The sequence below is a fragment of the Polyodon spathula genome, chromosome 4, assembly GCF_017654505.1.
Source record: "Polyodon spathula isolate WHYD16114869_AA chromosome 4, ASM1765450v1, whole genome shotgun sequence".
Taxonomy (NCBI): domain Eukaryota; kingdom Metazoa; phylum Chordata; class Actinopteri; order Acipenseriformes; family Polyodontidae; genus Polyodon; species Polyodon spathula.
This window is the reverse complement of record NC_054537.1, coordinates 3,542,804-3,686,982: the sequence shown is the minus strand read 5'-3', so window position 1 is coordinate 3,686,982 and position 144,179 is coordinate 3,542,804. Positions and strand designations below refer to the sequence as shown.

At 38.3% G+C, this 144,179-nt stretch overlaps 2 protein-coding genes across 5 annotated transcripts; both read right to left on the bottom strand.

Annotated features, from left to right (window-relative positions):
- Positions 1-33,206: 33,206 nt before the first annotated feature.
- LOC121314066 (dnaJ homolog subfamily B member 6-like) lies at positions 33,207-76,715 on the bottom strand. Of its 4 annotated transcripts, none has more exons than XM_041246884.1 (10): positions 76,546-76,715; positions 61,913-62,007; positions 59,558-59,667; positions 58,866-58,928; positions 58,273-58,383; positions 56,492-56,626; positions 55,867-56,020; positions 55,096-55,166; positions 34,743-34,901; positions 33,207-33,700 (listed from the first exon to the last, which is right to left on the bottom strand). In XM_041246884.1, exons 2-10 carry the CDS (start codon positions 61,975-61,977, stop codon positions 33,603-33,605), a joined length of 966 nt encoding a protein of 321 aa, XP_041102818.1. In that variant the 5' UTR covers positions 61,978-62,007; positions 76,546-76,715; the 3' UTR covers positions 33,207-33,602. The 4 variants fall into 4 exon arrangements, with proteins under 4 accessions (XP_041102818.1, XP_041102817.1, XP_041102819.1 ...); XM_041246883.1 differs by having other exon boundaries at positions 56,492-56,629; positions 76,546-76,713; XM_041246885.1 differs by lacking the exon at positions 34,743-34,901 and having other exon boundaries at positions 56,492-56,629; positions 76,546-76,711.
- A 7,060-nt stretch (positions 76,716-83,775) lies between these two features.
- LOC121314065 (ubiquitin-protein ligase E3C-like) lies at positions 83,776-132,612 on the bottom strand. Its single transcript, XM_041246881.1, has 24 exons — positions 132,093-132,612; positions 129,649-129,767; positions 129,076-129,129; positions 128,657-128,731; positions 128,236-128,382; positions 127,525-127,640; positions 125,920-126,077; positions 124,970-125,123; positions 122,660-122,880; positions 121,932-122,089; positions 121,181-121,368; positions 115,127-115,213; positions 114,381-114,538; positions 113,584-113,810; positions 110,798-110,902; positions 110,313-110,400; positions 108,655-108,752; positions 108,172-108,304; positions 107,301-107,548; positions 97,491-97,703; positions 90,016-90,204; positions 89,132-89,198; positions 87,633-87,763; positions 83,776-84,895 (listed from the first exon to the last, which is right to left on the bottom strand). Exons 2-24 carry the CDS (start codon positions 129,712-129,714, stop codon positions 84,725-84,727), a joined length of 3,252 nt encoding a protein of 1,083 aa, XP_041102815.1. The 5' UTR covers positions 129,715-129,767; positions 132,093-132,612; the 3' UTR covers positions 83,776-84,724.
- Between the last annotated feature and the right edge of the window lie 11,567 nt (positions 132,613-144,179).

The window sequence follows — 144,179 nt, the reverse complement described above, 5'->3', positions numbered from 1 at the left end:
AAACTAGTATAATAATTTGAAATATTTGTATTTTCTTTATTGTGACAGGGTGGGGGAACGTGTGGAATATGGCCAGGTGCTAATTGATTAGTTGGTGACCAATTACACCTGACCACATGCTATAAAAGAGGAGCTGAGTGACAGCTTCAGGAGAGGAAAGGACTGGGAGCAGCAGGCTGTGCTCCCTGGAGCTGCACTGGGAGAGCCTTTGCTTGAGTGCCAATTTTGGTTTTGTTTGTTTGTTTAACAATTTAGTTTCTTCGGTTGTTAAAATAAAGTGCGCTGACTTACGCTTTGAAACTGCAGTCTCGTGCCTCTCTTATTCCTGCCACTAGCCTTGACCGCAACACTACACTACCACAGGGATTTATATTATAAAGCACTTTTTCTGTTTTTTTAATCGATGATAAACAATTCAACTAGAAGTCTTTCTCATTGTCTTAAATTCAAACACTTAAGGCATTGAGTTTTAGTTGAAACGTTTCATATCATTTTATTACTACAATTGCTACTCATTAATGATGGGATCTAAACGATTCCTGTGCTGGTTTGCATTGACCAGATGTTTGGCACCCACCCTATGAAAGGTTTTCAAAGTGGTGGCCCATCTGGGCATGAATGTGGAGTCCTGTTGGCTGGGAGTTGGACACGGTCCAAATGTTAACAGGGCCTGTCATGCCAGACTGAAGCCTGCCCACCAGTTTGCCATTAGATATGTCAGGTACATTTAGGAGTAGCACACTGGTTTATTCGATGCTGCTTTGCTCCTGCAAAGACCATGGAGAAGCTAGGTTACCCTGTGCATTGCATAGCAGGAGAGACAGGACTGGTAGATTAATGGGCTCTGTTCTGAAAGATGTGAACTGTCAAATTGAAAATACTGTATTACACTGTCTCTGTTTAAACGTTAGCCTTCAATTTTAGATAAAAATACAGATAGGAGACTTAGATTTGAATATTTGCTCCTGTGTAGATAATTAAGACTGAGTTGAATGCCTGTATTTGAAACCTAAAAGATCCCTTGGGTTCCCTTTGTTCAGCCAGTCTATGGGAAACAAAGAAGATAAAGAATGTGTTAACTAGAGCTCCTGAGACACCGACATTTATCTTGTGATTGTGAAATACCAGCGTTTGGAACATTTAAAAAACCTGTAGGTAGGAGTGTTAGACTTTGTGTATTTTTATTAATGTATTTATTTATTCGGTTCAGATCAGGCCAAGACAGACAACTAAAGTATGTCAAAGAAGCTCAGTCTTGAAGGGGTTAAGTCAGTTAATATGTAACAGCAGTATGTTCCACTAACAGCAGGATTTATATATGATACCATTACTCTACTTAATGTTTTGAACAATTGAGATTTTTCATCAATACTAAAAAAAAAAGGCAACATAAAATGTTTTTTTAGGGTAACACACTGGTATTTTATTGGTACAGTATTTTAGTATCTCAGTGGTATTTCCAAAATACTGTCAATACTGTCTTATCTGTGTTTAATAAGAAGTTTTTTGATATGTTCTTTTAGCGTTTGCTATGCACTGCACCAGGGCATGATTTCAGGCACGAGCAAAGAAAAATCTGAAATTACCTAAGGAATATATACCAAATATAAGTGAGGCTATTAGTTAACTATGCACTTATTTTTAATCTTGGTGCATGTTACTATAACTAAGAGCAGCTTGTTTCTCTATAACTGAATCCTTCATGAAAATGACACTGGAGTGCGGTCGAGAGTTCACCAAAATGTACGCAATACTGTACACCCAATTGGCGACCGACTGCCATCTGAATTCGAGAGGATGTTAAATAGCATCACCCCACATGGTATAATGGCAGAATGAAAAGCACTTGACTCCCACATAGTCAATTACAAATGAAAAGGAACATGGTGGTCACAGTTAAAGGGTCTCCACAGGTCTTAGGACCTTCTAGTTTCCACACTGCCATGTTATTCTGTGCGGAACATGAGAGATCAGTGGTTCAACATGCCAGGTACTTACAGCACAGCCGTGAGAAAAATTTAAAGCAAGCATGCATCAAGCGTAGATCGACGCGAATGATGGGTGCATCGCTGCATTGGTTCCTGCTTACCCATCGTTAATTCCATATACGTCAATAATGGGACTTTTGTTAGGGAGACAGAGGCTGGTATACAGCTGTAAGTAGTAGTTAAAAGTTTATAAAAAGGTCAGCTTGCATTTAGCAGTAGAAGAGAGAGATGCATTTCTGAGCAGCAAACATCTGGAAGATAAAAAGAAGCCAGCACTTCAATCACTATGAAAATCTCTGCTCATTATACCCAGTCCTATTGAGGTATTAATAGGAAACGGCGAGACACTGACATTTTACACTGTTTCATCCCAGCGTGCACCTGGGACACTTCTGGCATTTAGCTGATCATTTTCATCAGTGTCATCCGCTGAGTGACCGGCACGACCCCAATATTGCACACTGTCACTCATCATGAGTGAGTTTATCAACACGCATCTAATCGCAATCCACCAGGGGATTTTAACCATTTACATACTAAAATTGCTTTCATCACCATGAAAAAAAAGAGACCCGCTTTGAATAATTACTAATGATGATGGGCTAGCTGACAATTATGTCATTGGAAATGGGATAAAATAATAATAATAAAATGATATATATATTTATTCATTTGTTGAAAATTTTGAAATGTGTTTTAGGGATAAGGTCAAATTGGAGGACAGACCATCTTAAAACTACTGACCATGGGCGTTTAGTAATGTCTGTGAGCATAAGATTTAAAATGGTCATTTTTATTTGTGATACCTCACAGTGCTGATTATAAAATTTTGTATAAGCATTTAGTATAAGCATTTAGCATTTAGTATAATGATCTTAATAATTACACTAACATGATAGTTATTATGTTAGCGCCCGTGTAATTTACATTTTAAAAACTTGTTTCAATATAATATTTAGTTCTACCAAAATATTTTTATTGTATATAACACTCAAGAAAAGTTACTTAAAATAAATGTCTCTATCAATGTCTTTTGTGTTGTATTAAAATAGCATAAAACAAATGACAACTCTTATTTGAATGCTAGTCTAAAGGATAATCAGTTGAAGGATGACAGATGATAGGACCTTGAATGATCTTGTTTTGTATTTCGCTGTACACATAGGGGCTGATGTAAGGGTAGGTGTAGTGTAAACAATTACATCCAAATTGCCTAGAGTGGCCAATGTAAGCTTAAGAGCAATGCAAATTACTCAGCACGCACAAATAATGAGCTGTAATCATGATAATGAGGGTCGCAATGAGCACCGCCCATGCATCGGGCTATTTAGAGGCTGCTCGTACATCCCAGAGGTGAAAAGAACATAACAACATAAGTTCTGAATGTCTGAAGTTAAATGAATGTCTGAAGTTCTGTTCTGAATGTCCCTTTGTCTATTCTTCATTTGTGACCCCTGAACCTTGTTTCCTTTTTCAGGCCGAAAAAGTCCCTTGGGTCGACATTGTCAATACCTTTTAGAATTTTGAGTGCTTGAATCAGGTAAGAGTACAGAGAGCAGTAGGCGCTGTATAAGATTTGTGAAGCATGAAAATCAAACCAAACAAAAAAATATGTGAGAGGCAGGGCAGCAAAGTCCTCTTGGCGCAAGGAAAAGAAAAGTTTTCTTAGGAGGAGCTGAGAGTCCTTACAGCTGAGGTCACTCAGAATGAAATTGAGTTATTTGGAAAAGCCTCAGCCAACATCAGTTATGTTACCAAAGAGGCCATATGGTCCTCTATAGTGGAGAAAGTCAGTGCTGTCTGTGCTACCAGAAGGACAATCAACCAGGTGATGAAAAGATGAAATTCAGCTATTAGGGTTAGGATGACCTGCAGAGAGCAGCAGTAATGCCTTACCACCACATCCTCTGGAACCCCAAACAAAGTGACTGCAGGTTTGAATATGCAGGTCTTCTCTGTCTTGTCCTTCTCCTGAAGGTTTCCCTGCCTGGCCTCAACAAGAGCCATGCGTCGCTAAGTCAGGAAGTGTACCACAGCAGCCATTCTGGGGCATTATGACAGGTGTGTGAAGGTGTGTGGTTGTATACAGCTCTTAATTACTCACTTCTTCAATGGTTTGCACCTTGTAGAGAAGGTGCAAAGTTTTTGGAGGTTCAGCAATTGCCCAATCCAAGGCAAAATCCTGACATCTCGGTTAAAAAAGAATGTTGTCAGTCGTGCTTTAAAAATAGCCACACTTCCTGAGCTCTTAATTTAGAGGGGAAGAGCATTCCAGAGCCCAGGTGTATAACTGCACAATGCCCGCTCACCCACACAGCAGAGCCTGGTCATAGAGACTCTTATCAGTCCAGAGGCTGCAGATCACAGGTTACGCACAGGAATATAGCTCATTACAAGGTCTGAAATGTAACTTGGAGCCAGACCATTCAAGGCTTTATAGGTCAACAACAAGATTTTAAAATCAACCCTCCTCCTAACTCAGTTTAATAATAATAATGCCAGAACAGGTGTTATATGTTGACAGGTTTTAGCTCTTGTTAAGCTGTAGAATTCTGTACATACTGTAGCCTACTGAGAGCATTTTGTGATTCACCTACAAGCAAGGCATTGCAGTAATCAAGAAGAGACAAAGGCATGTACACACTTCTTCACATCAGGTAGAGAGAGAATAGGTCATAGTCGACCAATGTTACAGAGATGAAAAAATGACATGCTGGTGACATTCTGCATGTGAGACTCAAAGGTTAATCTAGGGTCAAAAATGACAAGAAGATTCCTAATTTCAGAGCTAGATCTGATTTCAATCCCATCAATAACCATGTTAAAGTATTGAGTTTATACAATTGATGTGGAGAGCCAAGCAGCATTACCTCAGTCTTTTCACAATTAAACTGCAAAAAGTTCTGTTGTACTATAATTTAATTTCAGCCAAGCCGTGTGAAAATACAGAAACAGCCACTTTAGTGTCAGGTTTAGTCTGTAAATAAATCTGAGTATCGTCCTCATATGAGTGGAGACTCACGCTGTGATGACAGATTATCTGGCTGAGTGGCAGCATATAGAATAACCACCCACTGAAACAGATTGCTTTCTGTCAGACAGGTAGATCTAAACCAGTAAAGAGCAGTGCCAGTAATCCCCACACAGGGCTCCAAACGACTAAAAAGAATGACAGGATCACAGTATCAAATACTGCGCTAAGATCCAAGAGTACCAAGTGGAAAAAGAGCCAGTCTAAGGGGTCCCTGTAAACTCAGATACAACAGCTGATAAAACAATAGTTGTAGTAAGAGATAGAAGTTGATATCTATAAATCTAAGAATGGATTACACTGATCTATAGAACCAGGAAGTGAGGGCTTGCAATTGCCTAGGATTACCACAGCTTAATAAATTTAGAATAAAAGGATGATCTGGCTGTTAATCACATCCCTGCAGGAGAACTGATGTTGCCTCCAAGCCTGAAAATGAACATTTAGGCCAATGTCCCTCCACCCAAGTTCAGACTTACACCCTACTGCTTTCATAGAGCGTAGCTGGTCATTATACCAAGGTGAACAGCAAGAGCATGAATCTAGATGTGTCTTCTCTGGGGCTAAACAATCAAGGACATTTAGCAGACTTGTGTTGTAAGACTTGACCATATCCTCCAGGGGTGATATAAATAGGATAAAATAGCCTCATTAAATGCAGTTGAACTGTATGGTACGAGAGCCAAACGGTTTAGTTAACTTGAACGATTGAAAGCCGGCAGTCCAGTCATCATTATCGATCTAGAGTCTAAGATGGCTGGGGGGGGTGGGGGGGAGGGGTGGGGGGTTGGTAAATAAGAACCACAACCAGAGGCAAAGGGGAAAATAAGAGCCAGGCATTGAAACTGGGACAGATAGAGGTCTCAGATTAAAATCAAGTGAATACACAACAGACGGCCTCCACCACTACCCACCATTACTATTTCAGAAAATTATTCGTATGACTAACACAATGTTTACAGAAATAGTCAGCCAGCAATACAGTTCTGTCTTGGCATGTGAGTTACAGATTATTTAACAAACTGAGTGACATACAGTAGAGACATGCAAAAGTAAAGCTAAATTATATAAGGATGTGTAGTGAACCAATACCAAGGGGTTATATGTTAGCCTCACATTGAACATGGTTGTCTTGCACTGCATCTTCAAAGACTCAGTAATGAAATAATTTATAATTTTTTATGCTGCTTTCTAATCACACACTTGGATCTGCTGAAAAAGCTGCCTTCAACAAAAATTAAGCATGATGTCAAGTTTAATCCCAATCATTATTAGGGTAGTTAGAATATTTTACTACAGAGATCAATTGGATCTGATTTAATAAGGCAAGTTAATGATGAGCTATATGTAATAAATCCAGATAGATAGACTGCTTAATTATTTTAGTCAATGGCCAGAAGCAGTAACTGTGCAGTAACTTACCATGTACTTCTGGAGGACTTATTTAACTGGCAAAGAGCATACTAAATCCTTATACAGTGGGTTAGGATGTCTTTAATACAGATAAGAATATCATATTCAAATCTTACATCCTGCCCATGCAGCATTCACCTTCTGTAACACATGTGTATGTTTGGTAACTTAGAGTGCCATAAATAATTATTTAATTAATCTGCAATTAACCATTTGCTGAAGTTTAGTTGTACATGTTGATAAACAATCCATAAATATGCCATTTGTGTGTGTGTCTATCAATAGACTGCCATTTGAGCTCATATTGTATATGTATGTTGAGTTCTGTATGTTCTTTATGTTGCAATTCTCCATTGCTATTAGTGGCACATTACTGTTGAGTCAATATCTTCTAATTGAAAGTAAAATCTCCCACCCTGCCCCGTAATCAATAATCATGTGTGGGGGTGCAAAACAGTTCAGTTATATTTTCAAGTGCTCACTATGAATTATGGGATTGATGTTTCCACATATGGAAATGCTGCATGCGAACAGAAAATGTAGCAGGATCACATCTCACAATTAAAATAAATAAATAAAAACTAAAAATCCCAGGAAGAGCAGAAGTGCATAGAGCTTGAAGACAACTTCCCCAAACTCACTGAAATTGATGAAGCAAGAAAATATGGAAAAAAGAGGAAAAACCAGAGTGAAAACTATACGACTTCACAAGTCCATATGTTTTAGACAACATAAAATAAGTAAAAGAAAAATTGGGCATTTCAATTTAAATAATTTAAGATTTTTTGTTTGTTTTTGTAAAGCACCAATGCATTGTAATTTAAAGAAAAAAAAGACCAGTACATGACAAATGCATCTGGGTTGTTTGAGTGTGTTTTATTTGTGCACATCTGATGAGAAGTGCTTTTTGAAAATACATTTTCTATTATTCTCTGTCTGATTTGTGTGTCTTTCATGGGTGGCTGATATCTGTTTGGCTGAACATCTGGGTCATCCAAAGCTGGCATTTGTCTTCTGTTCCTCTGCAAAATTTGAGTCAGAAGCCACTTCTTTAAAGGATGTCTACTGTCATCTGCAACAGACAACATAAAACATGTAGCAGAATTGTTAATTTACAGATACAAAATAATAAGTAATTAAATATATCAATATGTTAACAATGTCACTTAGAAAGCAATTCATGATTTATATCCAATCTCAAACATTATCCAAGCCTCACTCTGTTGTAAAATGAAAGAATAATGACACAATCATTTAAATTTAGTAATCTACAATTATTTTATTACTTTCTCCCAAATTGGCATATCCAATTATTTTTAGGCTCACTGCCTCCACCCCTACAATGACTCCGGAGCGGCAAAGACCAACACACCCTATCCTCCGAAGCGTGTTCCATCAACAAACTGCTTTTTTTCACAGTGCAGATTCACCATGCAGCCACCTCAGACTAGAGCGTCGGAGGACAATGCAGCTCTGGGCAGCTTACAGCAAGCCTGCAGGCGACCAGCCAGACTACAGGAGTTGCTGGAAACCCTGGCCTACCTAAGCCCTCCCCCCAAGCGCTCAGCGCTCTGCCAATTGTGCGTCGCCCCCTGGGAGCTCCCCGTCTATGGTCAGCAATAGAATAGCCTGGACTCGAACCAGTGATCTCCAGGCTATATAGTGCCTCCCACACTCCACTTGGACTGTCTTTACCAGATGCTCCACTCGGGAGCCCCAGCAAACACATTTGTGACATGACAACGAGCATCACAGATGAACTGGACATTTAAGACTGGAACTTTTCCCCCTTTAAAAAAAGCTTCAGACTCTGCAGGAAGCTTTTATTGCTGACAGCATTGAAGACCTGCCTCTCCCTCTGGTGGTGTAGGCAGAGGCAGCGCCTGCTCCTCTCCCTCTTGTGGGGGACAGAGGCAGCTCCTGCTCCTCTCCCTCTGGCGGTGGACAGAGGCAGCTCCTGCTCCTCTCCCTCTGGCGGTGGACAGAGGCAGCTCCTGCTCCTCTCCCTCTGGCGGTGGACAGAGGCAGCTCCTGCTCCTCTCCCTCTGGCGGTGGAGGCGGAAGCAGCTAGTCGTTTCCATGGATATGGAAAAATAAGAATACTGTCAACTGTGTCCATCCCAACAGATACTGTATGTGTGAAGCACTTCAGACTAAATACATTTATCAGTTCCATTGAAAGTTTTGAATGCATTTTGCTAACTTATGAATCATTATCAAACTAGTTTCCCTGATAAATTGTCCCTGATTTGTACCGTATAAACACTCAAGCAAAGCTGTTCAGTAATGCTAAAAAGAAAGTTACTTTAAAAAATAATGTAATGCTGGTAATTGCTGAGGCAAGTGTCTTTGTCAATGTCTTTTGTATTATGCTGTAATATTATATAACTTGAATGATCTTATCTTGCATTTCACTGTACGCTAAATGTTTAGTCTCCAGTATCATTTTTAAAATAGTTTTTTTTTCATATTTGTAAAAACATTTTATAATTATGAGACCATAGGTAGTTCATAAAGTCCTCAGCAGAACAAACACAGTATGTATGGAAAAGAGAGAGTCAGCAAGACATTTCTGTTTTGGTTCCTGAGGTACAGGCCTTTATTATGTCACTTCTGCTACAAGCTTATTTAGCACAGAGTGACAGGCAGTAGTGCCGTGCAGGTTTCACAAATCTGCATTGAGGGAATGTAAGAGGTAAGCAATCTGGACTCTGAATGTAGAGTATGCAGAGACTGATTCACAAACACGTGAACCAATTCATTAGTGCATTTACACAGGTTTACACTCTCAATCTACAATCATTTGTATCACGAACAGCTTGCGTATTCATAGAATAGAACGTTTCATATTATTTTTTTTACCCACGTTCATCTTGGCTCTTGCTTTTTGCGCAATATTACTGAAATATATTCTATGTTTCATGTGCTAAACCTTTTTTTTTGTATGTGGCTCATAGCATGATCTAATTCCTATTGCCTTAAGAATCTGCCAATAAAGCAGTCTTAAAACTGGTGTTAATTAATAATTTCAGACAGGACAGAAATTAGTTTGCAAATTGCATGTGAATCCTTGGTTAACTGATTGACACATTGGTTACAGGTATATTGTATTTGTTTTCTATAATAAAGCAGGCTTTTCAGAATCAGAACTGCTGCTGTAATTAATGCCTTTTAGATATGTGAACACTTTATATATACTAACACAAAGTCATTGTAAGTAGCTTGAGAAGCGAGCATGCTAGCTTTTGAATACGCACCTTCTTGTGTTCTTTGTGATGCACACCTGTGCCTGGATTAAAACCAAATGATGTGAGCACCATACCCCATTATACAGCATAGCTACACTGGCAACCCCATGAGCTTTGATTTAATTCAGGCTACAGCAACATGTGTATTTCATAACAGACCTTGAAAACTTCCAAAGAAAACTAATTCTCAGCTCCTCAATCTTGTGAAAAGGGTGAAGCTGGAGTTGTAGAATGCTCCTGTCTTCTGAGGTAAACTGCAATTACCAAATTCACAAATGCATCTCAGTACACCCTGTTTCCAAAGCCATACAGAGCAGGAGACCATCACTATACAGCAGTGATGTGTATGCTTTTCATATGTTTCAACAACTGACTCCTCAAAAATACACTTGAATGAATGAGAGGGGCTGTATTATATTTGAAGTATAAGCAGCTGACGAATCAGCAGCAGACAGCTGTGGAGGAGGCTGCAATATGAATGTTTTATAAAAGCTGTCAGAAGACAAAGGAAGCGTCAGGTTTCAAATCAGGCTAAAAACGAGGAGCACACACTAAAACAACTGAGTGGAACTCTAATTGCGTTCCATTTTAATAATACAATATAATTAAGTAACTAGAATATATTACGCGCTGCATATTAACTTTAATTAGTTTATTGTATTGTGCATGTAAAGCTTACATTTGTGTTGTAAAGTTTTCCAGTTGCGTGATTCTCTTGAGATATCTGGGTAGTTTTATTGGTTTGCTATTTTAGACTCATTACGCAATAAAACCCCTGTCTCATCTTGAAGATAGCAGCATAATCCTGGTGTTAATACCCTGGGTACATTTTATGTGGAGTGAAAAACAGCTGTGACTTTAAAATGAACTGGAATTGCATTTGTGTCATAAATTTCTCTACTAAAAAATCGCAGTATCATTTACTTAACTTTAATATGTTTATTTAGAACAACATTAATATTTTCTTTTTTTAACTTGTCTGTCGTTCCATTTACTCCTGTTTAATAACTCAATGTTATTTTTCTCAGTCAATAAGATATATTTATATACTGTATATGTTCCTTCAAAGATATATAAAAAGGAAATTAAATATGGTATCTTATCATTTCTGAGGAATGTAAATATTAGATTGGGTTTTCCTAGCTAAAAAAAAAAAAAGATTTTCAATAAATCTGAGAAATTCAGTATTATTTTATTTCACTCAACTATCCTGAAAATTTGGAGAAAAAAAAAGCAAGAAATGACTCAACATTTTTGTGATTGTATTTCTTCTACCACAGTTTTTATACATGTGTCATGTGCAAAGATATTATTGGTATTTCTTAGATTGTATTTTGTATCTCTTGTCATATGTGTAGTCTTGTAAATATACATCCAATGATTGTACATGACAATATGCTGTGGAATCTCTCTTGTGAAGGTTTCGTTGATTTTTCCCCAATATATATATTGTAAGAATGTGTAGTCCGGGGAGAACACAGGACTACACCTCCCAGAGGGACTGGCTGAAAAGCTCTAATTTAATTGTTTTATTAGTTCATTATCACCTGCACCTGGCTAATATTGTAAATTAGAGTCAGGTTCAGGGTGTATAAAGAGGGCAGCCAGTCCCTTCAGGGCTATTGATGTGTGGAGGCCCCGGCTGATGGTGTTTTCAACTACAAAATACAAAAGGTACTGTGTGAAACCTTTGTGTTCAACTTTTAAAAAAACAACAACAAAAAAAAAAACTTGTGTTTTTCATTTCAGCCTGTTCCTCTGGGAGGTGTAGTCCTGTGTTCTCCCCAGACTACACTTTCTTGCTATATATATATTCTTGTGTAGTAATGTGAATGTTTATATATATAAAATGCAGTTCAAGTTATGCCACTAGAGGTCAGTAGCGCCCTACATACTTACCCTCTACGTAGGATACCGTGGGGTCGAGGAAGTCCTTAGAGAACACTAATGTGTAGGTTTCAACAGAGATTGTTCTAATAAAGACATTGTTATTTAAGTTATACTCTTGCATCTTGGATCTCGGGTTATTACATATGGCGACGAGGAAATCGGACAACTTGTCTTAGGTCGTTGAAAACGGAGACAACGAAGGAGAAAAGACAAGTGTAGCTGCATAGCTTCGGCCCAACCTGCTAACGTTAGCGGGAGCGCTCACAGACAACAGAACATGGCTGCCACGGTAGGAACAACCGCGCCGTTTGATAGTCAACTACAGACATGGGAGGAATATTGTGAAGTGCTGTTGCATCTTTTTGAAGCAAATGAGATTGACAACGTCAATAAAAAGAGGGCGATTCTCTTAAGTTCAGTGGGAAGCCAAACATATAGTCTGATGAGAAATTTGTTAAGCCCAGATAAGCCAGGGGACAAATCGTTTGACGATTTAGTTGAACTGTTGAAAACGCACTACAACCCAAAGCCCAGCGAAATAGTTAAACGCTTTAAATTTAACTCGAGAAACAAACAGGCAAATGAGAGTGTGACTGAATATGTGGCAGTGCTTAGAGAACTGGCTCAACATTGCAACTATGGAGACAGGCTAAAGGAAATGTTACGGGACAGGCTAGTGTGTGGTATAGACGATAATCATATTCAGTGCAGGCTGTTAGCAGAAACAGAGTTAACATTTGAAAAAGCACTGAAACTTGCTCAGGCATTGGAGACATCGAACAAAGACTTTCAGGATTTACAATGGCAAAGCAAAGGAAGCAATGGTGCTAACTGGAAACATGCTGGCCAGGCTACAGTGCAAAAGCTAAAAACGTGGAGGGAACCACGAACTGGCGGAACTATGAGGGCATGTTATAGATGCGGTGGTGAGCACATGGCGAATGACTGTCGTTTTCTTAAGGAAATGTGCCACAGATGCGGAAAAAAAGGGCACATCAGGAAGGCATGCAGGGCGAACTCACCTGTGGAGAAAACCAAACCTAGAGGGGGAGGAAAACAAAAGCAGGGAAAAGTGGAAAACAAAACATGGGGCTCATCACATTAGCGAAAATCCTGAAACAGATGCAAGTGACGGTGAAGACATGTTCATTATGAATAACGTAACAGAGACAAGCATTCCCAAGGTAGCGCCTATCACATTACAGTTAAAAGTGAACAAGTCGGATGTGCAATTTGAGGTTGACACGGGGTCCAGTTTTAACCTAAGGAATGGGGCAAAAGTACCTGAGCTAAAGACATGTTCCCTGCATCTCAGAACCTATACAGGCGAAAGAGTGAAAACATTGGGTACTGCAAACTTAACTGTACAGTACAGAGAGACTGTTAAACAGCTGCCAGTAGTAGTAGTGTCTGGCAAAGGACCAAACCTACTGGGCCGAGGTTGGATTAAGGAGTTGGAATTAAACTGGGGCACTGTAAACCAGATAGGTAGAGACAAAACAACACTCCAGGATGTGTTGAAGAAACATGAGAATGTATTCAAAGAGGAATTGGGGACATTGCAAGGCCCACCGGCTAAAATATATGTTGACAAAGAGGCAACACCAAGGTTCTTTAAACCAAGACCTGTGCCTTATGCTATGAAACCGAAGGTGGAGGCTGAGCTGGACCGCCTCTTGAGAGACAAAATAATTGAACCAGTGAAATTCTCCGAGTGGGCAGCTCCCATAGTCCCAGTGCTAAAGCCTAATAACTCTGTGAGGATTTGCGGAGATTACAAACTTACTGTAAACCGGGTGTCCAAACTGGAACAGTATCCCATTCCCAGAATTGAAGATCTTTTTGCAAAGCTCTCAGAAGGGGCAAAATTCAACAAATTGGACATGAGTCATGCCTATCAACAGGTAATATTGGATGAGAAATCAAAAAAGTACGTAACTATAAACACACACAAAGGGTTATTTACTGTAAACCGTCTTCCATTCGGGGTTTCATCCAGTCCAGCTATCTTTCAGAGAATTATGGAGGGTTTGCTGCAGGGAATTCCCCATGTAGCCATTTACCTGGACGACATCATGGTGACGGGCAAGAATGATCAGGAGCACCTGCAGATGCTAAGCGAGGTACTTCAGAGAGTGGAGGAGGCAGGCCTACGGCTAAAGAGAAGGAAGTGTACCTTTCTGGGAAGTGAGGCTGAGTTTCTGGGTCACAAAGTGGATGCCACAGGAATACACCCACTTAAGAACAAGGTACAAGCTATCCAAAATGCACCTGCACCTACCAACAAAACAGAGCTTAAGGCTTATTTAGGACTATTGAACTATTATAACAGGTTTTTACCTAACCTGTCAACACTGTTGGCTCCACTGCACAAATTGTTGAGAAAAGACACAAAATGGCAATGGAAAAAAGAGCAGGAGGCTGCTTTTGAGAAATCAAAAAGCTCATGCAATCCACAGATATACTTGTGCAATACGACAGTGAGAAAGAGCTGATTCTGTCCTGTGACGCCTCCCCTTACGGGATAGGCGCAGTACTTTCACACCTCATGCCAGATGGGTGGGAGAGACCCATAGGTTTTATGTCAAGAACACTCACATCAGCTGAACGAAACTACTCTCAGCTTGATAAAGAGGGACTGGCTGTGATTTTCGGGGTGCAACGGTTTCACAAGTATCTCTATGGTAGAAAGTTCACCATATGCACAGATCATAAACCGCTTCTTTCACTCTTCAACGAAATGAAGGCTGTTCTACAGATGGTGTCACTGAGGATCCAGAGGTGGGCTGTGACACTGCTGGCGTATGAGTACATGATAGTCTACAAGGCGGGTAAGGACCACGGCAACGCAGACGCCTTGAGTTGTGTGCCACTGCCGGACACTTCTCAATCCACAGGTCTGGAAGACAGGGTGCTGATGATGGAAGACATAGCGATGGTGACCGCAGAGGAGGTGAGAGTGTGGACAGGTAAAGATTCCATACTGTCTAGGGTGAGAGAGTACGTTTTAAGGGGGTGGCCACAGCAGAGGGAAGGAACAGATTTTACACCTTATTCTGCTAGGAAGACAGAATTGAGTGTGCAAGATGGTTGTGTCTTGTGGGGGGCACGTGTCATCATCCCACAGCGAGGACGACAGGCTGTGTTGGAACAGCTTCATCAGTGCCATCCAGGGGTTTCGCGCATGAAGGCTCTGGCCAGAAGTTATTTCTGGTGGCCCAAACTAGATGAGGAGATAGAGACATGGGTACAGGCATGTAGCAAGTGTCAGGAACACCGGAAAGCACCAGCCACAGCCCCGCTACATCCCTGGGAGTGGCCAGACAGACCCTGGAAGCGATTGCACCTAGATTATGCAGGACCATTTATGGGGCAGATGTTTTTGATACTCATAGATGCTCATTCCAAATGGATGGATGTTTACCCGGTAACTTCAGCAACATCAGGTGTTGCAATTGACTGCTTGCGAAAAAGTTTTAGCAATCAGGGATTACCAGAAATGGTAGTTTCTGATAACAGCACCTGTTTTGTCAGCTCAGAGTTCAAGGAATTCATGAACAAAAATGGCATTGTCCATGTTACATCAGCCCCATTTCATGCGTCTTCCAACAGTCTCGCAGAACGAGCCGTTCAAATATTCAAGACGATGATGAAGAAAGCGGGAGAAGGAAGTATGTCAACTAAAGTGTCAAGGGTACTATTCAGCTATAGGTTAACACCTCAAACTACCACAGGACTCTCCCCAGCAGAAATGTTACTAGGGAGGAAACTTCGGTCTACGCTTGATTTAGTGCATCCCGATTTAAAAAGAAAAGTGGAACTTAAGCAGAATAAACGAAAGGAACACCACGACAAGCACACAAAGGGGAGGAGTTTTGGAGACGGAGACTCTGTGATGACAAGAAACTTCAGTTACGGTCCCAAGTGAATACCAGGAGTCATTGCAACAGTGACTGGTCCTGTATCTTTCAAGGTAATGCTGGGAGATGGCAGGATAGTATGCAGACACATAGATCAGATCCTGTCTAGACAACAGGACAACATCATTGGGTCAGAGGATGATATTGTGCAGGACACACCTGCAGAGGTTCTACAACCACCAGCTAGAGTAACCATGCCAGTGGAACTTGTTCCAAACAATGCGGACACTGTCTCAGAGCAGCTTGCTTTGAAACCAGAGGAACAAACTGGGAGTTCCCCAGAGGTGGGCAGGGACAATCAAAGCATGGGACAAGCTGTGCGTCGTTCCCAAAGAACTGTCAAAAAGCCTGGTTACCTGAAGGACTTTGACTTGTAAAAATGTTTTAAAAAAAGTTTGAAATTAAATGTTTATGTACAGTTAAGGATGGACTATTTTGTGTAGTTGTTGTTACAGCAATAGTTCAGAGACATCTAGTGTATTAGCGTTACATTTTGTTTATAACTGTGTTTAAACTGTTTCCAAATTTTAGAGAAGCTGAAATCTTAAGGGGGGGAGAATGTAGTAATGTGAATGTTTATATATATAATGCAGTTCAAGTTATGCCATTAGAGGTCAGTAGCGCCCTACATACTTACCCTCTACGTAGGATACCGTGGGGTCGAGGAAGTCCTTAGAGAACACTAATGTGTAGGTTTCAACAGAGATTGTTCTAATAAAGACACTGTTATTTAAGTTATACTCTTGCATCTTGGATCTTGGGTTATTACACTTGCTCCTGGTTGCACTCTATGATTGTATAGTTTAGTCTTCCACACACTACCAGGTGTGTTTAAGTAACAAACACTGATAACAGTAGTTCAGTTACCCTCCGTGGGTTGCATTTATTTTAGAAAACAAAATCAAATAAACAAACAAAACCTAACCCTTTCTTGGGTCCTAAACTAAACACTTATTTTTCCCATCAAACTAAACAGGGGCAGGCTAATTCTGCTTACCCTGAAACAAACTTTCAATTCAGTTTTAAAGTCCTCTGTTACCTCAGTGTTTGGTCTCTTCTCTTTGTTCTCCCCTCCCCCACCATCTCAACTTTACCAGCTTTAACTGCTAGACAATTACATAATTAAACAATTAAGACAAATTGGTGACCACGCCTGACATCAGTATGCTCCCCAGGGCCTTAAAGCCTTATCTAGCCTTTCTAACATAATACCTTATTTTTTTCAACAAAACATAACATAAACCCAAGTCTGTGATTTAACCTAATACATACATCTGTGGGAACCAATTTACATTCATTTATTAACTATAATTTTACTTTTAAACACATTACATTATTTCACAGTTTGGTTACTACCCAGTTGGTTTATGTTGTCTTCACATTTTATTATTTTAGTTTCAACAGAAACCATCTCCACAACCGTTACCCAGATGGAGCGTGCATTCATTACAGCCATGGCCTCACAGCTGACCAATTTTGTTCCGGAATGTACACTCCATCACTATATATATATATATATATATATATATATATATATATATATATATATATATATATATATACACACACACACCAGCGGAAATAAACCATTGCTTGGATTTAAGGGAATTTTATTTAGTTGTTTATTTCAGCAATACATTTCTAAACACTCTGTAAACAATCACTAGAGGAGCCTTCATGTGGGTTTGCACTGACAGTATGATGATGGCACCTGACGAGCACAGAGAAGCACTAAGAACTGCTGCTCTGTAGTGTTGTAACTGCAGGGAAAAGTTCGACACAACAAGCATACATACAGCAGTGTGCAAAGTTACTGGAACACCCCATTGCTTCTGCTGTTTCAGTATGAAACCAAAGCTCTGGAACTTAAAAACAGGAAAATTAGTGAGTGCCTACTTTAATAGACCACACATGCAATTAATTTCAAATTGAAAGAGAAGAGGAATACAGGGCCACACATGATACAATGAAGGAGACTTTTTAGAAGTTGTTTATCACACCTTGAGGTTTTCATGTAAGTGGGGATAGAAATGATAAATCTAGAGGTGTTGTAATACATTTGCACAGTACTGTACACCAGGGGAGAACATGCAAGCTCCACAGATAGACCCCTGAGGCTGGAGTCAAACCCAGGACCCTGGAGTTGTGAGACAGCAGCTCTAATCACCCTGCCACCATGCTGCCCTTGTGAAATATCAGATTTATCTAATTATCAAACTGGAGAATGTGTCTCCTTTAGATTTGTTTGCTGTTTCAGTCTTCCTTTGGACATTTTTAACTCCACACCTTTAAAGCAGCTCTACTGTCTAAATAGAGCTATTGGTTTAAAGCAGTTCTATGTCTCAATAGAGCTCTTGGTTTAAAGCAGCGCTATGGTCTCAATAGAGCTCTTGTTTTAAAGCAGCTCTATGGTCTTAACAGAACTCTTGGAATCATGTCAAAACTCAACAGGTATACCAGGATGTAACCCCATAAACCTGTCCCTTGCAACCTTCTGCCTCTAGTGGATGTAATAATTACCATGTTTGCACTATGTCGTATTACTCTGAGAGCAAACGTGGTATTTGTGGCACAGTATATCAGCACAGGCCTGTGAAATATCATTTCCCTGTCCTCACCCCTTCTTTGTATTATATTGCATGCATGGACAGCAGGTTGTGTCAATCTCAGATTGCACTGAGTACAATGATATACAGCTAGGCATTATGTTTTCATTCAGAATGACAATTGGAGGCTCAGCAAACCAAGGCTGTATTGTCTAGCGCCAGAAAGGGTTCAGTCTTTTTTGCTGCAGCATCAATAACTTGAATACTGTTGGCATTGTTGCCTTCAGGAAAGTCACTGACGCAAGGATTGCTCTTGCCTGAGCAGTGCTGTGTGGAGCTTGCTGCTTTGTTTAGCATGTAACATGCATGGGTGATTGTGACATGGTTGGCTGATGTGGTGACAATATAAATGTAATAAGCAGGTAAGGCTGGGCATTGACCCTGCTTTCAGTTTCCTTCTAACTTTTGGTACTTTTTGTTTTCTCACTCCCACTCCTGTTCCTCCTCTGAAATGCCCACCACTATCCACCTCGAGCAGGGAGAACTGCAGAGCTTTTACACTGGTGACCATCTCCCTGTTACCAACAATTAAACAATTCATTAACTCTGGAGATGGTCACCTTCTGTACAAGGTTATCTGGATGGGGCTTCCCAATCCGCACTGCCAAATCATAACAAAACTCGGCTTTTAGCAGAGTTTTAAATACATAAATTATAATAACACAAAACAGATACAAAATAATACACACTAACGTGTGTGTTCTGAAATAAATAAATACAAAAACAAAATACCACATTTTATGGCAGGGCTTTGCCACGCCCCCTTTTCATGTCCTGTCACATATTTCCCTCCCTTGTGCAAAGCACATCTGGCCCAAAAACCACCTCCCCCTTAGTCGCAAAGTCTCACTTCTCAGTCCTGGGGGCCCTCCTCTCATCCCAGCAGCTGGCTGCGACCCCAGGTGAAGCAGAGCTGGCAGCGACCCTTAGGAGGCGACAGTGGGAAGGGAACCCCCGGCCATAAAAGTGGCAGCAGGAGCTTCACTTCTCCCTGTGATGGAGTCAGGACAAACTGGGGTGCGGGGTTTAGCCCTCTTCGCGGCCGCTGCGGCTGGGTAGTTTTTTCCCCTGCTCCCCTAAGCAGCCTATACAGGGGCTGCTCAGGACCCCCAGCATCCTTTCCTCGTCCTTCTGGCAGTGGTGATGGTGGCAGAGGTAGCTCCTGTTCCTCTCCTCCTGGTGGTGGTGGGAACTGCATGTAATCCTCCCACGGCAGTGGAGGTGGAACCAGCATGCATTCTTCCTCTGCTGGTGGAGGTGGGAACAGCAGGTACTCCTCATCCGCTGCTGGATACATGGGCTATGGACGTTCAGCCTCCCCCTTTTGGGCTGTGGACACACTGCTTGAGACCATAGAACTGCTTTAAATCAAGAGCTCTATTGAGACTATATACTAAAAACACAGGGGCGGAGGGCACCCTGTTCTAAAATAAATAAATACACAAATAAAAGACCACATTTTATGGCAGGGCTTTGCCCCACCCCCTTTTCATGTGCAGGAATCCTAGCCCTGACCCAGTGATATTAATAAAACCCTGCCAGGGCATCGTCTCTGGACTGGCAATTTCTTTCAACAGCTGCACTTGTTTAGCTGTTTAGAAAGCAATCATGACAGAAAATAAAGTATTTTTAAGATGCATTGACTGGAAAGTGGCTAAATTAAACTGTTATTAGTTAGGTCTTTATTATTGTAAAGGTAGTATTATGAATGCTCATGGGATTTGCTTTTCAAACACAAGATTACGGTACTTAAAATATAGCTCACAGCATCCTTACAACTGAAATGTTTTTTCTTTCACTTTTATCAATATATTTCTGGAATTACAACACATTCACCTACATTTTTATATCCATCTGGCAGCATTGTAAACCCCAACTACACCTCGATCGGTCAGGCCAGAATCAGCTGTATTAGGTGTGGGGCCTCACAGTCCTCACAAGTGGAAACAGGATTTGTTAACCCTTTTGTGAACACTTTCCTCAGTAATTCATTTGAGGCTGATCATTTGTTTCCAAACAGCACTTTGCAGCCCCAGACAATGTTAGGCTACAAGTCTGACCCATTCAGGTGTAAGAGGCAGCAGGCTTAATCTTGACAAGCATGCCTGTGGGCAACTCCTTCTGAACTCATCTAAAATGTTGTGCCGCTACTATTTCTAAAATAACATTTTCTCCATCTAAAAAATACCCCCAAAGGTTCAGAGAGTTCAACGCAAATCCGGCAAGCTTTTCCTGAACAAATAACAGACAGTGACCTTTGGCCCTCTCTTTGCATAAGAATTGACATCAGTATTCAGGAGTCACCGGCATGGCTACTAGACTACGCAAATGCCAGCTCCTGATTTCAAACTGTGGGCTTTTTAATGAACCCAGAAGAAGCGGGTGACATTGAGCTCATCTGCATTACAGATCAGCCCGCTCTGAGAAAATCAACCATCCATAATTCATGACATGCTTCCTGCCGCGGAGCCTGGAGACAGCAGTAACCCTAGCAACAGAATCCTAGAAACAACATCAACTGCCCTCCTCCCATCCCCCAGAATCAGGAACTGGGTTCTCTGATCTCATTTAGCCAACTGGGAAACTCGAGCGAAGAAATGAAACGTTGTCATCCCATCACTGGCTAGACAGACTTGTGTGTGTGCTAATCTGCTTCCAAACTCCTGAGGAAGCTGCAGTAATGTAGATTTGAAAGACTTCAGCCACTGCATTATGACCCTGGCTTAGAAACAGGATTTCTATCACGCATGTAAATACACAAGACCAGATTTGTGTGCTGTATTTGCTTATGAAAGAAATGAGCCATATTGATGGTGATGCTGAAAGAGCTATGGGTTAGATTCTTAAAGTTATTTGCTATAAATCACCCTTAGCTTGTTTGTTTCAGAAACAGCGTGAGGTTGTTTTTTTTAAAATTTGTTTTAGAATTGTAATTGCCATTTTTTTCCTGTCAGTAAAATTATGTTAATGACGGTCTGGAGTAAATAGCTTTGAGAACTAGCCATATGTGTTGTAACATACATTTAAAGTTTCGGTAGAATTTTTTTTATTGTTCATCCTACGTAAGACATTATGAAGTCATTTACAGTGTTATCGTACGTGTTACATACCTTTCTATTGACGCAATGTCATTCTTCTCAATAAGACGTGTGTTGTAGTCTTGGTAACGCGGTGTTTGGTTTCTCCTAGTGTGTTCTGTACAAAACTAAACTAAACTGGTTGTTTGTTTGATGTGTTGGAGGGTTGTGCTGAAGGATGTGCTTGTATGACAGTACTGTGTGGTACTAGCCAGCCGCACTACAACACCCAGACATCTCCGGCTATACTGTGATGATTATGTGGTTTCATTGTGGAAAGAGCAAGAGAAGGTAAAGCACCTGCATACAAGAGGGGAAAGAGAAACAGGAGACAGGGGTTTACAAGCAAACAAGAGGGGAAAAGAGAAACAGGAGACAGGGGTTTACAAGATATAAAAATAGGTAGAGAGCGATACAAGCATACAGCAGTTGTTATGTCACCCCTATTTGTTTTCCTCCCCACAAGTTTGAGATTTATTTTTCTTTTTTAGTCCAACATTGTAATAAATTGCTGTTACAGATTCCTGGGTCACTGAAGCAAACAGACAGAGCAATGAGGTGGCTTCTCATTATTTCAAATGCCACACTGAAGGATAAATATACGTGTCAATATTATATCAATATATTTAGGGTTTCTAAGGTGGTTATTTGTATTTTTAATTAACATAGAATAATATTAATGTATTTCATTTGATGTAACTTCAGATTGGATTTTATGATAATAATCAGGATGTAAAATAGGAGTTCTGCTAGGGTCTCTAATGACTGTGTATTTACGTCGTAGTTACTTAGCAACTGCATGTGTATGTAAACATAATTACAATGTCGTTATGCAAATTAACAATGTACTTAATGTGTAAATCTTTTTGCACGATATATGTACACAATTGTATTACAAAAGGGTTAGGGTTATATTGCGTAGAAGTATTTACACATTAAGTACATTGTAACTATGCATAATAGCATTGTAAGTAAGTGCACATGCATTTACTAATTAATTACTATGTAATAACACAGTAATCAGAGACACTTAATGTAAAGTGTTACCCTTTTCTTTATCTTTCAAACATTTACGGGTTCCTTCGGACTCCAGATCTGAAAAGTTAGCATTTGGCAATTCTTAAAAGGAGCCCCATCAGCCCATTACAGTGGAAGGTTATGAAGGATTGCCATGCCGCTGTTATGGACCAGTAGATACGCCTGCTAGCTGGTCGTCAGCAGCGATTCAGATGGGCTGATTGCAGTCTTCTCAGTCCAGCCATATGAAAACACCTTTTAAATTACCAATGTGCCCCCTCTACTGATAAGCTGCACTCAGAGCACAAAGAAAAATAGAAGTGTAAGATGGAGAACAGATTCATCACCCAGTTCATTACCTTGGTTCAGTCAGGAAACTCCTGTGATAGATTATTTATTAAAGCTTAGACTAGACAACACGACCGCATTATACATTCTTTGGCCTTTGACCCCACCTTTCAAGGTACCTCTGCCCATAAATGATCTAGCAGATAAGTGGAGAGGCTGACTGTAGGAGAGCCATGAGCAGGGGAGCAGGATAGCTGCTGGGGAGGTGGATGTAATGGATAGAGGTAAAATCCCTTCCTCTCCAATCATGGGACAGATCATTTATTGAATGATGGATAAGATACTAACTATTGGACTAAACGATTTGTTCTGAGTTTTGGCAACTCTTAAAATATGCTCGGTTAAAAAGTAAATATAGCCTTATGTGTTATAACATACATGTAACGTTTCTGTTGAATTTTTGTATTGCTCTGTCTGTTTAATAGTGACTTCCCTGCTAGAACCACTGCTTTGCTTAATTTACTACTTGAGAAACTGGAGAAACATTGGAGTCTCAAGTGTCACATGAAAACCCGTCATGATTCAGGGTGCATATGATGTAAATGCAGTATCTCAGTGAGCTTGTGAGTGGGCAGAAGCACTATTATCACTGTGCTGCCTCCTCTGCCATGCACCTCAGTGGCACCTGGGTAATTTGGTTCAGGATGAAACACAAAAGGGCTGTCCATGTGATCTTTGAATGGGTTTTTAAATAAGAGACAAATGAATCATTCCTGCTGTACTTAAATAAATAAGCACAGTGAATCATCTCTGCTATATTAGGCTGAAGCTGGATTGGATCATATTGCTATTATCTTGCGGAGGCAGATTATTTTATTGAATTGTTTTTTTCTAGTTTTAGTATATGTTTGTGTTTTGATTTACAGGGTTTCCTGAAACTGATTTTTTTTAATTTTTTTTTTTTTTTTTTTTTTACAGTATGCAGGGTTTCATACCAAATGCTTTTGAACACACGAATTAACCAAAACAGAATATATGAAATATGATGCCCTGAAATAAGCTTTCCCCTGGTGTGTCAATATGGGAGTTTAACTAATAAACTTAAAGTGACAGAAACTGGTATCATATCTCCTTTTGGTGGACACCGCTGTAGGTACCCATTCATTAAGCAAAGCAAAGAATCAGACAGGAAACTCACTTTAACCTTAGATCAAATCACATAAACAACAAGCACATTTAGCCTATACCATCAGTCGAATAGCTAGTTTTTAATTTGTCCTTCGATAAACAGTACGTCCAGTGATCATCAAGGAAAGGATTTATATGTTACCTCAATCCATTACATCCTTGCTGTGTGCCAGATCGCACCTCCTCCAAAGCCGCCACCTGTTTTCTGGCTTCGTCTAACGGGGAGGGCAGCTATCCTGCCCCCCCTGCCCATGGCTTCCCTACAGTCAGCTTCTCCACTTATCTATGAGCTAATTTATGGACAGAGGTACCTCGAAAGGTGAGGCCAAACACCAAAAAATGTAGTGTAGAATATATGTAATGCAATTATGAAAGAAGTCTTATACAGTCGCAAACATGTTTCTACTGTACTGCTTTAGGTTCAGGAGTGCTCTCAAGCTGCATGCATTCAGGTGGTGTGTTACTCCTGCATTTCAAGCTGCATGCATTCAGGTTGTGTGTTACTCCTGCATTTCAAGCTGCATGCATTCAGGTTGTGTGTTACTCCTGCATTTCAAGCTGCATACATTCAGGTTGTGGGTTACTCCTGCATTTCAAGCTGAATGCATTCAGGTTGTGTGTTACTCCTGCATTTCAAGCAGCATGCATTCAGGTTGTTTGTTAGTTCCTGAATTTCAAGCTGCATGCATTGAGGTTGTGTGTTACTCCTACATTTCACGTTGCATGCATTCAGGTTGGGTATTAGTCCTGCATTTCAAGCTGCATACATTCAGGTTGTGTGTTAGTCCTGCATTTCGAGCTGCATGCATTCAGGTTGTGTGCTACTCCTGCATTTCGAGCTGCATGCATTCAGGTTGTGTGTTACTCCTGCATTTCCCAGGTTGTTTCAGTAGTGCGTTTGGGGTGGAAGCATGTCGCTCTCTGTAAGGCTTGTAAGTCATTTAATAACAGGAAATAAGACATTTAAATGATTGGTACAATTTCACTCTTGCGGGGAAGTGTCAGAGGAATTGCAAGACCACATAAAGTAATGTATGCATACAGAATTATTGAATAAGATATAGCTACGGTTTCATGTGAAGAAATGTAAAATTGCATTGATTGTGCCTTTGGTGCCTGGAACAATGCCATTGATCAGTCTATCCATCTTTCAAATGGTTTTGGTGATATATACTCAAACACTGCTTTGCTCATTCACCAAGCAGGAAAAAAAAAACAGAAGTAAGCACCACCTGGCCCCCATATGTTGAATTTATTGTATATTTGTGTCTGTTACAGAATATATCATGGCGATTAAACTCAGATCTCAGAAAAAACTTGACGAAATTCCCTAATGTGCAGACAACCTATAACCCTATATCACATATTGTAATAATCACTGACACATGTTGTATTAACTAGTGAATGTTCTATTACATAAAGCCACCAGTAGTTTACATTGTTACCAGTCCTTTCTACAAATTGTTATAGGTAATTAAAAAATCAACATGGAAATACAAAATACTGTATACACATACAGTAATTACAGCCCTTTACTTCTGAATTACCACATAGCTCTAAGTGTGCCCAGTTATTGAATTTTGATGTAAATTATGTAGTTGCTATGGAAGAGGAAAATAAAACCAGATTGTTCATTAAAAGCCTATACTCTACCTAACTTGACTATCTTTCTAAGATGTAACTGTTGTTTTTTCTTTCACAAAAAATTTTGCCAATGTTTTTTTTTGGTTTTTTTTATGAGAGCTGTTTCTGTTGTACTTGAAGAATGACAAATTCATCATAATACTGAGCTTTAGTAATTTGTATCATATAATATAATTGCTAACAATAACAGATTAATAAATTTGAGCAATGAAAGCAATTTCCACAAATGTTGTTTTTCTTAGGTATTAGGTATCAGACTCCCTGGAGTAGCTCCCAGTTAGTCACAGCAATCACCCCTGAGGCAATCAAGAAAATCAGGTGTGAATAAAACTGAAGGATTGTGGGATTGAGGGTTCTGCCACTGCTGGACATCACTGCATTGTAATGTCCACAGCCTGCTTTTAAAACTCAGGACTTCCTACAGCTGAGAAATATCAATGTGTTTCCTGCTATATTTTCATCTGATGTAAAACTCCATAGAGTACACCATCCCAGCTGGTGAAGCAAAGGGCAGAGGTGTAACAAATACAGGGCATGATCTAGTGTGTTCATTCAATGAATAACTGAAATGTATTCCTTTATTCATCACATCAAGAGCGCTCCAAGACCAAGCTAATTCTACAGAGGACCTAATAAACATGTCCAATCTAATAAGTCCATTAACTTACATTGTAGTCACTGCATGTACAGCATACATTACCCTCCAAAGGATATCGGGTCAGGATTTGTGGCACAGAAATCTGCATGCCATTAAGATATGACCATTCAATTGCTGAGGACTATTTGATTATAAAAGTGCAATAGCATAACCATATTAGTTATAAAGATGACGCTAAAGCTTAATAAAATACATTACTGAACTAAGCATACCGGTGCTATATGACATTTTCCTGTGTAAATGTATTAGAGCTTTCAGACTCATTGTGAATGCCTGAAGGCTGCCCCGGATAGTGTACCTTGTGGATTCAGGATTGAGCTGTGGTCTGCTTATAGTCTGAAAACACAGCTGTAAATCTCCTCTGCTGGCTGGGGCTGTCTCCACACGCAGTCCCTTTCCTCATCGAGCTGTCACCCAATCAGAACTCTGCAATAATGAAGTGCCGGGTGTTTCCTGTGGACAGCCCCTGAGAGGGAGTTGAAGCTTAGCAACAGACATCAATCATCAAATCCAATACAAATCTCAAACAGAAATACCTTAATGTCAGCTTGATAAGGATACTGAACTGAATGAAACAAACACAGCAATATCCTTGTTTGGGAAATTCATTTACTAAAAAAAAAGAAAGAAAAAAGTGCATTTACTAATAATACTGCTGCATTTCTAAACTAATAACCTAATTGCCAGGAACATGACCAGCTTCAGGGTTTTACATTAAATTATTGAGAAAAAATGTGCTATACCAATACATTTTGTGTGTGTGTGTGTGTGTGTTTCTTAAAATATGGCAGCTGAAGTCCTTTCTATTTCACACCCCAGGATGACTACCTGCCCTGTAGTAAGCAGTCCAATCTCCATGCTAGCCCGTCCCTGTCTTTCTGAGTGTGCTTATGTTGTAAGTCTAGACCACTAAGCTTGATTCATACTCATGCCTCCAGTGAATAAAACAGCTCCATGTCCAGATCTGCAAGTGAGCAACTAAGATATTCAATGGAAAAAGCTTTTGCCCCTTTTCATTTTAAAATGTCAATCTTCTCAGTCCACTAACATCCAGCTCTGCTGTGTAAATGAACAGTAGGACGTTTGGGTATTACAATTGCAGGTGCTGCTGGTATTTCACTGCAACTACAGTATATAAGTGAAATGGGTCTTGTGGCAGGTGGGGGGTACTGGCATGTTGCAGTATAAACCAATATTGGTTCTGGGTCTATCACAGGCAGAGACTGACAGCTGTGAGGGTGCTTGTCAATCCTGCTCTCAACACACCCTGCCATTCCGTCCTGGGTCTATCACAGGCAGAGACTGACAGCTGTGAGAGTGCTCGTCAATCCTGCTCTCAACACACCCTGCCATTCCGTCCTGGGTCTATCACAGGCAGAGACTGACAGCTGTGAGAGTGATCGTCAATCCTGCTCTCAACACACCCTGCCATTCCGTCCTGGGTCTATCACAGGCAGAGACTGACAGCTGTGAGAGTGAACATCAATCCTGCTCTCAACACACCCTGCCATTCCGTCCTGGGTTTATCACAGGCAGAGACTGACAGCTGTGAGAGTGATCGTCAATCCTGCTCTCAACACACCCTGCCATTCCGTCCTGGGTCTATCACAGGCAGAGACTGACAGCTGTGAGAGTGAACGTCAATCCTGCTCTCAACACACCCTGCCATTCCGTCCTGGGTCTATCACAGGCAGAGACTGACAGCTTGAGAGTGCTCGAGACTGACAGCTGTGAGAGTGAACATCAATCCTGCTCTCAACACACCCTGCCATTGTCAATCCTGCTCTCAACACACCCTGCCATTCCGTCCTGGGTCTATCACAGGCAGAGACTGACAGCTGTGAGAGTGAACGTCAATCCTGCTCTCAACACACCCTGCCATTCCGTCCTGGGTCTATCACAGGCAGAGACTGACAGCTGTGAGAGTGAACGTCAATCCTGCTCTCAACACACCCTGCCATTCCGTCCTGGGTCTATCACAGGCAGAGACTGACAGCTGTGAGAGTGAACGTCAATCCTGCTCTCAACACACCCTGCCATTCCGTCCTGGGTCTATCACAGGCAGAGACTGACAGCTGTGAGAGTGCTCGAGACTGACAGCTGTGAGAGTGAACTGTGAGAGTGATCAATCCTGCTCTCAACACACCCTGCCATTCCGTCCTGGGTCTATCACAGGCAGAGACTGACAGCTGTGAGAGTGAACGTCAATCCTGCTCTCAACACACCCTGCCATTCCGTCCTGGGTTTATCACAGGCAGAGACTGACAGCTGTGAGAGTGAACGTCAATCCTGCTCTCAACACACCCTGCCATTCCGTCCTGGGTCTATCACAGGCAGAGACTGACAGCTGTGAGAGTGCTCGAGACTGACAGCTGTGAGAGTGCTCGTCAATCCTGCTCTCAACACACCCTGCCATTCCGTCCTGGGTCTATCACAGGCAGAGACTGACAGCTGTGAGAGTGCTCGAGACTGACAGCTGTGAGGGTGAACATCAATCCTGCTCTCAACACACCCTGCCATTCCGTCCTGGGTCTATCACAGGCAGAGACTGACAGCTGTGAGAGTGAACATCAATCCTGCTCTCAACACACCCTGCCATTCCGTCCTGGGTCTATCACAGGCAGAGACTGACAGCTGTGAGAGTGAACGTCAATCCTGCTCTCAACACACCCTGCCATTCCGTCCTGGGTCTATCACAGGCAGAGACTGACAGCTGTGAGGGTGAACGTCAATCCTGCTCTCAACACACCCTGCCATTCCGTCCTGGGTCTATCACAGGCAGAGACTGACAGCTGTGAGAGTGCTCGTCAATCCTGCTCTCAACACACCCTGCCATTCCGTCCTGGGTCTATCACAGGCAGAGACTGACAGCTGTGAGAGTGCTCGTCAATCCTGCTCTCAACACACCCTGCCATTCCGTCCTGGGTCTATCACAGGCAGAGACTGACAGCTGTGCATGGTGGGATTGAGATACTGACTGACAGGGACTTGCTTTAAACTACTGGATTCAAGCCCAGGTTTGTCAACCTAGCCGCTTCAAGTTTAAGATTTGCAAACATTCAAGATTTGCTTTCACAACATGCTAGCAAACCAACTCTGGTGACAAACAGTCCCACTGGTTTTATTTGTCATGCTCTCCTGTACTGTTACTTATAGAAGAATGTCAACCCACATCTCATGTGTATCCAGTGTACTTGCATTAAAAATTCCAGAATGTGCTGTTTGTCTTTTACAGGCTACATTGCCCTCTGGTGGTTCTATGGTAGAACATATCACAGCTTATGGTAATAAAAACTATGCAGCAAAGCCAGTAATTGTGACTTCCTGTCAACACCAGGTTCCTTTCATAGTGCATGTTCAGTTATAGTGTTAATAATGTGTGTCTACTAAATCTAGCAGGAATACTATTATGTTAGGGGTGGGTGCCGTACTGATGGAGAGGCAGGGGGGGTTCGTTGTGCTTGTAACCATTTTGTTTAACCTCTTACAAGTGCCAGGAAGCTCCTTCAGCTGAGGGAACACAGAGCCACTTTGTGGCTTGGAACTTGGTTTCAGGAGACAAGGTTTCAGGCCACTGAAACTTGAGGTTTGATATAGCAGAGTTGCCTCAAACTAGGTCTCCAGTCTCCTGGAGCCAGGTTTCATGAACTGTATTTCATTGTAGACTTTTATTGTTCCAAAGGAAACTACCCACGGCAAGTTATAATTTCAGAAGGGATTGCTTCTGAAACCATAACTATCTTCAACAGTACATATCTGTGTAATAGGGCTGTATGTTTTCACAGGGTAACTTTTAGCAGAACAAGTGGGAATTTCTCAATTTATTATGCTGGTTGAAGGGCTGTGCAACAAGCACTGGACAGAGATTACACTGAAACACTGCAAAAAGTATTTTAGAAAAAAATGTCCTTGTGGAGAATTCAATGTCTGAGAGGGCATGTCTTAAAGCCATTGCTGAGCTGGTTTGTGAGACTCTGAAATTGAACTCAGGGCAGCCCAAATGGATCCCAGTTAATGACACTCAAGGGGCTTTGAATCACAGCTTTATTGAAAAAAAAAAACAGCATGACAGTATTTGTGCTGCTCTGATACAATCATTAAGAAAGACATTTCACTCAAATAAAAATACAAGCAACTAACTTGTTTATCAAGTTACAAAAAAAAATAACAACGATCAAAGAGACACATGTTCAACACTGCAAGATCTCATTCTGTTCCAAGCTGTGCAATTCTAACGCAGTGTCTCGAGAACAATACATCTGTTAAGAATGCAAATATTAATAAATATGCAAAAGCAAATAGAAAAGAAAGGAAAAAGGAAGTAATGTTGCCTGAAGAGTCTAAAAGTCCTCCCATACAGTTCTCCTGAGTACAATTATAACCGTCTTTGAGTCTGTGGAGAAATCAGCACACTTGAACAGCACTGGAGTTGGGCTATTGTTTCTTGTCTTCATATTTAATGTATTCTACTTTACAAAACAAATTGGGTAATATTGAGAACACACCACAGGACATGTGAAAAACTAAATAAGTGTTCCAGATTATTTTTTTAAGTCAAGATTAAAGGCATGCTTTTATTATTTACCCTTTTTAACCTGACTTACAAGCATCATTGTTTGTATCTATTTTATTTGTTTATTTTTGTGTTTCATCATTCTTATTTGTTTCCTGTTTTCTTCATTTATTATTATTATTATTATTATTATTATTATTATTATTATTATTATTATTATTACTTGGTCATTTTTACTACAGCTTGATACAGCATACTTCTTTCTCTTTTAACTGACATGTAAAGCACTTTGAGATACTGTGGTATGAAAGGCGCTATATAAATATAATAAATTGAAAAATGCAATTGAAATGGAATTATTTGGGAGCAGGATTGTGCAAATTTGTCAATGAAACTAAAGAGTCAGTAGTTTCAAATGTCACTGAATTGTCGTTCCCAACATTATAAGAATAAGCGAACAGAAAAGCAAGACAATGTAACTCCAGTCTGTTTATTCTTTAATCAAAGGGACAGTCCCTGTGACACACACACACATTACTCTTAACTAGGTTCACACCCAGCCTCTGCCCTGTTACACACACAAACAAACATTACTCTTAATGAGTACATTTTAGATACAACCCAGCTGCTGACTTTTCCTAGCATCCAAAAAAAGCAATTTGCACGTGTGTAACATGCAGAAATACACACTTTCAGTAACACTTAACAAGTGTCTCTAATGTATTTATTTATATATGTGTTTGTTTGACAGGGACAACGTTCAGTTTTTAACATTTATGACATGTCATAAGATGCATTGCACCCAAATTTAACTATGAGCTAATTTTCCTTGGCAGTCCCTGGACAAACACAAAAACAGAAAATAATACAAATAAAGTAACATATACAGAATAGAATATGACCGAGCATCAGATAACTGTATAAGAAAGAAAAGTAAAATAGAAAAAAGAAAAAAGAAAAATAAGGATCGGGAGAGAGAGAAATGGCAGATAAAAAGACACAGCAGACATATCAAACCAAATGAAGAAGTTGAAATATTTCAAATACACAACTAACTAACTAATAAAATAACAAAACGCATAACAACACAGACACACCCCAGAACAGCCCGTGTCCTTTCCTGATGTCCTTACATGATTGCCGCACACACTGCCGCTCACACTGGCAGGGAAGATGAATCAGTAACGATCCTTAACCAGAAACAGGTGTGTGAAAACAACAAAGTCCAGTAATTACTGTGTATTTACATAGTAGTTCCAATCCATGTGTACTTACACATAATGAGAATGTTATTATGCATAGCTACAATGTACTTAATATATAACCTGTTTTTCGCTATTTAACCCTACCCTTATCCCTAATCCTTACCCTACCCCTAAACCTAACCTAACACGATTCTGATACAGCTGTGTACCTACATATAGCGTACAAAAAGATTTACACCTTAAGTACATTGTAACTGTGCAAAATAACACTGTAATGATGTGTAAGCACACATGGATTTGCTAAGTCACTACTATGTAAATATATAGTAATTAGAGACACCAAGTAAGGTGCTACTGCACTTTCTTTTTCAATCAGTCAAGTCTATATTGAGACGCTTTGGAACCACTGACAGCAGGGCATGTGTGCAACTCCACCGTACCTGTGAGATACTTATGCACAGAGGCTAACCTCTATTACAAATCTGACATGCAGGACTTGTTAAGCACAATACATGACGTATGAGCTGTCTGTATGCTGTTCTTTACTGTCATTGTCGTATGACTTCACTTGGTGTAGCACAATGTACAGCAGTGCTAATTATGACAGGGCAGAGTGATATTAGTCCAGTTGATACTTAACGGACACTGAAAAGGGTCAAAGGGTCATGCACAAACCTGTGAACAATTACATTTGTAAAGAATGCTTTATTTTGGGCTGTAAAATGACACAAAACAGAAGGTAAGAAGGGTGATCCACGGAAGGAGAAATATGCAACAAAGCGCTTGGACTAGAACATGGGCGTGCTGAGGCATGTAGGCCCTGGAACAGCATTTATAAATGATGAGAAGAACTTCATTTGAGTCAGGAAACTCTGGCAATAGATTCTTTATTAAAGCTTAGACTAGACAACACAACTGTACTGTACATGTTTTCACACTACATTCTTTGGCCTTTGAAACAGTTTTATAAACAGTAACAGCACAGACATCGAGTCATTGTAGATGTAGATAGAAGAGATCATATTATCAACATGTATAAAAAATAAAACATGTGATACACACAATGCAGCATGCCTAGAGATTGCATAGAGATGCATGCATAGAGATTTTGGCAACAACGTTGGATTTCATTGCACACCTCTAAACTAATGTTGTTTCAATTTTGTTTCAATTCTGCTTCAACCTTTTTAATTCTCGGTTTTTAGACTGTTTAAATATATGTACTGTATGCATGTGTAAATACTGTTTTGAGACTGTTGTAATGTAAATAACCCCACTGCAATGTAGTCTGTAATATAATAAGTTATATCTCTTTGTTGCTGTGGGCGAGAGAGCTGCTCTGACAGGGGTCTCTGTGTCCCAGACTGCACACATTACTTTATTTCAGGAGGAACAGTCTCAAATTATGTCTGACTGTTTCACTTTTTCTGTCCAATTTTTATGCATGTAAGTGCGTATGTAATTATGCTTGTGTATACAACACTCTTTAAATTAATTTGACATTTTAGGGAAAAACTAAACCCCCACATGTTATTTTTTAGCCCAGAAAGGGATTTCTGTCACTTCAAACCCACGCTAATGAGACTTGGCAAACAAGACTTAAAACAGTGTGGTGTCTTCAATCCTTTGAGAATTGAGCTGAAATGTACATGCAGTCACCCTCTAATAGGATCACATGTCTTAGTGGTTTGCTTGACTAATCAGTACATTTCCAAAACTCAACAAAATGGCAAACTGTGTAAGACTGTGAAGTTAATGAGATTACACATATAGTATGTTGTGACCTCATAAATAATGTATAAGTTATGACATTAAAGAGGCAGAAAGCTAGCCAGCAATGGCTTGTACAAAGATGCAGTATCTTTAATCACTATTTAAAAGACTCACACAGGTGCTGCTGCTAAAGTTATCCATTTTTAAAATGTAGTTCCTGCCCGCTGAGTCAGTCTCGACGTCTTTTTCTTCTTCGCCTCTTCCTTTAGCCGTAGTTTCTTTCTCTTGCCATCAATGTGTCCTGGGGAAACACGGCTGATATAAACACTGCTCACAGTTGCAACATGTTCCAATGCATGCTTCCTGCCATGATCACACACATTCTCCAACATGTGTTGAGGATTCTCTGCAGCATGGATGGCCAAAGCGGGCCCTTCCACTCCTGGTCTTTGTTCCAACCCTGTTTTAAATGGTTTAACTGAACCAATGAAACCAGCACCCAGACTCTGAAGCAGCTAATTATATCATTCCACCTGTTGAACCTTGAGTGGAATGGCCCTCCAGGACCGGGATTGGACACCCTTGCTCTAGACTTTCCATTTGGTATCCAATCCAATAAGCCTCTGAATTGCACCACATGTGAAAGACAGCATTACTTCCTTTGGTCCCAATGTGTTCAGCAATTGAATTAGAAGCAGCAGTTTAGATAGGCTCACCCCATTGAAGAGAGTTAGCAATTCAAGGTAAAAACAACCAAATACAATATGCTGCCCACTGGCTTTCTTAACTCCTGCAAAACAACACAGTGTTATCAAAGCATGCTTGAGACAGCCTCGTTTGAATTCAATATCATTTAGGAGAGTTCATATGAAGGATTGAACCCATATTGCTTGCTTTCACTCACACAAAGCTGCTTGTCTAAAGCTTCTGCGCACCAGTGTTCTCCAGATAAGACCGTCTGGTAACACCATAATAGACAGGCCTGTTGTACACACTGCCTTTGAGATACAGCATCATTAACTGAGAAAACTGTACTAAATGGCATGTCCAGCAGGAAAAGCACATCCAAGTCCTGGATACTGGACACTTGGAGACTGAAGGAAAATGACAACATATTCATATAATGCATTTGATGTAATATATGGAGATTTCTCAACCCCTTCTCTGTGAGACTAAATTAAGCCTTTTTTATAATTTTTTTTTTTCCCACAAGAAGAAGTGAGACTATAAACTGTGCACTTGATCTTGTGTTAAATCCTAACCCACTAAGCAGCAGCCTCTGTGTAGGCTCCTGCCCGCGGGCCTTTCCTCTACAGGTGTAAAAGCATTGTCAGGGCTCACACCTCTGGCTGAGCCGGGGCCACTAGCCTGTGTGCCGCGCTCCTCTTCCTCGTCATTCAGATTGCCGTTTCTCAGGTAACGGGTGTGAGGTGACTGGGCTGGCAAGGAATACTGTCCTCGACGCCTGCGCTCATCAGCCAGAGCCTCCTCATCCTCCACCCCTGGGGAGCAAAGAGAATCGCAGTTCAGTCAGGAAGCTCATGCCTTACTTTACCTGTTAGACAAAACCAAAAGGCAGGTGGAGGCTGAGGAGGAGGGGGGGTTTCTCTGGAGCACGGCAGGGTCGTAATGGATTGGGGTAAGATATAAATCCCTTCATGCTGATCATTGGAGATATCATTTATCGAAGGACAAATAAGAAACTAGCTATTCGATTGACATCTCTAAACTGAAGCTAGTATTGGAAGCGCCTAAAATATGCTTGATACTTACATGATTTGATTTAAAGTTAAAAGTGAGTTTCCTGCCTGAACCATTGCTTTGCTTAATGAAATCCGATTTCCCTTTAAAACAGTGTACGTGAACAGTAACTTTAATGTTTACAATGCTTCCCCATGTTTATGAATGGTCAAGTACAAGACTAAAATGTTTGATGTTAAATGTACAGTAGATATTGTACACCGGTTCAAAATATGGCGGATGTATTTGGAAAATAGCCTAGGTTCTTAAAATGCAGTACATCATCCTGTTTACCCCTGTGATGATCTGGGGTTCTGGCTTAAAGGTGTCTCTATAGTAAAATGATATGTCATTATTTGAACTTTCACCTTTCTCCACGTTATTTAACCTTTCACAGTACAAAACTACCCAATCTGCAAGCTGAATACTAGCCTACAGTGCAAATAAATAGCAGCCATGTTTATCTTAAGGCTTAAGCTATAACCTTGAAGTCACATCAGTAAAATGTAAATCCCAATTCAAAAACAGCAGCTCTAGACCTCCCCAGCCATTGTCATACACTAAATAACCTCCAAGCAGATATATACCTGTTTTAAATGGTTTAACTGAACCAATGAAACCAGCACGAAGACTCTGAAGTAGCTAATTATATCATTCCACCTGTTGAACCTTGAGTGGAATGATACTAACACGTTGCTTATGGTTTGTTATACTGTTTTTGTGCATAATGGTGGATCTTGCTTTTCAAGTAAAGGTAATGTATTGAACTTGTTTGAACTTCTTTTCTAAATCAAAATGTTGTCTTTGAAAATATTTGCAGGGAATGCCTGATATTTTACAAAAAACATATTGAGTTAGACATTTTATTTTTGCATTTTAAGGACTAAAATCCTTAAACAGTGACATATTAACTACTTTAATATGTTTAAAATATATTGTGTGTGTGTGTGTGTGTGTATATATATATATATATATATATATATATATATATATATATATATATATATATATATATATATATAGAGTGGCTTGCAAAAGTATTCAGACCCCTGACCAATTTTCTCATATTACTGAATTACAAATGGTACATTCAAATTTCGTTCTGTTCGATATTTTATGTTAAAACACTTCAACTCAAAATCAATTATTGTAAGGTGACATTGGTTTTATGTTGGGAAAGATTTTTAAGAAAAATTAAAAACTGAAATATCTTGTTTGCATAAGTATTCAACCCCCTCACATTAATATTTGGTAGAGCCACCTTTTGCTGCAATAACAGCTTTAAGTCTTTTGGGGTAAGTATGTACCAGTTTTGCACACAGTGTCGGAGTGATTTTGGCCCATTCTTCTTGGCAGATTTGCTCCAGGTTGTTCAGGTTGGTTGGACAACGCTTGTGGATTGCAATTTTCAAACAGTGCTACAGATTCTCAATGGGATTGAGAGCAGGACTTTGACTGGGCCACTGTAGGACATTCACCTTTTTGTTCTTGAGCCACTCCAGTGTTGCTTTGGCCTTGTGCTTGGGATCATTGTCCTGCTGAAAGGTAAATTTCCTCCCAAGCTTCAGTTTTTTAGCAGACTGAAGCAGATTCTTTTGCAGTATTTTCCTGTGTTTTGCTCCATCCATTCTTCTTTCAATTGTAACAAGATGCCCAGTCCATGCTGATGAGAAGCATCCCCACAGCATGATGCTGCCACCACCATACTTCACTGTAGGGATGTTGTGCCTTGAGGCATGGGCAGTGTTAGATTTGCACCACACATAGCACTTTGAGTTTTGGCCTATCTTGGTCTCATCTGACCACAAAACCTTTTCCCACAACGCAGCTGGGTCACTCTCATGCTTTCTGGCAAACTCCAGACGTGCTGTCAGATGGTACTTTTTGAGTAACGGCTTCTTTCTTGCCACCCTCCCATACAGGCCAGTGTTATGCAGAGCTCTTGATATGGCTGACTGGTGCACCATTACTCCACTCCCAGCCACTGAACTCTGTAGCTCCTTCAAAGTGATTGTTGGCCTCTCTGTGGCTTCTCTTACAAGTCTCCTTCTTGTTTGAGCTCTGAGTTTTGAGGGACGGCCTTTTCTTGGCAGTGTCTGGGTGGTGTGATGCAGCTTCCACTTCCTGATTATTGCTCCAACTGTGCTCACTGGGATATCCAAACACTTGGATATTATTTTGTACTGTTTCCCTAATCTATGCATTTATATTACTTTATCTCTAGGGTCTGTAGAATGCTCTTTGGTCTTCATTTTCCTTCAGATCCACAGCCTTACCAATGATCCTTCCAATGAACAGTGGGGTTTTTATCCAGAAAATGTGACAGCAACTTTAATGGTTCACAGGTGGAGGCCAATGGTAAGGTAATTGTGTCCTCGTTAGGGCTATTTCTTTCATCGGTACAAACTGGGAGCTTCCACAGCACAGGGGTTGAATACTTATGCAAGCAAGATATTTCAGTTTTTTATTTTTCTTAAAAATATTTCACAACATAAAACCAATGTCACCTTACAATAATTGATTCTGAGTTTAAGTGTTTAAAAATAAAATATCAAACAGAACGAAATTTCAATGTACCATTTGAAATTCGGTAATATGAGAGAATTGGTCAGGGGTCTGAATACTTTTGCAAGCCACTCTATATATATATATATATATATATATATATATATACACACGCACACACACACACACACACACACACACACAATATATTTTAAACATATTAAAGTAGTTAATATGTCACTGTTTAAGGATTTTAGTCCTTAAAATGCAAAAATAAAATGTCTAACTCAATATGTTTTTTGTAAAATATCAGGCATTCCCTGCAAATATTTTCAAAGACAACATTTTGATTTAGAAAAGAAGTTCAAACAAGTTCAATACATTACCTTTACTTGAAAAGCAAGATCCACCATTATGCACAAAAACAGTATAACAAACCATAAGCAACGTGTTAGTATCAGCCACACATAAAAGCCAGACAAATCTGACTATAGAAAGATGGAGGGGGACACAAAACAACAAATTCACAGCTGCCTTCAAAATACACAAACACATTATCCAGAAGATCCACAATGAAGGCAATGCAATTCAAATACACATTCAAGCTTCTTAGATGAGCATTCAATCATTCCTTTCCATTCCATTCATATTGTACATAGCATACCACATAGGGCCTGTAATTAGACCTACACATAACAATGAGATTCCCTGTCTTCTTTTTCACCTGGTAATTTACATTTATATTGAATTAGGAAGGAGACTGATTATGCTGAGAGATTCTAAGCAGATCGCATCTCCATTGTGCTGCTGTGTAATTAAAGAGAGAACAGGAGAAGAAAGGAGGCCAGATGCTCCTCAGCAAGACCGATTTTCATTTAGGAAAGTCTCAGATACGTTTCGAGAAACCTTTCAATATTTAAAAGCCCTTTGAAAGGTATTTGCAATACAATGCGTCACATCACTGTTTTATCAAAATTGCAAATGGGTTTTAGATAACGTACTATATAATATTTCCACGACACTGAGACATCAAATGGCTTTGCAGTTCCAACAACTGGAATTTTGCTTGGGTTTGACAATTGTAACAGGGCTGGAGGCTGGGTGTGCACCTGCGACCCTGCGCACCGCAAGCGAGTGTCTTAACCACCATGCAAAAGAGCCAGGCTCGTCTCATCTAACTGACAGGGGACACAATCTGTAACAGCAGTGCATCACGCAACACTGCCTTCAGTGTTTATACCGCAGCCTGTTTGCAGTCCACAGTCATGTATTTATTATTTATTCAAAGTCTTTTCCGTGGACTCAGAATCGTTGTACAGGCGCAGTTGATCACTTCAAGGGCCAGGACTGGAGTGGATATACACACAGGGGTAAGGGGTGAAGTGAAGCCCATAGGGATAACGAGGTGAGAGCTGGGAAGGTCTTGAGCCTCCACTCGTGATTTTCTTTGCTTCGAGAGCTCTCTCACGCGATTTGTTTCCATTTGGATAACTTTCAAGAATGTGCAGTTTGGATCAGTCACCTCCAGTACAGGTCCAATACAAATGTTTGTTTGTTTGTTTATTGTATTTATTTCTGAGGGACACATACAATTATAACAGAAGTGTCACTTACATGACACAAGATGCTTTGCATTTTCAATGACGCCAATAGGCTAATTTCCATTGACAGTACCCGGGCAGACATTGATGACAACTGCAATACATCTCCATATTACTTCTACTCTAAACTATAGCAATAACCTCCTATTGAATATCTGATAAAAATACATCAACTTTAAAGTCATAAATTACCTATTAAAAGTGCATAACAATCAGCAGCTTACATAATCAAGTTACAGTACAATTCAGTTAATATACATATCCAATATACTGTACACAATTCAAATACAAATACATCCTGAATGAACTAATGATTGCATAACTGATAATGTTTCAAACAAGCCTTACGTTTATTACCAAATATTCCTTAAGACCTCAATTTCTGAAGGAAGTGAATTCCAGTATAAAATACCTCTTATAGAGAGAGCTGTTTGGGCAAATGCTGTTCTACTCCTTTCCACTTTACAATTCCCACGTACAGTCCCTTGTGAACCTGTTAGTATCTTCAGAGAACTTTTTCATGAATTCCTTTAAGGGTGGAGTACATAATCCATCCAAAGTTTTAAATACTATTTACGCATAAGAAATGTTGACATAATTATCAAAACTCAGCAATTGGTACTTACTCACAATGTTACAGTGATGGTATCTCACAGGTTTATTATCTAAGACTTTTAGAGCTTGCTTATAAAGAGAATGTATTGGTTTAGTTACTGATTCACTTGCTTGAGCCCAAGAAATAATATGATAGATGTGTGAAGACCATAGTGTGCTTGAATAGTGCAGCAGCTTTGGGGGTTAAATTACCCCTGATATGTCTAACTTTTGCTAAGTTAATTTTATAAAATTTCAAATGTCAATCAATAATAATTCCTAAAAAGGTAACTTCTGAGACTTCCTCAAGAACTTCCCCATCAATTTGGACATCAAAATTACTAGTCCTTGATTGGAGAAACACATACTAACTGTTCATTTTACATTTAGAGTCAAACATGAGAAATGAAGCCAGTTGGATATATATTCTTCATATGCTCTGTCAACATAGAAGCTGCCTCAGTGCAGGTTTTTGCAGATACATATATAACTGTGTCATCAGCATACCTCTGCACCCCCACACCTGGGCACACCTCAGGGAGGTCATTAATATACACACTAAAAAGTAAAGGTCCCAACACTGACCCCTGTGGGATTCCACTAACACATTTTCTAAAAGGTGATTTAACATTGTTAACTAAAGCACACTGGGTACTGCCCTTTAGATAGGATTCAACCCATCTCAATGCCACTTCTGAAAAATGGAATCTGTATGATTTAGAGAGAACATGGTTAACTGTGTCAGATGCCTTCTTTAACCCAAACACACAGTCCCAACCAGACCTCCTTTATCCACATGCGCTTCTGTCTTCTCTGCGGATTCATTGCGGACTGACAAGCCAGTACTTCAGTCTAAACCCTAATGATCTATCAGCTGTCCAGCTATTGTCTTTTCTAAGACTGTAGGTAATGTTTGAAGAAGACTGATCGGTCTATATTGCATCCCCTGTTGAGGGTCCCCAGATTTCTATATTGGAATGATTTTAGCAGGTTTCCAATCTTCGGGAAACATACCTTTCGAAATGGAGAGATTAAACAAATAAGTCAAAGGTCTAGCCAGTACATCCCTATACTTCTTTACAAAGACAGCATCTAAACCGTCCAAGTCTCTAGACCTTGATCCATTTAAAGAATTCAACATTTCACCTTAACCTCAGATACCTTTCTTAGAACAAAAATGGGATTCCTCTCAGTAATTAATTCAACATTTTGTGTTTTATCTACTTCAAAATTCAAAGCCAACTCCTCCACTGAATCATTATTAACAGTTTCAGCTAACACTAAACTATAAGTCACTATTTTATCTTTAATTTGTAGTTGATATCCCACATGTACATTTCATCCTTTTCTTTTAGTTAGACAGTCTACATGTCTCCATATCACTGTACTCTTTCCCCTAGCTTCATTTAGCAGAGTAATAGAACATTCTGTCTTTGCTTTGTGTATTTCCCTAACTACTTTATTTCTTAATCCTTTATGATCATTATCTCTTCCACTTTTTAATGAAGATTGTAATGCTAAATCTCTTTTCTTTATAAGATCCCATATAAATTCATTTATCCAAGGTAAGCAATTTTCTGATCTTGGTTTGACTTTAGTTGGTACTGAGAATCTATCAATAACATCCTGTAATTCTCTTAGAAGGGCCCTACATCCAGTATCTATGCCTGTACTTTCCAACACTCCATCCCAACTAATCTGTTTCATTCTCAAAGATAGAGAGATTTGTTTTATTTTTTTGTTTGTTTTTATCTCTTTTATTCAAGCAGTTATGAAAATGCTTTTTTGGTCAGTTTTCTACTTACCAAAGTTATGATCAAATAGACCATTGATTAAATTGTAAGTACTTATAATACAATTAGGGTTATTACAAAGTATTAGATTAAGTGTTAGTCTGGTAGGTCCACTAATGATTTGACACAGATCAAATGAATATGTTTCTTCTTGTAATTGTTCTGTTATTAGCCCAATACATCCACTTTATGTTTAGATCATCCAATAACATCAATTCTAACTTTGCATCACAATCCTTTAGTCACTGTTTAATTTCTCATGTATTACACATGAAGCAAAAGACACCTGCACTTTGGAACCTTGTTCAATTATAAGAAGACTACCACCTGTTCCCTGGTAAAGGAAACACATTCAATTCCTCCATAAAAATAAAAATGCAAAAACGTTTTTAACATTACCTCAGAAGTAAGACATGTTAATGAATGGAGACCATGCTGCAAAACTAGTGAATAACTAGGTTATACAGGCTTTTATTATTATTATTATTATTATTATTATTATTATTATTATTATTATTATTATTATTATTATTATTATTAGCTAGAGGCCTGACAATACAAAACTCCTATATAATTAGCTTTCTTATTTGATATCTGTTTCTGAATCCTTACCTGAATTATAAAACAAATGCCCCAAGAAAAAAACACAAACAGCAACACAATTCATGTATTATCATTAAATTACAAAGTACCAAAGAGTCCACGATAATGAGATCTTGTAATACTCATAAAGGCTTCTCATTGCTGAAATCAAAGAGCGTTTTAATTGAGACTACAAAGCACAGCCACAGTGCCCTGCACTGTAACGAATGCATGGCATTTTAAACGTCGCGGTTACTTGGTCGGGTCGTGTTTTTATTTGTGTTTTTGTAAAGGCTGAATGAAGTTAGCTTTTGTTGAGGACCAGCTCTAAAGAGATCCCTCCATATTAGAGAGCCATGGCTTTGAAGAGGCAAATCAATCTCTGATTTAAACCTTTCAGGGGTCTTGGCTATTTATTTGGGTAAAAAAGTTGACCTGACTGTGACACAGCATTCTCAACCAGCTGCACCATGGGCAGAAGAATAAGCAGCTGGGCTAGCCTATTATTATTATTATTATTATTATTATTATTATTATTATTATTATTATTATTATTATTATTTATTATCCATTGTGTTTATTATTTAACAGAGAAACTCACTAACTAGGTTACAGTTATTATTATAATTGCATTATTTCTTCAGTGCCGTTTTTAGCTTACATAGAGATGTAACCACCAGCCTCCTTCAGAAGTACACCACGTGCGTCCCATTTGGTTGGTTCAGCTTATCTCTGTGATGAGCAAAGTTTTCATAAGCCTGCTATCAGCCCAGCTAAGCTGCACAAAGGCTGTGATGAGCGCCGAGGAGTGCATGTTCAAATGCAATCCCTTCTGAAGTCCAGAGCGTGAAATTACAAATAGATTCCATCAGTGATGGACGAGTGCTACTTTTTTTTATATTCATTAGTGATGTTTTTTTTTTTTTTTCTCCCCCAGGGTGTACCGGTAGATTCCTGCAGCAAAGACTCAAGATGTATTTTTTAATGAAAGGAGCCTTTTTACATTTCCTGCTAGGGAAACTCCAATATTATCCCATGGTAGCTAGCGGCTCTCTCATACTAATATTGTCCTATAGAATTGGACAATATTCATGTATATTTTATTTTCTATTTTAAACAATCTGTCGGAAGAACACGTTGTCTCAATTATGATAAATTCTTTATCATATGCATATTGCATATGATAAATTGCATGTTATGCATATTGCATAACATGCAATATGCAAACTCAGGGATGCTTGTTGCACTGTGCCCTGTCTCCCGTTTTGTGATTCTGAACAAACACCGGATGCTGGTAAGATTCACATGTTATTATTATTATTAGTGCTGCCAAACTCGGGGCACTTCAGAAAGGACACAGCAAAATGCCTTCACTTTACAGTACTGTGAACATGTAAGAGTATATTGTGTTCCTTTTTAAATAGCTGTAGTCTCCAAATTAATGTAAAAAAAAGTAAGAAATGAACCAAAAGGTCTTCAACAGAAGAGAAGGAGGACCAGGGAGAAAATTTCTAGTGTTAGAAAATAAAATGAAAAATATTAAACAATCTTGGTTAACCCTTCCTAGCCCATTCTGATCCACCCTTGAATAAGGCACATCAGAACACTCTGGGCCCAATGTGTTCCAAACCGCACTCTGAGATCACAGGATGAGGGGCTGCTGGTTATTCCTAGGGTCAACAAGAGCAATACGACAGGGAGGGCTTTTTCTTGTAGAGCTCCTAAATTATGGAATGCTCTGCCTTCGTTTGTCAGTGAAGCTGGGACCGTTACAGCTTTCAAGTCAAAACTAAATACACACTTTTATAAAATAGCTTTCTTATCTTAGTGGGTTTTAATGTAACTTTAAAATTGCTGCTTTTGTATTAAGTGTACACTGTTTAACTCTGTTATTTAAATGGTCTAATTGTGACAGTTGTATGTGTGACAAACTATACAAATATATTGTGGTTTGTTCTTTCTTCTGCTATGTACTGTACAGTTCTTTGCGATATTTTGTATAAAAGAGCTAAATAAATGCTCTCTCTCTCTCTCTCTCTCTCTCTCTCTCTCTCTCTCTCTCTCTCTCTCTCTCTCTCTCTCTCTTATATATATTATATATATATATATATATATATATATATATATATATATATATATATATGGTACTCGTTTAATCATAAATGACCACGGAGGCCTTGCTGCAGAGTAAAAATAATTGGTCTGACGGTACGGCTGTGTTTGGAATGGCCACAAGGGGGACCCAAAGTCTTCACAAGTACAAAACACCAGTAATAAAAATGCCCCTCTCCTAATTCCAGTTGTTAGAAAAAAAACTGTATTTGCTGAACTTATAAGTTGAAGTTTTACACAGGTGACACAGAAAGCATCCCTAAGGGTTTGTACGAAACAGTGAAACACAATCCCTTGTCTCAGTAATGCCACGTAAGCATACCCCCACTCAGCAGGCAGTTAAGATGTGGTTACTTTGAACGGTAGTCTCTTTAACACTATGGCATAGTACAACACCTGCTGGCTAGTCTATTGATCGTTTAACAAAGCTGTGTTGAAAATAGTTTAAACACAATGTTTATTTGCAGACTGTTTGACACATTTCCTGCTGGCTGTTAAAGCTGATCTCACTTTGAACAATTCAGGTGGGAGGGGACATGCCTTTGGCTGGCCAAGAATGACAAAAACTGGTATGTGAGAAATAATTGACATCTTATCATAACCTCCCTTAACACCTATCAGCAAACAAGTACCATTATAAAAATGACATCCTTATATCAATATAAAATACATGACAAACGAAATTGTAACCAGTAGAGGGTGGTGTTACACTGTTACAGAAATCCATTCAACAGTACAAAGAATAGCCCAAGATTAGTTTACTAAGCAACTGCATCCTAGGTAACTGTAGACTTGAATGCAGCCACTGAATGAGACAGAAACCAACCACAACAGCTTTACAAAGGTGTTACTTATACTAGTGTCAAGTAAACACCGCACTTCAATGTATAGAATTTGCTTATAGTTGCCTTATCTTTTGCCTTATTTAAAAAATGTACCTAGCTCTATAGTACACTTTACCGTTAATTAACACCAGCTGTCTGTATTTAATATAAAACAAATTATTACATGTGGAGTAAAATGTAACTTTACAAAATACGTGCTTTCTCATCCAAAAAAAAAAAAAAAAAAGGTAGCAGTTTATGATGAGCGTCCTCTGTTTTATGGAAAACAAATCTGGTCCTGCGCAGTGCAGGGTGAAAATAGGGTGGGCATGCGCAGTACACAAAGTAAGAACATTTGATAACATCATGAGCTGTGTCAACGAAACTGAGGCTTTGAAGATATGCTGAAAACACATGTTGTGTAACTGCTATCAACTTCAGGACTGGCTGTGTGCTACAGTTGTGTGATACATGGCCCTTACAAATTATGTCTTGGCTCATCACTAAACTGTGGGTTTGTGAGAGTAATTTGAAATCTGCTCTTGTAATGGGCAGTGTTGTATGATACACTGCTGTTACAGACTATGTCCTGTCCCATCAGTGAGAGACGGAGTAGATGAGGTTATAAGCTCTAAAACCCTGAATGCAGACAAACATGGGTCAGTGTGCCCTGTTACACTATCTTACATCAAGATTGTTTCCATTTTCAGAGGCAACTGAAGACATACTGGTAGACCAAACGAGGTAAGGACTTCAACGCACCTCAAGCACAAACCTCTTGGACTTCAACATACCTTAACCACAATCATCTTGGACTTCAACATACCTCAACCACAAACCTTTTGGACTTCAACAGACCTCATCCAGATGCTAATGATGTCTGGTGGTTTAAGTGGGTACTGTGTTCATGTTTAGCACTCACTGTCACTGCTAGCCTTAATCAAAGATGCTGGTTGACAGATTCATTCAGGCAGGAAGGAGTGCAGTTTGAATGCACTGGGCCTCTGTTCTCTTCCATGCCATGTTTGCTTGAGGGCATACACAGAGCCCTTCAGGCAGCGCCACAGGCACTCCATTTTTTAAAAGCACAGCCTGCTTCCATCACAAGGCCCTCTGTATCAGTAATATATGATCCAGATTGTTTGAGGCCTCCAAGAGTTGATCTAATATAGACCTGACAGCAAACCATTTTTTTAAAGCACCTGTCTTTTGCTTTGGTGGCAATTAAAGGCCATTACAACCCATCAAAACAAAAGCAAAGAGACAGTACCATCTAAACTGAATGAATGAACTGGCTGGTAGAGCCAGTCTTTTCCTAACACACAAGCCTATCTAGAATTCATCCCCAGTAGAAAAATAGCGACATATATTGTGGGGCAGCAAAAAATGGTCCGATTGCATGTGATTTTAACTTATAATGTTGAAATGTGCTTCTCAAACCCCCCTGGACTGTAATGACAGCATTCTCTTTTCCGAGGCGGGATAATGGAATTCACAGCAGAAATCTCCAGGTTACCTCTGGAGACGGTTGCACTCTGAAGCGACCCTTGATTAAGCACTGCCTACACACATTCACTCATAACCCATATCCAATTATATCTTGTTTTAAATGCATGCTGAAGTAGCACTGATGTGGGATTTACTGCCATAAGGTTTAAGCCATGCTGGCAGGCATCCCAGTAGAATCACACGTGTGAAAGAAAATGAATTAAACTCAAAAGGAGACACCAGCTGCATGAATGGCAATGACACACCGCTAATATTTTTACCAGTCATCAGAATGTGGATTAAAACAGAACTAAACACATTAAATTAAATTCAAGCCAGTCTATCTTTAGAACAGTACATGAGGTATGCTTTACCATAATCAACTAATTAATAAAAAAATAGAAATAAATTTGCGTTAACTCTAAAAAAACATATACACATTCTAAAATATGAAATGTGGCACAATAATGCACAATTATACAGTGTCATTGTGTTCACTATACATGGCCCTGGGTACTGCAACACCTTACATGTCTATATGAAAAAATGACAAGTTATTTTTTTTTTGGATGTACACAAAAGGCCACCAAGAGGCCTATGGCAATTCTAAAAAAGTTACAGTCTTCCACGGCTGAGCTGGGAGACACCGTGCATACTGCAACAATAGCCCGGGTGCTTCACAAAACTGGCCGTTATGGGAGAGTGGCAAAAAAGAAAGCCATTGTTGAAAAAAAACTCAAGTCAAATCTCAGCTAGAGTTTGCCAGAAGGCATGTTTTTTGGGCTCAACGCTAAGCACTATGTTTGGCGAAAGCCTAAAACCGGACAACATCCTGAGAACATCATCCCTACCGTGAAGCATGGTGGTGGCAGCATCATGCTATGGGGATGCTTCTCTGAGTCAGGGCCTGGAAATCTCGTGAAAATAGAGGGCAAATTGGATGCAGCAAAGTACAGAGAAATCCTGGAGAACAATCTGCTGAAGTCTGCAAGAGACCTGGGACTTGTGAGAAGATTCATCTTCCAGCAGGACAATGACCCCCAAACATACAGCCAAAGCCCCACTGGAGTGGCTTAAAAACAAAAAGGTCAATGTCCTGGAGTGGTCCAGTCAAAGCCTGGACCTCAATCCAATTGAGAATATGTGGAAAGAGTTGAGGATTGCTATTCATCAAAGGTCCTCATCCAACTTGACGGAGATTGAGCAATTTTGCAAAGAATGGGCAAAAATTGCAGTGTCCAGATGTGCGAAGCTGGTAGAGACTCATGGCTGTAATTGCTGCCAAAGGTGCCTCTACCAAATATTGACTCAAGGTGGGGAATACTTACGCAATCAGTTAATTTCTGTTTTGTATTTTTAATTAATTTAGAACAATTTGTAGATTTTATTTTTTACTTTGATATTATGGACTTTTTTTGTGTTGATCAGTGGCAAAAACTCCTAATTAAATCTATTTTGATTCCATGTTGTAACACAATAAAATGTGGAAAAGTCCAAGGGGGGGGTGAATACTTTTGAGAGCCACTGTATATTAGGACATTTCAGACAAAAGCTTTCTTCAGCTATGTACATTGCAGTTATACCTACTTTCACACCTATATCATACAGTCCAGTGCAAAAGTATTTGGGCAGTTTAAAAAAATTAGAAAAACCACAAAGTGATTTCTATCATTTCTAACTTCTATTGAAATATAGTTATTACATAGCATGCATAAAATGAAAAATAACATGCAACAAAATAATTTCATACTTTGACAATTAGGTGCAGGCTGTGTGGTCCAGTGTAACCGGGAGGTCCCCAGTTCAAATCCCAGCTCTTTTTTTGTATTTTGAAAGCAGTTCCTGGCATCTTTCCAGAGATATTTTTGCCCATTCTTCAACAAATACAGCTTTGCGTTCTGCAATTGACTTTGGTTTCCTTTTTACAACAGCAGCCTTCAAGTCAATAACACATCATCTCATTGGGATTCAAGTCTGGAGACTGAGATGGCCAATCCATAACCGTAACCTTCCTTTGTAGACATTGCCGAATGGTTAGGGTCAAACTTCCGTCCAATAAGCCTTCTGGCACTGGGTAACACATGAGAGTTTAAATTTCCTGATATTTTGCAGCATTCATTGATCCTTCTACAATACAAAGGTCGCCAGTGCCTGAGGCAGAAAAACAAACCCATCCCATCACACAATTCTTTCTTCCTCCAAACATGCTGTTGCTTTGGTGAGAAAATATTTTCGATTTGTCTAACCATAAAATTTAATTGAATAAATCATCAGGCTTCTTCAAGAATCCAGTGAAAAACAATCACTTTTTTGTGTATTGTTTTTAACAAAGGTTTGCATCTTGGTTTTTGCCCATGGACATTCATCTTGTTAAAGGATCGCTGAACTGTTCACATGTGAATTACTTGACCATCTTCTCTCGTGTCAAATCTTTTTCAGCAGAGGATTTTGCCGGGTTGCTCGAACAAATTTTCCAGATTTTGCAGAAATCTTTCTTGGTCTTCCACACCTGGAGCTAGTTTTAGTAGTTCCTGTTCTCCTGTGTTTGTAAATAAATAGCCCACACAGTGTTTTTCGGTAAACCGTTCCTCCTTTCCCTTTAGTTGTATCAGTGTCATTTTGAGATAGTTGCTGTACTCATTAGTTTTAACCTTGTTTGTTGCTTTTTTTCAGCACAAATTTCTAATTTATTTTTCAGCACTTGATAATTATGTATTTATTCTATAATTATCATCTGGTGTTGGTTATCAATGACGATAATTGTCAATAATTAGCAACGAATGGGTTTCACACAAAATATGTTGATTGCCTAAAAACTTTTATCAAAGTATGAAATTAGTTTCTGCATGTTATTTTTCATTTATGCATGTTATGTAATACTTTGCTATTATAAAGCTGAATTGCTACTTTAATTTATATGTTTCAATAGAATAATTAGAAATGACAGAAAACAATATATACACACACACACACACACACACACATACACACCCCAATGGACATTTATAATTTCTAGAAATTTCTCTAAAACAAAATTATAGGAAAATCTTTTGTAGCAAGTCTTGCTTTTGTGGATTTTGTGATGCTGCTCGCACTCTCTCTCTCTCTCTCTCTCTCGTACAGACATTGCGGATGTTTTAGATTTATTTTTTTTAGACAATGTGTAGCTGTTGGATTTTTAAAATAAACAAACTTCTACTGAACTTATGTGTGATTTTCTTGGCGACCTTGTTCCTGAAATGTGAGATCTGTTATCTGAATTAAAAGAACCTGAAGGTATCCTACAATGTGTCCTGTGCCTCATCGCACTGAACTGGCATAGTCTCTACATTGTGATATTTTACAACTGAAGACATGTTGTGCTGTTTCTGTACGCTCCTATATTGGGAAGGTGTTACACACACATATATAGCTCTGGAAAAAATTAAGAGACTACTGCAAAATTATCAGTTTCTCTGGTTTTACTATTTATAGATATGTGTTTGGGTAAAATGAACATTTTTGTGTTATTCTATAAACTACTGACAACATTTCTCCCAAATTCCAAATAAAAATATTGTCATTTAGAGCATTTATTTGCAGAAAATGACAACTGGTCAAAATAACAAAAAAGATGCAGTGTTGTCAGACCTCGAATAATGCAAAGAAAATAAGTTCATATTCATTTTTAAACAACACAATACTAATGTTTTATCTTAGGAAGAGTTCAGAAATCAATATTTGGTGGAATAACCCTGATTTTCAAGCACAGCTTTCATGCGTCTTGGCATGCTCTTCACCAGTCTTTCACATTGATGTTGGGTGACTTTATGCCACTCCTGGCGCGAAAATTCAAGCAGCTCGGCTTTGTTTGATGGCTTGTGACCATCCATCTTCCTCTTGATCACATTCCAGAGGTTTTCAATGGGGTTCAGGTCTGGAGATTGGGCTGGCCATGACAGGGTCTTGATCTGGTGGTCCTCCATCCACATCTTGACTGACCTGGCTGTGTGGCATGGAGCATTGTCCTGCTGGAAAAACCAATCCTCAGAGTTGGGGAACATTGTCAGAGCAGAAGGAAGCAAGTTTTCTTCCAGGACAACCTTGTACTTGGCTTAATTCATGCCAAAGCTGCTCGATTCCAGCCTTGCTGCAGCACCCCCCGATCATCACCGATCCTCCACCACATTTCACAGTGGGTGCAAGACACTGTGGCTTGTAGGCCTCTCCAGGTCTCCGTCTAACCATTAGACGACCAGGTGTTGGGCAAAGCTGAAAATTGGACTCATCTGGGGGTGCTTCAGCAAGGCTGGAATCGGGGAGATTTGTCTTTGTGAAGGGCGCATGAATCAAGCCAAGTACAAGGTTGTCCTGGAAGAAAACTTGCTTCCTTCTGCTCTGACAATGTTCCCCAACTCTGAGGATTGGTTTTTTCCAGCAGGACAATGCTCCATGCCACACAGCCAGGTCAATCAAGGTGTGGATGGAGGACCACCAGATCAAGACCCTGTCATGGCCAGCCCAATCTCCAGACCTGAACCCCATTGAATACCTCTGGAATGTGAGCAAGAGGAAGATGGATGGTCACAAGCCATCAAACAAAGCCGAGCTGCTTGAATTTTCGCGCCAGGAGTGGCATAAAGTCACCCAACATCAATGTGAAAGACTGGTGAAGAGCATGCCAAGACGCATGAAAGCTGTGCTTGAAAATCAGGGTTATTCCACCAAATATTGATTTCTGAACTCTTCCTAAGTTAAAACATTAGTATTGTGTTGTTTAAAAATGAATATGAACTTATTTTCTTTGCATTATTCAAGGTCTGACAACACTGCATCTTTTTTGTTATTTTGACCAGTTGTCATTTTCTGCAAATAAATGCTCTAAATGACAATATTTTTATTTGGAATTTGGGAGAAATGTTGTCAGTAGTTTATAGAATAACACAACAAATGTTCATTTTACCCAAACACATACCTATAAATAGTAAAACCAGAGAAACTGATAATTTTGCAGTGGTCTCTTAATTTTTTCCAGAGCTGTATATATAATGCAATCCAGTTTCCTGCAGACAGGCACCTCACAAAGGGCAAAGCAATCCACACACAGGCGGAGGGCAGGTGCGAACCTGGGACCTCTTGCACTAAAGCATAGTGCTGATACCGCTGTACAAAGGAGCCACCTACAATTTATATATATTTATATCTATACACAAATAAAAAAAAAATAAAAAAATTGTAATTTTTTTTTTTTTCTGTAATTTTATTTTGGCTCTTAATTCTGATGATTGCATAAATCCCGACTACAGTTTTTTATTCATATATGATACACACACACACATAAAGCCTTCACTGGCAGCGTAACCCCAGCTAAGAGACTGGAGCTCTGGAGCAGACAACCTTACGTGAAGAGAATAAAGCAAGAACTCATTTTCTAGCAGCTCGGGCACCATACTGAATCACTGGCAGGGAGATGCACACAGGGGTACGTATCACAGCTGTTTTCTGTCTCCTACATTGTGCCACTTGTCAGGAATAAAACCCATAATAACTATGTAGGTCCATGTAGTAATTTCTCATTTATTTATATGATTATATTTTTTTTTATAACCATTTTCTTTTTCAAAATGCAGTAGCTGGAAGATACTAGTACATATGTAAGTGGATCAACATGGTTAATAAGGGTACTAAACTCCTCTGCCACACCATGCTAAGCTTATAATCAGGCGTTCACGTGACTTTTAACATTAGATTCTCATGGGAGTACCAGCAGAAATGATTTGGTACGCACCAAAATCAGCAGTCATCAAGTCATCAAGTCACTGTCTAGCTCCATCTCCGTCTCAGGCAGCTCAAGCGACTGGGATGGCAGCGTCAGACAGCAATAATAATTTCTAACTGTTTAAGTAGGAGTCCAGATTTCTGGTTAATACAGTACAATGTTAAACAAATCATCACACATTCTCTCTATTTCACTATCCTGCGCACACACTGCCACCCTGGGGATTCAAACACTTTGTCACTGTATTAGTGTTGTTCAACACGTTCGCTTGAGAACACAACTGCATATAAATAACGGAGGACATAAATAGTATTTAACTGAAATGGTTATGTAAATACATTTTTTAAACTCATATTTAAATGAAACAGCTTTCAAATGTCGACACCTCCTCTCACCCCCTCTAAGTTCCTTAATGCCACTGCCCATAACTGGTTGTTTCAAGTGCCGATTAGAAGAACATTAGCGATCTGATGAACTGGAGCAGTTCCACCATGGTTCCATCTATCACTCTGTTTTGTAATATCTTGAAGCAGCCAATGATAGCGCTAGCAGGGAGCGACTGTAGTTAAATTTGAACCCTCCCAGAGATTGTTGTCAGACTCCCAGTCTCTAGGCAGGTATGGCTCATCTTGCAAGCGTGATCACCCTTGCTGCTTTTATGAAAGATGTGTTCCTGTTAAATATACTGATGTATGGTACACCTTTGCATCTTAAAGAAAAATACGGAAGTTGGATTTCTTTATTGGTTCGCATACGTACCAGTTATGTGAACCCCCGCTTAGTAGAAGACTGATGCTCAAGCGGTGGATTTTGCATTAACAGTAATGAGATGTGGAAGTAATAAGGTCACTACACCGTTTGTACCAAAAGCAATTTTATATTACATGGGATACCCATTTAAACAAAATGACCTTCCAAGACCGAAACCAGTCTGAACATTAAACACTGGGTGTGTGACTGCTGGTATTGTGTACATTATACAAGCGCAAGTATTATTTGTTTCACTCGAATACACTTAGAAACACTAATAAATGTCCTACTGCAATAAATCATTTGTATGTACTTGTAATTTATTCCTGTGGCAATAGCAAGGAATGCAGTAACTGTGAAAAGTGCTTTCAGAAGGACTTGAGGGCAAGGCCACACATTCCTTTCAGGATGGATTTCACAACATTCAGAGTTCTAAGTTTATTTCATATTCTGTGACTGTATATCAACACTTTATATATTTGAAAATGTACCAATACAATTCTGGAGAACAGCCTAATGGGCGAAATTCTAAATCTTTTCTCTCCATCCAATATTTTTCAATTACAATTCAACAGCTAGAAAAATGTATCCCTGTATCTACTGTATCAAAAATCCGGCAGTGCGAGACAAGCTCAAAATGTTCTGTAACCTAGGAAATATTCAACATCAATTGTAATAGCAATCTTACAGTTGGGACCACCCAAACCAATGTGTTTACAATTAGTAAAGTGCCACACACTGCATTGAGTCCAATGCATGTTACATTCCATTAAGCAGGCATTTTTGACATGAGAATGAATGCATGAAAAGCGTGAATACCGAGTCGACAGCAGCATATACGCTAAAGCACAAATGTGAAAAGTGATCAGCAAGTGCTTTAAAAAGGCTGCCATAGCAGTTATTAATAAAAATAACCTAACTTGTATGGTGCACTCATTCAGGATCGAGTCCTTAAGTCGTTCGTTCTACGTTCTTTCTGTTGTAAACCCTTCTGGTTGGAACATGATATACAGCAGCTTCCCTTTCTCTGTTGCCTGCATTGCTTTGACTTAAATGTTTGGATCATCATCCCCCACCCCCCCCCACCCCACCCCACCCCCCCACCTTGCTTCCCCTCCAAACTGATCCTCTCTCTCCTCTACTATTTTTCTGCAGCTCTGATTGGCTATGTGTGTTATTGTGCACCTTGATCAGGGTACTGGACATCAAATGCTAGCTTCATGGTACTTCTAAATCATCACACAGACTCCATAATTACAACATCCCTAGGAAGGATGTAACAAACAATTTATTGATTCCAAATGACTTATTTAGCAAATTACAGAAAAAAAAAAATCTGTTTATTTTGCAACTGGTTATGCAACAGCAACATAAATGATATATAACAGCGCTTATTATTGGCATTCATGCAGAAATGAATAACTGCTGGGTTGTTTAAACAAATAAAACAATGCATATTAATACTATTAATTTATTAGCATCATTATTAATGGCATGTACAAAAAAGACAAGTTAGAAAGCAGTTTAATATTAAAGCAAGGTTCAATTTTCTAGTCTGAAAAAAAAAAAAAAACACTTAATGCTTCAGTAAAATGAACATTTTGTCTGGCCCCAACAAGCTAAAAGGCAATGTACATCTAGGGAAACAAATGCAACACAGCAAAGTGCTTACAGAAAAGAAGTACATCAAAATGAACAAACAGGAATATTATGGTACTACTAATAGAATATGGTCCCAACAAAAGCAAACTGCAATACAACGCAACATCTCATAGGCTCCAATTCAGAAATACGTTGGGTAAATTGTGGAAATACAGTCCGTTCAAGGTATCTTCCAAAACAACCTCCTCATATTAAACAGAAAAGGTGAACATTGTTGAAGCACTTGCTTTGACTCAAACAGGCTGCGTGGAGCTACTTGTTATCCAACCGTAGGAGCTGCTCCTTACCATTTATAGTGAGAGATCTTAACTGCCCGTCTTCCTCAACCTCGACTCGCTCCTGCCCATTCTCTAGGATTCTGAAAGACACAGGTTAAAAGAAACATTTTACACTAGTCATTAAGATTACAGTGCATACCCTTTTCTACATAATCATGTGTGTTAAACGGGCATTGCATTGTACAGCTGGTTAATAGTATTCTATATATTATGTATTCTATATATAGTTTACAATGGAGATTGTGACAGGGTAGTATAGAAGAGGTGCAGAGATGTACAGAAACCTATTGCACAGCAGTTTAATCCATGCCTATGAGTTTAATATGACATACCTGAGCTTGTTACATACACACTGTGGCTAATGAAGCCTGTATTAAAACCTGGAATGGGTGGAACTGCTATGCAAAAGGAATCTTATTTCAATGCCTGAATTGCATGCTATACAAGACAGGATATTTTTATGACTGTACTCAATTTGGCAAGGACCTCACAGCTCAACTCATATGTCACATGTCTTTTTGGATGCACTAGTCTATAGCAATAACATGGTTAAAGCCACGTGACAGTGACAGGCTATGACAGGGGCAGCTGGGGAAAAAAAGTGTGTTGTTCTTGTACGACACACAGGATCAGACTTCAAGAAATCAGACAATGTGTGTGTGTGTTTCAAGCCATCTTGAACTGCTGAGTATCACCCGGAAACCAAAACAAGTCACCTGACTCCAATATAGCAAACTCCTCAAGTCACAGTTTAACTGGTTTAGCATTAGAAAGACGCACCTTTTCGTGGTAATTTTTCTGCCGTTAATTATTTTGGTGGATGATGAAACTGATCGGAAGTTACCCATTCCGCCACCGCCTCCTCCTCCTCCAAATGAAGTGGAAGAAAACGAAGCAAATCCACCGCCGCCCATTTGCCCGAATGAGGTAAAGCCTAATTGAGAGAGAGGAACAAAAACCAAGAACCAAAACAAGGGTGACTGATGCTACCAGCAGAACGTACAAGTATGGGTAACACTTTAGTTCAGGGATCTGTTATAAGCGATCATAAACAATAGCAAAAGTGTATAATAGTTTTATTTCTAATCATATTCTACTGTTAATAGCATAATTAACATGTTTATAGATTATTTATAATCTTATAACAGATCACTAAACAAAAAGTGTTATTGAAGTATGTTACTGAACCAGGTACCACGATAATGGAATTATAAAAAGTAAGTATAATGGTTGGCTTCACAGACTTCACTTAATCTCATTTTGGACAACCTTACCCAAAGTAACACTAGGTAGCCCAAGATTACTGCTTATCACGGTCTACGAAACCAGACGATAGAAAAGTTTGGTCAAACCTGTGGGTGTCTGGTTTTAAATATGACACACAGAAACAGGATGTGAATAATACCTGGATCGAACCCAGAAAACCCTGCTCCGAAGGGAGGGAAACCACCGAACCCATGGAAGAACGGGCCCCCTGCACGGCTCCTGCTCACGCCACGACTGCCTCTTTGGTTTCCAAAGAAGTCATCAAAAGGATCATCTGCTGTAGTTCAGATTGAAGTAGAATGTGTGAGTTACAACCTCTCATTAGTACTTTTCAAAAGAATTCAACAAGAGATTAGATGATTTCCTGCAAAATATGGATTCATTTAAGAAAAACTCAGGTCAGTAGATCACAGTGGATGGCAAAGGCTTGTTTGACTGCTGTCCTAAATTCCCTGCACACAGCACTACTAGGGGATCTGGTTGGAGATGAATGTAATGATCTGAAAGCCATATGAAAGTATTCAGCACTCAAGTGTCAATGGTCCCTCTGGTATGATCGATGAGCATTTTCAGTTCGAGGAAGCACTGACACTTGGGTGTTGACTCAATACCAGCATTAGTTTTCAACTTGCATCCAGGGGAACTGCTTCAACCAAGCCAGGACTAGGTGTTTTGTGCAGCCTGTATACAGATTTAGCCTTCATCTATAGTTAGAACTGGTTTGGCACTATCAAGAAGCTGGCTTTTTCAGTCAACCCACACAGAAACCACGTAAGTTTTGGGTTACAGACCCTTCATCCTTCAAATATTCAGAATGCGGGACAATTTCAAATGCAGAAGCAACATTACCATGGTCATTTGATATCTATACCTAGGCTCCACCTGTGAAACCACTGATCTAAAACAGTGCTGGTATTGAGATCTGCTGCCGTTCAGATCAGCTGAAGAAAGACCATTATGTATAATCAGTGGAGATGGGCTTCCTGCTGGCTGACCAACTAGGTTAACCTCAGACACAAACACTAGGCTTGGCAAATGATAAACATACTTTTGCCAGCTCAGTGGTATCAGTGACTCGCAATGAAATGTGTTTTCACACACACCGCGCACCCACATATAAACTTGAACACCAAAATGACTCATAGTACTGCATTTTAGAATTCTTAAATCAACTTCCTACTGCAATACTTGTTCCTTTTTGTTCTTGCAGTACTTCACTGCAATAAAAAGCACAGTCCATGTGTGCGATTGACACACTCAACTACTTTATATGAAGTAATCTAATCTCAACCCACCACATAAAATGTTATAAGCCCTTCAGTCACTGCATGTATAAATGTACCACATTAAGATTCCACTTTATAATGCATGTTTTTTCAAAGTTTTGGCAATGCTCTATAGAGTTCACACAAACTGTTTTAAATTTCCTAAAGTGACGATAATGCAAACTGTACTGGCTGCAGTCACAAGATTGGGAAGACCACGACTTGTATACAGTGCTGGAGCACTTGAGCAACAGAAAACCATTATTACAACAGGATCCACTTGAGACACAGGACTGTTTTAAGATTAAAAGACCAGTCAATACAATGCTGGAACTGTGTTCTGCAAGTGCTCACCAGTTATTTGGTTCTGCTCAGATTCGGTATTGCCTGCAGGGTCAGACAGAACTCACAAAAAAACAAAAATAAACGGTACATAACTAAACGGTACAAACAAACCTAATGGAAGAATGATAAACTAAAATTGCACAGTCGCAGGGCAAAATACACAGGTCATGCTGCATCTTTACTTTGGCAGCGTAATACACAACCAGTGTCCTATTCGCATACTAGACGAGCTTGCCAGTGCTCCCTGAAGTTGGGAGAAAGTGCTTCCCCAGATCCATACTCATATACAGCAGAATAGAATGTCACTCACCAAAGAAATCTGCAAAAGGATCTCTTCCTCCAAAGAATTCCCTGAACACATCTTCTGGGTTGCGGAATGAAAATCCATACCCAAAGCCGCCATTGTTATAGTGTCCTCCACCTAAAGAAAACACAAATTCAAGTATAACAATCACACTAAAATGCTGAAGGTGTTATCCTGTAATGGCTCAAAGGGAGTGCAAATAAAACTGCATACCCTGTGAAAGCACAAGCGATTAAAGCAGTAACAGTATCTCCTATTACAAGGATCTTCTTTTGGATTACTGTTTAAGGAAATTCTAGGATGTGGATCTATTGGTGTGTTTTTTTTAATAAGGGCTGCAATATAAAATTAGTTGTGTTCCTTCAGCATAGCTGTTAACCAAAACAGATCCTCTGAAACTCACAACAAACTGATCCTGAAAATAGACTGAAACAGATTAACATTCAACACCAAGTCCAATTCTAAATGGCAATAAAGTGCTTAATTTTATAAGTTTACATTAGGATGAATTCTCAGCCCAGTGTACATAAGCAAACAAAAATGCAATGAGTTTATCTAGTATTATTCCCACCATGCAAATAAGTTTATATTAATCGTACCTCCACCTCCTCCTCCAATCAAGCCTTCTTTACCATACCTGTCGTAAATATCACGCTTATTGGCTGCAAGTGAAAGGAAAAACAAGTGTAAAGATCGACGGGTTAACTCAGACACTGCTAAACCATCAGGTACTCCTGCTTCAAGATTAGACAAATGCAGTTTTGACATCTGTCAGAGTTTACTTTTATAACTGTGCATGGTGACAGAAGGGCAATGAAGCAACAGCTCCCTTTTTAATCAAACGCTCCAGCATATTATGTCTTGTGCTGCAAACCTTGTGTGATAAGCAAGTGCAAACACATCATTTAGTGCAACTTACAAGAGAGAACATACAGCAAGTATCTCAATGAGCATTCTACTTATTAACTACATTATAAACGAAACGCACTGGCGAACTGATATTGCAGTTCATCCATCTATAAACTCAGGTCATAGAGTGAATGCTTAAAAATCACTACTAAAGTAAGAATATATCAGCTACAAGGGGACTCAAAGCTTGGTAGTTTACATTGATCTTGTACTCCAGGCAGCGCTCCCAGTTCAGGGCGTGATAATTTATTTCTGCAAAACATGGAAACAATGCCAGCAGCTGCATATGGATAGTAGCACAATGGTAAACAAAATGATAATGTTTCACTGTATCAAGGACTCTCCCTTAAGCATGCGAGTGTTTGAACTCCGAGTCACGTACCATCCGATAGAACTTCATATGCCTCCGACAGTTCCTTAAATTTCCTCTCTGCATCCTCCTTGTTATCCGGGTTCTTATCAGGGTGCCATTTCAGTGCCAACTTTCTGTATCTGAAATTGAGAGGGAACAAAAATTGTAAAGAGCTACATTCAACCAGCATGTCAGTTTGTGCTGGTCCCAGACTCTCGACGCATCAGCCCCAATCAAGCGCTACATGATAAAACAGGATTACCGTCATTAGTGTGAGCTTATGGAAAGGGGACTCAATATTCATAATCTAATTTACAAAATACCAGTAGCTCTCCAAAAATCACTTAGTGCCATTATACTGTGCTTAATACTGTAACCGGTAGGCTAAAAGAAATAGGTCCTATGTGCTGTAATAGGAGATGTTACATAGACACGTCTGTAAAATACTGTACTGGACTTTCATAAAATCTGTTTTTTTTGCAAAACACAAGTCAGGGAAACAGTCAATACACAGCATTAGTGCTCGTTGTGAGCTTGGACAGCATACAGTACTAAAGGGTAAACATGGCCATATCTGCATTACTGGCTGTGTGGTCCAGTGGTTAAAGAAAAGGGCTTGTAACCAAGATGCCGGTTCAAATCCTGGCTCGCTCACTCACTGACACTGTGTGATCCTGAGCAAGTCACTTAACCTCCTTGTGCTCCGTCTTTTGGATGAGACGTTGTTGTAAGCGACTCCGCAGCTGATGCATAGTTCACACACTCTAGTCACTGTAAGTCGCCTTGGATAAAGGCGTCTGCTAAATAAACAAATATTATGAACTGACTTTTATGTTGCTCTCTGATTGGATAGACACTTCAGGATTTAGGCTAGTTATTTGTTTTCAATATATCTTGTATTTCATACTTTCTGAATATTACAGACTGCATGTTCTTAAATAATGACCATCACCTAAAAAAACTAAATAATTAAATAAAATCCAAATAATTTTTTTAAATAAATTCCCCAATTCCCATTCCCTTTTAATCAATTCTAACACATCAATGATCAAAACTGCAATTAGTAGTATTCTGTTAAAAATAGGTTCTCACAGTGGCAACAAATTACTTCCTTTAGGACAAACGTGAAATCACTGCTGGTCAATTAAGTTGGCTTCAATTATGTGTCTAAAATATAAGGTTAGGGAACTTCCTTAAGATTTAAACCTTACCCTTGGAATACCCCTGGGGACAAATTTTTCCTTTACTTTATCTTTTTGTCAACTGACTGACATTTGGACAACCACTCATGTGACCTGGACCATATATATATATATATATATATATATATATATATATATATATATATATATATATATATATATATATATATATATATATATATATATATATATATATATATATATATATATATATATATATATTTATATATTTCAGTGTGAATTTGAACATGAGTGTGGGGCACTGGGATTTTAAACTGAACTGAACACTGGAGAAGCTTAAATGCAGTCAGAGCAGATTAGTGGTGAAAGGCAAGCGCAATATCGGCTAGCTAGCCTTCAAATCCCTAATGCGGCAACTGGAAAGTGCCCTGAACTAATTCTCCTTATTTACTTATGGACAAATTAAAGGATTTTTCAATAAAATAAACATTTAAGAACTACACTGCTTTCATTTTTAAAGATAAATTCATCAATAATAATAATAAAAACAGCCCGAGTATCTGAAGGACATTCACACAAAGATATTAGTCAGTCAGAGGGTACTTTGCGGTTTAATTCACTGAACCACGTACAGTACGAACTGATCCAACTATCACACAGGAGAAAGCCATGCATTCCACATGCAAAACAACACAGCTGTACTGGTCTGCTTTTAGAGGTGTCAGTAGTCATCTTAAATATTTAGAGAAGTACTTGACAGGTAACTTGAAACAGTCAGTACTGTAGGAAACGTGTTCTTTTGCTCTCATCCTGAAAGCCAGCTCGAGTTGAAGGAGCTTCCCTTGCTTGTGAGATTCTCAATGCTGTGCAACACTCACAGTTCAGCACTGAATGATGCAAGCAGGTTTACTGCGAGATATAAAATGTGCAAGCAATCCTAGGCTGCTTTGTTCAGTCAGAAATGCAGTAAAAAACCTTGACAAAACCAAAGTAGTGATTTTTGGGGAGGGAATGAATGAATGAAGATGCAAACTGTCTGTGGGTAATGGTTATTACACTTGGAAGATGTGAGATTTAAGTTTTAAAAACCAGTAAGTCCCAAGATTAACATAAGCACTGTGGTCTTTGTTCAGCTGCAGTTCAGTCTGCCATGTAAAATCAACTGTATTAGGGTTGACAGCACTTTTAAAAATAGACTTCCTTTTGTGGAAGTGTTCCTTACGATTTTTTAATGTCTTCTTGTGATGCATTTCTTTGTACTCCAAGAGTCTGGTAGTAGTCCATCATCTTCTGCTGTCCACCTCAATGCCAAAGAATCTGAAAAAGAAATAACATTTTTTATAAGTTTTCTGTTCATGCATTCCTGAAGTGCACATCCCCAAAATGTTGCATCCCATCCATCCAGTTGTTTAGTATCTGTTGTTAAGACAAAGGCTAATAAACTCCAGGGATGTGCATTTTGGTACATTTTTATGATTGTTTAAACTGATATAGCTTAATGTTTAAACAATCTGTCTGTCTATAGATATACATAAACACAGACACACTTTTCTTTATGCTAGTATATACTAACAGTAGACCGTTCACATGACAATGAGACTGAATTTTAAGCAGTTTGTTGCCTTCATCTACATCTACTTTCAGATTTTTCTGCATTCCAATAACAGCAAAAAAAACAAAAAAAGCCTTCCGATTGACAATTGCTTCGCCATATTTATTAGACACTGGTCTGGCACCAGAAACGTCTAGAAGCAAATATCCTTCTTAATATTGCTGCATAAGCCAAACATGAGGCTTATTGCTGCCCCCTACAGGACTGGAGTGCACCTTAATCAAGGCTGTTCTATTCTAGAACTTTTCTTTTTTTAAAAACATTAGTATTTTCCGGTCATTTTGCTGCAGTGTAATAGATTGTAACGAACATGCATGTCTGCGTCCCTTTCCCATTCTGTGAACGCAAGAAAAAATAGGTTTTCCGTCCAATGGAGAGATATATATATAGAAATGGTAAGATGGCAAGTCAAAAAATAGCATTCAGTGAAAGAGAAAATACTTAAGGACTCATTACTGCATATTCCTACAGTATAATCATTTGACAAACAAGACCCTTTACAGTGTACAGATTTTGCATTGAAAAGATCCTAGGTTTTCAAAAGCTATTGGGTCTGTTTGGCCCAAATAAAACGTGATAAACAGATAGAAAATAGATACTGGAAATACAGCCAAGGACACAAGAAATCAACTGGAAACACAAAACACTGTCAAAAGTCAATGGAACTTAAGATCAACAAAAACAGTAACATTAAGAAATCGAACCCTTAGGAAGCATACCCTGGGCAGTAAAGGGTTACTATCCTTTCCTTTTAAGCCTCCCACGACAGGCAATGCGGTAATATTGCTGGGATTGTGACACCAGCGCTTGTGAAATGCTTCCAGCTCCATCGCTGCCAGCACAGACTTGTTTCCATGCAGTTTAAAATCAAGTTGAGGTTTGTGAAGAACACTTTGAAACCACATCACCCAATGCCTTGAGGGAGCATTCTCTTAGACAGTTTAAACTGGTTTTAATAATATGCTCCAAAAAAAAAACAACACACTAACCCTTACACAAATTCGTAAAACTCTACTATTTGACAATACTGTAGGTGTAATGTTTTCATAGCTCTCACTAGTGATTCAGACATGAAATTGCAGTACTGTATCTAGAGAACATGTACTGGTACCGCCACTAACTTTACATCACTCCTTATCCTCAAAACATATCTAGTCCCTTCATATGGCTCTCAACTGCATCTTTAACCAATTGACATACCCATTTTGATAGCTCATAATGCCCACAATCCAAACATACCCATTTTGATAGGTCACAATGCCCACAATCCAAACATACCCATTTTTGAATCTGACGAACAAACCAACTTGACAATTTGCATATTTTTTAGAAGGTCATAACGCAGGAACGTAACTGACCTAAAGAATTGCTGTTTTTGATTAGCAGTTACAGGACCTTGATGAACACCTAAATTTAAATGAGGAGGTTTGACGTGGACCAATCAATATCACCACAATGTTTTTCTCTTTTTTTTTTTACAGTATGTGCCAGTTACAGCAGTAAACAAGAGCCGTGCCAGCACTGTGTGATCCACGGCCGTTACAAAGTTAGTGTTATCGTGGCTCTGCACTCATTCAAGCTTAAACTACCTACCGTCACTGCCTTAATAGTAGCCCCTTAGCATATACTTGTCCACTCAACATACTGTGCAGTGATGCTGTCCTGGATAGGTCATGGGGACGAAAGCACTTGGGTCTATAAATTCAAAATAATTTGGTAATATACAGATATTACAGTATATCCCACACCCTGAAATGCCTTAATGCGCTTATAAAATGGGTCAATTAACTAAATAAAAAAAAAAAGTAAAAACATGCTTTAATTAACAAAAAAGTCATTTTTATTAAATATCCTTCCTCCTCTAACCTAAAAAAAATATACCCAACTTTTATTTATTTTTTTTTTTAAATAAACACTGCTTTAAATAAACAAGCAGCACTGTTTATTGATGTTAAATTGAACACTGCCATTGAAATTGCAGCTTTGGAGATTTACTGGCCTTTTGTTAAGATGTTCATTCTGAACAGTAGGTGGAGCTCCAGCAAGCGATTTCAAGCAACGTCACATAGTCCTCCTTTGCCACATCTGGCCAGATCAAAGCAAACCTCTCTCACGAGCAGTGTCGGGTGAGCGCTGGGGAAGATTTTATTTATTTATTTACTTATTTATTTTTAAATCATCCTTTGTGATCCGATAGTAGTGAGTGACTGGAGGTATCCGTGCCAGATTTGCGGTACCGTTTCCAGTGGCAACAAAGATGTTTGCATTTTGAAATACTCGGGCAGTGGCATAAAAAAAAGACACCTGATGCCCAGACAGTGGACTTGAGTGTTTTTTTTTTTTTCTTTTCTATGTGCAGAAGCTGTGCTTCGGTAAGCTCAATGCCTAGCAGCATTACTTTTTTTCCAACCACTTGAGTGTTGGTGTCTGATTCAGACTCATTGAGTTTGGGTTCCCAAAAGATCAAAACTGATATACCTCGTCAGTCACATTTACTGCCAATTTAAATATGGCTACCGTTTTTTTCAAAACGATATTAAAATGCGATTAGTCATGTTTATTAATATACATTTAAATATGGCTACTGTTTGTTTTTTTTTGTTTGTTTTGTTTTCAAACTTCTAGTGGTGTATGGATATCTACAAGTTTTTCTTTTTGAAAAAAGTTTTAACACATGGGAATATGTTGTAATATTCACACCACCATGTGACCTGTTTAGACAAATCAGGAGAGAGTATTTAAGACCCATTTTATTTATTTTTTTTTTTTCCTTCAAATTCATGGTTTGACCCGGATTATAAACACAATAAGCCCTTCATGGTATCCGTATACATTCAATACACTGGTGTTGGGTTTAGTTCCCTTTCAGTTTCTACAGTATAAACCAATCGCTCAATTTCAGTACTTTTTATTTCATTTAAGAAATCATGTTTACAGTTTACTTAGTTTTGAAATTTGAGTTAACACTTAAAAAAAATAAAATAGCATGTGTATTTTAAAAGGGAAAATGTATCACCCCATTTTACACTAGTATAAATGTACATTGTGTCACTGCTTTTTAAAAATACACTGTTTTAATGTGTGTCACTTGAGATATTTCATCATCTTTCACAATTTTTTTTTTTTTTTTTTTTTTTTTTTTTAATGGTTTTGTATATAAGTTGTTATTTTATCTGGAACGTGCTTGGAGTCGACACATCAAGAAAGACACTATATAAGAAAGACTGATGGACTGACTTCTTTTCGTTTCCAGACTGAAGAATGGACAGAGATTCTCGTACTCAGGATCTGCCTCTACCTGCCAGTCTGGCACAGTATCAGGGCTTCACTCCACTAACTTACAGCACATAGGCAGTTCTACACTCTTTACAGATGCCTCAGGTTTCAGAATCCAAAGTTGTCAGGATCTTTCAAACACTTTACTGCTAGTACCTAAATGGGAAGCCATGAGTATACAGCTCTCTTCAGATTTAAATATACTGGCTATATTTTACACTTTACTCCCAATGTATCTCAGTACCAAATCTAATGATTAAAATGCTGCTAAATATCTCACTATACAATCTACAGGAACTCCTTTCCCAGCTTTGAGCTGGATCTCCACAGGATATTAAAACACACCAGTGAAACAGTAACTGGAACAATAACGCTGCGTCCATTAAACCCTAATATGATTCCGGGGTTTGCGAAATACTGACATGGTAAGAGGACACAAGGAAGTGTACCAAATACTGTAGGAGACAAACATGGGTTTCTGTAAACATGTACACTAAACAGAAACAACCGAGCTGTTCAAACAGTCTTAGTCTGTGTTTGTTATAAAGCATGCCCTTACAGTGCAAACAAGAAGATGTGCACCGATATTGCAACAAAGTGATTCAGAACATGCACAGTGATGCATTACACACCAATAAGAAGAAATATCCCTTGGTAAAAACACCGACTTCGCATTGCAAAGATTTTTTACTCCAACGTGCATGTTTACAGTGATAAATTACACTGGTAATAAGAGATCTCCCTTTGTAAAAATATTGACTTCCCAGTACACATTTTTTTCAACACAGTTGATACATGTTGACGTTCAGTACTGTAGAAGATTTGATGCCTAAACAAAAAAAATCACTGTTTAAAAGAATATTGGGGATTATTAAAAATACATCCATAAAATGAATTGATTAATAAAAACCCAAACAACCCATACAATTGTGCACCAGGCTTAGCTTATCCTGTTTTGTTATTTTTATCTACTTGACGCTTCAGTGCTCTTTCCAGTTTGTGGTGTCTGTTCTGATTTGCACTGACCTCCCTGAGTAGCACTGATGCCCTCATTTTCTGCAGAACACAATGCTGGATTTCACCACGTGTGTGTGTGTGTGAAGTGACACTGCTCTTAACGGATAGACTTCTCCTTCTGCCCTCTCACTTACCTTAACTGATAATTAACTGTAACAGACATCCTTTGCGCAGCCAAATGATCACTTGTGAACAGCACAATACAGCACAAACAAACCATGTTCCCAGCCCAGCAACACCTCAGAGCTGAACTCCATGCCCTCCCCTCCCCTTTAATATCAACAGATTAATGTCAGCAGCATCCGTTGTGACCTTTTGGATAGGATTCTCTCTTTCTAAAGAAAATACAGTACCTGGTCTCAATCGATACAAAAGACGCAAGCTTGAGAAATGGTAGAAGTTCTGGATCTGTACATGCTTATTATAGTACCATTTAAATGTAAGCAATAAACCAGTGATGTCTGAACAAACCCATTTTAGGAGACTGAAAATGATGGGGACAGTCCCAGTTGAATAATTCTGTAAATAAAGAGCGTGACTCACGAGGCAACAGAAACGGCATTAGATTAGTCTCTGGCCCAGAGCATCCCATCAATAAACTGCTCATGTTTAACAGTGGCTGCGATCTCTCTTTTCTATCGATCATGAAAGGCTGAGGCTAATTCAGCCAGCATCGAAGAAGAACTTTATATTCTTTACATACCCAACAAGACGTCAGTGATGAGATTAAAGTAGCTTCTACAGGCTGAAGAGGGCTTCTTCATAGCTTTGCAACAAATACACATTCTAGAACAGAGCATGTACTGTACATTCTAGAACAGTGAAAAAAGAAACCATGGAAACTAAAATGAATACTCAGTCACTTCCTGCATTTTCCTTGCAGATCTCTGTACAGTAACTGACATTAGTGTAAAGACGGTAACGTAAAAACGCCCATTGTAAGTGAACAATACACAAGGCAATTAAAGGTTTTAAAAAAAAAAAAAAAAAAAGTAAATTGATGGCACCCTCTCTGTTGGAAGCTGGTCTTTTGTCTTTCAATGTAGCCAAATAATTGACAACACCTAATTTTTTCAATGCCAGATATAGGTGTGGCATGTACAGTATGGGCTTTTGGGGGAACTTCACATTTTCATTTGGAATGTTCATGTCTGGAAGTTTCGCCAGCTCATGCAGTTAAACTTTGTAATTCACCTAAGAGTGCACCAAACAGGAACTATTGAGAACAGATACTCAAAAGACTACAAGCATGACTACGGTGTGGACATTTCTTGCTCTATATCATACAGTAGCACAGGTACAGGGTGTGGCACAGGGTTCGCAGAAGTAGTCACAGACAGTTAGCATGTGCCAAGCACAGTAGATGACAACACTACAGATCAGGATATACAGGTCATGTATTCCAGTCTGATGTCTAATAAAAGATCATTAAATGGGTGGAGCTTTCATTCATTCCAATCATCACATTTATTCAAAGCTTTGCTTATGCATCCCCATACACTCCTCTAATCCGATAATTCACGCAATGGTGATGAATCATTTCTCCCTAAAACAAAGTAAATTACAAAACGGTTAAGATAAGTTGAAAAATGGCATTGGAAGATCTTTAGTTTGTCATGTCTATCGATGATGAGATCATTCTAATAGGTTCTATACTGCAACAATGTACCATAATATAATGTATCAGAGTTTCAGAATAGAAATCTTGATGTTAACAGCCAAAAGATCTGATTATCCAGCAGGCAGCTACAGCAGCACGTTTACTGTAGGTTGTTCATGTTAATCTTGGGCATCTATAAACCATTCTTTTGGATTTACAGCACTCACTGCAAAGTTATGGGAAAGCTTTTTGAATTGTCAGTAATTTTTTTTTAAGCTTTAGTATTAGGATACTGTAGAAATATTGCACAAATTTACTAACACACTAAAAGCTTTATGAATACAGCCCCACCTTTGTCCCCACTAAACAATGTGTGTGCTGTTACTGCAGTTTCAATGTGATGTGCTTATTCAGCAACATCAGGTGATCAAAACTGCAGCTTGAATTTCAGAACACAGATGTCACAGGGTTAATTTCCTATTCATAATCAAATAAGTATCTGAAACAGCAGCTTGCTGTCAGCAGTTAACTGCATTGTTTCAGTCATGCCTTTCCAACATCCTGTTTTTGGTTTTTCTGCCTTGTCTAGAAATTAGGCAGTGCCACAATCACAGCCCCGCCCCCCTACAATCCAGCTCTCACACATCAGAAAAATTCAGATAAATAAAAAAAAAACACACTCACTGGAATGTTATTACTAGTGCTGGCACAAATACCCAAATCATTTTTGTTGTACATTTATTTGAAGGCAAAAAAAACATATCCGTGTGTGCCAGAAATGACTCAAGATATAGGAGTTACACAGCATTTATAGTCACTGATTTACACCAAGAGTTTTTACTCTGCCATTGTGGGCACAATCTGGCTCGGTGAATCAATGTAATCTAAACAAGAAAGATAACAGAAAATACCACTTTCATTTATTTTTTACAGACAAGGATTGGAGTCGATTTGTAATGTCTCTTTAATCAAACAAAGTTCTTCTGTGAGACGAGTGTTCCTCAGATTGAGAGTGCCTTGGCATTGGCAAGCAACTAATTGGGGAGACTGGAGAGAGCAAAAAGCTTATTAACTCCACAGCGCAGAAGTGGATTTCACCCGATTACACAGATTTACCTGTCATGCACCCACACAACAGGCCTGTTTAAAAATAAGATATTAACAGTCTCTGTGCTTGCCCAGTCAATGTGCAAGTTCGCTGTGGAGATGACAGGTTCAAATTCAAAACACCAACACAGAATACGCCAGCTGATGCTATAACCTTTAAATGACACCAAACAAAGCTGACAAGCACTGATCCAAATCAGTGTGTTTATGCATGTCACTCACTTCCTAGTGGGGCTTCCTGTCTGTAGCACTATTGCACTGGATAATGTCTGCTGCAGAGACAGTGCTAACCCAATAAAATCACAAACATCACACGATCTACAAATCTCCACAGCACATGCGCTGGGAAATGCTTTTAAACAGCAGATGGTGTTACAGTACTCTGCAGTGCGATTCAACTGAAAGGACAAGCACTTGATCAATTCAAAGTCTGAAGGACCTTGGTCTGAGAGAGCTTACACAGGGCTCTACAGTACATTGGTTCAGAGGCACAAAAGCACAATATACACGAGCAGACAGGTGGAATTCTGCCACTGGTTAATCACACCACAAACAAACACAAAACCCCATTAGCGCAAGAAAATGTAGGCTCAACGATGTACAAAACAAAGTTAAAACATGCATGCTCCTTCTGATATGAAAAACTCTCGCCACAACATTTTATTACTAGCGCTGGATCAATATCCAAAACAAATCACGTCTGTGTCCTGCAGAAACAACAACTGATCACAGTGAGTTTGTGTTTGCTATACAAATCAGGTACACCACTCCAAAATATCTCACGTTTTCCAGCACCAGCCCAACTTGCAAAATAAATGTCTTGTACACAGAGACAGACAGATCTGTACATCTCTATCTATATTGTTTGTCAAATCTAGCATATACATTGAAACATGTTTCTACAAAAATGATCAGGACCCTTTCAATCAGCTGGTGACCATTCCCGCTGCATGGTCAATGGAGGAAAGCCTCACTGCACTGAGTGGTGCTGCGCTTCTAGCTGCTCTGAAACGGTGAAAGAAGGGAAAGCACAGGAACAGAGTCGTGTGGACTGGAGCAGAGAGTAGAGGACCATCGCTTTAAATGAGCCGCGCTTCAGTTACTGCAGTTTGTTGGTATGGATCCAGACACTCGAGGAGCTGACACGACAACGCGTCAGCATACATGCCAATAAAACAACCGATTGCAAGATTCCAAACCACGCCATCTCCTGTACAAGTCCCCATCTTGCATAGTCACATGATCAATGGCTTGGAGTCTCTCCTAATTGGCTAAAGGCAAAATATTTCTCAAAGTAGAACCCTGGTCTAGTGCTGGAAATACGGAGACATCCAGAAAACATGAGGAAACATGTTTCCTTGTGTATGCTGGGCTTTAGATGTCAAGGAAAAATTTCACACACAAATCGGTTTACATTTCTCTTTTAAAACGTCAGTGTTTGTGTGTATATATACATACATACATACATATATATATATACACACACACACATACACATACACACACACACACACACACACACACATATATATATATATATATATATATATATATATATATATATATATATATATATATACACACACGTACACATTATATATTATATATATATATATAAAAACCACATTCAGCCCTTCATCTGCTTTGAAAAACAGCTGCAACAAAAAACACTCCCAGCTCAGACAGCTGCTGCTAGCCGCACTGGTATAGAAGGAGCTTGTTATTGAAGAGTGTGTTTAAATGACATACGTTTGCCAGCTTGTCACAACAGGGGTCCTACAGTCCCTGACTAGGTCTCTGCATCAGTAAATGATACTGCATATCTTCCTCACACCTGTAGGCCTGCACAAGAAGCCATGCTGAATGTTCGACTGTACAGCAGCCGGGCACTGCTCTCCCATTGCTTCCGATGGAAGTTAGCCATTCTGTTCTACCTCAGTATCGGAAAAGGCGACACCGTGATACCTGCTCTGAAACCACTGCTTACTGAAATCTTCACAGGGATGCTGAAGTCCTGCTCTCATAACTTTAAAAAGGTGTAGTATAACCCAATAGTGAGAAGGACATTGTTGTGGCATTGTGCTCCTCTGTAATAATGAAACTCCCTCATTCAAACAATGTGTTGGCACTGGGCTTGCATTATAACTAGGTTTGCTACTATTCCATTTTTATTTCTTTTGCCAAACAGACGATTAATATAAACGTTTACTTTTTAAAGAATTTACCGTTTTTTTCAATCTTTATGTTACTGGAGCAAGGCAGACTGGCCCGCTTCATCCTGCCGCAGACACTTCAGATCAGGGTATTGTGCACAATACTCATTAAGTGTTTTCCTCTTGTGCCCCATTTTCAAATCAAACTACTAACTGTCACCGTATATACCTATAATATATAAAGCTTACCTACACCTAAACCCGCTAATTTCAAAGTAGGCGCTTTGAATGACAGGCGCTGTAGCTGGCAAATGAAAGTGTACAGTCGGTCCGATGACTGACAGTCATTTAAACGAATTGGAGCATTCTAGCGCTGCTTCAGCCAAAGAGATCTGTCAGGACAGGATGAAATGACCGACGGTGAAACTACTCTAGCCTGAGTTGACTGACAGTGACCCCCAGCCATTCAGAGTAGAACGGAGATAGGACAGACAGCAAGTATAAAAACTACACAAACTAGAGATGATTTCTTAAATTATTATTTTTGGTAAGAAAAAAATAGCAAGTGGTTTTACCGATATTTATCCTATATAAATATACATATACATTTATTTCAGTCAAACTCATATTTTTGGGGAATTCGACGTTTAACGTGCTTTACTGATTACAAATCAAAAAGTAGCAAGCCAAATTATAACCTTGTAACACTCCACAGCATTGTCAGTCTCACTACATCTCGCTAGTCTCCACAGAATGGAACTCTGCAACCACACACAAGCACTCCCTTCGTGAATTAAGCAACAACTTAACTACATTAGACAAAAGTGCTATTTTATTGAATTTTTTTTTGTAGTTGCCCATTAATGGTCATGATAAGGATGTGAGAAGAATGGAAAACCCAGCTGCATCACTTGACATGATCTCAAAGGTCTGGTTTACTAATATTATTTTAATGGTGTAGCTTTAAGACCAGTGCTGTGGATGTGTCTGAACTGCAATCATGCAATTTGTTCAAATAATCTACGTTTTTATTTATTATTATTTATTTATTATTATTATATATTTTTTACAGAACATAATACACTGGTATGTGTTTAGTTTATTGTACAGTATGTATTTGCATATGTTAATCAATACATTAAAAAAACCATGACAAATCTGTTTCATAGATTACTGTAAATACACTAAAATAAGCAAAACGTAAATAAAGTAATAAAAAAATTGTTTTTGGAAACAATGCAAACACCCCATCTTATTTCAGAGGAGTGCTGTGTATCCCATCTACTGTTAAATGAACAGACTGCATGTCATTGAAGCCTCAGTCTTTACAGATCAGTGTAATTTATGTAAAAATAGCTCAGTGAACTGGAGTGCTGTGAACCTACAAATAAAACACACCAGACAAGTTAAACTTGCTCAGTCTTCACTATTCCAACAGTCCTGTACAAGTTATTTTCATTAAAAAACACTGAAAACATACACAATTAGTTATATTATGGTTGTCTGTTTGCAGTTACTCAGCACTGAAAGAGATGAGATATAACTCCCAATCCCACCACTGAAGTCAAAGAGCCATCAGTGGATGCTAGGAAGGCATGCCTGCAACTGTCATGTGAACTAACAAGGCGTCTAGACAGTGAGGTGACCCAGTCCCTGATGAATTTGCTATTCCCAAACCTACAGAGGAGACAACTAACATGAAATCTCCAGAGAAGAGCAGCAACCGCACGCCTCCCCCAGCACAGCCCCGACTGCATGCCTTTGGATCCAATAAAATCCGTCAGTGATTTTTACAAACGTTAACAGTTGGTTTCAGAGACCCAGTTTAGAACTCAGATTAACACTACAACAGGTAATCAAAGATTAGTACTAAAATGGGTCTTGCTAACTAGATGGTATGTACAGTAGGTAAACCCATTTGATCAGACATCTGCAGTCTATATTTGAGCTCTGCTCGGGCCTAAATTTAAAACCCGATCAGAACTGACCAAACAAATCTAAACCCGACCCCTTTCAAATAATGGCACACTGACCCTCTCTGACGTGCACGCTAGAAATTTAGTCCTTGCCACTCAAGGCAGCGCTCCACGCATGCATTTTTAGAAAAGCAGGAAGTGAGTTTTAGGAAGCATAATCCACTCACCGATAACACACTGACCCGACCGGACATGACCAGAGACAGAACTATAATATACAAACTACACCCGACCTAACCCAAACCCATCGCTTACTGCTGGGTTCCGTCGGGACAGGCTGGGTAGCAAGGCTCTAGTCTATATAACTAATTTCCAGCTAATTGAAAAACAATAATAATTCAAATAAAACAGATACTTGGAATCTGAAACACAGTACCCCACGATGCGCTTCTCCTCTTGCACTGTGCTGTTTACTTGAGATGTCTTCATTAGAGAAGCATCTTATAAAGCAGTGGAACTCAACTGGGAATCCATTCCAGTGCCAGTACTTTGTTCCAACCACATCCCTAAATTAATTAATGGAGTAGAACAGAGCCTTCGTCCACCCTGGTCTTTAACTGTTTCATTAAATCCAGGTGTTTAAATGAGGAATCATACAAGCAGTGGAACATGGATTTGAATAGAATGGAGAGAGAGCCACAGCAATCAGTATCACCAAGAGGATTCTATTTCCGGCTTAAATACAGCAGTGTACATACTGTGCAGTCAAAGCTCATTTCAAAACCAGCTCGCAAAAACCTTGCTGTGTAAATTTTATATATATGTATATTTGTAAGCTTGTCTGATATACTACAGGTTATCTGCTCTAGCACAGCAACCACTTTGAACTCCATTATTGGATTTCTTAATTAAGATCAAACAAAACCTAAAAACGTAATATTTCAGCAGGATTCATACTGTATGCTGCTTACACCAGCCTACATTTCCATATGTACTTCAAATGAAGTGCTGTTTCTAGTGTAAGTACATTGAACATACACTTCTGCCTGGTTTACTTAGCCCTTCGTCTATGACATGTGATGCTTGCGTCAGATAATCTCTTCTTTCTATCAACAATGAACTGAAATTGTCACAGGCTAGCTTATAAGTAATATCAACTCTCCCAGCATATCGAGTGTCTGATTCAGTAGGATCACATTTACTGTGTGTACAATAAAATAATAAACTTCCCACACACCCTTCCTTAAACACACTATGCTGACCTGTGATGGTATTGAAGAGTGCCCATTACTCCATTTATTTTATTTCTTAGGAAGGCAAAAAATCCTGTGGTGATAAATATTAAACATCTAATGTAAACTGTAAATAGCTCTGATTTGTGTTTGCTTCCAAAGCTGTGCCACACCTTGAACATGTAATTTATAAAACTACCCCTGTTTAATTAACACTGTCCCAGAATCCTTGGGAGCCCGGTTTATTAAACCCAAACCGGCGCCACCAGAAATTGTTCATATATGAACGATGATATAATGGTGACGTTAGACACCCATTTTAAACCTTTTTAAACAACCACTGGCTACTTACCAAATGACTGTCATCTCCAAAGACCTAAACAACCAATCAAGGTGCTTTTATATACTTTAAAAACAAAAAAGTCTGATACAGAAAGCCACACTAGTGAGTTTTAGTTTTTTGTTTGTTGTCTCCGCGATTACAAGTTCAAGTTTACCAGAAATCATAGTAAATCATCCTAAATGTTCATAAACCAAAAAATACATTAACAAGATATTAACTGTAGTGCAATATTCATAGGATAAACTTCAGGGGTGACTAATCAAAATGCATAGACACCTTTTATGATGTGCAGCATTTCAGTATCTTAGGGTTCTGTTTGCTGACTGTATATTATACCATGACTGTAAAGTGCAGCATGACCGGAGAGCACACTAAACTGCTTTACATAACCGAGATTTTGAATGATTTATTTATATATACACACCCACACACATACATCGTTATATACATACACAGTCATATATACACCTGTCAAACAAGTTGGTGTAAAATCTAAAGTAGACACGGTATTTATAAAACTCTTTCTGATCCTAGTTTGAGGCTACCACTGATAATTTTAAATTAAAAAAAAGTAGGGTATCACTAAATTACACCTATGAGGACATGTCTAAAGAAATGTATTTGCGTGCATTTTAACCATTATTTGTCCTGATACACAAGCCGGAAGTCAGGTTACCGGTATGTCAGTCAGAGCTCAGCAGCAGATTACCCTGCAGAGTTTCAGTTTGTAGCACTGCATCAGGCTGGAGTCCACGCATTCCCAGACCCTGCAGGTCACTGCCGTGTGCGCACACAGCTCACATAACAAGGGCTCTTCTTGTCGTTGTTTTGTTTTGACTGCCTACAATTAAACTGACCCCAACCAAAAAACAACAAAACATTTGGTCCTACTATCAGAGGCAAGTCTAAACGAATGTGTGTAAATTAAAGCAAATTACAGTCAACCGTTAAATGATGTCGGCCAACTCAACAATGAGTCTCGTCTACCACCACACTTTACAATGTCAAACAGCACCCAACCGACTCTGTACCCCCCCTCGCCCCCCATGTACACACCATGTGATCTCCGCTGTCGTTACACCCAGGCAACAAAGGAGTGTGTTCGTGTGCTTGTGTTTACTTGAAGTATGACGGCCGCTGTCTAATAAAGGGATAGGCGAAATTCCAGAAATGTCTACAAACAAATGCACCATCACCGTTCATGTGTAACGACATTTCCTTTCCACTGCCAATGGCACGAACTGACGTGACCAAAATAAATAAATTTAAAAAATTACAAAAAGAATGGCGTTTTTCTTTTCAGCGCTAACAATTACATTCTCTTGTGGAAGCTAAAATGTGTCATTTAAATAACATACAATGTAATCATTCCACCGGCTGGTGTTACACACTACTGCACCCAGTACACAGCTCGGACACGACACTGGCAGCACAGCAGCGATGCAGCGATGCAGCTGAACCTCACAATGCTGGCAATGCATCCACTTCTTATACTGACACTGTGGCAGCTGCTGCCTTGCCAGATCTATCCCCCCGACACTACTGCCCTTCAACAAGCAGGTAAGAGCCGGCGGGCTCCGTGTGTGTAACTCCGCTCACCTCCTGACCCGCTAGATACCGTGGCGTGCGGTGTCGGTGTCCTTCCCCTCTGGTTCCGATCCTGCTCTCTTTTTTTCGGCACTGGTATTAATGTTTCTCCTCTGAGCCTCCGGACACTCCAGCTGGCTTCGTTTCTAAGGGTTCAGACGTCACTTCCCCCTCCACCACGAGCAGATGGGGGAGGGGAAATGTTCTGGAAATTACCAGAAAACCGCCAGGGGCTGGCGCTGTAGAGCTGACCTGGAGGAATTCCGCGGGCAAGCAGCACTCTCCAACCGGCTTCACAGTGAGGGCAGGCTCTTTGTGTAGGGATGCACATCACTCATTGAGAAACAGCGACACCGACTCATGCTGGTGAAGACTTGTAATTGCACTGCAAGTGCTGTTCTCGGGGCTCGATAAATGCAGCAGTAGATCGAAAGATATATTAGTGTTCACTCGTTATATACAGTTTACATTTATCCGAAGACCCTACACATTGATAACATGCCCGTATTATATATGACAGCAGAGCTTTTAAAATTATGTTGACACGCTAATTAAGCAATTACCATAAATCTTATACACTGGAGAAAAAAAACCTTAAAGACAAAACACACGTTTTGGTATTGTTTTACTACGTAGAAATAATTATGAAGTTTTAAAACCACAGATACCTTCAAATTATTAATACATTGTAACATCATACATAACACTGCCTCGCTAGGTTATTGTATAGTATGACTCGAACACCAATCATGAAGTCGGTATTTGTTTGACCGCGTTGCCATAGTAAATGCACGGCGCTGATAAAAACATGAATTCACAGTGTGAAATACTGTAAGGAAAATAAAATGCCAATAGCAGATTGTTATGACCGGTTAATGCTGCGGTCTCATTTAAGCCTGCTGTGTAATATGGTTAAGAATTGTAAGAGATAATAATCTTAGAGTCCCATCTTAATTTTCTATATCCACAATAGGAATCTTGTAATGGCAAAACAGCGACACCTGGTGGATAGATAGGTGAAACTACATGCAAATAATTAATTTCAGCACTGGAGGTCAGTATTGCACTTTGTATAGATATTTTTTTCTGCGGTAGTAGAGCCCATTTGGCCAAACAAAATTAATCCAAAAATTCAAATTAATGTTGGATTGCATAAAAAATCTGTATAGTCTTAGAGTAACTAAAAATCACAGAGAGTAACAATATGCAAAGTGTATTTTACATTATTCTAGAGGTGCTTGAATATGCAGATGATGATAACCTTAAGACAATTATGCATTTTGTTATATTATAGTTTTTGTTACTGTTTCAATAATAATATTGCATTTTACAAATACAACATAATATCAAAATGTCTAATTAGTGCACAGCCCAAGCACACAGCAGCCTGTCTAAAGCCAGGATTAGTGCTTAAACTGTATTACTTAATAAAGGGCAGACACCACAAATGTTATATTTCACAAAAGATGGCACAGTAATAATTGGTAGATGCAGTGCCTGTGTAATTATTATTGCGGGACTGGACACTCCTCATGGTTTAGCGTCTTCATTGATGAGCTTAATCAGACCAGAGTACCAGTGATTACGTCATCTTACATTTATTGCATTTCATTTTTAAGTATGGATATTGTAATGTTACTCAGATAACTTTAATGACATGTTACTGGTTTAATAGACTGTCTTGTAAAAAATGTCACCTTCAAGCCTGAGCTGGACTGTCCTCATCATGACACCAGACGCCTTGCTACTCAAGCTGCAGAGCAGAATGCGCTGATGTGCTGACATAATCAAAACCAATGTTTGTTTTAAATAGGTTACATTTTTATTTGCATTTCTGTGCAGCCCACAGATAATTGAACAAACATAGCTTCCATCTTTACCCACGAGCCCAGAGAACAGCCGTGACACATGTGCGGACAGCGAGGTCAATGTCTGTTAACCATTAGGACATACTGACCAGACACCCTCCATCAAGACATATTGACCAGACACCCACCATCAAGACATACTGACCAGACACCCTCCATCAAGACATACTGACCAGACACCCACCATCAAGACATACTGACCAGACACCCGCCATCAAGACATTGACCAGACACCCTCCATCAAGACATACTGACCAGACACCTGCCATCAAGACATACTGACCAGACACCTGCCATCAAGACATACTGACCAGACACCCTCCATCAAGACATACTGACCAGACACCCACCATCAAGACATCCGCCATCAAGACATACTGACCAGACACCCGCCATCAAGACATACTGACCACACATCCACTGAAAGGATACCTGTTGTTCTTGTTTTCAATGGTCTTTAAGCCTGATATCTGTTATTAGCTGTTGTCTAAATTCCTATTTCAGGTTTTTCACTCCATCTTATTCGTATGACACAGCATCCACAGTGTTTAGAATTCACATCCAAGCCTTGTATTTAATGTGTTTGCATTGTTTTTTACTGTTTGTATTTAATGTACTATGCCCTGTATTTCACTTAATGTTTCATGTATTGTTCCTCACTATCTTGTAAAGCGCTTTGTGATGGTGGTCCACTATGAAAGGCATTATATAAAATAAATATTGATTGATCTGTCGACCTGTAAGAAAATGAAAATAGCTCAATAAAAAAACTGGTTCGAGCTCTTTGCTAGAGTCAGTGATACATTGAAACAGGTACTGCACATCTCTGTATGCAAAGCTTTCAGGAGACTTATTTTAATGGCATGTTTCCAAGGATTCACTTTTAAAAATACCTTGAGTTGTAACTTATTCATAGTTAAACATAACATTTATGAACAGGAGGACAAAAAGAATAGAACTTTGTCAAGCTGGGTCTCAAAGGATTCAAGTGTTTCTGCCTCAACAACACGATCAGGGTGCCTATTTCATCCCCTCACACTGTGAAGAAGTGTCTCCTTCCCTCTGTCCCAAGTGATATCTCCACTTCTTTTCCCTCTGTCCTCTGGTCCTGGGTTCTGTACTGAAGGTTGTGTTCCACAATTATACGTCACGTTTGTACTGGTTTCATGTGAAGTAAAACTATATATTTCTGTACAGTACGTTGTTAATGCTCTTCATTTCTCACAATTATTTCATTAACACGCAGTGTTGTATTTTTTTTTAAACGTTTAAATATTCTTCACTACCTCACAGATATAATATATAATGATTCATGTGCAGAAACATTAAAGTCTGCACAGCCACATTCCATTATAAAGTAATAGGCTTAAATAAATCACTTTGTAATTGAGGCTCATCATTCATATCTAGTGGTCAAGTCAATTTTTAAGACCTAATTACCTTAGCGAGTTTCTTCAAGAAAATGATACAGCACACATGGGCTTGACTAATGGAGATGAGAAGACCCTTGGTTAAAAGTGCTGCAGATGGAAATCAGCAAAGGAAAAAAAAAAACTTTCATGGCAGCAGATGAATCTTTTAAACCATCTACAGTATACAATTCCAGTTTTTAAATTCACCTGATACACTACTTTAAAACACTTATCACTCAAAAACATTTTCACACTGGCACCTTCGTGAGAGCACATACATGGAAATCATCTATTCACGGTTTTGCTGGCTTTGAAATGACATGCCAGTTCTGTGTAATTCTGAGGAACTAAAGGGATGATGTGATGCAATAGAGGTAAAGTAGTGGGTTTTGAAGCATAATCTATGAACCACTGGTAGAACTAAAAGGTATACCAAAAGAAACCACGTCAATTGTTTCAGAAATAAGGTGTTGTTCCGGTGATGGAGATATGCTTCAGAGATAAAAAGGTGTTGTTCTGGAGACATGCTTCAGAGATAAGAAGGCGTTGTTCTGCTGATGGAGATATGCTTCAGAGATAAGGTGTTATTCTGATGATGGAGATATGCTTCAGAGACAAAGTGTTGTTCTGGTGATGGAGATATGCTTCAGAGATAAGGTGGTGTTGTTCTGGTGATATGCTTCAAAGATAAGGTGTCGTTCTGGTGATATGGTTCAGAGATAAGTTTATATGGGGCCAGTTTTACAAAGTACCACTATCACCGAGCTAGCAAGCTATCTTATCTTTACCTGATTAAAAAAAAATGTTATATATATATAATATATATATATATATATATATATATATATATATATATATATATATATATATATATATATATATATATACACACACACACACACACAGTACTGTGCAAAAGTAGAAGAAAAATCTAAATCAAATCCATATTTGGTGTGACCACCCTTTGCCTTCAAAACAGCATCAATTCTTCTAGGTACACTTGCACAAAGTCAGGGATTTTGTAGGCATATAGTCAGGTGTATGATTAAACAATTATACCAAACAGGTGCTAATGATCATCAATTCAATACGTAGGTTGAAACACAATCATGAAAACTGAAAACTGGGTGAGGAACAGCCAAACTCAGCTAACAAAGTGAGGTTGCTGAAGGCAGTTTACTGTCAAAAGTCATACACCATGGCATGACTGAGCACAGCAACAAGACAGAAGGTAGTTATACTGCATCAGTAAGGTCTCTCCCAGGCAGAAATTTCAAGGCAGACAGGGGTTTCCAGATGTGCTGTCCAAGCTCTTTTGAAGAAGCACAAAGAAACGGGCAACGTTCAGGACCGTAGAAGCAGTGGTCAGCCAAGGAAACTTATGGCAGCAAATGAAAGATACATCATGCTTACTTCCCTTCGCAATCGGAAGATGTCCAGCAATGCCATCAGCTCAGAATTGGCAGAAAACAGTTGGACCCTGGTACACCCATCTACTGTCCGGAGAAGTCTGGTCAGAAGTGGCCTTCATGGAAGACTTGCGGCCAAAAAGCCATACCTCCGAAGTGGAAACAAGGCCAAGAGACTCAACTATGCACGAAAACACAGGAACTGGGGTGCAGAAAAATGGCAGCAGGTGCTCTGAACTGACGAGTCAAAATTTGAAATATTTGGCTGTAGCAGAAGGCAGTTTGTTTGCCGAAGGGCTGGAAAGCAGTACATGAATGAGTGTCTGCAGGCAACAGTGAAGCATGGTGGAGGATCCTTGCAAGTTTGGGGCTGCATTTCTGCAAATGGAGTTGGGGATTTGGTCAGAATTAATGGTCTCCTCAATAATGAGAAGTACAGGCAGATACTTATCCATCGTGCAATACCATCAGGGAGGCATCTGATTGGCCCCAAATTTATTCTGCAGCATGACAACGACCCCAAACATACAGAAAAAGTCATTAAGAACTATCTTCAGCGTAAAGAAGAACAAGGAGCCCTGGAAGTGATGGTATGGCCCCCACAGAGCCCTAATCTCAACATCATCAAAGTCTGTCTGGGATTACATGAAGAGAGAGAAGCAACTGAGGCTGCCTAAATCGACAGAAGAACTGTGGTTAGTTCTCCGAGATGTTTGGGCCAACCTACCTGCAGAGTTCCTTCAAAAACTGTGTGCAAGTGTACCTAGAAGAATTGATGCTGTTTTGAAGGCAAAGTGTGGTCACACCAAATATTGATTTGATGTAGATTTTTCTTCTGTTCACTTTGCATTTTGTTAATTGATAAATATAAACTGTTAACATGTCTATTTTTGAAAGCATTCTTACTTTACAGCATTTTTTCACACCTGCCTAAAACTTTAGCACAGTACTGTATATTAGATATATGCATGTGTGTGTTTATATATATATATATATATATATATATATATATATATATATATATATATAAACACACACATGCATTTAAGATAGAACGTTATTTAATACAAATCCACTCAGCAAGTCTATATGATGAAAATGATGGATAAATGTGTTATTTTCTTATTTTTTTATGGAAGTGAATTGGATTAGCAGACTGCTACCCAGAAGTGCTTTGTGAAACTAGCCCTTGGTCTTCAGTTTGGAACTCATCTTTTGTATTCTCCATGATAATTTCCAACAAATGTATCAGGATGTCAGTGGACTACAGTAACCAGCCCAACATCTTCAAGAGCGCTTGTTTTTAAAAGGCCAGTAACTGTCTCAATTGTCCATGCATGCAATAATTGAATTAACATTTGACAAGCGGTTCCTAAGATACAGCCCTCCACAGCTTTGCATATCTTGCATTGCGAACATTTTGGTGCACAGTAGCTGTCTATGCACGACTAAGCAACAATAACACTGAATTGTGAGATCGCAGTGGAAAAGTCGGCGTTATGGCAAATGGCAGCAATTTTATTTTCAGATAAAAGCAATATCCAGCATTCTCCCATCACCAACAATTGTTAGCCTGTGGTGCAGAGGCGATCCTTTCTACTGCCCGTGGCAGATTCTCAACAGATGGCTACAGACAAGCCCTACCAGGGCAGACAGTGCTGGAGCCATGGCGAGGTGCTCAGGAAACGGAAGAGGGCTTGGAGACCTGGGGAACTGAGGAAAACAGGAGAGGCTTTTTTCATGGCTTGTTCGATGAAGCACTGAAGCTCTGAGAAGGTGTGACTAACATTTGAAGAACGCTTTAGAACTACCAGTCCATGCACCTGCGGTCCAAAGCTTGAGCTGTTAATAAGAATGCATTCAAACTGTTGTTTCTTTTGTTTGTTTTTTGTTCATTATGTAACAAACTGCTCGTCCTAGAACAATATAAATGAGATCTTGCCATGTTGGTGGACTCAGCAGAAAAGGAGGCTGAAGTTAAAGGTTATGGAACTTGATGAGATTTAAATCACTGCCCAAACAAAAAATGAAGTTTTGTTTGTTTGTTTGTTTGTTTTTTTTGGTGGAGTTTTAAATTATTCAGCTAGAGCAGGTTATACAGATATTTCATACAATTCACAAAGTTAACTAAAGTAATTTACCAAAGCAATTGAACACATCCTATAGTTTAACATGATGACAAGAGTGTATGTCTTTCTAAAGACACTTGACTCTTTTTCTCAGATCAAATATTATTAGTCATTACTCGTTAATACGAACTTCAAGGGACAGCAGAACAATTAGTATTATCAGCAGCTCCAAAATAATTAGCACTTCCTGGAAACTCGTGTTCAGAGGATTCGTATTGGAAGAAGTCATTTACAATAAGCAACTGCTAAATGTGTCTAATCAGAGTTTCTTTTAATGAGAATTGACTGCACTATTATTATTATTATTATTATTATTTATTATTATTATATAAACCAATGTTCAGTCCTATATCACATTCCTAAATCTAAATAATGAATGACAGAAACTCTAACAACAGAATCATGAAATCATATTACACACAGGCTCTTTGCACATTTTAATAATTGTGAAAACACAAGGTGAAGCTACAGTATATTCCACAGGAACTCAATATACATGGAAGAGTCTGCACAGCTACAGTGTGACGGAGAGTAACAGAGCAGTGGAAACACACACACATTCACAGAACCATCATTACAATGCAAATGATGAAGGGGGGCTGCCTCTGATCATTTCAAATGCTGCCAGATACAATCCACACTATGGCAGGTCAAAGCATTTGTATTAATATGCTGTTCATAATAATAATAATAATAATAATAATAATAATAATAATAATAATAATAATAATAATAATAATAATCATCAAATCACAAAACTGGGATTCTAGATGACTTCCAATGGAAAACAAATCATTCAATTCAACAGCCTGGTTTTAACTTGGAATTCCTTGATTAAAAAAAACAAAGCAACTATAGCTCCTTCGTGGTTCTACCACAAGAGTAAGTGATGGGCCCTAACCCGTCCAGGCCTCTGTGCTCTTCAGCCTTCCTTCTGAACTTTCTTCATTATACTTACTGCCTGCATTCAAATTCTGCCTTGAAACTGCACTAAGCCAAAGCTGACTTTTTGATTCACTTTCAGGTTACAAGAATGTGCTCCACTTGGCATTTAAACACAGCAGCCCACCCAGACAGACCTGTTTTACTTGCTATGTTTTAACAGCAGCTCTTATTTTTGCATATATATATATATATATATATATATATATATATATATATATATATATATATATTCTTGTAAATCAATTATTAAACTCAAGTAAGGTATTTAAAAAAAGATAAAAACAATACTTTCTCAGTGCATTTTTCTTTTGATATTCATACTATATTATTCCTTACTTGAGTTTGCTATAATGCTTTTCTGAATAGAGTGTTGCTCTTAGAATAGGCACAATATATTTCTTTTGAGGGCATTGCAGTTCCACAGCCTTTCAGCTCAGCTCAAACCCGGCTGAAGATTCGATAGCATAAAGGAGCTTGTTCCTCATCAGATGCGCGTCACAAAACTCTGGAAGCTTGAGCAAGTTCATGCAGGTGCTAGCACTGGGCAAGCGCTCCAGATCACTTCCTCCATTGTGTATACAAAACGCAGGGTACAGCTCCTGGGAAAGCAGGGAACAAAGTCATGTTTAACAGCTAAGTTGATGATGCTTGCATTGAAATTGTGTCAAAAAAGTAACATGGTGTTCTAAAATAATTTTAGAAGGAATCAGACAGGTGTCTTTTTTATTTGATTAAAAAATTTAATTTAACTTTAAATAGCCTATGCTATTCTAATTTAAATCAGCAGCTACTGCCTAACTGGTGTCCATAGGTACGTATTTCACAATATCAATATGCAGTTTAAAGTATTGGAAAATGCTTTCATCTTTTAAATAAAAAGGCATTGAGCATTAGCTACAGTACATCTGACATCTATGAGAATAGCACATGCTACAGTATCAATCATAACAATTCCAAGCTTATTAATTTATTTTTCATGCAATACTAATACAGTACATGTTTTGTCAGTACGGGCTACGACGTGAATGGCTGGTTCTAGTTTAAAGTGTGGGTGCTGAATGTGTCGGAGATCTGAGATCCTCTTAAAAACAACATGTTGCATCTTATGAGGGTATACTGAAGTGTGACATTTTTAAATAACAAAAAAAGCATTGACTCCAACTTCATTCTAGTTCCTTGTCCATCTGGGTGTTGTGCAGTAGAAACTTCATCACTGTAGTGAGCCGCGATACAGTATTCCCCAAATAATGACAGCAAGAACATAACCCTAAAACACAATTAAACAGTGCTTTGTGGAAATGTGTAGTAAGGGTGGCATGTAGGAGTGGCATCAGTTCATACTGCTATTTAAAAACATGGCTCAGGTTCAGGAATTTATGAGCCTAGTTAAATGGATCTGAAGGCTTTGCTGTAACAACCCAATTTTTCTCACAATTAACGTATTAAACTATCATTGCTTATTGAGATTGTGTCATTCCAGGACAGATCCCTTTGAGAAGAGGTTTTCCATCATCTTTTTTAAATGGCTTATCCTGACAGTGCTATTTCTTGTCTAATGAATTTCTCGACATTTACTGCTCCTAATTAAAGATAAGCTAGCTTTAGCAGGGGGCAAAGTCAAAGTGCAGCCTCAGAGCAGGCTACTTTCTAATCAAGAAAGCCACACTGATCATTTGTCCCAAAGTCAAATTAATTAAAATTAGGAACTTCAATGTGTTGTCTTCAGGATTTTTTTGTTGCCTGTATAATTGTACAGATAAACTAGTTACACTATTAAGAAGGGAGGCAAACATTAAACAGTAATTTATAAAAATCCTTACAAAATCGACTGGCTAAAGCATTAGCTTTTTTTTTTTCCCTATCGATTTGAATGCCTAAGGGTTACAGGCAAATGTTATCAGTTCATGTCATAATAAACACTGATCACCTTACGTTTATTGAATTCAAATAATTACGCCACATTTAAATGAGACAATAATTTCCCTCAAGCTGTCCCTTCAGCTGAAAAATGTAACTGAGCAGAATGAAAGTAATCAGCTTCTCTCACATGGGTTTGTTCCTCCCAAATTCTGATTGTGTTTCCTCTGAATTCAGTCTATAGTCTACAGCGTGAGGTTTTGCCATTCATTCTCACTGAATGTAGGTCGACTATTTAAAAAACACCACATTATTGGGAGTGACCCCAAACAGCACCCAATTCTTATACACTACACATATTTACAGTCCAGCTTCGTAAACGTGCTGCATGAAGGATACTTTCCTGGGGCAGATCTTGGGAAAACAAAGTGAAAAATAACCAAGGCATTAAAGCTTTCTGGTGCCCAGACCCCTAGGTGGCTCAGACTTTGTGAGGACCAAGCACATGCTTATGAACCTTGGAGGGGATGTTAGATCTTTGTGCTCTACTTATACAGTGAAGGGCTTTACCACTGCAGATGGACCATTATTGTAAAAAAACAACAAAAAACAACACAACACAGTAGATACGATTTCAAACACAATTACTGCATTACATTAAATAGATTCACAGCGTGCTTCTCAACTCCACTGTCATACAGTATTTAAACAGCACCAAATGATGCTGAAAAAGACTCAATTTGTCAGTTCTTCAAAGATCTCAGGAGACAGACAAGCCCACATACACACCTTTTTTTTAACCTCTCTCCTAAACAAACTACAAGTCGAACATTCTCCTACAGAAACAATCGCAGTACTCTGCTTTGCACTGTCAAACTACTGACTACACTGTTCTTCTCTTTAGAGGGGGGTGGTCTCTCAACCGGATTGTCAAACCAGCACTCATTCCAACCACTGGCCTGTTGGGAAACAGAGGCCCCACATCTTTAGCTTGATAAACAACGCCTAATTGCTTTATAATCTACGCTATACTAGCAGCTGCAGATTTCTATGTTCAGTGTTCCACGAACAACCCAAACACACACTGCCATTCACATTTGTAGGCGCTGTGCTCTTACTTCAATATTTATTAAGTCGACACACCCTTGTGGATTGGGCTAAGACTCAAATTGTATTATAATGTGAAGGGTCACGAACTGTAAAGCATAGCTAGCATACGTGAGATAAGAACTAGCCAGGGTGCCCTTATCGCAAAGTTATTTGGAAATAATTATTTTAGTATTACCCAATACATAATTATTAATTCTGGGGCCCATTTATAGTATGCTTGTTTTGCCATGGTTTACTTGCCTGCTGTATATTATGCTGATTCCAAAATAAATTACACAACACTTTCACCTTTGGCAATTAAATACTTTTGACTGATAATACAAAAGTAATCTTCATTTACTAACGGCTTTGTTTATTTTAAGCTCTTACCTTAAATCCAAGTAAAGGAGGTCTGGAGCAGCTTGTGACAAACTTGAGCAGTTTGCGCTTTTCTTCATCTGTAAAACTTTCAACAACTTCCCAAAAGGTTTTAATCACAGGATGAGTTGCCGAGTAACCTCCTGCAAAAAATACAAATTCACTAATACTGCAGAATGTCTGTATTCTTTCCCTTCTCACTGGATTAGTGGTATGCACATAATTAAACTAGGTACAAACTCAATATTTAGCCAGCTAATCACCAGCAATATAAAAACACAACATCATATTCCTTATAGTGATTAACATTTATTTACCTATACTTTGTTGCATATATTACTGGTTATTTAATGATAAAGTATTTAAAGTTCTGAAGGTAGCTGAGGTTTAAAAGGACTAATAAAAGCATGCATACAATGATGTACTATATGACGCGGCACAAGTGACACTCTATATAATGCAAAAGCCCCACATGAAGAGAATGCTGATTGGGAAAAGAAAAAAAAAAAAAAAAAAAAGTATTTTTGACAAACTTCTTAAAATGACACACAAAGCTGCGATGTGGTCAAACCAAGTTACAGAGGTCTAGTATTTCAATGGGAAGGACAGAGGGGTGGAAATAAGACCAGGTTTTAATACCAGCTTGATTAGCCACAGCGTACAGGTAACAAGCTCAGGTGGGTCTTATTGAACTCATAGGAAAACCAGGAATAGATGAAACAGCTATGCAACAGGAATCTAATTTCCATCCCTTGTAAATGTGTTTACTTTCACTTATCAAATACAGTTTTGGTGTATTTACATCAGGTGTTTCACAAAGTAATCTTTCAGTTGAATGTAATGAGTTTATTTTAGTTTGTGTTGAAAGACTTGTTCCTTTTTCTTTTTATAGGTGCCTAGAAAAAATGTGACTAACTTAATAAATATCACCTCAATATTTCTCCTATTAACATGCCATTTAAAAAAATAATCATCAATAATATAACAATAAATAAAAGAAACCTTTATAACAACAGCATACAAAGACCGTATTTACTAAGAAAATGGTATCAGCAGAGTAAAACCCTGTGTGTTTCCAGTGTGGCTCAGGCTAATGCAAACACCCAGGACAATTGCCTTTAGATAGTGATGATAAAATCCGATTCCCTTCTGTTAGCTCGCTACATTGCCATGCAACGCCAGGGTTTGTTTGTCTTTTCAGAGTATTTCAGAACAAAGTTCATGCAGGTAGCTTTTAATTGCAAATTGTATCCAAGAACTTCACAAAATAAAACTTGTAATCTATAACTGCTGCATATTTGTACATTTGTTGCAACTGCACAATGGAAGATTGAAACAGAATGATTATTCAATACTGTACATACTAAGCTGCAAATAATCAATAACCTATTTTCTTTTAATTAAAGCTGAAATGACACCTCATGTTTTACTTTCTATATGGTACGTGCACATTTAGGCACACACACCCATTTCTTGTACAACAATAAAGCTTCCGTGAGCTTGATGATTACCTGAATAGTTTGTAAATTTCTTGAGGTCATCGAGACTAATGGGAATATGTGCCCCGGAAATCAGTATCTGTACAGACAAAACAAAACACATGCAGCATATAAGCGAGATACAAAGATGTGAGAGCGAATTCAGACATACTGCAGTATTCAATAAAAAACACCTCAACCATATTCAACACAAAACTAATGAGGAAGGCATGCTTCCAGAAATGTAATTTCTTACCTAGTTGTCTCGTTTACCACGTGATCGCATGCTTTACCATGCATTCACCTACACTACACTTAGCTTTACAATGGGATACCACATCAAACGTTAAGACAGATAGATAGACGATTCATAACATTTTAATGTAAAGAATTAGGCATGACAACTCTGATCAATACTGTGTGTAAGAATTTCTTACATTTCGTTTATTTAGCACTTCAGTTTCAGTGTTCGCAGTCAAGGATGAAGGGTTACGCTACAGCTCTGGCCAAAAGTTTTTCATCACCTAGAATTTTAGGATTTAGGCATAATTGAAAATAAATAAATACTGACACGAACATCATTTAGGTCTTGTATTTAACCTATGTAATCAAAGAAACTCCGAAATGATACTGCAGAAATCTACTGGAAATCATAATAGCAGTACAATGTTTCATGTTCGATTTTGAAACATCTCATTTTTTAATGGTCAGTTTTTTGTTAAGCGGTATGTAATTCGATATGTTAATGTAACATCACTCAGCAAGCTTCATTCGACTTAAAGCAGCAAAATGTGTTAATTCTCTAGCGTGCAGCAAAACGTTTGGCCATAGCTGTACTTTCATGAAAGTGATGTGCTTTACATAATAAATAACACATTAAAAAACAATTCCTAATAATACCTGAATAAATACATCACCTGCAGTTCTTGCTGATCGAACATCCGGAGCCATTCTAGGTTAACCACATTGGCCAGTCCCTGTCTGAAGGCCAGGCAGTGGGGTCGGATCTGTTTGTTCAGCCTGTAGTCTGCTACCAGGTGGATATATGCTATCCTGTTCGCTGTAGTGACTGTGATATCCTTGCCTCCCAGCTTCAGCTCAACCACCTGTAAAGATTATAGAGCTGGTTATCATCACCGGCTTCTCAGAACAGTGGCACATTGGAGATCCTCAAGAGCAGGGACAAGGCTTTTGAGCATGCCAAAGATCTGTTTTTTTTTTTTTTCAATCTGTCAGAGCTAAATCAATCAATTAACCTTTATTTAATATAGCGCCTTTCACAAAAGCAATTCCTCAAAGCGCTTTACATGGCTAAAACAAAAATACAAGCAGGAAATACAATAATCACAGTAAATGAAAATACATGAGCAGGAGTGTAAATGCATAAAATTCTAGAAAGAGTGCAAAGAAGAGCGACCAGAATTATTCCGGGCTTAAAAGGCATGTCATATGCAGACAGGCTAAAAGAATTGAATCTGTTCAGTCTTGAACAAAGAAGACTACGTGGCGACCTAATTCAAGCATTCAAAATTCTAAAAGGTATTGACAGTGTGGACGCAAGGGACTTTTTCAGCCTGAAAAAAGAAACAAGGACCAGGGGTCACAAATGGAGTTTAGAAAAAGGGGCATTCAGAACAGAAAATAGGAGACACTTTTTTACACAGAGAATTGTGAGGGTCTGGAATCAACTCCCCAGTAATGTTGTTGAAGCTGACACCCTGGGATCCTTCAAGAAGCTGCTTGATGAGATTTTGGGATCAATAAGCTACTAACAACCAAACGAGCAAGATGGGCCGAATGGCCTCCTCTCGTTTGTAAACTTTCTTATGTTCTTATGTTCTTAAAATAAACAGATAAAACGGAAGGAAATTAAAAACAAGATCAATACAACAATAAGAATGCAATGGAATTAAATGAATAAATAAGTAGATAAAACATAAATAAAACAACACAACCATAGACGATAAAAGAAAACAGTCATTTTAAGATAAAAAAGATAGATTATAAAAATGTGTCTTCAGTCTTATTTTAAAAGCTGCAACCGTTGGTGCTTCCGTTACAGAAATAGGCAAATCCTTCCATAATTTAGGGGCCCTGTAACTGAAAGCTCTCCCACCAATACTAGTTTTTAAAATGTTGGGAATAGTGAGCAGCCCTGCATCCTGGGATCGGAGAGGCTGTCTAGGGACATATGGAATCAGAAGATCATTCAGGTAAGAGGGAGCCAGATGTAAGGCTTTGTAAGTTATGAGCAGAAGCTTAAAATCAGCCCGGAACCAAACTGGAAGCCAGCGTAGGGCTGCCAGTATCAGTGTAATATGGTCATACTTTCTTGTTTTAGTTAAAATTCTGGCAGAAGCATTTTGTACAAGTTGCAAACAGGATAAAACTTGACTTGGAATGCCGGAGAATAGACAATTACAATAATCAATTCTAGATATTACAAAGGCATGCATCAGTCTCTCTGCATTTTGTAGTGAAAGAGAACCTCTTATTTTGGCAATACTTCTAAGATGAAAGAAAGACACTTTTGTTACTCTCCTAATATGAGGTTCGAAAAAAGAACTGGGTCAAAAAGTACACCGAAGTTTCTGACTTCAGTCTTCAGTGCAAAGGGGAAGTTGTTTCCAAATGTTGGTCTTACTTAATTGTTTTTTTGAACCTAGCAACATTCTCTGCTTTATCTGAGTTTAAAGAAACGACATTTTTTGACATGCATAGCTTAATGTCAGCAAGGCATGTAGTCAGAATATTTATGGCTGCAGTCGCACCTGGTTTCAGAGGTTCTCAAGACGTTCAATCAGAATTGCAAGAGGAGACCTCTGTGACTTTGAAAGAGGGGTGATTGTTGGGGGGCGTTTGGCAGGAGCTTCAGTGACCAACACAGCTCAACTTGCTGATGTTTCATGAGCAACGGTGTCTAAGGTGATGTCGGCATGGAACTCCAAGGGAAAGACATCATCAGCAAACAGTGGGCGGAAGCACATACTCCAGGATCATGACATCTGTGCATAAATTCGAAGTGCAAGGCAAAACAGGCGAGCAACTGCAGATCAGTTGACTGCAAATTTCAACCTGGGGTGCGAGCAGCCAGTTTAATCAAAAACGGTCTGCCGAGAACTCCACAGAGCGGGATACCATAGTCAAACTGCTCATCTCACATGGCAATGCACATTTGCGAGTCCAGTGGTGCAAAGAGCACAGGCAATGGACTACCAAGCAGTGGAGAAATGTGATATGGTCAGATGAATCATCCTTCACCAAGTTCTCGACAAATGTACAAGTGCACGTGTGGCGCCAACCGAAAGAACTCTACAGCCCTGCTGTTTCCAACAGTGAAGAGTTCTGGTGGTTCCGTAATGTTGTGGGGCGCATTTTCCTGGCATGGTTTGGGTGCACTCATGATCATGTTCAGCCCATGTTGCAGCATTTCTTTCCTGCTGGGGGGGGGGGGGGGGGGGGGGGGGGGGGGGGGGGGGGGGGTCTTCCACGATGACAATGCCCCCATCCACAGAGTACATCTGGTCGCCCAATGGTTTGATGAACATGACACTGATGTTATCCATACATCATGGCCTTCTCAGTCACCAGATCTGAACCCAATCGAGCATTTATAGGATAGTCTGGAATGACGCCTGAGACTGCGTTTTCGACCTCCATCAACCAGGCGTGAGCTGATTGATTTTCTCGTGGAAGAATGGTGCCGCATCCCTCCTGCAGAATTTCAGAGGCTGGTAGACTCTATGCCACGGCGCATACAGGCTGTACTGGACGCACCTGGTGGCCCAACGCCATATTAATTGACTTTACATTGGTGTTTCCATTTTGTTGTCCACTACCTGTAGTAGCACATCATTTACCACTCTTACAAGGGCAGTTTCAGTACTATGACCTGGGCGAAAACCGAACTGAAATTTTTCATAAACATTATGTAAGGCAAGAATGAGTTAAGCTGGTTGACTACTATCCTCTCCACAACTTTAGATAAGAAGGGGAGATTGGAAATAGGCCTATGATTGAAAAGAGGATTTAAGCTGGATACTAGGCCACTAACCTTAATGTTTGCACCCCCTCCTGTATCAGCAGAGTAATACTTCCCAAGGAAATCATTTTTTAAACAACTGAGGTTGTCCATATTCTTATTGTATTATAGCCCCTGTTCCTTACATCGACGGTTCCAATTTCATTTACCTACTGTTGTTTCACTGCTAATGCACCACAATTTCTTTATAATACGCTTGCTTTAATTTCACGTTATTCACATTGCTCGGCTTGCCTGTACCCCTCCCTAAGAAATGTATGGATAGCCAAACGTTTGAAGATAGTCCAAAAAAGTAACTACTGTATATGCAATCAATCAATCTTTATTTTTATTTAGCGACTTTCATGACAAATCGCTCCAAAGCGCTTTATATGACCAGTGTATAAGGAACAGGAGCTTTAAAAGTACCCGTTTAAATCTTTCTCATTTTAATGCTTTAGTGTTTTGTAACCATAACTTCTCGTGCCCATTTATGTTCAAGTACAACCATTCTACTTATTTCTGCACCGTCGTCTTCTTTGAATCAGTTCCGCGTGCTCAATCTTAAAGACATTATTGTAAAACGATATTAATATCCACACTGCAAGTAGCTATTTAACACCCATAATCCTTTTCCAAACAATTCTCTGTGCCAACAACACGGATTCGAAATGAGTCATCGTGCACTGTTTGCAAAGGGATTAGCAAATCCACTATTATTAATTATAATACCTAGATGATAATAATTTTAAAAAAACAACACACACACACACAACAATTGTCTTTTTGTTCTTAACCTACTGGAACTTATGGAAAAACGAAAATCAATATTTGCTTTCCTACAAGGTAATATTAGAATAGAATAGTCTGATGTATCGTTTTAGCAGAACAAATGCTCTGTCCTATTGTCGCCCCTTTGCTTGCTGCTGATAACGAACAAAATTCCAATTTGTTATGTACAATATGATCAACATCGATTGCACACAGAATCTAGTCCACCTGGTATCACAGCCACCAGAGAAGGGCAGTATGGCCCTGCTTTAGCCTGCACGATGTTTACATTGTTACAGAGAGGTAAGTTTACACAGCAAGATGCAGGTAGAAATCTGCAGTAAAGTATTTTCTCCAGAAAGACTTGGATAAGGAAGCACTTGTCAATTGAGCATATATGTTCTGCATATTCAAATAAAACAGCAGTTGACAATGCAGTAGTGTGCACAGTTATTAGAGCACCGCATTGCTTCTGTAGTTTAGTCGTGTGCACACTGATTACAGCACCCCATTGCTTCTGTAGTTCAGCAGTGTGCACATGTATTACAACACCCCATTGCTTCTGTAGTTCAGCAGTGTGCACATGTATTAGAGCACCCCACTGCTTCTGTAGTTCAGCAGTGTGCACATGTATTAGAGCACCCCATTGCTTCTGTAGTTCAGCAGTGTGCACATGTATTAGAGCACCCCATTGCTTCTGTAGTTCAGCAGTGTGCACATGTATTACAACACCCCATTGCTTCTGTAGTTCAGCAGTGTGCACATGTATTAGAGCACCCCATTGCTTCTGTAGTTCAGCAGTGTGCACATGTATTAGAACACCCCATTGCTTCTGTAGTTCAGCAGTGTGCACATGTATTACAACACCCCATTGCTTCTGTAGTTCAGCAGTGTGCACATGTATTACAACACCCCATTGCTTCTGTAGTTCAGCAGTGTGCACATGTATTACAACACCCCATTGCTTCTGTTGTTTTGATTTGTTGTGCATATGAAATCAAACCACTGACTGAAAATCTTGGAAAATTGTCAAAAACAGGCAAATTGCTGATTGTCTAACTTAACTGATGACTTTAATAAGCAGCACATGCAATTAAAATAGTAAGAGAAAAGAAACTCATTCATGAGACTTTTGAGAAGTTGTTTAAGATGCCTTACTAAAGCACAAACTGGTTTAACAATTTCACAAGTGAGTGCCTATTGTTTCTGTACCACGGATTACTGACTGAAAATGTTCTCTCTTTAGAAATTTTCACACTGTTTTCATGCAGGTGGGTATATAAGAGCAGGGGTGGACAAATTGGTACTGCCAAAAACTGGGTCCGGATTACCGTACTGCAATGATGGCCTGTGGGGCTACCAGGACTACCTGTATAGAATATAGAAGATCTTTGGTTGCTTTGTACAGCTAGGCTCATAAACCAGCTCAGTTTACTTCCCGTTTAGTACACACCTATTCAGTTGAAGTGGTAGCTATAGTAACCAGCAAAATCGTGATTGGTTCATGCCTTAAGATTCATGACATTCCATTATTTTATTTATTTTAATTTTATTTAATGTCTATTTTTTAAATCCGCCCCATTACGAGATATGACCAATCAGAGCGGGAATATGTCACTATACTTACTAAGAATGGCACCGGTGGTATACAGTGATTGCAAGTATGCAGTAGGCTACTATATTTTACCATAGTTATGGGCTGATATATATATATATATATATATATATATATATATATATATATATATATATATATATATATATATATATATATATATATAAAAAACAGGAGAAACACCCTACCCCCTGTGCCTATCACAGTGTTACCGAGGTGCAGGGACAGGTAGAAAGTTAATAAAGGTGCATATTTTTTTTTTTTTTATTTCCAACTGAACAATTAGCTAACGGTATTGTGAAAGAGCCCCCTCACATGGTAATGTCTTTACAAAGTGTGCAATGCATTTGTACTATTTTAAATGTACACCCTGACATATTGTTGTTTTTATTAAACCAGCAGAAAGCCGTGCTCATGTTTATATTCTGTGTACACGTTTATGCCACCAAGTCTTTTTGTATGGTACTACTGTATATTGATTGTATAATAATAATACATCTTAAACAAATACAACACTTGCAGATTTTTGTTACTGATAATGCGCAGTGGACACTGAGTGTACAGGGGGAAGGAAAAAAAAAACTAATCCTTTTTATATTGATGTGTTTTATAGTTATTTTTATGAATATTTAAAAATATAAAAGTAAATGATATCAAATTGTTAAGACTGGTAAAAGCTGGGGCTAGGTTCTACAAATGACACAGGTGAGGAAAAATAAAAACAACACGACTACTGCAAGGGCATAATATTCCCCACAGTCAATTGTTTTAATTTGTTACGCAGTGAATATTTTAAAACTAATGATGAGATCCAAAACTTAGATTGAGTCCCCAGGTCTGAGAAAGTCTGGGAAAATAATGCAAATGATGCTGTCAAACACAATTCCCTACATTTTATAGAAGGCAAGTATTATTAGCCTGTTATTGTTTGGTAGAAATATTAACAGAAACTAGGTTGTTAGCAAACGTTGGCAGTATCTGGTTATATATGGTAAAAAAAACAAACGTGTTTTATTAGGTGGCCCTCAGAAGTGATGTCGGATTTCTTTTTTGAAACTTACCACCTTGCAATTGTATCTGTCTTTTCTTTTTTTTTTTTTAATGGTGCGTAGCGTTAAATGGAAATGTTTATCTACTGAAAAATGTGGGCTACCAAAATTTGTGGTGGGCTATCCTAGTTTACCTTTCTGTCTACCACACATAGTAGTGATTTTTCCACTCCTGAAAAGATATAAATGACAAATCTTGAGGTGCTCTAATAAGTGTGCACACTACTGAATAATGTAAAATGTGTTAACTGTCTAAATTCGTTTCATTCTCTTTTTTTGTTTAATAGTGAACAATGTAATTCCCTAAATGTGGTAAACACAACAGCCAGAAAATAGAATGAAGATCAATGACAGTTGGTTGGTACTGTATGTGATGTTTTGTTACGCCTTTTGTATAATCTCTAGTAATATCTACATGTCTAAAAATGTGTTCTCACAGCTTGCTTTGGCACGTCATAATGCAAAAAACATATTTCAGTTGATAATGTGTGCCTAACCTTTGAAATAAAAATAACAATGCAGTACCTAATGTAAAAACCCTGTAAAGCATTCTATATTTAAAGAGCAGCGACACAAAGAGTCTTTCAGTAAACACCTAAAGCTGGCATTAATAAACAGGTCTGAGCAGTGCTGAAGAAGCACAGTTCAACATCAAATAACCACCTCGCTGTCTAAACAGCCAGAACAGATACAATTGAGAAACGCTACACTATCAGCAGTGTTTTTAGATAATTGCTGCTCCGGTTGTTTTTCACACCTAATATCGTCAGAATGGTCAATAAAGCTGTTACTTCACTTAAAAGCTGCACAAAGAACACTGCCCCAAGCGTGCTTTATCTCTTTTATCTGTGAACACGGACACCTGATTACAAGTAATTATTAACGGTGCAGTGTTAGGAAGCAGCAGCAGTAAAAAGGCAGAGAAAAGCCCTCCACCTGTGCCTCTCCCAGGTCGTTGTTCACCACGGTGAAGTTGAGCCCCAGGTCCTCCACGTCCTCCTCGTAGCTCTTTAAGAAAAGCAGGTTTCTGTACATCTCAGGATCCAACGAAGCCAGGTGGTGAATATCAACATCCGCGCTGGTGCCCAGCAACTTGGACAGGAAGAAACTGGCAAACGGAAGCTCCACAAGCATGTTTTCATAAAGAGCCTTTGAAGCAAAAACAGCAAAAAAAGACTGTTACACAAACGTACCATACGAAACATTTTGCACTCCAAAATCTAATACACATTTTTTTCTGAAAATAAAAAAACATATGTTACAAAGTAATAAACATACTAACTGTAAAGTACATTACAAGTCGATCACCATGACCTGCAAAGGGACAGATGTCTCAGAGTGACCTGAGCTTGGATGACCTAACCGAATGTCCTAATCACAGGATCACAGAATAAGCGGTTCTCCAGATAGAAGTACTTACTGATGCCCCTCTATAACCAGGAACACGCATACACAGTGGGAAATAAACTGCTAGCTGGTGCCAAGCTACTGTCTCCAAGGGTCTTGACTGTGCAGGTTTTGTCTTCCAGTCACAAACAGTTTAAAAAAATTATGTGTGTTGCTTTCAAATGCACATGCACTGCAGTGCTCTCAGCCTGTACCTGTAACTTGCACCTAAAATAAACTTGGTAACATTTAGTTCATTTTTCTTACAACTGTATCTAAAGTTGTTTGTAGATGCCCTGGTAGAATTCACACCCAACAGAAAACAAAAGCACCTCCAAATAACACATGACATGACTCTCAGACATGACCTTCATGAAATTACTGCTTTGTAAAGTGCGTTTGTGACTGGATCTAGGTTTTAAAATGTAGTTTCTATCAGCTTAGATATGTAATATTTCACATTACCAACATGGGAAAACTATATTACCTTGCACAGCTTCAATCATACTTAAGTAGATTACTGATAATGTATTAGACATTACGAACATGTGTACAGTTGGTACAGACCTGACCTACAATGTTATATATCAAGCCAAATTATCATTGAGATATCTCATATTAATGTATATATCTCTAAATATTTGAAGATCTCTAAATCATTTAGAGACAGTTCAAAATAACTGTTCATTTACAAATGACACTAAATCATTCAGAACCGTGGTTCCCACCTGTGGTCCAGAAGCAAACTCCAGATGGTCTGCAAACAACTTCCAAAACTCACTGAAGCAGTCCTAGCACAAACCCATTTCTACACAGTCACATGTTGTACTACTACAATATGTATTAATAAGCAACACAACACACAGCTTTAATTATATATAATGAGATATGTATGTGTCTGCATTTGCCCCCCTATCTGTTTTCTTTTAATACAGGTGTGTTTGTATGAAATGGTAGCAAAGATTCAACCACTGGGATCTCATGAAGTCAGGTGCGTTATATAAATACTGTACTTATACATATAGACATAAAAATTAGTTCTAAAATGCTGTTGTGAAAAATGTGTGGCAAGTGGTCTGTTGGAACGATCCAAACACCAAGGTGATCCCTACATTGAAAAAGGTTGGGAACTACTTCCTTCGAGATATCTTAAAATGACTTAGAGATATCTCGAAATGAACAAGAAATTATTTTGAGATATCTCTAAATTACAGCTGGGTGTACCATGCTAGCAAAACATTATTTAAAAGATATCTGTAAATCAATTTGAGATATCTTTCTTTCATTTTTAGATATCTTAAAATGAAATTAAGGTATCTTCAAAAGGGTTTATTTACAGATATCTCGTACTCATTTAAAGATATCTGCAAATGATTTCTAAACATTTCAAAGATATCTTAAAGTGTAATTTGAGATATCTCCAAATGATAATTTGGCTTGCCATAGTTTTATAGCTATGGTACCAAACACAGTGATAGACTGTAGGCTTACAGTAAATTGAGGTAAGTGAGGGCAGAGACTACGAGTGATGGAGTAGAGGTTTTGAACAAGAAAGTGTTGGAAAAACAAAAGAAAATAATCTTCCATGGACCAACAAATAGCATTCTTTCCTAAGCACTATTTAAGAATACATCAAAACCACATTACCATGCAGCAACTGGACCCAAAAAAATAGAATTGTGAACAAAATATGACAAGTTAAACAATTAAAAGCCAGTTAATGAGCTTTGCTCCAAATACCATTTGATATACTCACCCTAGCACGGCCTAGTAAATCCACAAGGTCTAAATGCATCAAACTGAAAGATTTCAATTGTAAATTCTAACCTTGACTTTAAATACAATCAAGCACAGAAGCTAGGCAGGTGAGTCATAAAATGTAAAGCTAATGTACTGAAATAGCCCTAAAAAGATCAGATTTAAACCTTTAAAGCATTAAAATATACAGGTCCTTATATAAATGATTGCACTAAAAACCCTGACCGTATCAGCTAAATGGATTATAAATTTAAGACATTTCCATAATGTATGCATCTTAAATACACACACTGGCATAAATCAAGATATTTTCTAAACATAGGTTAATTATGCAACTTCAAACACAGTCTATTTTTTATGCAAAATAATCCACTTAGCATTTTTCATAGTCGCTCTAATTTCCAACCATATGCAATCCTTGCCTATCAATAACTTGGTGCCATAAGGAAGTCGCAATAAGTATATTGAAAAAACGGGCAACATATTTTTCAAACGTCTATTATTTATGGGTGTTTATTGCCAGAAATTGTGCCAAAATGACTCGAAATAAAATGGATTAATTATAGTGCGAGCCTTTTAATATAAGTGAGTGCCGTGGCAGTGCAATTAATGCAAATTGTGGCACTATCAGGAGAATAAATGTGAACAACATCACTGGCTGCTTCTGTTAGCTGCCAAATAAATGCATTAATTTACAACATTAAGAATCAATAATAAAAATAATGTTTTTCAAAAGCATCACTATCAATCAGTATTTTCCTACACAACCTGAGCTTATTCAGCCTTTATCAATTACTAAATACCATTGTTAGAGACATGAGCATGACTTGTTTGTGAGTTACTGTAGTGCTGTTACCTTCAAGTTGCTTTGATACAAGCAGCACAAGGCTACTTTAATTGAATAAAATAATCATGTTTCCCAGGCATTCTATTTTAGCGAACTGTAAGAGTGTGTTTAAGTTACACACAGTGGTGCCACAAGTATTAACTTGTTCTTGATCCATAGACCAGATTAACTACCATCAAATTCTGAATCCAATAATTGCTGGATCAAGATGAAAAGGAGTTTCATTACAACTGGATGCAAAAATGTAAGCGTGACATATATAAACATATACTGTACAGACAGAGAGGCAACTCTCCTTGCTGTACATCCCCGGATTCTGGAGGAAGATGACGTGACCCCAGGACATCAGCAATAAGTATCTGCTGTAGCAGCATTGTGTTAGAGGGACTTACAGTGCCTATATAAAGTTTACACCCCCTTTCAAAATTTTCACCTTTTGTTGCCTTATAGTCTGGAATTAAAATGCATTAAAATAAATATATATATATATATATACACACACACACACACACACACACACACACACACACACCGATATATATATATCAGATTTATCTACAAATCCTACCCCACAACTTCCAAGTGAAAAAAAATTCTAGAAATTTGTAGAAAATTAATTAAAAATAAAAATTTAAATAGCTTGGTTGGATAAGTGTCCACCCCCCTTGTAAGTAAGGTGGCCTCCACCTGTGTTAAACTGTAGTGATTCACATGATTTCAGGATAAATTCAGCAGTCCCTTAGGTTCCCTCTGCCGGGTAGTGCATTTCAAAGCAAAGACTCAACCATGAGCACCAAGGCGCTTTCAAAAGAACTCCGGGACAAAGTTGTTGAAAGGCACAGATCAGAGGATGGGTATAAAAAAAAAAAAAATATCAAAAGGCCTTGAATATCCCTTGGAGCACGATCAAGACGATTATTAAGAAGTGGAAGGTGTATGGCACCACCAAGACCCTGCCTAAATCAGACCGTCCCTCCAAACTGGATGACGGAGGAAGAAGGAGACTGATCAGAGAGGCTACCAAGAGGCCAATGGCAACTTTGCAAGAGCTCCAGGCTTTTATGGCCAAGACTGGTCAAATTGTGCATGTGACAACAATATCCCAAGCACTCCACAAATCTGGCCTGTATGGTAGGGTGGCTAGAAGGAAGCCATTGCTCAAGAAAGCCCACCTTGACTCCCGTTTGAAGTATGCAAAAAAAAAAAAAAAAAAAAAAAAAAACGCAAGGGATTCTGTAGCCTTGTGGCACAAAGTTCTTTGGTCTGACGAAACTAAAATTGAACTTTTTGGCCTAAAAGCAAAGCAAACCCAACACTGCAAATCACCCACAGAACACCATCCCTAGTGTAAAGCATGGTGGTGGCAGCATCATGTTATGGGGATGTTTTTCATCGGCAGGGACTGGGTCAGTATAGATGGGAAAATAAATGGAGCAAAGTACAGAGAGTCCTTGAGGAAAACCTGCTGCCCTCTGCAAATAGGTGAAACTGGGACAGTTCACCTTTCTGCACACAGCCAAAGCTATGCTGGAGTGGCTAAGGAACAAAAAGGTAAATGTCCTCGAGTGGCCCAGTCAGTGTCCCGACCTAAATCCAATCGAAAATTTGTGGCAGGAACTTGACAGAGCTTGAACAATTTTGTAAATAAAAATGGTCAAATATTGCCAAATCTAGGTGGGCAAAGTTGGTCGAGACCTCTCCCAACAGACTCACAGCTGTAATTGCTGCCAAAGGTGCTTCCACCAAGTATTAACTCAGGGGGGTGGAGACTTATCCAATTATGATTTTTCAGTTTTGTACTTTTAATATACAATTTTTTTCTTAATAAAAACTTTTTTCCCCTTTTAGCAGTGTGGAGTATGGTGTGTAGATAAGTGAAAATAAATCCACATTTAAATGCATGAAACTGAGGCACTGACACAACAAAATGTGAAAAAAAGTTGACTGACTGTTTCTGCTGTAGCTGGGTAGCTGCATTTTTAATGATCATAAAAAGCAGAGTTGTATAGAATGTAAATACGGTTTTTAACTGGTTAAATTAGTTGAAGGTTTCTCAGTTATGTGGCACCTACACACATACAGTCCTATTCAATAAATAATTTGTTATCACTTTACAGACATAACTTCAGAGTTAGGTACTGTATAGAGTATTGCACTTAACAGCAAACCCAATGCTTGAGTAAGTGTGATCATGCAATCTCATTATATGGTTCTCTAAATATATATAAAGTGGCACTTAGACAAGACTGGACTAGCAGGAACCTGCCCAGTATCTTCAGTACCTAGCTTCTAACTGTAAAACAGATCAAAATGCTATTACCACATGCTTTGACTGTTTATTTATGTCCTCTCCAGCCAGCTGATTTAGAGCCAGTAAAATGCAATCGCTACACAAACAAGAAGCAGAAGAATCATCTGCTAATGGAATGCTTAATTGAGAAGTGACCAGTGTCATGAGGTAATTCTTTCCATGTGGGATGACCTCTGTGCACTGCATCACAATAAACAATCACTAGCACATGCATTAAAGGAAATCTAAAAACATTAGGACCCAATAAATATTAGGATCGAGCAGCAGGGGAACTTTGTACTCAAAGGACTTCATGTAAAGGTACAACGCTGCTGCACAACGCTGCAATAAAGGCTGCATTGTGTATCTATTCAGCCAATGATAAACTGCTCCTCCAAAAAAAAGTGCTGCTAAGCCTAGTGTACAGAATTTCTGTTAAAACCTAAACTCAAGGCACATCTACATTTTCACATGGAAATGAGCATCTTGTGCGTTTAACAAATTAATAGGGACAGGTGGGGGGGAATCTATACAATTCACTTAAAAGGTGGAGGATCCACTAAATACAGCCACTGATTAAAAGATAAGGACCTGAGGTTCTGAAAGCCAAACACCCAACAGTGCATTGAGCCTAGCGATATCTACAAGCCTGGTTAGAAAAATTCCATGACAAACACCTAGACACTGATAACTGACCAATTTCAACAAACCACCCACAAATATTAACAAAATGTACCCTCGACATTGCATTGCTATTTTCATACAGTGCAGCTTTGGTTTAGGTATGAGGGTTTAGCCAAAAAAAAATAAAGTTACATGTTTAAATCCATAAGGGAGACAGTTCAGTTTACATGTACTTCTGAAATACAGCAGAAGTTAAGCAAGAAAAACTGTATTCGCTCAGCATCTTTGTTAATGCTAGACTACTACAGTATATGGATGGCTGCAGGGGCAGTGTATGATTATCTTCTGAATGGGTTAAATGTGTATAATGAGGTTAAAAACAACCTGGGATACCACCAACCCACTAGAGAGCAGCAGAGCACTCTCACTGCATTCTCTCAAAAACTGTATACACACACACACATATATATATATATATATATATATATATATATATATATATATATATATATATATATATATATATATATATATATATTTTTTTTTTTTTTTTTTTTTTTTTTTTCGTTTATTTATCTACAAATCCTACCCCACAACTTCCAAGTGAAAAAAAATTCTAGAAATTTGTAGAAAATTAATTAAAAATAAAAACTGAAATAGCTTGGTTGGATAAGTGCTGAATGAATACCCTGCCCTGCAAATGGTCGGCTTTTCTTGAATTCATTTTCGGTATATGAAAAGAGAATAATATACAAATCACTTTTTCTGTACAAAAAGCCAACAGGGATGGCTGATACTGTAGGTTTTGTCTGTTTTACACAGCGAACATGCGTCAGTGAAAACACTGTTTATGAAATGTTATACAGAAATAAAGGTCATAGACTCAAACGAATAGTAATCTTACAAACAGAAATCTTGAAACTTCAAGCACGGTGATGTTACTGGCAAGATTGCAAAAGAGTGCAGTAAATATAATACAAGTAATACAGTAGCTCTTACGTGGTTTGGGAAACAAAAGGATAACATCTGGTCTGGCACTGACTGAGGACAGGGCCAGAATCCAAACCTTTTTACAATACCCAGGTGACCTCTAAAGCACTCTGCTGATTAAAAAGGCATTTTAGAGTGCAGGTGAGCAATGTGTTCTGCGCCGGTATAGAGCACATGTACAGCACAGAGTTCAAGTGTACATCTTGCACAGATATCAAGGTTAGGGGTGTTGCCATGCACCTCACTATAGTTTCTGTGGATCACTTAGATAAATATAAATAAAACAAATAAAATACATAAAGGAGTGAATGAACGCTATAATGTTCATGATTTACTAGACCACTGAATTAGTACGAGTAATGCAACTTTTTAATTCAAAATGTAGTTTCCCCAATTATATGCAAAATCATTAAAAAAAATAAATAAATAAAATAAATGTATTAGAATTTAGTTAAACAGCTTTTAAGTTTTTTTATTACTCATTAAACTGTGGACAGAAAATGCTTTCAGAGCAATATTATCGATGATCCATACCACAGGGGCATCCTACTGTATTTCCATTTAACTGATTACCTTGGAAAGAATGACAGTAATTCAACACAGTTTGCATCTAATAGATAATGAGGTCTGCTCATACTTAAAATAAAGAAATAATTAAAAAAAAGGAAAATACAGAGGATGGGCCAGATGGGTCAGTGTTTCCCAGAAGACAGTTAAATCTGTGTGACAGTAAATCTTCATGACATACTGTAAGGCTGAACTAAAAAACTGTGAGCTGAGGTTTACCTGACAACACAAGGGATTTCAAATTGTAACCTTCTGGTTTACAAAAAGCCACTGCCTGGTGTGTTAAAGGGCAGGCATTCACTCTAACTACCTGTCATATACATTCATGCCAAAAAGACTAAGAGGTAACAGGATGACAGGAACTGCACACATTTTCTGCATAGCTGACCATAAAAGACATCCCATGCAGTGCAAACCCAGGACAAATAAAGAAATCTAGTCGTGCCTTATCACTGTTTTTACTAAGCAAATGGGTACTTTTAAAGCTGCTTATTAGAGCAAGAAACTGCAAGGTAATTATGAAATGACAAGTATTTCATTCCTTATACAAACACTTCTGCTGGTGTGATGCACATACAGTAACATTGTAGAACAACCTAAACAAAATGTAAAATGCTTTTAGATTACAATTTTATTTTGTCAACTTGATGAGCAAAGTGTGAAATAAATGACCACATGTCTCTGTAGAAAGAGTGAACCAATTCTCCGATTGTTTTAGCCCTACAGATTCATACAGAGTCAATGTCCAGTCTTATAATGGGCATCTATGTGTGTAACACACCAATTTCCAGCACTGTATTTGATGTATGTATTATTTACAGTACCCTACTTCACACCTCCTACAGTACATCATTGAAAATACTTGATTTATTCTGCAAGTTGCAGAAAAGACATCTTTCATATATCACTATTGCACAGCCTATTGTCGATGCCAGAGAAAGAGAAACAGCGTAAACGTGCCTCCACTTACAGGACTTTGAAACTTTGATAACGATACTATTTGGACTGACAATTCTTTTTTTTCAAATGTTAGCAAGTTGTTTTTATGCATTATCCCCCCTCCCCCCAAACGAAAAGACTGAAGCTGCCTTTAATGCGCAATGTGACTTCTTACTGAAGCACAGGTGGTTGCTGACAAATAGTTTTTTTTTTTCTTTTTTCTACAAGATATCATACATACTGAATTTCCAAGTACAATATAATATTTATCAAAATCTAAAATATGTTAAATATAATGTCACACTAATTAACCCCAAAACAGGATTGTGCTTTCGTGGAAGGCTAATAGTTGGCAGTTGCCATGTGCACCACATCAGGGTACTAAGCATGCTTAGCAACATGAGTTTGGGGCTAGCAATCTGTCCTTTCACAATGATTGATATGAAATCTACAGTATGACAGCCAAGACTGATACAACCCTGGCAGGTCACCATTGCAGCAACCAATTTATCTGAAAAAAAAAATCAAAGAAAAATATCCAGAAATTCAGCACGGTGGTAGCAATACTCTTGTGAGATGTCATGCTTATTAAAATCAGCTCCATTAGATTAAAAAAGGATTACTATCTATTCAGACACCAAGAGACTGTATATAGTTAGCAGTGGGGTAAAATGAGTGACAAATGTCCCACCCCAAGCACCATAAACCAGCTGAATACTTTGAGTGACTGTAAAATAAGAGTGTGTCATACATAAAATGTCCTTTTTGGAAGTGTTGAAGGATTGTTATTTATACAAAAAATGACATGTGGTATGAAAATCTGAAAAGGAGGAAAAAAAACCCTATTGATTAAGAATGGAAGAGCACTGAACACCCATGTATGCACAGAATCACCAGGTTCAGTGATTGTATAGCAGTGGACTGCTTGTTCAGAGTGGTGTGTAGGACCTGCTCCTCCTCACAACAGATCTGCAGTTCTGTTCTGAGCTGGCCTCTACTCCTCTACTCCTGATGGGCTGGGAGGGGAGGCTTGAGGATGGCTTTTAATAATTATATTGCCAAACCCTGCAGTCATAAACAGGACCTTAGCATTTTACTAAATGCATCAGCAGAACAAAACTGTATTACTTTAAGAACATAAGAAAGAAACAAGAGGAGGTCACTCAGCTCTTAGCACAAAGTAACTTGCTAAATTCAAGAACAGCAAAAAAATATCTGCACACTCCAAATCAAAGTACCAACAGGACTAATGAAACGTGTTCTCATTCCTTAAGCTCAGCTTGTCAATACAATGGAAAATGACCAATGTGAATATTCATAGAAGTAAAGATATCAAGATTCTTACCTTTCCTAATATTCTCCCGAGAAAGTAGTAGTGTCTGGCAAAAGAATTCCCAACCAACATCTGTGCTGTAGGACTGGGGTACAGCAGCCCTTCATTGGTGGTTTTAAAAAACCCTTGGTTTGGATTAAACCCGGATTTAAGCAGTTCATTTAGGAATTCTCTGAATATGCCACCTCCATCGATGCCAGCTTCATCAAGACCGTGGGCATTCAGGAGGTGTACACGGATTCTCTTCTTCAGGTCAGGTTCTAAAAAGAATGAACACAGATTCACATATATATATATTATATATATATATATATATATATATATATATATATATATATATATATATATATATATATATATATTACACACACACACATACACAATGATGCCAATATACAGTATTTAGTGAGCAAAGGGCCTTAGAAGTTTTGTATTTAGAAAATGGATAACATGCTAATAATAGAAATAGAACAGAAAAACTGAAGGGAAAAAAATTGGTTGTTTTATATGCTTTTTCTAAGCGTGTTAAAGAACAAAGGTCTTTTCTAGTGTTCAACTTAATTAAGATATGACTGGGAGCAAACTGAGGCTCGACATGAAGTTTATTCAAATTAAAACACAAAAGGGTCATGAGAGGTTTCTCTACGATTAATCTCTGGCAATAAATCCTGGTTCTGTTCTAGAGCTCAGCTGTAACAGAGAATCCATTCTGCCAAGTAACTTTTAGAGTGATCATTCATAGAATTCACAGACCTCTTGAAGCGCTTGTGCTGTAAATCAATTTATTTTACCAGAAAGAAAACCTTGAACATACACTATAAACCAGAAACTCTATAACAAATTAAAAATGTAAAACTTTTTTTTTTTTTTTTTTTTTACTTACCATTTTCTGGTGAAAGCTTGTCATAAGCATCTTCATAAATATAGTTACGTCGAATAGTAACATTAATTCCATCCAAAAATGGCCCATCCCCTTGAATGTCCCGTTTATCAGCATAGATCAGCCTCTGGAAGATCTTGATAAAGAAATCAGGAAGAGTAAATCAGCTAACTGACCGGAGAACAGCTGTGGTCCACAAGTTGTCGTATTGTCATTTCAGTGATCAATATGTGTGTAAAATTTCTACACTACAGCATCTACTACAGCAGGAGATGACTGAACTACAGTGCCATTATCAGCAGCTTCTTTGGCACCAGTAGTACCAAATACAGGGAGCTAATGAAATGGAGGTCTTGCTCAAACTGCTCCTAAATCAATTACAGTTAAATCACAAATAAACAATATTTCAATAAACACAACTATAATAATGTTGTCTTTTGAGCAAAATAAGAATCCTGGCAATATTCTTTTTTTCAGACAGTGTACCTTTACTCTTTCTTCAAAAGGAACCACAAATGGTAACTCTGTTAAGATGGCAAGTTGTCGCTCTTCTGACACAGACAGCTGGGGTGGTTCCATCCCAACTTGGTTAAAGAAATAAATAAATAAATAAATACATACATACATACACATATATAAGCAATGGACTGGTTATATCTGATTAGCTGAGTATGGCTTTTAGGATCTGACTCTTCTCAAGCTTGATTAACCAGTGTATTGGTTACAAACTCAGGTTTGTCTTATTAAACTCATAGTAAAACCAGGAATGGATCAAACCAGTGCAATGGGATTCGTATTTCCATCCCTGCCATTAAATAATAATACAGCAGGTAGCACTAAAAAGCCATCTTGTTTAACAATTAACACATTTATTATGTATTAAATACTGAAATGTTTCAAATTGGAAATGTCTTTTTTTTTTTTTTTTTTGGACACTTGTACTGTTAAAGATGTAATCTGTTTCCACTGAACTTCTATTTACTTTTCTATTTTACTGAAAACTCACCCCTTAGTATTTGATCATTTTACACAGTATTGTTTCAATAAGCAGAACGATGAAGGCACTGATCTGTCTCATGTGAATGAGAAGCTATACAGGAGGTAAAGTGATCAGCTGCATCCTGGTCTATCCCATTAGCCTACTGAAGTGATAATCAATGTTCCAGGATACCCAGGAGCCTGTTTACAGGCAGGCCATTAAAACGTGGTCAATCGTTCTCCCTGCTGTACAATCCCCTTTCAGGGGGGACACTTTTAATTAACTAAGCTGTTTGGCGCTTATCTACTTGCTGGGCAATTTTCATTAAGCGAGCGTTTGTTTTATATTAAACTAAATGTTTAAGGCGTGTAAACCGCAGAAACTGCCAGAACAGCAGAGTTAAACCACTATTCCACTACTAGAGCTCAATTATTCTGGTCAATTAGTCAATTCCAACTGCATTTCTCCATCAAGTTTCCATCTTTGTGGAGAAATATGGCCAGCAGAGGTCAATAGACAGCTCATTTATCACTCTAGTGGCTGTCCATTTAGGTAAATGAAAAAGGCCAAACAAACATGGCCATATGTGCTTCAGCAGTACTTTCACACTAATTGGCTTTATCCCATATGGAGTCAAGTGGCATTAAACAAATCATACACACATTGTTATCTGCTTGTTTTCACACCATCTTGCTGGATAAACTACTTCTAAATAAACAAGCTGATGCTACTTCAAAAGAAACGGCAAAGTAACTTCAAAGGGAAGACAAAAAACAATACAACGATGCATACAAATGAGCGACAAAATCTTTAAAAGTTCATGGTAGTTGCATACAGTCAGCACAGTACTCTACTCTGTCCTTCAGGCCTGCACCTGGTTTAATACAGTGCTGCTCTCATAGGTGTACAGGACAGGTTCAGTTGTTCCTGGATACTCCTCATTAAGACAAAAAGAAGCTCAAGATTGAAGCCTGCTATTCTATGGACAAAAGACAAATCCGACAGGAATTACACCACAGATTATGATGAAAGATAATCAATTGTTGCTTATGTTTAAAGCGATGGGGTGGGTGCACCTTTATCAGTTCTTACAAGGTGATTCTGGCAGGCTAGGACTGCTGAACGTTATACAGCCTCGACATTGAGATGGTTTAGTTTCCTTTACCGTCCAATGTTGACTGTAAAGGTCCGATTCTCCCCATTCTGCGAATTCTCCACACATGTCTAGCTGATGGAACATAAAGCTGTGTGACCTGCCAGTACACAAAACAGGAAAATATCAGTAATAAAAACAAAGGAGGACTGGCATTCTATTCACATTTTTTATCTCTACCGGGTAAAAATACTTTTTTTTTTTTTAAAGTTCTAAACATTAAAATGGTTTATAACAATTTATTAGTTGAAATACAAATTGCCGCTTCATTTTTTGACATTTAAGTTCAATGTCAGGACTTGCCACAACCGAAGGGGTAAACGTTCTATAATTACTTTGTCTTAAAAAAGGGGCTCTCAAAACTGTTTAGTTGCAGAAAGCTGTAAGGTTTTGAAACCATTTTGATCCTTGTGAATTGCATAGCTCTGTGTCCACTGCCAACGTCAGGAGCATCAGAAGAAGTTTACGTCAATGAAAGAGGGGACAAGCTGCAATACCTTATCAGCTCTGATGTTGACTTCCTGCGACAGCCAGTGATCAGATGGACAGAAATGCCTTCTTATATCTCGAGCTTTCAGCATCTTTACTAGATTGGTAATAACCTGCAAACAGAAAACCTGCATGTTGAAATATAAACTGCACAAGTGCTTTAGGGGTAGAACGGTAGTTGTTTTAGCTCTGGCAGCCAGTTGGACACCTGCATTACAATAGGCAGCACTAATAATACAGTTGTGTGCAAATTTACTACAACACTCCATTGCTTGTGTAGTTTTGGTTTGCTGTGCATATAAAATCAAACCACTGTAATTGAAAATCTTGGGAAATTGTCAAAACAGACAAATTAGTGACTGTCTAATTTAATTGATGACTTTAATAGGCCACACATGCAATTAATAAAAAAAAAAAAAAAAACTTTAACATGTGTTTAAGATTCATAATTTAAGCACAAAGTGGTCTAACATTTTCACACAAGGGCCTATTGTTTCTATATCATCGATTACTGATTGAAAAATGATGTTTTCATGCAGGTAGGTATATAAAATGATATAAAATGACATATCATGAGGTGTTCTAATAAATTTGCACATAACTGTAAGTCAAAGCTATTATTATTATTGTTATTATTATTACATTTTGAGTCATCGAATACACTGTGAGGTAGCCTGTTATTTATAGGGACCGAGTCACTATCAGGAATCATACTGCAGATAAAAGGTGTAGTTTCCATTCCTCCAATTATCATAACCCTTCAAATTCTTAACAATACTGGAATGTTTTATTTTACTATTTTCTTTAAAAAAAAAAAAAAAAAAAAAAAGTTTATATGCAAGCAGTACAATTACCAGCCACCACTAAAAGGCAATTTGAACATCAGATCATTAGTGGACCATTTAAGGGTAGTATAAAAGAAAAATGACTCTAATGTGTGGAAATGTCCAGCATCATTAATTAGGTAAAGACTGCTTACATCAGCTTCTTAGTCGAACGGCTGCCTGAAGTACAAGCTGTCCTGCGCTTAACAGGAATATAGGGCTGGACTTTTGCAATCACTACCTTAAGAGTTTCCCTGGTTTGAACGATCGCCCCATGCCAACTTTTAGCTAAAAGTCAAAATTTTCACCTTTAATTTCTGGTTTTTAATAGCCACACGCAAATAATGCCTGAGGAATATCACGGCTCTGATGAACAGAAAAAACTGCCTGGAAGTAGTTGCTCTGTGCATGGAATGAGGGTCAGGGTCATCTTCGGCTCAGATAATGAAGACGCGCAGTTAGGCGGTTTCAGGTCAGACGATACAGACTTTGCAGTCCGATTGATTACACTGTCCTGTTATGCTGCAATATATATTTTGGATTTAAAAAAAATTATTATTTTAAAAAAAGACACTGCAAGAGCTTGGAACTCAGACATCATTTTTTTGTATTGAACATTTTAATGCTATAGTGCTGCTTTGGATGGTAACGGATTATTTTGTGTTGTGTTTTCACACTGGACACTGCAATTTCTTACTTGCAAAGATTATGTAAAGCCATTTATTTTAGTGGACTAAAAATCCTTTTTTTTACTGTGTAATGCATATCCCTATAGCTAAAGAGTAATATTTAATGTACAGTAAATTGCATTAAAATCATTAAAATAAAAGGTTTTGAAAACTATAGAAATCTGCAATATTCATTTTCTCATGCAAATTGTAATTATGCAAAACAGAAAAATGTCCTCAATGAGGCTGTACATTTAATACCAGACAAGTCAGCTAAAGCAGAAGTCATTACGCAAACTATTACAGTAAAAACTTGAGAGTAGGACCCAAGGCTATAGTTATGATATCAACTTCAAATAAACGGAAATGTCTCTTATTTCACATTCTTACCAAATGCATTTTTAGGAATATATTACTAATCTAGAAATGAAAACTGCAACATTCCAGCAATAGCACAAGAGCAAAACGCTGTAAAATCAAGACGATTGGTTTGAGCCTCAGCTCTTCCTGACTTATAGAATGAAGACGCTTTCCTTAATTAGCCCATCGGGTTAAGTGCAAGCATTAATGGGCCTCTCCCAAACTCCAGGGTGACATCTTTCTCCAAACATGGCCAACAAGAAAGTTCCATTAGCAATATTAATACAAGCTTAGTTGATCATTTTCATTCAATTAACTTCTTTCAATTAAATAGATAGCTTGACAATAGAAGTGATAAAAGATCTGAAGGGATGGCTGATGACTCCAACCAAACATTAGTGTGCTAGGGGTCAGTAGTATTAAACGCACTGTAAATCTAGCATTCAATTTGGAAAATGCATTTCCCCTGCTCCCACCACTTTAATGGCCAGTTTTAGCTGACAGGAGGTGTTTGCACCAATCTTATATGGGATTTCTTGCAAACCCATCTTCACCTGCTCAAGTTCCTGGCGCAAAACAAGAAACTTTCCACCACTAACGAGCTGAGAAAGCTTTCATTAATTATAACTGGTTCAATCCTTTTTGTGAAGTTCAGTGGTTCAGGAAGTGTTCCGATACATAAGTGAGCAGACGTATGCTGTAGCTTGTCTTAAATACAAGATAAGGATTGCACTACTTAATGAAATCCCTATTATTATTACCTATTAAACTGCAGAGCTATAACAAAATAAAAACGTACCTTTGCTACATTGTAACATGGTCTATTTATTTTACTACACAGTAAATAAATCAATTAGCCTACACATTAAACAAGCCAGTATCTTGAGAGAAATGTGTGAGGCATGACTGCATATACTCAGGACTTCTTCCAGAAGTCCTCACCTTGAAAAGCTGAATCCACTGCTTCTGTTCTGCCTGGATGCGCTGCTGAATCTCGCTGTTGGTTTTTACCCCCACGCTCTTGAACGCTGCAATGTATTCCTCACGGTGCTCAGGCTTGGTTTCTGGGTAAGCCAGCTGGATGATTCCTAAGCAGGCATCTCGAAGGCAGCGTGATAGCGAAACCAGCTCCAACAATGTGAATGGCATCATGGACGACTGGCTCTGCCCTGCAAGAAGACAACTGGACATTTATGTTTTTAAAACAAAATCTAAGGAACTAACTGTATGACTACATTATAGTTACCACTGTTTTATTTATTTATTTTCAATTTACAGTGGTATGTATACCAGAGAGGGGCATAACAAATGCAGTTATTATATTAACTCTGCAATAAATCTAGTCAGTCACTTAGAGATATTTCAGAAAAAAAATATTTCATATAAATGTAAAATAATTAAAAGGCTGTATTAACATTATATATTTGTGTTAGCTTGTTTAAAAGTAACTGCAACAGCACCCTTATTATCCAATTCTTGACTCTCCAGTTACCTCTCATGTGAAGTTGTATGCAATGCACTTCAGCTGCATTGTAATACAGATAATGCACCCAACCACCTTCCTCCCTCTTTTGGTTACTGTCCACATTATACATTATAATACGGAAATTCATCTAGATCGATACTGTATCGTCATTTAAAAAAAGATCAATGATCTGAACAAGATGATGTATTAGTTCAGATAACAGTGGCTTGACAGTAATCGATTTTTTCCCCTGCGCTATTTGGAATGCGTTTACCTTCCGTGGGAATTCCGAAGAATTCGCTGTCATGAATAGAAATGAGTGAATGACTGAACAGAGAACTGAAGAGATAGAATAGGGGTATGAGCCTATTGGAGTCTTCTGGTGACATTGGTGAACCCCGCGAGATCACCTGTAGCAGGGGAACCATGGACCTGCAAACACACAGGAAACACCTTCAAACACATGGCAATCCTTTCTATTAAACACCTTCAAACACATGGCAATCCTTTTTATTAAACACCTTCAAACACAAGGTAAACCTTTTTATTAAACATCTTCAAACATGTGGCAATCCCTTTTATTAAAGGAGTGGCTGGTGCAATACTGCTCTCCATGCTTCTTATATCTCCAGTCCTCAGATTATTGTTATAGGTTTTTGTTGTTTTAACTCTTTCAAGCAACCCTCTCTTTTTTACTTGTTCATTATTATATATAGAACTGGACGTTATCTATTGCTTTCTCCAATGTTATTTTGTTATTTCTGAATTAGAAACATTTCACATTGTTGTGGAAATAATGGGCACATAAACATAAACATTTAAATCAGAAGGTATTTTAATGTGCAGATGTTGCAGGTGGTAAGCAGCACATTGCTTATATATGAGCACATATTCGAAACATGTTTATTTGAAATCACGTGGTCAAAGTGAGCTACAAATTAGGACTTTCACTCCATTTTTAGCTTTGAACAAAAGTCTAGCAGCCATTACTCAGGTAATCTAATGGTAAAGGTTTCTTACCCGGTTATCATTTTTGTTGTCATTGAAGTTATTAAGTGCCAAAGGTGCCTCAAAAACCTTGCATTGAAGGCCAAACTGTACAGAAGTCTGAAAGAACAAGTGAACCATGTTAATTTAGTACCACAATGTATAACATATTCCTTCATCTGCTGAAAGCCTTGTAAGAAACCCCCTACCTTCCAAAAAAGTCCTATGGATTACAGTAAATAGTACATTACATACAAAATACATTCCTGGAAAAATCTACAGGTAAAATCATCTGTTGCAAACCATTGAAAATATTACAAAAAGATAATTTATCACTTGTACAGCTATGTATTTAAAAACTGGTACTTTACTGCAGAAAGGCAAGCTTAAGAGAGGAAGGGAAGCCAGTGAGTCAGTTAACAATACACCTACCTAAAACCACAGCACAGATCTTTTCTTTTTTTTTTGAGGGGGGGGGGGGGGGGGGGGGGGGGGGGGGGGGGGGTTTGTTTAAAAAGTGAGAAAGTGCAAGTTTACAAGGGGGGGGGGGGGGGGGGGGGGGGGGGGGGGGGGGGGGGGGGGGGGGGGGGGGGGGGGGGGGTGGTGGGGGGGGGGGGGGGGGGGGGGGGTGGGGGGGGGGGGGGGGGGGGGGGGGGGGGGGGGGGGGGGGGGGGGGGGGGGGGGGGGGGGGGGGGGGGGGGGTGGGGGGTGGGGGGGTGGGGGGGTGTGGTGGGGGGGGGGGGGTGGGTTGGGGGGGGGGGGGGGGGGGGGGGGGGGGGGGGGGGGGGGAACGAGGGGAGACATAAAAAAAGAAAATGATTCAACATCACATCCTGGAGGAATTTCTGGGCCTCCATATTAAAAGGTGTCAAATTCCTCACATGCAACGAAATAGATTAAATGACCCATTAAGCTTTATTTAGGCGAGGCACCTTCCATTAGTAAACATGCTGATGGCAAGGATTCCATCCCAGGTCATAAACAGGTCCTGGTTTCCTGCAGAGCTCATTTAAGTTAATGAAGATAATACAATGGCACTTGGCTGCGCCTCACAATGGAAGAGGGGATCACCAGAGAGAAATGGCATGCTTCAACACTCTCTGGGAATTACAAGGTGTTAGAGGATAAGAGATAACAGTGATACCTGCCCTCTAAACAATCCATAGAACAGGTATAACACGCATGTGTAAATGGATGCTGTATTGTGCACGTGCCTTTGTCTGAATCCATGTTTCAGCCCCTCTTTAATGCAATGGTTAACCAGTATAAGATAGTACAGATGTGGTAACTGGGGAGACTGCAGAAAAAATGCTGCATACAATAGTTCCTACTTAGATAATAAAACTACTGCCACCTGGCTGTGCGATTTCAAAGTGTACATACCTAATTAGAAGATGCAGCAAGGTTTAAAAGGGCACGTCAATTTCAGAAGTGCTAATAAAATCACTCAGCATTGAGATCATATATTTACGGAAATCCATGTAACATTCAATTCAAATTGAACATAGTACATATATTAAACATTAATGATTGATGCATAAATGAAAAAACCACAAAGTGCACTAAAGACAATCAAATCAGTTTGCAAAAATAAACAAACCAAATCTGGCTGTAATATTACCTAAGCTTCAAAGCAAACTAAGATCGGATGTTTTTTTTTTTTAAATGTGTGCAAAATAGTTCCTTGAAATTAGTAGAACCACACTAATGCAGACTGACATGCATGACTTTACCCTCTACGTCAATCAATGAGAGATCTTCAAGAAGTTTTGCATGCATAAACAAACAGTCTGCATTATAATGAGAACAGAGCATCAAGAATAAAAATGACCTTGGACTCTTGAAACATACTGATGCAATATCATGGTTAAAAAAAACAAAAACACCACCATGATTCAGAAATAATGTTACTGTTAAATAACTAAGCAATGTATATTGGAGAATATCAAAGCTAAGGAGTTATATAATTATCACTCCATAAATTTCACATGGAGTAAAAGAAAGTGAAGGCTTTGCTGGAATTTAAGTAGTTTAATGCTCAATCAGGTTCACTGTATATTTCACATGATGACACAGCACTTCACATCACAGCAGCCTCATGAGAGGGATACTTTATATCACTTACATTTTCATTGTATTTCGGTTCTTGATTAACAGTCTATTATGTGTGTTGTAGGATTGTTTCTACTTCGATCTTTTATATTTATTTTTTGCCAGGCATACTAATCCACTCATCTACTTAGTCCGTTTCTAAGAAGCTGAACTTGTGAAATGTGGTGGCTTGAAATGAGCACAGGGGGTGTGCAGCCTCAATATCTGCCCCTCTGTATCTGTGATCTCTACTGCACTGTACATACATTTTATATTCACTTACATGAGTTTTATAGGGGGAAGAAATTATACCATACTAGTCATTTCTAAAACCACCCAACTTCAGAAATGCAGCTTTTTAGAAGTCTTTCCACTTGTAAAAGGGCATTAGTCAGCAAGCCTGGTAAATAATGATCAAAGAAACCTCAGAGAATTATACAAGTCACATATATTAAGATATTAAACAAGGACAGAAATGAAATATATATATACAAAATAAATACAGTAGATTGAAAAAAGGATCCCTTTTAACAAATAAATTTAACAAAACATGACTGCGTTAAACACATTTTAAAGTTTGTAATATACCATACAATATATGCCACAGGACACACATTTGAGAAGGGCTAAGGGTGGAGCAGGGTATTCAGCTGGCACTGCCCTCTCACCTCTCCATGACAAGGTTGAGGCATATGGGAAACTCTTGATGGCTAAAGGGTGACAGCACAGCACATATTTGACCGTACTGTATATCTCTCAGTTACGTGAAAACACATACCTGGTTTCTGTTTAAAATAGATTATAGTGTTTACAAGCTAAAAGGCATGCTGCCTAAACTAATACACTTCAGAATTAAAAGGCTACACAACATCCTGTAGCGTTTACAGTAAATGTGTTCTTTGCTTTTGAAGTACCTTTTTCAACATAATCACAATTGGGTATTTCTATTCACACACCCAGTCATAAATCAGCTGTGGAACAAAATCAAATGTATTTAGTGATAGCGGTCTCTCTGCAGTGCTTGTGTATATACAGCGAACTTGCATGTGAGGGGGCCCCCAAACAGCCTAATTAATGATTATGTTGTGATACCTACAACACAGGACACAGATCAGGTAAAGTAGACAGCAGGGTGTTCTGTAACCATTTACCCCACCATTTTTTTAATTAATTTTTTTACACAAGGAAAACCATTAAATTTGCAGACATTTTGAGTCTTGTCTGCCAAAAATTTCTGGAAAATAGTTGCCATACTGAAACAGCTCTTTGGCTGCAGGATGGGTATGCATAATAACAACAGTACAACTCACAATACTGTGAGAGCCTTCCTCTACAAGTACATGTTTGTATTAAAAATACAAAGTCCAAATATATTCAGTGTATTCAGTATTCATTAAAGTGTATTTGCCATGAATATGCAACAATTCCGTACGCAATTGTGGTGTTCCCAAATTCTGCAATAAACTTAAACTGCAAACATTAAGCAACATTTAATTGACAGTGATACCATTTCTGTTATTCTGGATATGTTTTAAATTAAAAGTTATTTAATGTCACAGTGATTATGGATAGGTCAGCTCGCTCACTCGCTCGCTCTCTCTCTCTCTCTCGCTCTCTCTCTCAAAATGATTTACAATTCAGCAAACTCACACTAAGACGACGGCAAATTTCCACCAGCACTAAATGTAACTGGACAAGCATGACCGGGCTTGTCAATTAAAACAACCTTGATTTGAGGTTTGATGCCATCTCTGAAGAACACCGCCAGTTTCACGGTGGCTCATGACAGTGTAAGCAAAACAAAAGCCTTGGTTCACTGATGTCTTTTGCCATGTAAACTACACAATTACAGCCAGAGCTCTAAACAAACTTCTGAGTCACAGTCTTGCCCCAAAGTCTTCCCATGCTGTTAACAACATCAGACTACCGAACAAAGCCTGTACAGTGTGCGATGCATGCAATTAAAGAGCGATTCCTCCCAAAAGCATCTGCATGCAATTGCATTTGAACACCCCTGCTGCTTTTCCAAAAGTCTTCATTTCACTTACAAACAGAACATTAACCTGAAAAAAAAGTTTACATCCCAGCATCTCACACTGAGATACAGCTCAGTAATTATTTGTGACTTTCCACCTGAGAATTAAGAAGTATTAATTGATTTGGTACAACTCATGGAATTTAGAGCCAGTTTTAAAATTACAGTGCAAAATATACTGCACTCATTCTGGCTCTGCATTTTCACTCAATGCAGGCTAATTCATCTTCTTCATGGAGCTAATTATTTTGTACAGCTCTCCAATAATGATGGAAACAGACAGATAGAATTTATGCTAAAAGCTTCAGCTGAGACATGCTAGAAAAGGGAATACAAATGAAAAACAAGAATGCAGACAAAAGTGAAATGGTTTGGTAAGCAGATTCTGATCTTTCAATTGACATGTAGGAGGAAAGTGTAATTATCTGCACTTCTGACACTAACAGATAGGCGTTAGATTGGGGACACAGTCTACAGAGAAGCAGCACACGGGAAGTGAAAACAAACAAGCAAATTACAACTGAGGCCGCTACATGCAAAAGGGAGTCAAACCCACAGTTAATATAATGTTCAATTACAGGAGGTTCATTTAGTAAATGTTACATTTCAGATTGGTAAGACATTTCATAAAATAAAATCAAATTTTTTTTTTGCCAACTCTCCTCTTAGACATGTCGCTTTGACGCATATCTTTTTCTAGTGATATAGATTCAAAATGTTTTACTGCAACAGAGGAGTCCATATCCCCCGCTCTTTCTCTTACTGTTTCAGTTACTGCTCTGCTCTAACTGAAGAATTACACTGTATTTAACGAGACGTTCTGTGAATTTCATGTACAGATCTACACAGGCAGAAATGTACTGTTTCATGTCATTCTTCTGTATGGGGATGCAGTAAATCAGTGTTCAGGAAACAGCAGCTGTGCTCCAACAATTGCAGCAACACATGCACACACCGCTCTCCTTCCTTCAGTGAGCTTCTTTCCCAGGAGTGCACCAGTAAAATCCTCGCTAGAGCACGGATACATTTAAATCCAGTAATTATTAGCCAGAGAAGCAGGTTATTTGCAGCAATAAAAGACAGGCGCCCTAATTCAGAAGCAGCCATGATCTCCTCATCTCACATCCTGCCCTAATGCAATTAGCCTGCAAAGAGCTAATTACCCTAATCGAGGAATGACAGTTTCACTGACATCTTACTTCCTCTGACAGCCATAAACACCAGTGGGTGAAGACAGCGGCTAATTGGTAGGCTTCATCATTATTTACATTAGCGTTTGCATTACTGAGGAGAAAATGCTATCCAATGGCTGAAGCATTTGAAATAAATGGTTTATTACGAACACTTAAAGCAATCTGTTTACTGCCTAAAAATTATGTTGAACCTGTATTTTAATCTGTGAAAATTATTAGTACTGTGTTCCCAGAGTGTTGCATTCAATATGCTGCCTAGAACAGATGTGTAGTTTGTTGCTATGGTATTTGTATGACTGATTTAGCAATTCGTAGGTTTTTGAGGACATGTGTGAAATGATAAAACTTATTATTATTAGTCAATACACACACCGAGGGGCAGCAGGAAACGTTCCTGGATTCTGTAAGAGCCTGCAGAGGTCTCGTCATGATTGCATTTGCAGGATTCAATTCCCCTTCGTTTATATAAAAAAAATAAAAAATAAATGTTCCCAGATATTATTATTATTATTATTATTATTATTATTATTATTATTATTATTATTATTTGTAATGTTTACTACTTCTTGATATTGCATACTTCTTTGTTTTAACCAACATGTAAAGTACTTTGAGATACTTAATAAAACTCAAACAGTCTCTCTGTTTCTGTGATCTAAAGACATGTGACTCTACAAGCCGCATTTTGTTACCTAAAAAGACTGTCTGCTTGTGTTAGCAGCAGCTTTGCGGATGACCTGTGGGAGTAGGGGAGTGATAATTGCTTACCTCACTTTCGGGACCATCATACGATGCTGCACCATCAGCGTGTGACAAATCGACGCCATCATAGTGAAGACGTCCTCACTGGCACAATCTCGCCACACCAGGTTTAGGAGTGCATTTGTCTGCTGCTTTGTGTCCAGCTTGTGTATGCACTGCTCTGTTATGAACTGGACTGATATCTTGCTATCCTCCTGCAAAAAATGCAGCAATCAGGCAACTAGGGAGTGGCTAGGCAAAGTACTGCAAGACAATCACATAACAACAAAGGTACTCATGGTAAAATTATTAAGATATATAAAAAGTATTTAGAGCTTTCTTGAAAAAATGACTTCCTTGAACGAGCCAAATGGGCACATATTGTGCATGATAAGACTCTTTGTCCTCTTTAAAACTAGGCAGGTATCCTCAGAGTTTTACCAAAAACTCCATGTCAGGGAAGCAGAGTGTGAAGAAGTTGCGACTGAAGGTGTGCTTATTTGCAACACAGCTACGAGTCTAGCCATCATATTAGCCACATTTGGTATGGGATTAACAGCACTGCGCTTTCATGACATACAGGCTGTATCTTAATCCAAACAACAATGCTTACATCATTGAGACAAAAAAAAGTGAACTCAAGAACTGCAAGAGTAGCCCAGATGCTTGTATGTTTATGATACAGTGCTCAAAGCTCTTGTGGATTTGATAATCATAAAACAATCATAGACTCAGATCCATGCTCCCTTTCTTGAGATCTAAGGGCTTCGAGCCTTACCTGGGAAGACATTGTTTTCATCCCACCATCCTCCTCATCATCATCCGAGTCACTGATGACCTCCTGTCTGCTGGTGCTGGTCACAGACACAGGTAACTGGGGTAGGAGGGTTTGTAGTGTTCTCAAGTACAGCAGCAAGCCTTCTTCTGAGAGGCTACCTACAAGCAAACACACACGCGTTAGTTTTTTTCTGTGAAATTGACCATATTAAACAATTCAAATGTTAACTCTTTGTCACAATTCCTTACATTACGTAGACTCTTCTTCATTTATTATTGTAATTATATTTAAAGATAACAAAAAAGTATACACACACACATACACACATAGATATACAAAAACAGGCACTCTGTTAATGCAATCTGAGATCTGACCTAGATGAAAATATGCTATCATGTGTTCTATATAGGATCATCACATTTTCCTTAAAAAAAAAAAAAAAAAAAAAAAGCCTCAAGGCTGATTGTAGGTAAGACAGGTGGGGAACAAGTGAACATTGTGCTGTTCACTGAAGTCTATTAGTGAATCATTGCTTGTGAAAGGCACTTTCAACTTATGCTACAAAAAAAATAAATACGAAGTTTCATCAAAACTGTTAATTTAGCATCAACACATAAAAAATGATAAAACACTGATGATAAAACACTGAACATAACTAATTGCAATTGTATAATGGAAACACAAGCATTGCGGTGGTGTGCAGAGCTACAGGTAATAGGCTCCTTTACCTAAGTGTGTTTCACCAACAGCCAGGACAAAATATAACAGCCAAGGTGCCTTGACATGAGTCAGCAGAGAAGAGCTCACTGTGCCCAGCAATGCATGCAGAAACGGTTCAAAAGGGAAAGAGCAACGAGCATCAGCCAGTGCTGGAATGAAAAAGTGGAATATCTGATCCGTGAACGGCGAAGATATAAACTCCTCCATGAAGCCTGCAAAAACATATTGCCTGCAAAAAAAGAAAGAAGAATAAGAAAAATTAAATAAATAACAACCGTTTTTTGTTTTATATTAATATAAGTTTGGTGTGCTTCTCAGGGACAGGGTGTGTCTATAAAGGTCATTTCAAAAGCTTATTGTACAAAATATTTCCATCCAATTCACAACAGAACTCAGTTCACTTTCCTCCAGATCAATGTACTAACAGTTATAAAACAATGACACTGCATGAGTGGTTTTATTAATCATATCACTGACTGCACCCCACATACTACCAAACGATAATGCCTACAAAGCCGGCAGATCAACCAGTTCATCAGAAACGAGATTCATTCTCTTCCCCAACTATTGCCTTTACTTGCTTGTAGTACTAATTTCAGCGACAGCAGGACCGGTAAAGACAAAAGGCATCATAAAACTTTCCTAAAACTAATACTGCTCACTACCTAGGAAGCAAATGAAGGGCTGTTTTACAATGGGGTCAGGAGGGAGAAGGTGGATTACAGCTTTTTAGTTTTACTAGTGTTTTGTCCTGGGTTCATTTGCTATTTTATTGTAAAAAAAAAAAAAAAAAAAAAAAAAAGACTACAAAAGATTTAGAAGTGAGTAGTTTTTACAGTATAATCATAAATCTCGAAAAACTACTCACTTCTAAATCTTTTGTGGTCATTTTTGTATTACTTTAGTATAAATACATGTTAATTTGGATTCATATGTTGTTTTTTTCTGACTTTATGTAAACGAAAAGACACACATTTGCCCGTTTTCCCATTGTAAATAGTGATATTTTGAAATATCACTGACCTGGTCACAAAAGCAAAGTTTGTGGGGAATAATAGCCATTTTCTATACTTTTGAGGCATAAGCAATTAGGAAATAACACTTACTACCCAGGAACCAAAAATTGTGTTACATAGTGTTATGATTCAGAACAAATATCTGAGATCTTGCCTTTTGTTTAGTCAATGAGTCTGGTTCACATTTACTGCTGGTTGTAAACAGTTTGTTGAAGCAATTAAATTGTTCCAGTGAATGTCAAGGATTTACTGTAGTCACAGCCTGCTGGGGATTCACTGTGGTTTATCTTGGTGTGATTATACATAAAGCTCTCTATTCAAGTCATATACAAAGTAGAGGATCTAAACACTGCTGTTGTTTACACAATTACACTGCAATCCTCCCTGGCGTTTTAAGCATTTTCACATACAGAAATACCCACGTGAACTGCCAGGTGGCTGATATTCATAACCTTGGTGCACCCAAAACAGTTAATAGGCAGTGTCTTAAGTTTGCTGTCTCTTAAAGTTTGCAGAAACCCAAAAAGTCACATGTTTTAAATGTGGGTCAGAAATCAGTGTCAAGGTCATATATTTAGCCTGAGTGTTTATATAACCCTGCAAAAAGGAGGTCAGTACCTCAATTGGACATTTTAATATTATGTTTTGAAAATGTAACGGCAGCAGTGCCCCAAAAGGGTGAACTTTTTTTTTAACTTAAGTACAGCTGGGTACCTATTGTGAAGCCAATATTTCAAATCGATTGGTCTTTATCATCAGTAAATCAAAACATCGCATGACCATATAACGTCACAGGTCAAAGGTAAGGGTACCGTTCGATTTACAGAGGGGTATACAAAACAGACAGAATATCTGAAATGTGATATGAGCGCTTAAAAAGGGATGGCGGACTTAATAAAACATAGGTGTGTCAATTAATAGATCATTTGAATAGACACCAGTGTATCAAACACATTTCTAATACACATGGGTCTATTTTAATTATCTACACAGCAGAGTATCTAAACATTGCTCTTTACCTCTATATGAATGGAGGATTTATTTTCCAGTGGTAATAGAATGAACCTTAATATTACTAATTGCAATTAAAACAATGTCCTTTTAAAAAAAAAAACGTGTTTATAAAGTTAAGGACGACAGTATTAATTAACACAATTAATCAACTAAGGAAACTCTGTTCCTGCTATAATGTATTTGATCTCCTAAAGATGAAGTTTTGTCTGGCTACATAACCCACATTATACTACAAATCAAACTAACAGTTTGAAGGCTTGCAGTAAGGTCCTTCCTGAGCATTCTTACCTGGCACCCTGTGAACATGAGGAATAAGTAAAGTGCAATGGCTTGAGAACATGCTCCAGCAGAGCGCTGGCATAGGGAACATGAGGAGCATCGCAATACTCCAAACAGGATGGAAGCTTGTGATTTACTAAAATGTAAAGTGTCTTGTAGTATCCTTTAAAAAAAAAGGGGGGGGAAAAGGGAAAACAAGGTTAAAAACTGTATTTTTTTTTGGTTTGTTTTGTTAAAACAGTATTAGGTGTGAGGATACTGAATGATTGATCGTGGTATGCGATTTTTATTCGCCGATAGGGGTTTCGGTTGTTTTCTCCTGTTACCGGTGTTAATGAAAGGGATACAGGCTGTTTGGATAAGTCAGGTGCAGGCAGATCGGTAACTGGCATTTCTTAACTAAACTCGTTCTCAAGGAAATCGGAGTCCAAACCAAAACAACAACAGAAATCAAAATTATTTCAGACATTTGAAAGTTGTTATAAAACATGTATTGGTGGTGGTACTGTTTGAATTACCGAAGCCCAGCTCCACCCTTAATTTCAGCAGCACACCAATGCATGTAAGCAAAGGTACATTCAAAACTAGTTCCACATGTGATGTTATCCCACTGACATGCAAGAACAAAAATGTATCCCATGCTACATATACTCACGCTTGTGATATAATTTTTTTTTATTGCCATGTCATTTCAGTAGTATCAGATTTTATTAAAACAGCCATGGTCCAGGATCAAATAAAAACAGAAAAGCAACTTTAGCACAAACTCTGATTTACACGCACACATGCATATACCTTTTGTAAGTGTAACAAAGAAAGAGAATGGGGTTTTGCTCTGCATTAAAATGCTGAACGCGCAGGCACATCACATGAACTTTGAAGAAGAAACTCAGTTGTTTTTATAGACAGGTTTTTTACGATAATTCATAAAGAGAAAATGAAATGTCAAACACACTCACCTTTATGTACCACATAGTGCAAAACTTGTTCAATTAAAGACGCTACGCGATTTGCATCTTGCAAAACAGGCAAATACGTTTTCTCTGCAGAAAAGACTTCCAACATTCTCATAGGAACTGCAACACTTAATCTGTCATCCGTGCAAGACTGCAGAATCCTAGGAATACAAAGAACACAGGTTTTGTTTTTTGTTTTTTATAAAAAAAGGCTGAATCGAAATTGCTTGAGCTACTTTTAGTTACTTTCACTTGTACTGACATGATGTCCTGATACAGCAATGAATTCCCAGTGTGTCTCAGTTCATACCATTGCTCAAAGTAACACACAACAGTTTTGTGAAACAGAAACCGTGTGGACTCAAAGTCTGATGCAGACCATAACTTTATAGATAACGTTACTGTGTTCTCGCAATTGCTTCCTCGCAGCCTTGGTTACAGCCCTTGCCCACTTCTCATGTTACAACTCTGTCTTTTCATTAGCTCTACCTGTCTTCAGAGTTTCTCCATAACAAACCATTTCATATCACTCACTAGCAACACTTGCATATGTGTATCAGTGCAAGTGGTGAACTATAAACCCATTAAGTACTAAATAATATTTTCAGAACACAAGCTGTATTTATGTAATCTGATACATTCTAAATCAATATGATACCATTCTAAAAGTGTTCAATATTCACAACATATATTCCCAGAGTCCCATTTTGAGGACAGTCAAGTTAGACATCACAGTAATCAGAGCGGTGAAATTTCACGCCAGCTATGAAGCTCAACACACATAAAAGTTAACTTTATCATCACTGTGGGGAAGAAAACACTAACAAATGTATCATTTTTAGGCTTCAGTTTCTTAATTCATATTAAGGCGTCATAAAAGCAACTGAAGATCTATACTTGCAGAATAAAAGTTACATTTAAGGTTGGTTCATATTTCAGAGTCCTACACAATTTCTGTCTGGAGTTGAGGGTCACTTGAAACGTGTGTCTTTTTTGGAAAGTTGTACTGCCTTTTCTCATGCTTCTGCGACCTGAAATCACACAGGGTCGGATAATGTTGAAAAATGTCAACATTTGCTGCATGGTCGGAGTGAAACTGCACAGCTTTTATAGCTGTCTGTGCCTGATGTATCGGACTCACCTGTGACAGAAATATGAACCAACCCTCAGACTAAACTTTTGCGATTAACAAACTTAGAGTAAGTTATCATAACAATACAGTTAAAGAGAAAATTAAAGCAACAGGTAGATGCCACCTAAAACTGCTCAAAAAAAGGCAGCACAGCCTGTCCTCAAATGAGGACAATGGTACCTAATGGGTTAAAAGTGCAGTCTCTGGGTTTGCATGATGTGAGGAAATGTCTCAAGTAAATTAAACAATGGATGCAGACAAATGATCGATGGGCTTTATTCAAGCACACCACAAGAGTAAACAACTCTGTTCACCTGGGCTCCTGTGCTTTTAATAAAGCTTTCAACCAGAAGGCATTCAATAAGCTTGATATGAACACAGGTGAACAAGCTGCTGAACAAACAGCAAGACCAGCTTCCAAACCTACACTGATTGGTCAAATAACTGGAGAATGTTAGTGAAATTATAAAACATACCTGCAACATAAGCCCAGCATCCTCTGTATCTGGAACAAGCATGTTTGTCTGTCAGGGCCTGCTAGCTGCTTGACAAACGGGACATTGGACTTCACCAAATTCTGACACATCCATATCTAAACAGAACAAGTTAAAAAAGAAAAGAGCTCCAGATTATTTCACAGGATATACATTAAATCCATGTATATGCTATGGTCTATTTTAATGGTCTAAACAGTGATGGAGTTAAATACGACCACTCTAACTATATATTAATCCAGCTGGGGTTTCCTCCAATGGGCAATTTATTTACCCACTTACTAAAATGACAACATACAATGAAACGAGGTTCGCAAAAAAATAAGTTCATACATATTAATACTGGTGTAACACCAGAACCCTTCAGTGGAAACCGCAAGAGAAAAGCAGTTTAATATGCTAGTAGGGATAGAAATAAGACTCCTATTGCACAGCAGTTTCACCCACTCCAGGTTTTACTACCAGCTTGATTAGCTCAGGTGTATTGATAACAAGCTCAGGAGTGTCTTATTAAACTCATAGTACAACCAGGAATGAATCAAACTGCTATGCAATGAGTCTTACTTATATCCCTGTACTAAAAATAGAAGATAATAAAATCCAGTTAATACCAGTTTCAAGTATGGTAGCTACAGGTTAACAAAAAATTGACTGGACCATTATATTCACCACTGGAAAATCCTCCTGACTTACCAGTCTATTCGAATCTTCACTCGGCCTGTAAAAAAAGAGCAGCCGACGTACCAACAGACTCAAACTAGCTGCATCACTGATGGAAAAGCCCCCGCCTGATTGTGCTAAGCAGACACAGTAATCAAACTTGCTTCTTTGGATGGCATACTGGAAAGACAAACAAGGAAAATGTTTCATTTCAAATAAACATTGTGCAAGTTTGCAAGACGGTTGAGTAGAGAGACAAAGGGCAATTAAAATAACTTTCTAGACAGGTACTGCCACGTGCCCAAAAGTAAAGATTTAGGTTGAAAACATTATGATACAGACCATTGTGCAGGGTTTACAATACAATGCAAAGCACATGCACATGCACAGGTGCCAGCCCTTGCATTCTTTTAAATAAGTTCTAAAATGTAAAGAATACAAAAGGCTCACATACTTGCTGTTTTCTGTCTTTGTAGCCTCGTACATATGATTGAATAATAACTGCATTCTTCAGTCTTCGTCTTTCATCCTGGTATAAAATAATAATAATAATAATAATAATAACCAAATAATAAATAGGAAATGCATCCCAACAGTTAGGCTATACCTAACTCTGCAGCATCTTCAACTTCTACGTTGTTTGAAGGCAAATGGAAGACTTACAACCACCCAGACTTTGGTCCAGAGCATGTTTGCTGTGTTTTGGTTGTGCCGATTATGAATCTGACATTCTGTATACTGCACTTTGCAATATATACTTTCAAAATGAACTTTATCTGTCAATACAAAGATGATCCAGGTATCCAGTGTCTGTATTAGCCACACTGTTGAAATGCTGTAAAATTACAGCTAGCAATAAGTCTTGATTTTTACCTCTCTTTTCCTTCTTTCTTCCTGAGTACGGTGTAAAAGTGAGGACTTTTCCTCCTTTAAGGAATAAAAAAGATTGCATTATTATGGAGAAGGTCACCTAAAAACACATAACTTGTCTGCATATTCATAATTAAAGAAGGTGGTCTCAGATGTTGTAGGATAAAGTCCTTTACATGTAATTAACGTTCATTGTCTTAAATGAGCATACCACCAGATACCAGATAGTTTGATACAGGCAGCCCAGAGAGTGAGAGAAAGGCAAAAGGGGCGTCCTATTAGTTGTAATACAGAAAGAGAACTTTAGTGTGGAGGTGACCAGGAAAACTGGCTTTACCAAATTAATGTGTACAAATTGAGAGTTAAAAATTAACAGTAAAACAACAGGAGACTTGAGAGGAAGTTGCAATGCATATTTTATTGTTCAAATTTCACATTTTATCCAAATCTTTGCAAAATGTGATGAAGTTCCACAGTGATGAAAAGGGGTAACGATATACAGTATAAGCAAGTGCTTTACACCATTTCCTTTTTTAATAAAGATGTAATATTTCCATTTATTTTTTAAAATCGTACCTTTCTACTCGCTCCCCCAAGAGACACCTTGGGTCGTGTTTTGAAATCTCCTCCAAAGCTATACATGGTTGCAGTTGTTCATTTAGCAGAAGTCTTTTCAGAAAGGAGGCGATTCAAACCTGCAAGAGAAAAGACAGCACTCTCTGTAAAGCACCACAAGAGAAACTAAACTTTTAACAGGAAACTGAATGTGGGAATCTGTGAGTCTATGTGGGTGTGTGCAAGTTGTAAAAACAGAAAATGTATATTATATTTATTCTGAATTAAACACAGGCACAAAATCCACCCCAACTGTTTCCAAGCACAGGGACAGAAATTAGTTTCACTTTCGCTTTGTGAAACAGACCCTAACTGCATGGCGACTGATGTTTTTCAAATTCTCATTCAGACCAGTGACAGGGTAATACTGAAGATGGTCACATTACAGTACTTGGGTCTTATGTACTGTATGCCTCTTTTAAAAACACCCTTATGCAAGTTCACCACAGTATGTCTGCAATTTACCATGCACCCCCCATGATTATATTATGCATTTAGCATAGTGTATCCTGGTTTGCCTTGTTATTTATATGCTTTACAGTACCTTACTGTTGTTTGTCATGTTGACCTATGCTTTTTACTACAGAAAAACTTTATAAGGGTAGGGTTGTCTTTTTGTCAATTACTTAGTGTTGAAAGAGTGTAAATGTTGTTGGATTCACTTCTGACCCAACAATAGTGTACAACATTATGAACCTGCCCAACAAAATGCCATAGATTACCACCAGTAAGTCACCTTTGATCACATCATCTCCAAAATCTAATCAGCACGTCTTGTAGGGTTTTCATACACAAGGTTACACCTTGTGTATGAAGGGTCATCGCTCTGACAGAAATTCATACGGCTGGTGTGGAGCAGTCTTGGTATAAAGAAAACCTGAGCTACTATCCTGATTGCTATACTGGACAACCAATCCATCAAACATCAGTTTTTGCATGGATTGCTGTTGTACTGGTTGTTGCTTCCCTGGTTGTGTCTCTGCTACCTTTGCTCATGTGCTTCAGAGTGTACTTTTAAAAGGTGAGTGCTGTCTGCTTCATCGTTTTGTATCCGGCTGTACATTGAAACAGGTTTTTTAAACTATTTGTGTAACATACTAGGCCTTACTACTGCTATAGTAAAACAATACAGATGCTACGAGATTCAGTCCGATTGTACAAATTGTCTGTACAGGTACAGCAGGCTTTCACTAAAATGAATAGAGACTGTGTTCTCACTTGGCATGCATTTTCTCTTCTGCCACCAACACACCTGTCATGCTGTTGCACATCACCACAGGAAACTGATTCTGCAAAACTCAACTTTTATGGAAACTTTGGCATTTGTTCACACTTTTCACCATGAAAGCCAGTGGTTACATAATGTCTTATTACAAACGAAGTGTCCTCCTTGGTCCATTCTCAACGTATGCAATGAAAAACCACATCCATGTCCCCAGCTCAGTCTCAGCACTAAACAGAATGCGTGATCCACTAACTTACTGTGCATTCAATGTAGTACTGTCAAGTGCTCCCCTCTGTTTGACAGGCCGTCCCACACCACCGCTGGCCAGTGTGTATTGTATCTCTCCCTACAGTAGATGACAACGTGTCAAAGCCTCTGCCTTCACAACCTCTACCATGCCTTTGTCATATGCTCATCATCCCTTGTCACGTTGATCTGCACTGGCACTACCCACAAGTACAACACCTTTTACACAGTACCTCCCAAATGAATCGGATGCTTTCGTTTAAACGGAACACAGCACATCCGCCTACGCTGTGTGACAGCAAATTCCCCCAAAACACTGGAGCTGTTCTGACTGCATTCCGAATTCCAGAATAACACTTTCAACTTACACGGTCTCTAGCACAAGAAGATCAATCCCTAAAAAAGTATAATTATAATTCCCTACTCTAGACGTAACAGAATAGTTATGTTTACTACTAGTCCAGAGATAGTTACACATAACACAGACAAGGTACCGATGTGTCAAGAGAACAGCGATCACAAAACCAAGACAAACTGCGTGGCATAACACTTACTGTAACATAAGGCCTACATATGAGAGAGTTCGTTTTGGCTCTGACCAGAAAAAGGAAAATAAAGCACCACTGTCAACCCTATGTCTTTCGAAAATGACTCAGCAGGTACAGTCAGTAAGGCACTTCCATACAATTCCTCGTTTATTAAAATCTGTTCACGCTGGCTTGTGTACACTGGAGTCCGAGTAAACAAATAAAGAACGATGTCTTGTACACCAAGACGCCTATACAACTGCTATCAAAAATCACACCTTGCTCTAAATATTCAGTTGTGTCCTTTTGGGGGTTGTTTTATATACTTTACTAGCGTTGTTATTAACAAATACATACATTAAAATGTATTAATTTTGTAACACGTAATGTAAAATAAAACTGTTTACCTGTGATAATGAAATTAGCAATTGAAATGATAACACAGCGAAAAACTGCCTGTTTAAATGTAGAATCCCAGCAACACGATCTCTTTTTTTTTTTTTTTTTTTTTTTTTCTCTTTACTTGATACACAACAGTGTAATAGGAAGGCCCGCCTCTTCCCAGCTGTACTCAACGCCGGTAGGCTGTGCACAGAACATTTGCAGCGGCCATTGGAGAGTGAAGCTGTCAGTCAGGGAAAGATGCACTTCCTTTTTGGATTGATTGAGGTTCAGTTTCCTGAAAGTGCTAGAAGAAAAGAGATGAGAGTCAAATCAGATAGTGAGCAGCGTCAGAGAGGCAGGACAGTGCTAGTAAAACACCGCTGCCCCCGACTCGGTTTCCACTGCAGTCCGTGGCGGGAGGGGATCTGTTTTTTTAAAGCAGAATTGCAGTGTCACTCTGGACGGAACTAAAGAAAGTACGCACGCTGTGGAACCACTTTCTCCTCTGGCACCGCTTGGACGTGAAGCCAGTGTGGCCACATTGCGCATGCGCGACAAGTTTACTCTCTGCTTTAAATTGCAAGTCATAACTGACGCGTGATTGTTTTCATTTTTTAAACTGTAGATTTTTCCAGACCGTTTTCTTTCATTGTAAAACTATAAATATTGTCTCATTGGCCTTAAGTTTAGAAAAATATTTTTCATAATAATACTTATAACCAAAAATGTAAACAATAAGTTTAGGAATATAAGTACTGGGCTGAAAGAAGAGATCCATGGATTGTTTGGAAAGAAATATGTGCAATTATCTGTGTTTTGTAGTTCTTTGCTTTTACTGTCTATAGGTACTGCAATACAAAACATCTTGTAAAATTATCTGGCTTTTCTTGTTCCCCACAATTGATCTGATAGTTTATCAGTGTTTATTGAAACGAAAGTGCTAACCATTTTAATGCATATTGTCAGCATCAGCAACATGTTGGGATTAAGATGTTCTTCAAATGAAATGACCTAGGAACTTGAACTTTGCTGTATCAAATGCCAAGTCTCCCCTGCTGTGCCATGCAGGGGCCTGAAACCTTGTCTGCTGAAACCAAGGTCCAAGCCCTAAAGTGGCATTGTGTTCCTTTAGCGTAACAGAAGAGAGGTGCAGCTCAGTTAGGAATTATGAGTTAAGGAATGTTAGCTCCGATTACTTTAAAAAGGAAACAAATGGTTTACCACGGAGAACCACTTCAAATGACAGCTAACCTATAATGACCTGTGACAAGAAAATGAAATACAAAATCAATAACCTTTTAATTTAAAGTTCCCTTAGGAATTTTGAAGGCAGGCAGGCCTGTTTTTGGGGGGTATGGGTGTTTACTGTATACACCGTGTTTACAAGCATGTGACTTATTGGACCTTTTACGCTTTGTGATATCAGAGTGTTGATTGAAAGAGGATTCAGGTTATTGGAAACTGTAAAGCTACCCCATACCCAAAACGACCAACTGCTAATTAATTAGTCCAAAGCTTAATTTCTGCTCACTAATTGAATTAAGAAATCTGAACACTTCATCATTGGTAGTGGCTTGGTTAGTAAATTACTCACCAAAAGTCAGCCAGGAAATATCCAGGGAAAAAAGTGAACCGCCACACTATGGGTGGGCAAACCCATTAACAGTATTTATCAGTATTAAGACTTGAAACATCTCTATGTCTGTTTCCTACAGCACTTGCAATCTCACTCACATATCTTTACCAGATACTGTATATTCATATACAGTAGAGTCTGCCATTCATCGCTGTTCAATACCTGAAGACAGTCCTACTCTTTTCATTGACCTCCGACTAGTTCAATACCCGAAGATAGTCCTATTCTTTTCATTGACCTCCTCGACTAGATCCAGCAATTCTTGATTAGATTCAGTACTAGTGATTTGAAATGTGGGCCTTGCTGTTTCCACCTCAGCATTACAACATTTAATTAAAAAAAAATCAAGGGCAATAATACTGGAATTCATAGATGGTTTCAATAGTTACGGGCACCAATGTAAAGTATATATAAGACTTCTGATTTTCAATGTTTTACCCCGGCATTTCAACTCTCCTTTAAGAACTAAATTAATACCTGTTTACCATTCGTGTATCTCAAATCACAACTGAGAAACGTGTTAATAGTAAAATTGATTTAGTTTTATTTTTTTCTGTGAAACAACTAAATTGGCCAAGCCTTAATTTTGAATTTACAAACAGGACGTACAAACGAGATTGCAACATGTTAATAAGTGACTAATCTTTATTAAAGCTATAATGAAAAATAAAGTATTTTTGCTGGACACACTTCATTACAATAATTCTGCGTGACTGTATTTACATTAATAAATGCTTTGAAATGAAAAAGTAAGATAAGATTTAAAAGCCCATTTACTTAAATTAAATCATCTTCGTATTGACACGTTTCTCCGTTGTGATTGAGATACACGAAAGGCTCATCAGGTATCAATTGCATTTTTAATGAAGCGTAGAAAAGTCAGGGGAAATCACCGACAATCAGAAGACCTAGGTATATACCATGTCCAAAACAAAAGATGCGGCTTGATGTAGTTTTTTAATTCCATTGTCAGATGGGACCTGATCACATACTGTAGTACCCAGATGTCACAAGCAAAGTGTTTAGCAACGTATTTAAAAGTGCCTTTAAACTAGTGAGATATTGTGAACAAACTGAACAAGCCCTGGCTTTAGCATGCATTGTCCAAGTACATCACATTTACTGAAAACAAAGCACTTCATGTGTAAATAGGCTTTTAAGAGAGTTACATTTATTTTATTTCTTTGCAGATTAAGTTATTAAGCGTTACCACAGCTACATTTTAAGACGCTTTTAAAGATACAGTTGTAAGAATTCGCTAGTGGGATGAGGTTGAACTCCTTAATGTTATCTGGCATGGCCTTTTGTCTAACCATGTGGCATGTTCTGTTCCCTAATTAAATTTGGCTGTGTACTGGGAATCTGCTGCAAACTACACGTCTTGATCTGACCACTGCTCCTTAATTGACACTCTGGTCCAAAGCCAAAGCGAACAGAAGTTTAAAGACGTGCTCCATGAGGCAATGTCATTTGCTCAATGTCAAGTCACTTGGAGTTAAATCTGACAATCTGCATTCAAAACCAGATCGCCTAGGCTGCCATCATCAACTTGCCTGTTGTTTTGTCAACTACTGTGTGTAGTTACCGAACTGCTCAGGCAAAGGACTGTGAAACTAAAGTGATATTTTGGAAAGGAGGGTAAGGGGCTGTATCTGTCACATTTCAAACAGTGTAGGTAAACAGGCTGTATCTGTTCAGCTCCCTTGGCACTCAGGAATAAAACAGTCGACTAAACATTGAACATGCAGGTGTACCAATGGAAGCACAACAAGGCAAGATAAATATAATCTGTTACATGAACCTGGGTCCTTGCATGCACCTTAAGTATGCAGCTTCTTTTATCCTTTTATAAAAATGCCATTCAGTGAGTACTTGGCGAAGCTCACGTTTCGTTCATTTTGAAGTGTAAGAGTCATTCGGGAGGATTCGATCGGAGGATGCCTGCTGGTCTTCAATCCGTCTTAGTCAGTATGTGGGTAGCACCGATCAGATGACCTTAAAATTTGACCAAAAAAATGGTCGCCCCATCATCCAGCAGCTTCAGGAGTGATGGCTTTCTCTCCCCATTTACTTTCTAATACCTGTAACACAAGATGTGAACTTGTGTTACAATAAATTGGTTTTAGTGGAATTGTTTAACAAAGGCCTACAAGTATCTGTATTCAGTAATCATTAGCTATTAAGCAATGCCTATGAAATAAAATGGAAATTCACAATGGGGCCAGCACACATGAACCCTAAACAGAATGTACCTCAGAGCACTTGAAAATCACATGTGAGTTTGCGTTTTAATCTAGTCTTCAACACTAGAAAAGCAGTACAGTACCTAAAATCAGCGGGGTCGCCAGATCAGCTACCATTAGATTCAGCTGGTCAGTCACTGGCAAACAAACCCCTGATCTGCCCTTCCTAAAGCATTATGCTGTGAGTCCTTTTCCAGTCCTTAACAAAAATAAATTACATCTACAGCCACCATTTTGTTGGTAGTAATTTATAAATCTCTTATATTATCAATAGTATAGTTTCACTAGTAATAACAGTATAAGTATACGTGACTTTTATAAATGGTATTACTTAAAGTGATCTATTAAATGATATATTGCAGCTTTGACATTGTTTTAGAACATGTTTTCCTGTGATTATTAAACATTCCTTTGTGTTGTGGACAAGGCATACATGTGTGGGATTACTTGGCATTAATCAATCTGATGAATTGTCAAGTGGTCATGCCATCACACTTGTCATGCACTGCCTTGCTCAGGAGTCTCTTTTGCATTGAAAAAATAAACAGTGAGGTCAGGATTACCTGAAGTAATGCACTTTTTTTGAACAGGCTAATAAATGAGTCTACCTGTTGCTCACACTTTCCCTGGCTGAGAGTATAATTAATCAGTTTGAAACACTATCTTGATAGAGGATTGCTTTGAATAATAGCTCCTTCCCCATTTCTCAACGTCAGCTGACGTCAGGCTTATCTCTGCTTCAAACAGCTGAACTCTTCCTCGGTTTGTGTTAAATCCTTATGGAGCTACAGCCAGGGATTGTGTTACTTGCTAAATCAGGACATACACATTGTTTCAGATCACTTTTTGTGCTGCATGTAGTCAACCAGGACACAACGGCAACTTTTAATGGTATAGAATTCTGTACCCCAAATTGAGATATAAAAAGATCCAGGTTAGAACCAGTAGATTTTCATCATACTTCAAATACTGCTAGATATAAGGCTGCTGGGGTGAATACACCTGGGTTATCACTGTATTAAATGCCACTTGTCCAGGCAGAGTAAAAAAAAAAATTCAATTTTGTGTCCAATGTTTCCTACTGTGAAAAGGTGATGAAAACAACCAATTTACAAATGATTCTGCTGGGCGTGACACGTGTTGGGAGTTCAACACGACACAGCAGTCAACCCAAATAAACTTACAGCTTGTTGGGTTAATGTCTGCAGAACAAAACTACATTGGCTTAGCTATCATTATGTTTGTAAACCCGTTGTTTTTCCGCGGAAATGGATTTCGTGAACGCGGATAATACTCTTGAATGATTTTGTACTTTGACCTCCAGTCAGTTGTCTGCAATAATCTACTTCATAACATTATAAAGCACACTTAAAATGGTTCTTTTCAGGCACTGTTTTACAGACACTGGCTACGTTCACATTTTTAGATTTAGCTGCAGATGGTTTAGTGAGGCAAGTTACAATTAAAATAAACTGTTAACAACAAACCACTGCAAAACAGCAAAGCAGTCCCTTAAAAAAAAAAAAAAAAAAAAAAACCATAGATATGCCGATATAACGGTTGAGTTCAATGGAGCGATGTGGTTATATTGTGGATATTTAGCGCATACCGTTGATTCAATGCATTGATTACAGTCCAATCGGCTGGCACTGAAGTCTTCTTGGAAGTCTTTTGCTTTAAACAGGTAGCATTCTGCCTATAGGCTTACTGAATGTAAAGTCGCGGTGTTTGTAGGTTAGTAGTATAGCCTGCCCCATAACACGTGGCTCCAATCCTGTCTCAGTCCTTTTAAGAACATACACACAATCCTACCTATTACAGAAGCTATCACAGTATATTTCATTACAAATTCCGCTAGAAAATATAACTTTTTTTTTGTCCTAATTTTAAAATTAGGTCTGTATACGGTAGTATCGGTGTGTGTTACTTTCAGGTACGCGGCTCGCGCATGCCTAAACAGCTTCTGCTAAGCTGGGAGGCGCCATTCAGATGTGTTCCGTTATGCTGTTTTCAGTCTTTTACATCTTTTTAAATTAAATTTATCATATTTTACACCATTAAGAAATAGTATGTTTATCATAGGCCTATGCAATACATTGGGTCTTGTACGATTTTTTTATTCTGCCGTGGCCTTCTCATTTTGTCTTGTTTGTCGTGAATTTTTTTTTTTTTTTAGAGAAATTGATTGTTTGTTTCCAGTTTAAGTTAGTAAAAAAAAAAAAAAAAAAGGTATAATTAATGGTAGGCCTAGATGGTAAACGGTAAACCTCGGTTTACATCATCAGTGTAACCCTCGCTGCTCGACTACACCGGACTAGACTTGCATCATCTTTGTACTTGCACTGAACTGCTCCATACCTTGCCGTATTCCACTACCGCTCTTAATTATAACTATGTTCCGTATCTAGTACTTGATTTTACTCTTATAGGTATCGGTATTCATGTTTTTTGCAATTGCTCTTATTTGAAATCGTTCTTATCCATTTACGTGCCCTTAATGGAATTTACTCATATAAGCAAATATTTGTTCTATAAGTTTAACAGCTCTTTGTCGAATTCACTCTTAAATCTAATTATTTACTGTGTTCTTTATTTTGCTGTTCTTTGAATTTTATCTTTTTTCTACTGATTTTACTGTACTTTATAACTGCTCTTATCTGCAATGTGACATTTTGTAATGAGAAACTTTGTATTGTCATATTTTGTAATGTGATACTTTATATTGTGATATTTTGATATTTTGTAACATTTTGTAAGTCACCCTCTCTAAGATAAGGGCATCTGCTAAGAAATAATAATAATAATAATAATAATAATAATAATAATAATAATAATAATAATAATAATAATTGGAAAACAATTGATTGCACTTCTGCCAAAATCGAAAGCGTAGCTATCACTTTCACTATGACAACCACGTTGTACACTCGATCTGGCTAGGACGGCTGGACAAGGAGTTAAATTGGTCATGCCATGTAAAAAATAACCGTATGTTTTTTTTTTTTTTTTTTTTTTTTTTCTTATTAATTATATATTTTAATTTATTTTACAATACAGTTGGTTTAAATAGCGTTTCACTTGACGAGCTTTTGATAGCCAATATATGTATTGTGTGTGGCTATAGGCCCTATATATAATATACATACGCCTAATAATATCTATCGCTTTGCACTTTAAAAAGATTTATCCATTTCCAGATTTCTTTTAAATATTTGTCTTCTATGAAAAACTAATTCAAATGGGGTGAAACTGTTCGGGGTAAACGGGGGTAAATTATTTCTGCTTGGACTTAAAAAGGAATGTAAAAAAATAACTTCAAATAAAAGAGAGAGAGAGTTCAATTTTACAAGGTCCGAGGCGATTTTATAAAACAATTGTTATTACTGTTCACTTCATTTTGTCAGTATTTTTTTTAATTGAATGTGCTAATCATAATCACTTTGTTTGCATCCTTTACAATAAGTTATTCAATAATAAAGTAGCCTGTATATAACCCAGATGGATGTGTGTGTGTGTAATCTCTATATATAGCGCCTGCAGTACCACATGTATTATTGTAGCCCCACGTAGGCTATTACAGAGAAGTCTATTCAACACAGTTCTGCATACTGCTCCTTTAACGCTCCTAACATTTACCAATCACCAAATGCTACCACTGTGTTAGCGAAGGTTACAGATTGATTAACTGTGCAGGCGTTATTTATCAAAAGGATCCACCGTTTCCCATGAGACCTTCTACGTGTTGGTTTTAATAACTTTGAGCCAATACAGTACCGCCTATTATTTGGAAAGTCTACAAAACGTCGGCAAAGCGATTAATAAAAGGTACGTATAAAAATGTAGTATGGAATATATTTTCGATAATATGACCCTTGTATTGATATTGTCTGTCATTAGTTATCCTAGCGACTATATCATAACCCACACTAAAGGGCAGCCATTTTAATGACCCTGCTGCACTTTGCTAATTAGCGGCACAGAGAGGAGAACGCGTAGCTTTTTACAGGTTATTTTAGCAGAAGCAATTGTTAAACCCCCATGAAAGTTTAAATAGAAAAGCGCTTTACCTTTCCAAGTGTTGCGATACACGCTCGTCTGTAGAAGTCTTCATTCTGCAAGCTGGCATGGTCCGGCTGCAGTGGGACTAGACAGATGGGGTAGGAATTCAATTAAACTACTATGTTAACATGTTTTGTGCAAAAACCTGTAAAATAAATGCGCAGATTACATTAAATGCAATTCAGAAACATGTGGTTTAATCATTTAGAAGCGTGTGATACGCAGGCCTAATCTTAATAATCTGTGAAGGTGCTGTTTGTTCATTAGATCTGTATTGATGCTTTTATTCATTATCTTTTTTCTCATGTGATTGTAATAGTGTAACATGTTAAAAACCCTGTAGAAGAAATACAATACTTTACAGATTGTATTTTCTAAAACCAAGGTTTATTGAAAAACAAATTACCCTGCTGATTTCTAACAGTTAATTATTATTTAATAATATAATCATTAGAATACATAATAGTATTAATATTAATTTTATATGATTAAAGTTCGATACTATGTGATGATGTATTATATATATATATACTATATATATATATATATATATATATATATATATATATATATATATATATGTGTGTGTGTGTGTGTGTGTGTGTGTGTGTGTGTGTGTGTATTATATATATCTAATTTTAATGGCCAACCGCAAGCTTAATAATAACATTGAAATCGGCTAAAGAACTCCTTTGAGTATACCTGCCGCTTTTTACACAAACACACACACACACATTTTTAAAAGTGGTAGCCTACTGTATTTTGTTTCTCAGTGAAGGCTGTTAGAGACCCTGCAACTTCTCAATTAGTCTAAATTTATTGAAAATGTATACCGACTATACCTTAAATTATTGCAACGTCGATAGGTCTAATTAATGTGAAATAAGAAAGGGGCGAATACAATTAAACGAGAAGAGAATCATTTTCTAATTTAATAGGAACATTTATAAAGATCAACGAGCTGAAGGGCATTGAATGATTTTATCGATATTTTACTAAATCAAGTAAAATGGGACCAACCTGGAAACCCCACGTGACGAGGTCCACGCAACTCTTAAATATAACAGCAGTGCCAGCAGGGACACGTGAATCCATCAATTAGCCCCCTGTCTGATAGCCTTTGAAATGTCAACGGCGCATTCATAACCGTTTTTAAAAATATATAGCCAAAAAGACACAATTATTATTGAAATGAAACGCGATCAGCTGTTTCAAATAAAACGCACCGCCCAAAGCACCTCGATGAAATTAATAAAACTTAGAAATGCCTTACACGGAGAACTAAATTGAAGTGATGATTAGGCTGTTAGCTGCAAATTCGTTTAAAAGCAGGTTCTACGTTTGAGGACAGCAGCCGCTTAATTGTGCCGATTTAATTGAATATATTGCAATAAAAGTGACAGAGCGGGTCTTCTTAAATTGCCTTTTGGTAATGAACGCATTTGCAGTGGATAATATATACAGAAAGTATTCCAGTTTGTCACGTTGATTTGTATTTCAGTTAACTGTGAAAGTAATGACAGAGACAATTAACAGTTTTTAGAAACGGACCAAAGTTTGGGGTTTTATTTCCATCTCAGGGTGCAGAAAATTAATTTTCCCAGGATGTTGATGCAATGAAAAAAATACAAAAAAAAAAAAAAAAAAAAAAAAAACATAAATCTGCTTGATTGGTGCAGGCCAAGACCAAATGGCTTCATATTTCACTTGGGGTTTTAATAAAAATATTCATGCGTTCTCTTAAGAAGATTAAACCTGGGGGAGGGGGCAGAGCAGTTAAAGCAACAGGGGTTGAATTTATTTAAAGTGTATATAAGATGTTAATATTTTTTAAGTGACTCGGTCATTACGCCTATTGTGTGCAAACACTTTAAGAAAATATTATTTCACACAAGACAACAGTGCAATGGGTTTGCAAGCTTGCAATTCAGTTATTAGATCAAATAGAACTCATTTTGACCAATTATAGTGAACGCTCTGAATAGTTTGAACTTAGCGTTCCCAGGAAAGCCCACTAACATGTTCCTGCCATGTGTGGTGGTATGCAAGACGTTTATTACAATAGTAACAGAAAGGTATTGGTCATGTTTTTACACAATAGCATTTTAAATAGTGGTCTTTCCAACATTTTATCTAAAATAATTAGCCCCTCATATTAGAAACCATTTAGCTCAAGTATATTAAAACGTTATATTGCATGTCCCGGATGGAAACCTTTGTCAATCGATGCTTTTTGATTAAACTAGACAAAAAAAAAAGTATATTGATCTCTGTTAAAAAAACAAACAAACAAACAAACAAAAAAAAAAACTTAAACTTTCTAAAGAATATTGTTCTAAAGCATGCTTGTGATTTGTGTAATTCTGAACATTTACACACACACACACACACACACACACACACACACACACACACACACACATATATATATATATATATATATATATATATATATATATATATATATATATATATATATAGGCGTACCGCATCATTTTTCTCAAAAGAGTCTAGTATGGATCATTTTACAGTGTCTCGTGTGTCACACATACGAATCCAGTGTGTATGCTTTTGGAATCCAGTATACAATAACATTACTCGATGTTTAATTATTGCTTTTCATAATTAATATGCAAAGCGGATCGGCTGCCATTCTGCATTGTGTAATTAAACACAAAACACATTAACTTGTATGCATGGCATATATATATATATATATATATATATATATATATATATATATATATATATATATATATATATATATATATATATAACGGGCGTGTACATAATCTTCCTGTACATAATGATCCTGTACTATTGCAATGGCACCATCATTGTGTATTTGAGACCTTTTCAGATTAAATATTAAACCGTGGGGTAATATATCAAAACGAAAAACATTTCATTGAATAAAATCAAAACAATTTAAAATAAAATAAAATCTCTTCTTCTAAACCAAATATCCTTCTTCTTAAAATGTATTTTTACATACCCAACCGATCGCATTGGAAATACAGCCATCATACCTGTTTTATTTGAGTTTGTTCAGGTAATTGTCAGTGAATATGACTGAATATAGATCGGGGAAGGAACTCAAAATTAGCTCCTAGTCCCCAGCATGAGGCTGCAGTTAATGCGTCTAATCTGTGACTTGTTGATTTCCCATGAGCAAATAAGCCTTTGATGCAGTCCTCTGGAGAGTGGTTAGTTGATGAATTGACAAAAACTAATCAGCTTTATTGGGAGACAGGACAGGTTAAGGGCACAGAGCGTCGATGATTCCCGTTCTGACCCTTCCTCCATTAAGTAGAAGTGGCTGATTAGAGTGACAAGCCCCGCGGTGCAGTCTGCGCACAATTACTTTCATAAACTCTCCATTATTACAAGTGCACTATACACAAGTAATTCGAAAAAAGAAAGAAAGAAACGTCCTGTCACACGGGTTTATATATCACAATCGCACTTAGTAACGCCACCGTGTAATGCCTGGAGTTCTGATAACACTACTGTAGGCTGCTAATGCAGCTGGAAAGCTTTACCGGTAGTGAACAACAGACAGGATTGTTTGCCGCGCGCCAACAGAACAAATGAGTCGCATTGTATTATAAACAGCAATAATAGAAATTGTAATTGAATTTAGATAACATTCACTTGTATTTCAACCAAAACCAAAATTCAACTAAATTGAAGGTTCAGTAATAAAACTAAACAAGGATATGTACATAAAATCTCATATTTTAAGCGATAGATTAGTGATGACATTTTTTTATATAAGCGCAAGGACAGTCATAAGTGCCTCAGTCGGGTATTTGGTGAGCTTTCCTATTACAAGACCACCCAAAGACTTCAATGCCCCCCCCATCCCTTCCCCTCCCCTCCCCAAGGGATCCGTATGCGTGGGATAGAACAATGCGCTGGTCACGTTCTTGCGCCGTTCTGTGCACCTGAACAATGTCCCTTGGTCAACACAGGTGAACAAACCACCTTTTGTCACTTTGAATTAAAATTAAAAATGTAATTAAACTGAAATCTGCTTAGCCGATTTCTAATTAAATCGTCTAATTTATATTGACATATGAAGAGTCTCCCAGAGGGTTAAACCACGTTTTTTTAAAGTCGCACATACAGAAATTGAAAACAATAATCACTTCGAAATGTACCGGCACGAT

Bases quoted from the DNA above. Each gene is read 5' to 3' on its own strand.
- LOC121314066 (XM_041246883.1), bottom strand. From the start codon at position 61,977: ATGATGGACTACTACCAGACTCTTGGAGTACAAAGAAATGCATCACAA. The intron at 58,384-58,865 runs GTACGATTAATA...TGTTTTCTTTAG, and splicing joins GATTGGAGGAGGAGGTGGAG to GTGGAGGACACTATAACAAT. The intron at 34,902-55,095 runs GTAAGGAGCAGC...TTTGCTCCCCAG, and splicing joins AAGATCTCTCACTATAAATG to GGGTGGAGGATGAGGAGGCT.
- LOC121314065 (XM_041246881.1), bottom strand. From the start codon at position 129,714: ATGTATAGCTTTGGAGGAGATTTCAAAACACGACCCAAGGTGTCTCTT. The intron at 125,124-125,919 runs GTGAGTGTGTTT...TTTTTTTTAAAG, and splicing joins GCACTATGTGGTACATAAAG to GATACTACAAGACACTTTAC. The intron at 121,369-121,931 runs GTAAGGCTCGAA...CATTTTTTGCAG, and splicing joins TGAAAACAATGTCTTCCCAG to GAGGATAGCAAGATATCAGT.